This window comes from Anopheles coluzzii, chromosome 2 (assembly GCF_943734685.1).
Source record: "Anopheles coluzzii chromosome 2, AcolN3, whole genome shotgun sequence".
In the NCBI taxonomy this organism is placed as follows: Eukaryota; Metazoa; Arthropoda; class Insecta; order Diptera; family Culicidae; genus Anopheles; species Anopheles coluzzii.
In genome coordinates this window covers 68,829,380-68,973,558 of record NC_064670.1, presented here as the reverse complement: position 1 = coordinate 68,973,558, position 144,179 = coordinate 68,829,380, and the positions used below count along the sequence as shown (strand labels likewise).

General features: G+C 42.0%; 4 protein-coding genes and 6 long non-coding RNA genes across 21 annotated transcripts; 5 read left to right on the top strand and 5 right to left on the bottom strand.

Annotated features, from left to right (window-relative positions):
- Positions 1–17,543: 17,543 nt before the first annotated feature.
- On the bottom strand, positions 17,544–22,716 carry LOC120950104 (plexin domain-containing protein 2). Of its 3 annotated transcripts, XM_049606510.1 has the most exons (11): positions 22,300–22,716; positions 22,027–22,182; positions 21,800–21,963; positions 21,112–21,351; positions 20,227–20,419; positions 19,940–20,161; positions 19,677–19,831; positions 19,533–19,605; positions 19,072–19,469; positions 18,949–18,966; positions 17,544–17,913 (listed from the first exon to the last, which is right to left on the bottom strand). In XM_049606510.1, the coding sequence occupies exons 1-11, from the start codon at positions 22,382–22,384 to the stop codon at positions 17,845–17,847; spliced, it is 1,773 nt and encodes a 590-aa protein (XP_049462467.1). In that variant the 5' UTR covers positions 22,385–22,716; the 3' UTR covers positions 17,544–17,844. The 3 variants fall into 3 exon arrangements, with proteins under 3 accessions (XP_049462467.1, XP_040223802.2, XP_049462466.1); XM_040367868.2 differs by having other exon boundaries at positions 21,800–22,182; XM_049606509.1 differs by lacking the exon at positions 18,949–18,966 and having other exon boundaries at positions 21,800–22,182; positions 22,300–22,715.
- A 6,218-nt stretch (positions 22,717–28,934) lies between these two features.
- Positions 28,935–31,015, bottom strand: LOC125906677 (uncharacterized). Its single transcript, XM_049606544.1, has 3 exons — positions 30,747–31,015; positions 30,590–30,680; positions 28,935–30,472 (listed from the first exon to the last, which is right to left on the bottom strand). Exons 1-3 carry the CDS (start codon positions 30,873–30,875, stop codon positions 30,378–30,380), a joined length of 315 nt encoding a protein of 104 aa, XP_049462501.1. The 5' UTR covers positions 30,876–31,015; the 3' UTR covers positions 28,935–30,377.
- Positions 31,016–31,784: 769 nt separating this feature from the next.
- Positions 31,785–32,970, top strand: LOC125906686 (uncharacterized). The gene is made up of 3 exons (XR_007452053.1): positions 31,785–32,447; positions 32,537–32,639; positions 32,729–32,970. It is a non-coding gene; the product is annotated as an uncharacterized LOC125906686 (long non-coding RNA).
- Positions 32,971–33,521: 551 nt separating this feature from the next.
- LOC125906688 (uncharacterized) lies at positions 33,522–33,959 on the bottom strand. Its single transcript, XR_007452055.1, has 2 exons — positions 33,859–33,959; positions 33,522–33,684 (listed from the first exon to the last, which is right to left on the bottom strand). It is a non-coding gene; the product is annotated as an uncharacterized LOC125906688 (long non-coding RNA).
- Positions 33,960–35,474: 1,515 nt separating this feature from the next.
- Positions 35,475–40,064, top strand: LOC125906684 (uncharacterized). Of its 6 annotated transcripts, none has more exons than XR_007452048.1 (3): positions 35,515–38,335; positions 38,402–38,499; positions 38,578–40,064. It is a non-coding gene; the product is annotated as an uncharacterized LOC125906684 (long non-coding RNA). The 6 variants fall into 6 exon arrangements; XR_007452047.1 differs by having other exon boundaries at positions 38,396–38,499; XR_007452046.1 differs by having other exon boundaries at positions 35,516–37,287; positions 37,366–38,335; positions 38,396–40,064.
- A 19,875-nt stretch (positions 40,065–59,939) lies between these two features.
- LOC120951893 (uncharacterized) lies at positions 59,940–63,120 on the top strand. Its single transcript, XM_049606511.1, has 3 exons — positions 59,940–60,945; positions 61,029–61,336; positions 61,463–63,120. Exons 1-3 carry the CDS (start codon positions 60,506–60,508, stop codon positions 62,377–62,379), a joined length of 1,665 nt encoding a protein of 554 aa, XP_049462468.1. The 5' UTR covers positions 59,940–60,505; the 3' UTR covers positions 62,380–63,120.
- A 3,877-nt stretch (positions 63,121–66,997) lies between these two features.
- On the top strand, positions 66,998–67,639 carry LOC125906683 (uncharacterized). The gene is made up of 2 exons (XR_007452043.1): positions 66,998–67,285; positions 67,364–67,639. It is a non-coding gene; the product is annotated as an uncharacterized LOC125906683 (long non-coding RNA).
- Positions 67,640–83,055: 15,416 nt separating this feature from the next.
- Positions 83,056–137,104, top strand: LOC120948574 (centrosomal protein of 164 kDa). 5 transcript variants are annotated; one of them, XM_040365074.2, is made up of 6 exons: positions 83,062–83,310; positions 83,557–83,943; positions 84,130–84,241; positions 108,322–111,127; positions 111,190–111,538; positions 135,101–137,104. In XM_040365074.2, exons 2-6 carry the CDS (start codon positions 83,862–83,864, stop codon positions 135,415–135,417), a joined length of 3,666 nt encoding a protein of 1,221 aa, XP_040221008.2. In that variant the 5' UTR covers positions 83,062–83,310; positions 83,557–83,861; the 3' UTR covers positions 135,418–137,104. The 5 variants fall into 5 exon arrangements, with proteins under 5 accessions (XP_040221010.2, XP_040221008.2, XP_040221007.2 ...); XM_040365073.2 differs by having other exon boundaries at positions 83,417–83,943; XM_040365076.2 differs by lacking the exon at positions 135,101–137,104 and adding an exon at positions 111,677–111,814 and having other exon boundaries at positions 83,056–83,943.
- On the bottom strand, positions 84,479–105,659 carry LOC120948576 (uncharacterized). The gene is made up of 3 exons (XR_005750961.2): positions 101,143–105,659; positions 84,948–85,086; positions 84,479–84,884 (listed from the first exon to the last, which is right to left on the bottom strand). It is a non-coding gene; the product is annotated as an uncharacterized LOC120948576 (long non-coding RNA).
- Positions 132,333–132,776, bottom strand: LOC125906687 (uncharacterized). Its single transcript, XR_007452054.1, has 2 exons — positions 132,687–132,776; positions 132,333–132,608 (listed from the first exon to the last, which is right to left on the bottom strand). It is a non-coding gene; the product is annotated as an uncharacterized LOC125906687 (long non-coding RNA).
- Positions 137,105–144,179: the final 7,075 nt, after the last annotated feature.

The window sequence follows — 144,179 nt, the reverse complement described above, 5'->3', positions numbered from 1 at the left end:
ATACTAAGAAGTAGGGGAAGGTAGGTTAAGACGGACGCGTTAAGAGAAATGGTAAAAATCTAGAGTGTATAAGTGCAACGATCATGAAAATGTGCATATATTATCTTACAATCATTTTTTTTTTCAGGAAATGTGTTGAAACTTTTAAGTTTCCATCGATTTTTGCATTTTTTTCATGAATGAAAAACATGATTTTTTTCGTGCGGTGTTGAAATGTTCGGGTAAGACGGACACCTGATATGGGAAAGATGGACACCATGAAGGGTAAGATGGACACCTGTAGAAAACGTTGGAAAGTGAAGAGTTTTACAGTATTTTAACAAATTCTATCGCTTTCCACGTCCTGGTACGTTTATAAACCAATTCATATTCATATTCATATTAAAGTTGTCCATGTCATGACCAGATATTGGATTTCATGAAGCGCCTCATCAGCGTCGAGCGAGTAATAGCATAACGAATGGCTAATATTTTCACCGGTGTTTCATTTCTCGCGTATTTCAATACTTTCTCTAGTTGCTGATTGGTTTATAACTTCGGAATGCCCTTATTTAAGGAATTTGAAGAAATCTATTCATCACCAATTGATATAAGAAGTCAAATAAATCAATAAATTCGGAGTCCATCTTTCCCTACAACAAAGTGTCCGTCTTTCCCGCTTTGGTGTCAGAATGTTTATCCACCAGAAAACAAAATTTTGTATTGATTTCATTCTCGTTCTTTCGCCAGTTTTATTATTAATGATCACGACAGCTCATTCATGACATAAAACTTCCGGAATTATAAACAATACAAGTTGTAGAGCTTAAGATCCGCAGTAGTCAAATTAGATCCACAAGGGTGCACAGGATTGAAAATTTATTTTGTTCGTGGATTTAACCAATTTTGCATATATCTATCCAATCCTTGATATGTTGTGTAAAATTATGCTACTTGTACTCGTTCTTTCAGCTACTTCTCTCTCGACAAGGGAAAGTTATAAAGCAGAAGCTCACTTCCGGATTGAAATCTGCGTTGCGAATAAAGAGAATTTGAAGCATTGTGGACCATTACAAACACCATAATACTAAGAAGTAGGGGAAGGTAGGTTAAGACGGACGCGTTAAGAGAAATGGTAAAAATCTAGAGTGTATAAGTGCAACGATCATGAAAATGTGCATATATTATCTTACAATCATTTTTTTTTTTCAGGAAATGTGTTGAAACTTTTAAGTTTCCATCGATTTTTGCATTTTTTTCATGAATGAAAAACATGATTTTTTTCGTGCGGTGTTGAAATGTTCGGGTAAGACGGACACCTGATATGGGAAAGATGGACACCATGAAGGGTAAGATGGACACCTGTAGAAAACGTTGGAAAGTGAAGAGTTTTACAGTATTTTAACAAATTCTATCGCTTTCCACGTCCTGGTACGTTTATAAACCAATTCATATTCATATTCATATTAAAGTTGTCCATGTCATGACAAGATATTGGATTTCATGAAGCGCCTCATCAGCGTCGAGCGAGTAATAGCATAACGAATGGCTAATATTTTCACCGGTGTTTCATTTCTCGCGTATTTCAATACTTTCTCTAGTTGCTGATTGGTTTATAACTTCGGAATGCCCTTATTTAAGGAATTTGAAGAAATCTATTCATCACCAATTGATATAAGAAGTCAAATAAATCAATAAATTCGGAGTCCATCTTTCCCTACAACAAAGTGTCCGTCTTTCCCGCTTTGGTGTCAGAATGTTTATCCACCAGAAAACAAAATTTTGTATTGATTTCATTCTCGTTCTTTCGCCAGTTTTATTATTAATGATCACGACAGCTCATTCATGACATAAAACTTCCGGAATTATAAACAATACAAGTTGTAGAGCTTAAGATCCGCAGTAGTCAAATTAGATCCACAAGGGTGCACAGGATTGAAAATTTATTTTGTTCGTGGATTTAACCAATTTTGCATATATCTATCCAATCCTTGATATGTTGTGTAAAATTATGCTACTTGTACTCGTTCTTTCAGCTACTTCTCTCTCGACAAGGGAAAGTTATAAAGCAGAAGCTCACTTCCGGATTGAAATCTGCGTTGCGAATAAAGAGAATTTGAAGCATTGTGGACCATTACAAACACCATAATACTAAGAAGTAGGGGAAGGTAGGTTAAGACGGACGCGTTAAGAGAAATGGTAAAAATCTAGAGTGTATAAGTGCAACGATCATGAAAATGTGCATATATTATCTTACAATCATTTTTTTTTTCAGGAAATGTGTTGAAACTTTTAAGTTTCCATCGATTTTTGCATTTTTTTCATGAATGAAAAACATGATTTTTTTCGTGCGGTGTTGAAATGTTCGGGTAAGACGGACACCTGATATGGGAAAGATGGACACCATGAAGGGTAAGATGGACACCTGTAGAAAACGTTGGAAAGTGAAGAGTTTTACAGTATTTTAACAAATTCTATCGCTTTCCACGTCCTGGTACGTTTATAAACCAATTCATATTCATATTCATATTAAAGTTGTCCATGTCATGACAAGATATTGGATTTCATGAAGCGCCTCATCAGCGTCGAGCGAGTAATAGCATAACGAATGGCTAATATTTTCACCGGTGTTTCATTTCTCGCGTATTTCAATACTTTCTCTAGTTGCTGATTGGTTTATAACTTCGGAATGCCCTTATTTAAGGAATTTGAAGAAATCTATTCATCACCAATTGATATAAGAAGTCAAATAAATCAATAAATTCGGAGTCCATCTTTCCCTACAACAAAGTATAGGTTTATGCGTGTCAACTATTAGCTACTTCGGATGTGCGGAATGATTTTACTCACGTCTGGTTTGCTTAGCGGTCAAAATGAAAGAGAGCGTTTATATTTTATTTCCGATGCACGGTAGTGCAGTTATCCGGTTCGGTACGATTACCGAATTAAGCCGATTGCTTGCATGCGGTGTAACGCAAGTGTGGTGTAACACAGCTGTGGTGTATTAGCGCAACTATAGTGTGGTGCAGCTTGCGTGCGAGGTACGCCACATCACTTCCCCCTTTATTTAAAATTTATCTGGAAGATAAATTTTCCTACCATATCTCGTCTGATGGACGGCAGTTCGAGTCGCAAGTGGGTCGCTCGTTTTGGCGAGCAGATTGTTTTCCTCATCAACGGGGGTGGTGCTTTGGAACGGAGACTCATCATTCATCATGAATGCGGCCTTCAAACGATCGATGGAAATTTCACTTTTCCTGCCTCTGATATCTAAAACGAAAGATTTCTTGTTACGTTTTAATATTTTAAATGGACCATCATAAGGAGGGGTTAAAGCGGGTTTCACGGCGTCGATGCGGACAAAAACATGGGAACAGGAATTTAGTTGTTTTTGTACATATACTTTTTCTTTCGTGTTGTGGTTCGATGTGGGTGACGGCTTCAACGATGACATTATATTTTTTAGATTTGCTATGTAGTCAGGCGTGATGTTAGGTGAATTCGATGGTTCGTCAAAAAATTCACCAGGTAATCGAAGTGTTGTACCATAGATGAGTTCTGCACTGGTTGCACCGATGTCTTCTTTTATGGTGGAGCGCATACCAAGCAACACTATTGGGAGTGCTTCCGTCCAACGAGCGTTTTTGTGGCAAAGGATAGCGGTTTTTAGCTGTCGATGCATCCTTTCGATCTGGCCGTTTGATTGGGGGTGGTAAGGTGTTGTTCGAAGGTGGTCGATTCCGAGTGTTGCGGACAATGAACGAAACATTTCCGATTCAAACTGCCTTCCGAGATCGGTGGTTATTTTAGAGGGAACACCATATCTCGAAATCCATCCTGTAATAAAGGAACGTGCAACAGTTTCGGCGGTGATGTTGGGGATCGGTATTACTTCAGGCCATCACGTAAATTTGTCGATCATCGTCAAGCAGTACGCGTTTCCTTCTGATGGTGGTAGTGGTCCGATTAAATCTATGTGTACGTGTGTGAAGCGTGCGTTCGGTGTGGCTATAGCGGCTGTAGGTGTCTTGTTATGCCGTATTATTTTGTTTTTTTGGCACTCGATACACGTCTCTACAAACGCTTTGCATTCCTTTCTAACTGATGGCCATACAAAGCGTTGCGATACCAGGTGTGTTGTTCCTCTAATACCAGGATGCGATAAGCTGTGCAGTTTGGAGATGATCAGTTTTCTGTGCGCTTTAGAAACGAAAGGTCGGATGTATCGAGTGGAAATATCGCAGAAAATAGATTTGGAAGAGTTCGGTATAGCCAGTGATTTTAATATCAGTGATGATGTTTTCGGCGGGTTGTTTAAAAAATGCTGTAGTTCGCTATCGGTTTGTTGTGTATCTGCTAATTGGTTATAATCGATGAGCGTGTTTATGCTATCTATACGACTTAACATATCTGCTACTAGGTTGTGTTTGCCGGCCACGTGTCGTATATCGGTGGTGTACTCGCTGATGAAAAGCAGTCTTCTTTGTTGCGTGGGATTGGCTCTTTCGAGTTTTTGATCGAATGCAGTGGTTAACGGTTTGTGATCCGTGTACACGATAAATTCACGTGCTTCCAAAAGGTCTTTAAAATGCTTTATCGATTCGTATATAGCATAAAGTTCGCGATCATAAGTGCTGGCTTTTTTAAGTGCAGGTGACAATTTTTTAGAAAAGAAAGCGAGAGGTTCGATACCCTTGTCAGTCAACTGATTTAATGCAGCTCCTATAGCATGACTTGAAGCGTCAACATCTAAGGCGAGCTTTGCATTTGGTGAAGGGTGAGCTAATAAAGCTGCGTTTGCCAGATCGTGTTTGCATTGTTCAAATGCTTGCGTGCTGTTTTCATCCCAGGTAAGTATAGTGGAGTCATTTTTTATGTTGCCATTCATCATACCGTGCAAAATTTGTTGGCGCTCTGCTGCATGCGGTATAAAACGCCGGTAAAAATTAATCGTGCCAAGGAAGCGTTTCATTTGTCTGGCTATGGTTGGTTTTGGAAAGTCAAAAATAGCTTGAACCTTGCTGGGTTTTGGTTTAATACCATCTGCGGTTACAAGATGACCGAGAAATTCTACTTTTGTTTGCGCGATTTGACTCTTTGTTGGATTAATTGTTAGTCCGTTCTGCCTCAAACGTTCGAACAATATACGCAAATGTTGGTGGTGCTGTTCTTCGTTCTGGGAGGCGACGCATAAATCGTCAACATACGGAAAAACAAAATCCAAATCGCCAAGGATGGAATGCAAGTGCCGTTGTAACGTTTGTCCTGCGTTTCGAAGGCCAAATGTCATAAAATTAAATTCGAATAACCCGAATGGTGTTGAAATTGCTGTTTTGGGTATGTCTTCAGGAGCCACAGGTATTTGATGATATGCACGTTGCAAGTCGATGCAAGAAAATATTTTTCTGTTGTACAAAACATTTGAAAAATCTTGAATGTGGGGGACGGGATACCGGTCAGGAACGGTAATAGCATTCAAGCTCCTATAATCCCCACAGGGTCGCCATTTTCCATCTGGTTTCTTTACGAGGTGTAAAGGGCTTGCCCAACAGCTTTTCGATGGTTTACAAATGCCGTTTTTTATCAGAAAGTCAAATTCAGCTTTTGCTTCACGTAACCTTTCTGGGTCCAAACGGCGTGGACGGCAAAAGACGGGTGGACCCGTGGTAATGATTTGATGTGTTACGTTTGTATTGACTGCTTTGCGTGTGTTATCGAGTATCGTGATATCTTTGTATTCGTTTAAGAGATGTGAGAAGCTATCGTTTGAACTACATGCGAATACTTGTGCTGGTAGTGTATTAGTGATGTGTGTTTTGTTTTTAATTAGCTTGTTGCGTTTGATATCTACGAGTAGATCGAAGTGTTTTAAAAAATCAGCTCCGATAATATGCGAATCTACATCAGCTATTGTAAATGGCCATGTGAATGATTGGTTAAGACCGATGTCTAGGGTTAGGTTTTTTGTGCCGTACGTACCGATTGAGCTGCCGTTTGCAGCGAAGAGTTTTCTGGCTGGCATCGGGTTCATTCTGTCCTTGACGGATGGTGGTATGACGGAAATCTCGGCGCCGGTGTCGATCAGGAATCTGTTGTTGGTTCTGCTGTCGTTCACATAGATGCGCTCGATTACTTCGGCCTTACCGGGGTTCAGCTTGATGCTGGTGCTGGTGGTATTTAGCGTGGGGCTTGCTTGTAGTGGTAAGCTGTTGCTGCTGCGCTGCTGCGATGAGGATGCGTTGTAGCTGGTGCTCACGGTCTCGGCTGGGTTGATGAGAGTGTCTCGGTCAGGATAAGTGTGAGAGTGTAGAGAGAAACGCACTACTTTTTTCGGGAGTAAACTGGCAGATGCTCGTCGAAAAAAATACACTTAGTGTTTGTATCGTTAGAGTGCTCCTTCTCACACTTCTCTGCCTTGTTTCCATGGCGATAGTGGAACCAACAGATCCAGCGGCGCGGTGCGCGTGATGGTGTGCGTGATCGCATGGCGCTAGAAGTTCGTTGCCCCCATGGCTGGCTAGACGGATGACGCTGTCTGGATCGAGAATTTCTGTGTGTGTTGCTATCTGCATACGAATATCGATCAGGACTGTTCCTAACATTCGGAAGGCAGTTTGAAACGAATGTTAGGACTTCATCTAGGCGGCGAGAGAGTGCATCGATGCGGGCTTTTAAACTGCAGGCTGCGGCAGGAGTATCGATCTCATTCACGGTGCAAATGGCATTGCTAGGCGCTTCGAGGATTTTATCCGCTACGCTGGCTTGATCATCAAGTGATGCGGATGGCATTGCAGCAATAATGGAGCGAACTGTGGTTGGCAAGGCGCGTAACCAAATGTTAGATAGGATGCTATCGGAACATCCTTCTCCTCCCATTCTGCGCATCTCGGAAAGCAGCATACTCGGTTTCCGGTCGCCTAGCGAAACGCCCGAGAGTAAGCTTGTAAGCCTTTGGTTTTCCGACGGCAGAAAAAAATCGATGACCGATTTTTTTATGGTAGAGTATCTATCAGCCAAGGTCGACTTGTTGCATTTTGCAATGGCGGCGTGAAAGAACTTTGCGCGGGTACCGAGTGCACCGATCACTGCGTTAAACTTGTGCTTATCGGAAGCAACGTTGTTAACATAAAATGCCGCTTCTAAGCAAACGAACCATGTTTCCACATCTTCGGAGTCGAATTCGGGAAAGCGTATTTTGGCGTATGAGCTCGCGATCTCCGCCTCTTCTAGTTTCGGCTGTCGGATAATAGGCGCTGGCTGTAGCGGTGCAGGCGAATGCTGGGCTGCCATCGCTGGCGCAACCATCACCGGTGCTGGTGCGGGGTCGGTCATTGTCCTTACACTCGCGATTCTTATATAGCGAAACACTGAACTTGTTAACGCGACGCGCGGAATATTTTCGATCCGTATAAAATCGATGGCACTTCGCGGAAGTAGAGTACGCGGTCGAACACTCGCGGCGATAAATTACACGATTGTAATTTTTGCGATCGAAACTAAACTTTTTCGGTTTTCGCGTTCGGGGTCACCAGTTATAGGTTTATGCGTGTCAACTATTAGCTACTTCGGATGTGCGGAATGATTTTACTCACGTCTGGTTTGCTTAGCGGTCAAAATGAAAGAGAGCGTTTATATTTTATTTCCGATGCACGGTAGTGCAGTTATCCGGTTCGGTACGATTACCGAATTAAGCCGATTGCTTGCATGCGGTGTAACGCAAGTGTGGTGTAACACAGGTGTGGTGTATTAGCGCAACTATAGTGTGGTGCAGCTTGCGTGCGAGGTACGCCATTTTGTTTATCCACCAGAAAACAAAATTTTGTATTGATTTCATTCTCGTTCTTTCGCCAGTTTTATTATTAATGATCACGACAGCTCATTCATGACATAAAACTTCCGGAATTATAAACAATACAAGTTGTAGAGCTTAAGATCCGCAGTAGTCAAATTAGATCCACAAGGGTGCACAGGATTGAAAATTTATTTTGTTCGTGGATTTAACCAATTTTGCATATATCAGGGTGGCCACTCGAATCAGAATTTTAAATTCCCGTTTTTCCCGTTTTTTCCGGAATTTTTGGAGTTTTCCCGGTTCAATATGCTTCGTGTGTCGGTTTTATCGATACTTTAATTCCAAATTATTTTATTATACGTTTTCAAAAAATTTTATCTAGAGGATGGTTAGTAAACACGGGCATTACGGGAAAGATGGAAACTTGTCATAAAAACTGCATAATAGTTATAAGTGAATTATTCAACAATTTAATATCCAATCTAGAGGTGTGACAACACATTTGAGAACCATTTTTGGCATAATTTCTATCAAATTTGTACAAACAAATTTTCAATCGTGTGCTCGTTTGTGGATCTAATTTGGCTACTTTGGATCTTAAGTTATTTAAGTATGTATTCTTTATATTTTCGGAAGTTTTATATGAGCAAACAACTGATGAAAAAACGTCAAAAAAAGCTTTACAAATATTGCTTTTTGGTGGTTTAGCATCATGACACTAACGTGTAAAGACTTTACCCCGTGGCAAAGATATTTTTCATCTGTTATCAATTGTTGATTAACAGATGTCATCACACAACCTTAAAAAAGGGTAACCTGAAGTCATGAACCAACCAGCCACTGAAGAAAGCATACAAATCTGCGAAGAACGGATTTCCTGTTAAATAGCAGCCATTCATTATGCTGTTACTCGCACGACGCTGAAGATAGACCTCACGAATAGATACAGGAGATTTCAGTGGGTTTCCTAATTTTGGGACACTTTCTTGAATATGTTTTACGGGAAGTGTACTTTATGTGATAACAAAACAAAGGAACAACGATAGGACTGCAGAAGCAACGCCACCTCAACCATCAGTGCCAGTGTGGGAACCCAGTCACCCGGGAGGAATGAAGGTAGAGGCCCGAAACCAAAATGCAAAATGCCAATGTACAGACGAAGTGTAAATTGCCGATGACGATGTCTACCTTAAAATTGCTAAAGGGGACAAAAATTATCAGTTATGTTCAAAAATTGGGATCGCCCACTAAATCCACCGTTAAATTCGACACGGCCGCAACTTCACGAGAGTTGAATAACAAAAGACGAGTGCAAGGTAGAACGAATAGGCACACCACACCCGAAATATGCAAGAGCCAATATCGGTGAACGTAAGTATTGCACCAGTGCGAATGAGAAGTATAGTACATATATGGCACATCTCACTATATATAAAATCGAAAATCGCCGCAATGACGTGAGAGTAAACATTCAGCAAGAGAGAAAGAAAGCGGTGAGAGCAGAGCTCTCTTAGCAACGCGCGTTGATGCGAAAGGCTTGCCCCAAGCACTATTGCTAGCCCGCGGATGTTGCGGGTAATGGTTACTTAGATGTTTTGTTTGGATAAATCGATTTGAAATCACATGGTATTGGATATAATGAACAATTCTTTAAATAATTAAAGATGCAAATTAGCCACCTGATGATGAGGCCCATCTCATACCCCTTCCCATTATAAATCAAGATTATATTCAAGGCTATATTAAAAAAACATATTTGAAAACTATGCAAAATAGCTTAATTGTGAAATGGTTGATATTCCAATTAATTCAATCATTCATAAAGCCAACCATACTCAATATTGGTGCTTAAGCACCTCAAATACTACATACAGGCGGTCTGTCCATTCTGGGCTTGAACCCCTGAAGGGCATGTTGACGACCACGTACCACGGGACCGCCCCAAATCTACTAAACCCTCAAATCTACTACTCCGCATTACAGGCTGAGTCGGGACAAGGAAAACGCATGACAATAAGAAGCAGATGTAAGCGAGAGACCCTAAGCGCCCATATGCTAAAAAACCTTGATGAAATTTCGAGCGAGGAAGCGGCGGGAGTATTGATGGCTTGAAAATTAAAATTGAATTTGTAACGATTTGCTCGCGGGTGGGAAGATTTCCTTATTTCAGGATGTCCTTCAGGAACAAAGCACTAAAGGAAGAGATGGTTCATTGCGCAACATAGCTGCAACATACTGCGCGTTAGGTGAGACAACCGTGCGCACTGCATTTAGCCGGATCAGCATCAACTGCAGAACGATCCACAATGAAACTATGCTTACTGTAACGTGCCCAAGAGGGCTGAAAAGATTCTGACTGTATCTATCAAGAATGATGGCGATATCTACCATGTGATGCTATCACCGTACTATGGTGCTAATTAAGAACAACCACGTTGTAATTAAGGACATGTCAAATTAAAAGCAAAATCTGAAAGATGTGGGGCTTCAAGAGTAATTAAAGTAGTTTGGCAGTAAACGTGAATTTAGTTAATTGATCTGGAAAGGTTATAACAGTGTTGAACCATTCTTTTCTATAACAGTATAGATTGGAATATTAGAACTACACCGTTGAAATAGTAATGTGAGGGAATATTTTCACTGTTGAAATTTGATGTTTTGCACAACAATAACAATTGTCTCATACACAAATACTAATTCCATTCAATACTTCAAAACCAGTTTCAGGATAGTAAAATAAAATTTTGACGGCGTTTTTGGAAATGACCTTTTTGAAATTTAAGACCGGGAAAATTTACATTGAAAATCTCATCAATCTAATCAATCCAAGCATCTATTACTTATTACCTAACGTATGAAACATAAGTCGAAAAAAAGAGTAGAAATGGAATTCGAACCATATTTTTGTAGTTCAATCTTACATTTATGGGCATAAAAAACACAAAATGGATTGAAGCAGAAGTGAGCATTTCAAAAAATTTATGTTTTTAAGTACGCAATTGGGATTGGATCTAAACATATTGTATATGTGTTAGCGGCACCCTAATTCTTTAATCCACTGCAAATCAATACGTTATTCAATTAACACGTCGTAGAGGTTACTACTTAGCTATGCTTTCGTCGCTGGCATATTGCTCAATACGATTGATACTCCTTCACTTCTGTCGCGCTTACATTTGTATGCACCTTGTCGCACCTTACGTTATCGTTTTCGTCTCCAGTTAGCTACTACTGTGTCCAAAAAGTAAGGTGTCATTGGACGTAAAATTTAGCGCGCCAAAAGTAGCCCCATGTTTTTATTTTTCATTTGTCAATATGCATGTTTTTTACATATCTGCCAAATTTCAAGTCGCTACATCATCCCGGCTAGGAGTGACAAATTGTTTTCGGAGCTGCGTCAAGTACCAGTGTCGTCGGTCTGTCGGTGGATGGTCTCCCCGAACGGACGGTCGCCAAAGCCGGTCGAAAATCAATTTTTCGCAAAAATCGCAAAAACTAGCACTAGCGATCTAGCAGTTTTTCCCGGAAAAATAAAATTCCCGTCTAATTCCCGGTTTTCCCGGTTGAGTGGCCACCCTAATATATTATGCCAAAAATATTCTCAAATGTGTTGTTTAACTTTAAGTTAGGATGCTACATTGTTGATTTTTTCGAAAATATTATTTTCATGCATTTATGTGTCCATCTTACCCGTGTCCGTCTTTACCTACCTTTCCCTGCCCGAAATGCCAGTATAGCACCCAATCCACCAGATGAGCAATTTAACTGAATACAACCGGGATAAGGTGATATTTTGTTGAAGGAAATCTCCGCTAGCCTGAGTTATTGGATTGAACTAGACAAAGTTAGAATTACGTTAACTTTAAGACTTAATTTAAATAAATTACAACAGATACGCTCGCACAGCCCGTTACGATTTCCTCACCTGCCATGACCACTACAGACACAGCTTTGTTTACAAACGAACCACATCTTGACCTTAATGAGCGAATGCTTGTTTCCACCACACCTACCAGGTCACCTCCCGAATGCTTAGCCGCTCCTAAAAAACGACCGAAGCGAAACGCTAAACGGACTGATGAATCTGCCGACGCTGGCCCATCGGATGAATAGCAATCTTGCACTGCATCCGGCGATGCACCTCGCTCAGCTCATCCCAGTCTCTCTATCTACTACCAAAATGTACGTGGTCTACGAACGAAAACTACAAATCTTCGCCTGGCGCTATCAGAATCAGAATATGATTTTATCATTCTCACCGAGACTTGGCTTACTCAGTCCATACCTTCTTCGCTCCTCACTGACGATCACTATCATATCTACAGGTGCGATAGGAATCTTTCCAACAGTGCCCTCTCACGCGGTGGGGGTGTTTTAATTGCTTGTTCCTCTTCAATACCGACTTGTGAAATCGCATCGCCTAATACCATACTGGAACAACTTTGGATCAAAACATTGCTGCCAGGTGTCTCTGTTTACATCGGCGTTGTTTACATTCCGCCTAGTCATGCGAATGACCCCGCAGTGATGAACGCTTTACATGATAGTGTACGTGAAATTTCAAGCCGCATTAAAGAGAGCGATTTATTGTATGTCTTCGGAGATTTCAATAAACCTGATATCAGATGGGAGCTGACTAATACATCAGAAGCCACCGATTGCTCTCCATGTTATTCTGTCATGCATTATGTACCTTTATGCAATTCCGTGGCTAATACTGATTTCGTTGATGGGTTGCATAGTACCGGATTATTTCAGTTGAGTGGTATTGCAAATCAATCTGGGCGTCAATTAGATCTGGTCTTCGCAAACCTTGCCGCAACCAATATTTTGTGCGACTCAATCACACCTCTGCACTCTGTGAATGGTACTTCGGCTCTAGAGAACTTCCTCCCATACATAACACACTGTAGTATTCCACTTCTCAGTGAGGACTTTCATCATCCTTCATTGGATATGATGATTTATTATCCCGTACAACTATCCCACACCACCAACAGTCACACTCGCAGTACAGTCAATAGAAATTTCTTCAAAACGAATGTGGAACGTATGAATGCCCTTATTGTGTCGTTTGACCGCAATTTTGACTGCTCCAACTTTTCCACTATCGACGAAGCCACCGATTGCTTTAGCGTTTTTATGCGCTCAGCGATTAATTCCTGCGTTCCTGTTGCTCAACGGAAGTCTGGCCCCGATTGGTCTAATGCATGTTTAAGACGGTTGAAAAAAATAAAATCAAAAGCCTACGCGGATTACAGTAGAACGAGATCATCGCTGCATAGGAGAATTTTTTTCGATGCACTGAACAATTATCGTCGACATAATCGTGTGCTCTACCGCTCCTTCATTCGCCGTACTGAAAGGCAGCTGTTTTCTAAGCCGACACGGTTCTGGAGCTTCTGGAACAAACGGCGCAATATAAGAAGTATCCCTCCGTCAATGAGCTACAATGGCCAAATTAGTATCGATACATCCGATATTTGCAACACTTTCGCCAATCGTTTCGCTGATGCATTCACCCTTCCTGTTCACAATCCTAACACACTAGCAGAGGCCACTTGCAATACTCCATCGGATGCTATCGATTTTATTATACCCACAATTGACGAAGCATTAATTGCGCGCACACTCAACGATATAAAACCATCTACATCATCTGGACCTGACAATATTCCCGCATACATATTGAAGCACTGCCGTCAATCACTCGCACCCATTCTTGCCAAAATATTTAATGATTCCCTTATGCGTGGCACGTATCCTGAGTTCTGGAAACACGCGCGAATGATTCCTTTCCATAAAAAAGGCAGTCGACTTCATGCTAGTAATTATCGTGGCATTGTTTCCCTATGCGCTTGTGCAAAGGTGTTTGAGCTCATTCTATACAATCCGCTACTCACAGCAGTTCAAAACTATATGAGCCCTAGTCAGCACGGATTTCTCCCAAGGAGATCTTCCACCACAAATCTTGCCGAATTTGTTAGTTACTGCTTCGACAACATGGATCGTGGTACTCAAGTTGATGCAGTATATATCGACTTCAGGGCTGCGTTCGACAGTATCTCTCATGATATTCTACTCTCGAAGCTAAAAAACTCGGTTTCCTCGACTGGCACATCACCTGGCTGCGTTCTTATTTAACTGGTCGTTCGTACTACATAAGCATAGGATCTCATCGTTCTCACTCCTTCACCAGCTCCTCCGGTGTGCCTCAAGGGAGTAATTTGGGACCGCTACTCTTCCTCATCTATATAAATGATCTATCTTTCGTTTTACCGCCAGGCCAACACCTAATGTACGCCGACGATGTAAAAATATTCGCTCCAGTTAGAAACGACAGTGACTGTGTACGCCTTCAAACGATCCTTGAGAATCTGGATAGCTGGTGCAGCAGAAACGCCCTCCAAGTGTGTGCTGATAAATGCCAGTGTATATCATTCAGCAGAGCCCGTCACCCCATCACGTTTACATACACTATGCTCAACACGGCTTTGGCTCGCACGACATGTATCCGTGATCTGGGGGTGCTACTCGATCAGAAGATGTCATTTCGCCCTCACATTGATAGCGTTGTTGCGAAGGGAAATCAGCTACTTGGTTTAATTACGCGGACCTGCAGCGAGTTTACCGATCCCATGTGCGTCAAGTCTATCTTCTGTGCCATCGTAAGGTCGTGCCTTGAGTACTGCTGTCCGATCTGGTGCCCGCTTGGTGTTGGTGACATCAATCGCCTCGAAGCCATTCAACGGAGACTCACCAGGTACGCGGTTCGACTCCTTCCATGGCAATCCCACCACGCTCGGCCCACCTACCATCAGCGGTGTCTGCTTCTCGGACTTGAACCATTCTGCTCTCGACGTAAAAACGCCCAATGCCTTTTCATATTCCGGCTCCTTAACGGAGAGATCGATTCCCCGGCATTACTAGCCAGCATCAATTTGTTCGCTCCCTGTCGGATTCTTAGATCTAATTTCCATCTCCGTGTACCGCGTACCCGCAACAACCATAGCCAGGGACACCCCATTATACGTATGTCCCTCGAGTTCAATGAAGTGTTAGATTTGTTCGATTTTAGTATGTCTACTTCTACGTTCAAGGAGAAATTGCGTCTACGTCACATTTAATGTTAGCTAGAGGTCTATTTATATGTTATAAATGATCATTGTCATATATATCTTAATTTAATTATAAGCTCTACAGAATCGCTGAACATGTCTACACCTACATCCGAACAATTCTATATCTCGCTGAAAGAGTCTATTATATGCCTGAACGAATCTACAACTCGCTGAACATGTCTATATAATGCTCGAAAACCCTGTAATGACAACCGCTAGAACATTTAGGACTTGGAAGCAATCGAAAACTAATGTTTAAGGGCCCTGTCTGTGCTTCGTCGCATGCAATTTTATCGCACGTGCTGTTAAGCGATTTTTCGATTCATATTAAGATTATTTGATGATTTTAATAGTTTGACGTTGACGTTTGACGAAAAAAATAGTTTGAGGTTGTTCCTTCAAAACACCACACAATTAGTTTGACAGATAACATCGGATGCGGCGTCCGACGTAATCATTTTTTTTTTTTTCAAAAATCAAAAATCGCACGTCAGAGCGTTTCTAAATACACCGAGACTGCAGGTGAGAGATGGCTGTGAGAGAATTGATAACCGGTTTCTCACGCCGGTGTGTGTAGAAGCTCCGAAAAGTGCCGAGATGAGACTTTTAAAATGATGTTGAAAAAATCTATTTTAATCACTAAAATGAAGTCAAAAAAGTTTCTTTTACTTTTTAATAATATTTCTACAATTATAAGATAGCAAAAATGCAAACTATAATTGATCGTCCGCCATAAACTCCCAATTCAGTCGCTGTCAAAGCATGCTGTTAGTTATTTTCTCAGCTGCTTTCTCGGTGTATGTAGTGTACGTTTGTTTACATTGCACATTAGCTGGTTGCTGTGATGCGTTATCTGATAGATATTTCACCTGTCAAATAGTTCATTTCGCTGTATATTTCACCTCGTCTGGTCTTGCGGTTAGGCCAGGGTCTATAAAAATGTTGCGGGAACATTTGTTGCCAAATCGTATGGACGAACTGTTAAACTAATGTTGCGGGAACATTTTTGTTGCAAGAGAAACAAATCGATTTGTTTCATGTTTATGTGTTGCAGGAACATTTTCGGACTTGTTTGCATAGCAAAACGGATAAAACATAATTTCAACTTAATTTTAAAATGTTTTTGTGAGGAAATACGAGCACAATTTTTTAAATAAACAGAAATATCAATAAATGTTGCCGCAACATGTTCATAGACCCGGGCCTTATCCGTCCAATTATGGATAGCTTGGATTGCTCGAGAAAGATTTGCCACAGGCTGATAGACTTCCCCTACCTCAGTGAAAAAGTGTGTTTGGCAGATATTTTTTAGAAGAATATATTAGCAGAATATGCCGTGTCTGAACGCGGCTAATGGGGCCCCTGGCTGCCGATCACCGATGAATCCGCCACTAGATAAGGTACATATGTTATGCAGTTTTGTTCTCTCATTTATCCAAAAAACTTGAAATAATATGTGAGTTAATATTAAATAATTTCTCTATGTGATGGTTTGCAATGTGACTAAGTAAGTATAATTTTTAAAGCTTCTGATCGAAAAAGATTTTCTCTAAAGTTTGAGTTATTAATCAATGAATCAATCAAGAAGTATCAGGATCAAACACTTACAAAAGAACACCGCAATTACCACACAAACCAAAAGCACGCGTGTATGTCAGATAAAATGTTAATTAAGTAATAAATGTAAATAAAATGCGTTTTTGGAGTCTGAATGAATTTGTGTGGGCGTACATAGTTTGGTTTTGGTTTTCACTGATGAAGTGTTGTTGATTGATCAGTTTTATGGTTATAGGCATACATATATGATTCAACAAAATACACTATGATTAATCATGACTGATAGACATATAAATTATAAATTGTATCAATTATGTCCCTTTATTTAAAATTTTCGAGGTTGACGTAATACTTGCCTACTTCATACAGTAATAAATGTCTTGTGCCTGTATACATAGTCATGTTAATTTTCTGTTAAAGGTACAAAATCCAATTTTATGAGTGAATTAGGTGTAGTATTTAAATTTACTCATTTTTCCTTAAAGGCACTTACGGATATTTTATTTGTTTTTCATTCGATATTGTACAACGTGAAGCTTGTTTTTGTTGAGAATAAATTCTGTTCATGCTGTTAACAAACATGCATTTTTATGTTTGCTTTGATAAACATGTCTAATCATTATACTACTATTTCAATTATTGTGTAAGGAAGTATTCTCGAAAACGAATATTATATAATATATATATATATATATATATATATATATATATATATATATATATATATATATATATATATATATATATATATATATATATATATATATATATATATATATATATATATATATATACATCTGAGGTTTCTGTAAGTTCAACTAGTGCCATTAATCCGAATACGCTGCTTTTTAAATTTTGGGCTCTAATATATCTTACCAACTTATAACTGGGGTGGTCTCGTGGTAGAGTCGTCAACTCGAATGACTTAACAACATGCCCGTCTTGGTTTCAAGCCTAGAATGGACCGAACCCCGCTGCAAGATGACTGCCCAGCTGTTCGTGGTACTGAATAAAGTCTCATAAACCTGTATAGGCCGGCATGTCCGCGTAGGACGATACGCAAATAGAAGAACTTATTACTTCTACGTAAAATATAATTATTTGAATATACTTTTTATTTGTGGCATTTCCATGAAATGCCGTTTGAGATATTTTCAGGCTTGCATAACTTTTACATTGATCTTTTCCAAACGTATATGATTACTTCATCGATAAATTAACAAGCTAACAACAAATTCTATTGAGCATATCCGAGGATAGTAAAGATGCTCTGAAAAATTCGATTGCTTCTTAAACAGGGAAATAAATTGCAAAAATGATTACAAAAAGGCCATGCACGGCAAGATGTTATGGACGGATTGTTCTTGGAATTCATTCTTAACGGGGCTCGGGCTCTCACATGTGAATGGAAGCTGCAGTATAACGTGCCTCGCCACGTCGCCATAACCACTTGTTAGGACGATACTGTAAAAAAATACATTTTTATAAACAGAAAAATAAATATAAAGACAAATGTAAAAAAAAACTTTTGTGTCGTGAGAATATACACTAAAGGTTTATAATGCAAACGAAAAATAAAATACAGTATTCTCTCCGAGTTACACGACAGTCAAGTCACCCGAATTATTAATTTGGATAGTTCATGTATCATATCTGTACAATTCTATCCAACAATTGTCAAACGCAAAATAAACTACATTTTTTCCAAAAATAAAGTTTAAAATCCATAAAAAGTCAGAATTAACCAAATTTTCTATACAAATTATATTAAATACATACTTAGTTTTGATAAGAGTACAAAATTTAATCAAAAATAGATATTATAGATATAGATATAGATATAGATATAGATATAGAAATAGATATAGATATAGTTCAAATACATTGTGGCTGAAAATCGCGATATTTGACTTGCATGAACATTTTAACTACGCGAATGTCTCCGGAACGCATTATTCGCGTTACTCAGCAAAATACTGTACAGGCGGTCCCCGAGATACACGGTTAATGGGGCCGAGAACGGCCGCAAAAGACCACGTATCTCGAAATTTCCACGTAAGTCGAATCTCGTAATTTCCAGCCAAAATATAACTAATTTTCGTATAATTTTGCATCTAGGGGGTGGTTTTAATTAATCTTTAATCTACTTAATTAATTAATTGATATGATTCTGACTGAATCGAACAGTTTTAAACATTTCGAAATGGTTTTTAATATTCGATCAAAAGGGACATTATTTGAGATTTGACAAGTGTTGTGTCAAATCAGGACAATTTGCTCTAAGAACTATCAAATTTAGAAAACCGCGTATCTTTGAATCCGCATTTCAGTATCTTGAGAACTACCTGTACTTATTTTTAGGAAAGAAATACGGTAAAACAAAGAAAAAAATGTTTGCATTAAAATTTCAGCCAAAGCTTTTGAGTGACTATTACGTAGGCGTATAAATATTACGAAAAATGTGTCAAGCTTAACTTGGAAAATGTCTGATAAACCAACCTTTTTCCATTTGAAAATCTACACAGTAGAAATAATTGAATGCATTTGGAAGAAACAGGCATCATAATTATTTCAACGTATGAACGAGATATCATTTGTTTAATTAATTAGAGATTTACTTACCCTAATTAACAATTGTCCACTTTTCGTGTGTGGGTTTCGGTAGGCATATAACACCCAACAGCCGCATATTAGCATAATTAAAATGATAACAAGCAGAGAAACTATCAGTTTGTTGCTCGAACCACTATCCATGTCAGTTGTATGATATAAGTGGGCTTTGTTGACAAATTCTTCTTTTTTAGATCCATTATGAATATAACTTCCATTCTGGGCGACGCCATTTGTGTTTTGATGAAGTTTGTCATCTTGTGCTGGTTGATAATTATCTCTTATGCTACTGGTGCTATTGTACCTATCCGTTATTTTGGATGTTACGTCCATAGATTCTCCATAATTATTACCTTTTTGCCCAAGAGCAGGACAGTATAATATCTCAGAAATTGTTGTTGCTTCACATCCTATAAATTACGACACATAAATTTTTATGTTTTGGTTTATTTTACTGATTTTTTCCAGCTTACCTTTATGTACCCAATCTTGGCGCTTACGATCTGTTCCAGTTGAACATCGATTCATGGTTGGACACCATAAACACTAAAATGCATGAAATGTGAATAATTGTAATTTGGTTTATGTTGTTCGTTACGAAATAAATCTACTATTACCTCAAAATCGGCTCCTTCATGAGTTATACAAGATTCACAATCTTTAAATGAGAAACAAGTAGGGAGAGATGTTAATGTAATAATAGTATCATTCGTCACTTCAGTTTGTCCAAAATTAACACGATGATATTCGTAAATGGTTTTTTGTTTGGTACCTATTGATAGAGGGAATAATAAAATATATTAATAAAAAATATACCAATACTTACAACAATACATCGCTACTCTTGATCACCATGACTAGTGGTTATTGGCTTACTTACGCATGATTGTTTTATCAATTATATACGCATCTGAAAGTCCTATTTTAACTGGATGGTTTTTCATCAAAGGATTTTCAAATATGTGTTGAATACTGATAGGGATTTTTTTGTATGCAAACACTATATCACCAGATTTATTCAATGTAACGCTGAATGTGAATGTACCATTGCTAGGACGATCTTGAAGAATCACATTTTCCCATACCACGGTAAATGTTTCGCCTAGAAGATTTTTTGGACTCATTTCAAATGATTTTTTAGCCATGTGTAATTAAATTCAATATTACCATCATCTCGATATTTGACAAAGGAATTGTTGGACAATGCAGTATCAAAATTAGCCATCAAAGGAGCTATATATTGCGTCGATGCCAACCACGAATGCACATAGTCCCCGGTGTATAAAAATCCTCCGCTTGCGATTGTTACATTACGAATAGGGAAGCCGTAGAATGGGAAATCGAATGATAAAATCATAGTCTGTAAACGAAAACCGAAAACGATACATAATAACCATCAAAATACAACTCAAAGATTGTTGATAGATGTTGAAGAAGAACGAATCGCTAATCCATAGGCCTCAAAACACGACCCGAAAACTCGAGGCAAAAGCTCAAAAATCTAAAATCTTTACGTCAAAAAGATTTCGGTTCGTTTAGCCGCGTTTCGGGCACCATCGAGCGGACAAAACCGATGCCATTTGAGGCAAACAAAAATTATTGAAGAAATTTCACCAAATAAAAATAAATACTCATTTAATGCGTGTTTTAAGAGTGGTTGGCTGCCGGGCTATTCGCGTGACAATACATTTGTTTGGTTGTGATAATGCTCTTCTTTTTCATTTTCACATCTGCAATGCTGTCATTGTGAGTTTTCGGGCTCTTGTAAAAAAGATTTCAGATAAGCTGTTCAATGAGGTACTTTGATCTACGCGGCATGAAATTTTGAGCTACTTATTGTCGCGTGAGACGTTGTCGCTCTATGTCTATTTTAACGATGACGTAAAGTTTTCGCCTTTTGACCAAACACTTTTCGAGATTTCGCTTCATGCCCGAGGCCTTAGGAATTTAAAATGCAGTTAACATTACAGAAAGCAAGCAGACAATTTGAAGATATTTTGATCTGCCATCTTTTGCTATCGAACCAAAAAAGTGCACGGAATAGATACATACAGTTGCTCGCCGGTGTGAATTAGAAAGCAGCATATTGACGGTAAGGTTGGTAGATATTTTTTTCCAAAACTCTTCGCTCATAGTTTTATCAGTTGACCAAGTGCTTTTGTAGTATAAATGATTATCTTCAAACGTTTTAGTTATGTTATGTTCTTGAAGAGTGCTGTTCAATTCTGTTTCGGTGCGTTCGATGGTATCGATGTTGATTGCATCGCTGATTGGATCCCTAGTTGATGAGTCCTGAAACATTTTACAACTATTACTATGGTGTTCATTGCGTTAAACTAAACAATCAAGTAATTTGTACGTATGATGTATAACAATGCAGCGGGGGCCAATTCGCGCGGCAACCTATTTGCTGCCGATTCGTAAGCACGAACTGTTTAACACATGTTGCGGTTTTTTTTGTTGATAAAGATTCAAACCAATATGTTTCTTTTTATTTGCATCAGGAACATTTTTAAAGAAATATTCAAAACTTAACAAATGCAAAACAGTCCCTAAATAATTTTGAATTATTTTTAAGTGCAAATGTGCTAAGCTTTAGAAATTAATTGAGAAATCTGAATGTATTAAATAAATTAAATTAATTAGGAAAATATTAAAAATTCTGAACCTGTTACCATTAAATTAATGTTGCCGCAACATTTATGTTTTACACCGGTCTTGAAGTGACAAATTTACTTACGGCAATTAGTGATGTATTAAGACCAACAGCTCCCAGCTTTGTTGGACTAGGGAAAACGCTTTTGTTTGCGCTCTCTTCATCATTCGGAAAAACTTTTTTCTGTCCTGTACCATTAAAACCGAGCAAGTGTGTCGTTTCCCCGTTGAAATTTAGTGAAGCAGCCGCTGTCATAGAATGCCCTTTTTTACCATTCAGATTCTCTTGATACAGCTTTTGTTTAGACATACTTTTCTTGTTTTCATCCAGCGGTAAAATTGATCTATTAAACGGCATGTCTCCTGTTCCGGATTCGTTTGTATTACCATTCCCATTACCTGAAGCTAAAGGCACTACTGAACTGATTCCAATTTCGGCAGGGTCGGACTGCAGATATTTTCTTGGCACTATAAAGATAAAGGAATGCACCAAATTATTTTCGATTTTCAATATGTTTAAGTTTTGTACTTTATATAAATCCTTAGGTACTTTTCATCTAACTTAAGAATCTGCGAAATGTTTACCTTTAACACAAACGCAAAGTTGAAGCAGGGATAAACATATCAACCAACTTATAGATCCTCGGATAATAAGCATCATTCTCATCATTGTCGACAATATAAACTATTTTCACTTCTATCACTTCCGTTTTTTACCGATCCCAAACAAAACACTTCGAAATTGCGAGAATACCAATTTGTAATGTATATGGTTTGTTATGCTATTTTACCTTCCTTTCCTCGCATTGATATAATGCAAATGAGTAAATGTACATCAATGTGACCAATAATAGATCAATTTTTGCTTAAAAGGATATCTTGTTGCTGTAAAATGACGCGTGTTCAATCCATATTTCAATAATTCATTAACACTCCATAACACTGCTGCCGAAATTTTTTGACATGCTATTTACATCATCTTTTCCATGTATCAGACTACACTTCGATCATCCGTGTTTATTTGTTTTAACTGATCAACCGGGCTCGATTTTCGTTCCCATTTGACCGCAGAGTGACCAGAAATACCGATTTATCTGTACAGGCGGTCCCCGAGATACACGGTTAATGGGGACCGAAAACGGCCACAAAATACCGCGTATCTCGAATTTCCGTGTAAGTCGAATCTCGTGGTTTCCAGCTAAAATGTTAGTAATGTTCGTGTAATTTTGCAAGTAGGGGGAGGTTATAGTTACTTTATGAATTAGTTGATATGATTCTGACTGAATATAACAGTTTTAAACCATTTGAAATAGTTTTTAACATTCGATCAAAAGGGAAATTATTTGGCAATTTAAAATTGATGTGTCAAATCAGTACAATTTGCTCAAAGAATTGTCAAATTTAGAAAACCGTGTATCTCCGAATCCGCGTATAAGAGGTACCGTGTATCTCGGGGACCGCCTGTATTTCTTCTTATTTTTGATATGCTTTTTGAAATCGTACCGAAAATCATGGTGTATGGATATTAGGAGATGAAGTGCTTCAGAGCAAATTGACATTTCGCGACATGACATAACAATACTGGGGGCTCCGGTATTAAAAACGGGAAGGGATGGTGGGGGATATAGAAAATTGTATGCGATTTGACATAACAATTCTCGATGATGGCACCCGGCAAACGCGCTAATAATTCACCTCCTCAATAAACACACCTTGCCGAAAATCACATATTTCTGACTTTTATAACCGTAGCAATAGACAGCCGGTCTCGTAGTACAGTCGTCAACTCGTACGACTTAACAACATGTCTGTCATGGGTTCAATCCCCAAACAGACCGCCATACGTAGGATTGACTATCCTGCTATGGAGGGGAATCAATTACCCAAGTAGCACAATCTTGTTAAGAAACCGTTAAAAGTATGCCTAAAAGTATTACTTTTAGCTTTCCATACAGCAGTAATTCCAGGGCTTAAAACACTGCGTAACGCTTTCCTGGCTTCGTCAATGTTTCGTTAAAATTTAAAATTCAACCGGTATTTTTAACGAAAGGATCAAAATTAACGAAAAAATCGACAAGGATGGCAATATGTTTCTTTCCGTTTTAGTCATCGTGTATCTATTTCTTCGTTGAGCTACAGTTTTCATTTTTTTATGAATTAAATTAATGAAATTTGTATTTTTTGTATTAATTATCCACCATATTGGTTGGATCCTACGGCGGGACATTTGTCGCTATCGTCCCGCAAATGATCCGGCGCGGTGAAGACATCCCGATGGAACTGCTTAACTTCGGTGCGTAAAAGAGGGCTACAGCGCGGGGCGTCACGGTGCGGCCTCATTGTACGCGGCATTTCCATGCCTTCTGCTGATAAGGCCTGTGTCGTACTGGACGGCCAGTGTTTCACGATCTAGTGCACCTTGCTGTTTTCATACAACCGACTGAGATCCGTCTCCTGTCCGGATGGTTGTTGTTGTTACTGTCTCCGTAGGCGTCGTTCGATTTCAGTGCCCAAACGGATGCCTTTTGCGGGAAGAATTCTTCTCGTGCACCATATTTACCGAGGTGCACCATCATTCCACAGCCGCCGCCACCAAACGCTTGCGTGCTCTTGCGCCGCAGGTTCATCAGTATCGCACTAGAGAGCGAGGCTATCCCGGTGGCTGTAGGCGGCCGTCGTACAGCTGTTGACCACCACAGATTATGGAAATGTGGGACAAGGGGCGCATGTTGCGGCTAGTGCAGTGCTGACGGTAGTGCACGACCGCGAGGCAGGAACAATATTGGACGGCGTCTTTCTCTGTATTTGATGGAGCGGGCGGAACTCTACCACCGAGTTTAAATGCTGCGAGAAATATTAAAAATATAGTTAATGCGATGATAATGGTGATAAAGATACACTAACCTGTTGTACAAGCTTGATAATACACAAATTACAAGCTGTAAAATTTGCGGCTGCTTGCTTTTCTTGTCGCCTTTCATCACACACGAAGCTTGACGAACTTTTTGACATTACGAATGGCGGCGCAGCACATACAGTATATCTCAAAAAGTATCTTCATCAAGAGCAAATTAATTTAAACAAATAATTTAATGATTTTAAGTATAATATATTTTTAGTTTTGAAAATGGTATGCGATGTATTAATACGTCGAAAATCTCCATTAAAATAAAATAAAATATTTTTTCTATTTTTTTTTAACTGTCATATCAAATGAAGATGAACTGAAATCAAATATTAAACATGTGATTAAAATAATGAAATGTTTTGCAATTAAAATCAGAGTGCTTAATTAAATAAATATTAAAAATAAAATGGTTTTTAAACCCTGCTTAAACTACATAGAAACTACATAGTGTTGACAAAATTTGAATAACACTGGCAGTTATATTGGCCTGAGTCAAAAATAACAAGGTAGCGGAACATGTCGTTATGCTGTAACGCAAGCAAATGTCATATTCCCTTAAGAAACTCTATTTGATTTTTAACGGCTTTAAGAAACTGTTAATAATCAAATAGAGTTTCTTAAGGCTACTTGGGCAGGCAGGCCTTGATCGAAATCGGTTGTTGAGCCAACGAAGAAGAAGAAGAAGCAATAGACGATGCGCAATCTCAGATTGCGCATACAGTCTGTTCCCGAGTTACAGGACTCTAGTGCATTTTGACAATTCGTCACTTGACGTAAGGTCCCCAGGATTCTTTACATTTATTAACTTTGGAACTTTGTTTACATTTATTAAATTTGTTCATATAATTTATCTACCCAATTTTTTCGATTAAATATTCTTTAAAAATATCCCAAATAGCCAGCTCGTACTTTATAGCTGATTTAGGGCTGTTTAACGAAAAATCGTTCCGATGTCGTACTTTGTGGCTGATTAAGAGATAGACGATACTTTGCGGAACTATGGAGCTTTTTAACAGGCACATGGTACTCTTTGGAACTTTGCGTCTGATTAAGACTATGTGTAGGGTTCATGATGGAACTTTAAGGCTTGTTAAGAACGTGTACCGAACTTGGTGGAACTTCATAGCTTTTTAATGCATGACATCGGTACAAGGTGGGTCTTGTCAAAGTGTCAAAGACAGACGCCGCCAATCATTTCATTGCTGCTATACAAGTTAGATTAGTTCTTTGAAGAAGGGATTTTGAAGGAAGTGATTGTGATTTTACAGTAAATTGTGATACGTTTCATGTAATTTATGAAAATTGAGGATTTAAAAATATACACATGTACACAAACAAAACAAATCCTGTTGTTTATTTCATCCATGACGCTTGCTTGAAAATAAAACACAAAGAAAAATAATCCCCGGCACCGTAGCTTAAGGAAGCTGCTTAGGCGCTTTTTAGAAGGACCGACTGGAACTTTGATGCTGTTTATCTACTGCAAAAGGCGAATTAGAGCAGCGATCTTTAGCGTGCCAAAATGAGCTGCTTAAGCAATTCTGGCTATTAGGGATATTTTGGACTTTGCGAGTTCTTATTAAACATTATAACATGGATTAAAGTGTGTTATTTTGTTTTATTCCGTGAATTTATTCTATAATTCATTGTGTTTTCGACATTTTTGGAGATAAAAATTAAGAAAACCATTATTTTTTCAATTTTCACATCGATTCCTTATTATCGACGAGCCGCATGGACAATTTACGTGAGATTAGAACTCATACTCACATGATTTTAAATTTCGTGCATAAACAAATCATCAAATCTTTTGTTAATATATCTCATTTTTTCGATAAAAACTAATAACACACAAAAATGCACATAATAACAAAGAAATCTGTTCTATTTGCTAAGCTTTGTGTGCGGAAACCAATGGTTAACGGTTCAAAAATGACGCAAAGTCCCTCAACTATGGCGAACCCCCAAAGGCCCTAATCCACCACCTGATATTTTTAATCCACCTTGGTTTGATATATTTATCTATCAAAAAAAAAATATATATATCTCGGACATACTGGTGTCCCCCGAGATACGACTGTATTTGGGACCGAAAAAATGTCCTAAAGCAAGGCGTAAGTTGAAATAGTCGTATGTCGAATATCTGCGAATATAAAGTTTATAACCGAAATTGAAGAGTCGGAATCTATGAAATCGTATATTTTATTAAAAATAATGTACGATAATTTATTAATTTCCCTCCAAAAGCCGTTTACACGACATAGATATTCAAGATCGGGGTGTTGTGGAATCTGAGGAAATATCCCAAGTAGCACAATCCTGTTAAGAAACCGTTAAAAGTATGCCTAAAAGTATTACTTTTAGCTTTCCATACAGTCTTTCCCCGAGTTACGCGACACTCGAGTTACGCGAATTCGAGTTACGCGAATTTTTATTTTTGACAGTTCAGATGTCAAATCAGTACAATTTTCTCCATCAATTGTCAAATGAAAAATAATTACCGATAAATAACCAAATTTTCTACACCAATTGCATCAAATAAGTATTAAATTACATAAATGAACTAAATTCAATAAAAAATTATGATAAATAAAGTATATTTTTGCTGTAACATGTGATATTCGACTTACGCGAAAATCCGAGTTACGCGAATGTCTCCGGAACGCATTATTCGCGTAACTCGGGGAAAGACTGTACAGCAGTAATTCCAGGGCTTAAAACACTGCGTAACGCTTTCCTGGCTTCGTCCATGTTTCGTTAAAATTTAAAATTTAGCCGGTATTTTCAACGAAAAAGATAAAAATTAACGAAAATATCGACAGAGATGGCTATATTGCTGTTTCTCTTTCTATACGAATTTTCTAGATCTTCGTTAAGTTGCAACAAAAGGTTTTTAAATTACATGGAATAAATGCATAAATTCACCACAAATACTTTTATTCGACATTTCATCGTTTTGTCACTGCTTATTGTCACTGTATCACATATGTTTCATTCATTCCATGGGTTTCTTCCATCAATTTAGCATGGAGGTTAGCTGCAGCCGTGGACGGAAAACATGATGTCCGAACGCTATCCGAATCGAAAATGCTGCGAAATATAAAACTTATGTAGCTCATGTGAAGAGATTGGTAACATCGATACACTGACCTGTTGTAAAAGCATGATGATACACAAATTAAACGATAGCTGATAGAATTTGTCGCAGACGCTTGGTTTTGTTGCCAACTACACACAATACACACGAAGCTTGACGAACTTTTTGACATAAGAAATGGAGGCGCCATGTACGTGACCATGTACAGTATGTCTCAAAAATTATCATCATCAAGAGTATATTGTTTTATACAAAAAATGTTTTTTTTTATGACGATTTATCTCATTAGCATATCCTTCATCAAACTCATTGCATATAATATTTACAAATATGAAATATTATTTTTTTATCATCATTTTTTTATTAGCACCGTAGATTCAAGTGAAGGAAAAAAGAAAAAAAATATTTTTTCGTACCGTTAAACAAACAAATATTTTGTTGTGATAGTAAATGCACATTATTATTTAAATAAGAATGAAAAAAAAATCCAAATATTGAAACAATGAAACTGGTGTAGATAAAATTTGAAAAACACTGTGTGTTATATTGGCTCGAATGAAAAAAAAAAAACAGGGTAACGGAATACGTCGTTATGCTGTAACGCTGACAAATGTCACATTCTCTTAAGAAACTCTATTTCATTTTTATAGGCTTTAAAATACTGTTAATAATCAAATAAAGTTTCTTAAGGCTACTTGGGATGTTTGAAACGGTTATCTGCACAGAAATTCAAAAAAATATATCAATTTCGTCTCAATGACATCTTTCAACTGTCAAAATCGAAATCGTCGTATCTGCGAATCGTCGTAATTCGAGGGGGTCGTAACTCGGGGGACGCCTGTATACAGGCGGTCTCCGAAATACACGGTACCTCTTATACGCGGATTCGGAGATACGCGGTTTTCAAAATTTGACAATTCTTTGACCAAATTGTACTGATTTGACACATCAATTGTAAATTGCCAAATAATTTCCGTTTTGATCGAATGTGAAGAACTATTTCAAAGGGTTTTAAACTGTTATATTCAGTCAAAAGCATATCAAATAATTCATAAAGTTAGTAAAACCGCTCCCTACTTGCAAAATTACACGAATATTAGTGATATTTTAGCTGGAAATCACGAGATTCGACTTACGCGGAAATCCGAGATACGCGGTATTTTGCGGCCGTTCGCGGTCCCCATTAACCGTGTATCTCGGGGACCGCCTGTAATCTTGAAAATTTATGCGCAATCTTGGCGCAATCTGAAATTTTATGGAAATGACGTTTATAGCTCAGGGTTGGCTACGCGAAATGACATATGTTTTGATAAAACGAATATATGCGTAATCTGAGACTGCGCATCGTGTATTAATAGGGTAATACTGACCAAAAAGTCATAACCATTTCCCAAATCACTTAATGTATTAACCGTCATGTGTACAACCGCCTACCCGGGTAAGTTTCGCATCTTTATTGCAAATTAACTTTTGATTAAAAAATCGTATCAACTTCAAATTTTAATAATGCCTCAGAAAGGATGTTTTCTACCCATGTGCAAAAAATAAAAAATATGAAAAATGTTTAAATATTTTTTTAAGTTATTTAAGTTTATATCCCCTTAACATGTACAACCGCCTACCCGGGAAGGCCATACATTTTGTATGGAACAATTATGTTTTTCGTGGTTAACCGTCTTATGTACGACCAAAAAACTTTACGTAATCGTACAACCGCCTACCCGGGTAGGCCATACATTTTGTATGGAACAATTGTTGAAAGTAGGCAATGTCCTACCCCTCAAACATAACGCATATGTGAATTGTCACTTGGGCAGGGAAACATTTCACCAACACTGTAAAAACATGTAAGCGCTTCATTCCGCCAATGTGTTTCGTACTTTTGTACTTTTAATATGGTATGGATTTATTATGTCCGTCGTACGGGCCGGTCGGGAGCGAAGAGGCCGAAACTTCCCAAGTAGCAACCCAAATAGCATTGGAGCGTTACGTTTCGCGATTTTTGTATGGAAGCGTTACTGCTCGCTACCTGCTCATAACACTGCTCGATAGCAGTCCTTAGTGAGCAGGTAGCGTGTAACATTCTATGTAAGCTCAATGAAAGCTCAAAGCTCAAGCGTTACTTAGCGAGTGCTCGAACCACAGTATAGCGTTGTGGGTTCTGTATTCGGATGTAAACAAAAACACACACACTTTTTTTTTAATTTCGATGCACATTGTCCAGTACAACGATAAAATGTATTTATTTAACTATTATGCAATACTTACATGCCCCAATACATGGTTTTACACGTTTAAATACGATTTCAACCATCACTTTGGATGGTATCAACGGATGCCGACGGCATTGTTGTCTCTGCGTCAGGCACATGTATTGTTGCCGCTTCTAATGCTCGGGTAAATCTTATGTTAGCTGTATTACAACGATTAAACGCACTAATTGTACCACTTGCAAAGCGATACAAATAAAGTAAAACACGTAATACACCGTACAACACACTTCTTAACAACACTTGCACATAAAAACCACTTGTCGATGCGGTGATCCAATGTCCTGTTTGCAGTGGAAAAATAACATGGAAAGATTAGAATGCTTTCATATGTGATATTATTTTATAATACTTTCCTTTCCATGCTATTTTGTGGTGTATTGCAACGTTAGTTTGCTTGAAGATACACAACGACCGGTGTGTTGGTCCAGTTGAGAATGTGCCGATCACGATCACAGCCGGCTTTAGTGATTGTTGTAGAAACTGTAACAAAGATCAAGATCATTAAATCTGCATTATTTTTACAATTCATTGTGATTTCATGAAAAAGTAAAGTGAAAAAGTAAACTAAAAGTGAAAAAGTAAAACATTTCATCTTACCGGCGTCGTATTTCGTCGGCATACACACACACAGCTGCTCGATCATACTCGGACGAATGTTGCCAAATTTCGGGATGAAATGATGTTTTTCCTGTGGAATAATGTGTTCAAACATTAAAAGATAGTTTATTTACTGAAATATGCACAGAATACTTACCTTTTCCCGAGTTTTCACATAAAATTTTACGATTATTCTGCACACAATCTTTACGGGCGGTTGTCCGTGTTTGTTTACGTTTCTGACTTGACAGATATGCGAGCTGGCATGTGACGAAGTGAAATACATTCAAACCTCGCCAATTGCAAGTCTGCTTTTTCAATTGAATACAAAAAATCCGAGTTGTTCACATAAATATGAGAAAAAGTCAGTTTATCCACATTGTATAAAATAACAAACATGACAAAATACGCAGACATTAGTCGTGTTACAAAATGTCTAATAAACAAAATCTATCTTTTTTTTTGTAGACATATGATATAAATGCAATTAGCGAGTTCTAATTGTATCATATATATTGCTATTTTCAAAGCGGTTAAAATTAAAACAAACATCAGTGTTTTTTTTTGAAATAATCAGAAAGATAATTATAAACTTAATAATGATTAAAATGTATTTTATTACATTTATGTACAACGATAACCTAACTAGTAAGCATGTTCATGCACGTGTGTAATTATTTGATATTTTTTGTGTGATCCCAATATGAATGTTATTAAGTAAAACAGACAATTTACTCTGTTCCTTTTTCAATTCTTCAAGATAAGGTTTTTTTAATAGAAATAAACCGATAAATAAATATATATTACAAAATTATAAAAATAATTATATTAACAACTTATCTATAATAATATATATATATATATATATATATATATATATATATATATATATATATATATATATATATATATATATATATATATATATATATATATATATATATATATATATATATATATATATATATATATATATATATATATATATATATTATATAAGTTGTTAATATAATTATTTTTATATCATTATACCGATGGCGGAAACCTTTAATTTTTCCATCAAATTTTAGTACAAGTTTCTGTTAATTTTGTTATAAAATATGTGATCTGAATCGTAATGAAATATCCATCACTCATCTGTTCCAAATTCGATTAGACCATTTCGCTGTGCTTTGAATTCTAAGTCAGAATGTATGGGGTGCGCGGTAAGGGTAAGAAGAACATAGGGGCAGGGGTACAAATAAACGCATCACAACACCAAAGTCTGGGTGAGACGGTGATGGTGTGAAACGCTTCTTGCTTCAAGCTCTTGTGGTAACAGTGTTAAAAGCAACAACAACAACAGAGAATAACGCATCGCGTAGAAACAAACACACCGTTCGTGGGTATGTCAGGGGGGGAAACAACGGGAAAAGCTCAATTCTCTCTCAGCGATGCCGCTTGGGAACCGAAGCTTTTTTCTCCCAGTTTCAACCCCCTCATGTCCACAAACTGCCTTCGCTTACTATTCCTATCCCGTTTCTACATTCTACAACGTTTGTTGCGTTCTCGCTCATCAGGGTGTTTGTCAATTCTCTCTTGCCACACGAAGAGAATTCTCCTGCACACTTCGTGTGTTGGATTCTACCCATCCCTGTTGAACACACGTCATTTTCTTCCATCGCACTCATCAGGGTGTTTGCTCTTTTCCATCCAAGCCAAAGAGCGACTTCAGTGTGCTCTGAACCGTGGATGTGAGAGTGTGTGTTTGTGTGCTGCGTGAACTATTTTTCCTGCGTGAAACACTTTCCATACTGCGCCATCCGCGGTGTTCTTTCTGCTTCATCGGAGGACGAATTTTTATCATCTAATTGTTTGGGTAAGTGTCCTTTTCTAAGTGTCTAGTGCTATGTGACATTTATCTAATTCTAATATTATTCTAATATGCAATGTTTTGCACATTACAAGTTTCAGATGTGTGCTGCTACCGCTAGCTGTTCCTCAAACTACTTAAAAAGTGTGACACTGTGTGCACAGGCGTTCAAGTTTCAATTGATCCTCAAGCACAAAGGTAAGTTTGTCACATCTTTAAATGAAGTGTAATCTTTTTAACAAAGTGTGTCTATTAATTGTGTACTTTCATACAACACCGCGGTTGAGGCGCGCCAAATCTGATGACATCTTTCCTGAACCAAGCAGGCTGAACACGCGCACCACCACGGGCTCCAGCGCGGTGTGAAGAGGGAAGACGAAAAGACAGAATTGGAAACAGCCGCGCCAGGCTTCCAACCACCGTGTGTGTGTGTATGGAAGTATGTGAGAACACATGTGTGAATCCTCTTGTGGGAACTGCAAAAAGAAGAGAATAAAGAGTGTGAAGCAGCTAGACTGCCGCAACCAAATCAAGAGAGTGAATTCTCATTTCAATCCGAAAAACTGGGAGAGAGTGCCCTACAGACAAAGAGAGCGAAATTTACAGGCGAGGGGCATGTAGAAACAGGGGGAAGGGGTTCGGTCGATTTTGTATTGGCCGCCATAGTCGAGGCGCAGTGATTTTTTTCCGAATTGAGAGTGAGCGCGCGCAGCGCTCTCTCGCATGCCTTCAAATTACACGGGGCGCTCTCGCGATACAAAACAGCTGATCAGCTGATACCCCTCCCTCCCGTTTTTTTCCTCTCGCGCTGCGCTGGATGCGCGGATCAGCTGTTCTTGCTCTCTCGCGTTTCTTTCGGTTTGCACTGCGCTGTTGCCGCACTTGCGCGCTGCGCTGAACACCCCCTCCCGTGCGTTCTTTTCGGTTTGCGCTGCGCTGTTGCCGCACTTTGCGCGTAGCGCTGGACAACCCCTCCCCCCCGTTTCTTTCGTTACGCGTTGTGCGCTGTGCGCTTTCGTTCACTTTGATTTGCAGCGTAATAAAATCGCATGCATCGAAATAAAACTTAAACACATCAAACTCGTTTGATATTTTAACACTTTATTGAAACTTAAGGCACAGTTCCACACATCGCTAACCACAATCTTGTCACAAAACCACACATATTTTTTATTATAAATAATTAAAAAAATCGTCACTTCAAGCACCCGCCTTACTGCCTGTATGTTGTGTATGTTGAATACTGTAAAAAAAGCATTGAAATAAAGCAGCATAATTTACATATTCATGTTGAATTATGAAAGATTAACGCTGCTTTATTTCAATGCGCACAACACTTCAACACTTGAAAATACGACCGAGGCCGTAATAATGTGAATTGAAATAAATAACACTTCAACACTTCACTTCAAATTACATCGAGCGCCCGGGACTTAGGCTAAAACGCGCGCTGCCTCACGCTGCGAAGACTTGAACTGTACTGACGATTTTGTGTGGTAGCAAGAAAGGGAACGCACGAGGAACACTCGCTGCACTAGTGCGAGCGAGACACCGACACCAGCAAGCCGCTGCGAGAAAACCAAACTGAGTGCGCTGGCTGAAAGTGAACGCACACATTCACACATGTGTGATTGTGTGAGTGCAAAAACTGTGTAGAAAGCAAAACACGCTCTCGCCGCCGCGTAATTCCGCGTATTTCCAACCGTCTCCCCCTGCTTCTACATGCCCCTCGCCTGAAAGACGCACACTTTTACATTCTCATTGCTAGTAGGGTGATGACATGCGAGAGAGAATAAAACTAGAAACACGAGAGAGGACACGAAGCGCTTTCGGGTTTTTTTCGCCTTCACGCACATTTTGCTTTATGCGCGCGAAAAAGTGAGCCTTGATCAGCGCGATGGCTCCCATACAAAGGCATTCGGCTTTGCTATCTGGGTACCCAACCAACCAAACCGTGCTCTTTCGAAGTAAATTTGCTTCGATATACCTTCGATAGAAGTTCTCTACCGAAGGTGTATCAACTTTGATAGGCAGTTCCTACCGAAGTTAGGCTCGGGTGTTTAGCCGAAATGCTACAAAAGAGAAAGAAAAAAATCTCTCGTATGCTGCCGCGTTCTCGCTCACACGCGCGCCCTGCCCCCTTTTATTTACGTACGTGTTTATAGCCCCTCCTCCTCCTCCTCCTCCTCTCATCTATCTTCCTACCTTATGTGCAGTGGTTATGTGTTTTTAATTGAAATTGGAAGGAGAGATATTCGATTTATTTATTACGTGCGATTTAATCAGAGAATTGAAACATGGTAGCAGGTGAATCTACTGTTCATCACAAGCGGGCCTAACACTTTAACTATTTGTGAATTCGCGCGTGAGGACGTAAAAGGCGCAATAATAATGGAGCGGTTCTAACGTAAACAGACCAAATCGCTCAGCTGAAAATTTTATAGAGCGGAATAGCATTTCATTGTAATAGCATTGCTAGTATATCATCCGCGCACCCTATGAACCGTACTTTTCCAAATATCTTAAAAAGTACGCATTGTATGAAAAAACCGTCTTTACAAGATCGATTCAGAATTTCAAAACACATTTGGAAAAAGTTTTTGCTAAAAGTGACTTTTGAAATTTTACTCAGATTAATGTTTATTCCTTTAAATTAATTCATAAATGGGGTAAGGGAAATAATTTATACTAATACTAATAGACCAAGACTCCATTGCCTGAAATATTTAGTGCCTCAAAGTAGTATATCCTCTTTGCCAAGCGTTTGAGTTAAACTGATTCTTCGCAAAATGTGAAGAGAGCGTTCGGCCCCCCTTCAGATGCTTCGACAGAGTGAAGCTCCTCCCCTTCCTCCATTCGTCATCTATCAATTTTTCTCCGCGCACTCACACATCTACACGCACATCTGTTCGCATGGCAACACGTGAGATGCGTGACATGCTTTCTCGCTCATCACGAAGGATTTGCTTCGAAAGAGCTCGGTTTGGTTGGTTGGGTAGTCTCTTCCCAACCAACCAAACCGAGCTCTTTTGAAGCAAATCCTTCGTGATGAGCGAGAAAGCATGTCACGCATCTCACGTGTTGCCATGTGAACAGATGTGCGTGTAGATGTGTGAGGGCGCGGAGAAAAATTGATGGATGACGAATGGAGGAAGGGGAGGAGCTTCACTCTGTCGAAGCATCTGAAGGGGGGCCGAACGCTCTCTTCACATTTTGCGAAGAATCAGTTTAACTCAAACGCTTGCCAAAGAGGATATACTACTTTGAGGCACTAAATATTTCAGGCAATGGAGTCTTGGTCTATTAGTATTAGTATAAATTATTTCCCTTACCCCATTTATGAATTAATTTAAAGAAATAAACATTAATCTGAGTAAATTTTCAAAAGTCACTTTTAGCAAAAAACTTTTTCCAAATGTGTTTTGAAATTGTGATCTTGTAAAGACGGTTTTTTCATACAATGCGTACTTTTTAAGATATTTGGAAAAGTACGGTTCATAGGGTGCGCGGATGATATACTAGCAATGCTATTACAATGAAATGCTATTCCGCTCTATGAAATTTTCAGCTGAGCGATTTGGTCTGTTTACGTTAGAACCGCTCCATTATTATTGCGCCTTTTACGTCCTCACGCGCGAATTCACAAATAGTTAAAGTGTTAGGCCCGCTTGTGATGAACAGTAGATTCACCTGCTACCATGTTTCAATTCTCTGATTAAATCGCACGTAATAAATAAATCGAATATCTCTCCTTCCAATTTCAATTAAAAACACATAACCACTGCACATAAGGTAGGAAGATAGATGAGAGGAGGAGGAGGAGGAGGAGGGGCTATAAACACGTACGTAAATAAAAGGGGGCAGGGCGCGCGTGTGAGCGAGAACGCGGCAGCATACGAGAGATTTTTTTCTTTCTCTTTTGTAGCATTTCGGCTAAACACCCGAGCCTAACTTCGGTAGGAACTGCCTATCAAAGTTGATACACCTTCGGTAGAGAACTTCTATCGAAGGTATATCGAAGCAAATTTACTTCGAAAGAGCACGGTTTGGTTGGTTGGGTTGTTTTGTTGTTGTTCGTACGGCTCATACCCAACAGTCAAAAGCCGAAGATTTTATATTGACCTTTCACTTTTTCTATCTGTCTCTCGCTCTAATTTGAGCGATTTTCCCCTGATGAGTGTCCCCGAGCCTCCTCGTGTGGTTGTTGTTGTTGGAAGTTGAAACCGAAACCCCTTCGTGCGCTGCCAAAATCAGCGACCCAAGTAGCAGAGCCGAAGTTGTTGAGAGATTTTGCTGTGTGCCAAAGCGAGAGGCCCTGTCTTCTTTCTCTAGATTTTGGACGGCAAACCGCCGCCCGTGCAGAGGTGTGTGCGTGTGACGAAAAATTATGGATGAAATACGGGGGAAGCGGGGTTTGACGTCTTTCGTTCGTCACACACACATGCATTTACCAGCGGATATCGCTGGACCGAGTCTACCCATCTCTCTCGATCCACCATGATTTTTCTGCTATCGCGCTCATCCGAGTGTTAGGCATCCTCAGTCTGTCCAGAACTTTCCCTGTGGAAGGATGTACTTAAGTGAGGTGCGATTTCTTGTGCGACGTATTTTGCTCATTTACGTTTTGTGCCGTGTTCCTTCTTCTTCAGTTATGGAATGATTTATCCTAGCAAATTGTTGAGGTAAGTTTCTTGCTGTGTACTTGTGCAGGTACATTCAACTTAGCTTTGGCGTCTAAAAAGTTACAGGTGTGTGCGCTATTTATCAACGACTGCATGCTGACCTCGTCAACAATCTTCAAAGTGAGCGACGGAATGAAAACGTTTTCCAGTTTTAAAATATTAAGGTAAGTTTTGATCTAATCCTCTGCGCTAAACTCTCCATAGTAATACATCCTACTTACATTCATTATTGCTTCATTCAGCCCCCGGTGAGGACGTCATTGCTTAACAGAAGCCGGTTCAACACGCGCAGCTCCTGTTCATGACGTCATCACTAAAATGAAGCCAGCTGGACACGCGCAGCACGGATGGTACCCCGAGCGCGGTAGGAGGAAGGAAGAACGGTAAATTTGGAAGGGGGAAAGCGTTCTGCCGTGTACACAGCGGGAGTATGCCAAAACACATGTGGGAAGGGAGAGAGATATTATTCAATAAACAGCATGCGAATGTGTGCGTATAGCAAATGTGAATAGCTTCAGCATTTCTATAAGCAATCCGAAAAAGGAGGTGGAGCAAACACATTGGTATGCGTCAGCGGCTGTAGAAACCAGAACGTTTAGATGTGTGCGTGATGGATGGTTCGGGCGCCTGTGGCGAAGCTCTCGACAAGACTGCGGACGAGAGCTTCGAGGAGAGCTTTGTAGAGAGCCCAGATTACACAGGCCGCCGTCGGTTTTTGCGTCCTTGGGGAAGAACGAAATCGAGTGGCTCAAGCAAAAAAACGAAAAAAAAAATGACGAACGAGTGTCCCAAGTAGCAGAGCCGAAGTTGTTGAGAGGTTTTTCTGTGTGCCAAAGCGAGAGGCCCTGTCTTCTCTCTCTAGATTTTGGACGGCAAACCGCCGCCCGTGTAGAGGTGTGTGCGTGTGACGAAAAATTATGGATGAAATACGGGGCAAGCGGGGTTTGAAGTCTTTCGTTCGTCACACACACATGCATTTACCAGCGGATAACGCTGGACCGAGTCTACCCATCTCTCTCGATCCAACATGATTTTTCTGCTATCGCGCTCATCCGGGTGTTAGGCATCCTCTGTCTGTCCAGAACTTTCCCTATGGAAGGATGTACTGAAGTGAGGTGCGATTTATTGTGCGACGTACTTTGTTCATTTACGTTTTGTGCCGTGTTCCTTCTTCCTCAGTTATGGAATGATTTATCCTAGCAAATTGTTGAGGTAAGTTTCTTGCTGTGTACTTGTGCAGGTACATTCAACTTAGCTTTGGCGTCTAAAAAGTTACAGGTGTGTGCGCTATTTATCAACGACTGCATGCTGACCTCGTCAACAATCTTCAAAGTGAGCGACGGAATGAAAACGTTTTCCAGTTTTAAAATATTAAGGTAAGTTTTGATCTAATCCTCTGCGCTAAACTCTCCATAGTAATACATCCTACTTACATTCATTATTGCTTCATTCAGCCCCCGGTGAGGACGTCATTGCTTAACAGAAGCCGGTTCAACACGCGCAGCTCCTGTTCATGACGTCATCACTAAAATGAAGCCAGCTGGACACGCGCAGCACGGATGGTACCCCGAGCGCGGTAGGAGGAAGGAAGAACGGTAAATTTGGAAGGGGGAAAGCGTTCTGCCGTGTACACAGCGGGAGTATGCCAAAACACATGTGGGAAGGGAGAGAGATATTATTCAATAAACAGCATGCGAATGTGTGCGTATAGCAAATGTGAATAGCTTCAGCATTTCTATAAGCAATCCGAAAAAGGAGGTGGAGCAAACACATTGGTATGCGTCAGCGGCTGTAGAAACCAGAACGTTTAGATGTGTGCGTGATGGATGGTTCGGGCGCCTGTGGCGAAGCTCTCGACAAGACTGCGGACGAGAGCTTCGAGGAGAGCTTTGTAGAGAGCCCAGATTACACAGGCCGCCGTCGGTTTTTGCGTCCTTGGGGAAGAACGAAATCGAGTGGCTCAAGCAAAAAAACGAAAAAAAAAATGACGAACGAGTGTCCCAAGTAGCAGAGCCGAAGTTGTTGAGAGGTTTTTCTGTGTGCCAAAGCGAGAGGCCCTGTCTTCTCTCTCTAGATTTTGGACGGCAAACCGCCGCCCGTGTAGAGGTGTGTGCGTGTGACGAAAAATTATGGATGAAATACGGGGCAAGCGGGGTTTGAAGTCTTTCGTTCGTCACACACACATGCATTTACCAGCGGATAACGCTGGACCGAGTCTACCCATCTCTCTCGATCCAACATGATTTTTCTGCTATCGCGCTCATCCGGGTGTTAGGCATCCTCAGTCTGTCCAGAACTTTCCCTATGGAAGGATGTACTGAAGTGAGGTGCGATTTATTGTGCGACGTACTTTGTTCATTTACGTTTTGTGCCGTGTTCCTTCTTCCTCAGTTATGGAATGATTTATCCTAGCAAATTGTTGAGGTAAGTTTCTTGCTGTGTGCTTGTGCAGGTACATTCAACTAACCCTTGGCGTCTAAAAAGTTACAGGTGTGTGCGCTATTTATCAACGACTACCTGCTGGCGTCGTCAACAATCTTCAAAGGAGCGACGGAAAGAAAACGTTTTCTAGTTTTAAAATATTAAGGTAAGTTTTGATCTAATCCCAAGCGCTAAACTCTCCATAGTAATACATACTACATACATTCATTATTGCTTCATTCAGCCCCCGGTGAGGACGTCATTACTTAACAGAAGCCGGTTCAACACGCGCAGTTCCTGTTCATGACGTCATCACTAAACTCAAGCCAGCTGAACACGCGCAGCACGGATGGTACCCCGAGCGCAGTAGGAGGAAGGAAGAACGAGAGGAGGAAGAACGGTAAATTTGGAAGGGGGAAAGCGTTCTGCCGTCTACACAGCGGGAGTATGCCAAAACACATGTGGGAAGGGAGAGGGATATTATTCAATAAACAGCATGCGAATGTGTGCATAAAGCAAATGTGAACAGCCTCATCATTTCTATAAGCAATCCGAAAAAGGGGGTGGAGCAAACACATTGGTATGCGTGAGCGGCTGAAGAAACCAGAACGTTTAGATGTGTGCGTGACGGATGGTTCGGGCGCCTGTGGCGAAGCTCTCGACAAGCCTGCAAACGAGAGCTTTGTGGAGAGCTTTGTAGGGAGCCCAGATTACACAGGCCGCCGTCGGTTTTTGCGTCCTTGGGTAGTCCCCTCCCCCTTTTTTGCCAGGATTTCTTTCCGAAATGATACAGTGCGGACCATTATATCAACATGATTCGATTTATTGAATATTTTATATAACATTAATACAAAAAAAAACACAACACATGCACAATAACCACTGCACTTAATTCTAAATTAACGCACATAATTTAACAAACACTTTTTACACTCGCACAGAGAAAAATCAGCACAGCACTTTCTGCTCCACATCGCTGTCGCGCCTAGTTCTTCTCGCTGCACTGTACGGGCCACCATCTCCAACACCACGACACTGCCACAGGTTTTGTTGTCTCGGTTCGCCGTGAAAAACACATGAAATGGAAGAAAAATGATATGAATTAGAAGGGGGGATGTTGGTTGATAATTTTAATCACTTTTACTTACCTTAAATTAGAATGATCTCCATTTTTACGGGGTTTATCCGCTGACCACCAAGAGCTGAAACACCACACAAGCACCAACCTCACTGGACTGAAAGTAAAGCCTACTGCGTGAATGTGTGTATGCGCTTCTGCCAAGCCAACCGCGCCGTACTGCGTGTGTAGCCAAGTGCGTGTGTGTGTATATTTGCACCACGGGACACAGAACACAAACCTCACCGCACAGCAGAGCGTGTGTCGCCAAGTGTATGCATGTGTGTATTTGCACCACTGAATTCTGAACGTCCACCACACAGCGTGTATCGCCAAGTGCGTGGCTGTGTGTAGTATCACCGTGGACTGCAGAAAACTACCTGCACTAGAACAGAGCGCTGGTGTGGCCAAATGTGTGCATGTGTGTACTTGCTCCACTGAAAGCCGGTATCGCACCAAATTTCGGGTGTCGCTTTGTGCGTGCGTGTGTGTTATTGTCACAGCACACTCGCTCATCATTTTTTTCGTTCTTTCGCATGAGCCACTCGATTTCGTTCTTCGCTGATTTTGGCAGCGCACGAGGGGGTTTCGGCTTCAACTTCCAACAACAACAACCACACGAGGAGGCTCGGGGACACTCATCAGGGGAAAATCGCTCAAATTAGAGCGAGAGACAGATAGAAAAAGTGAAAGGTCAATATAAAATCTTCGGCTTTTGACTGTTGGGTGGGTATCGCTATCTGTAAATTCTTTTGTCGTGCTTTTGGCAAGCTTTTGTTCTATCTCTCTCTTTTCCATTCTTACGAAAGGGAGGGAATCCCTCCTTCCCTCCTTCCCTCCTTCCCTCCTTCCCTCCTTCCCTCCTTCCCTCCTTCCCTCCTTCCCTCCTTCCCACCATTCCCTCGCTAATACTTGTAGACATACGGCATAATGTGCCGGAATTTGTCTCGAGTTTTCTGGCCACGACACACACACACGGACACACACACAGCGCGGGGAAAGTGATCGTCCACTCTATCATGCCGCGATCCCCCTCCCCACCCGGTGCTTTGGATGAGGATGCGCTACAAGTTAAGCCAGCAATTCTACCGATAACCCGCTGCGCAAAGCGACGCAAGAAATCATGAAGTTCTGAGAATTTTATCATGCCCTCCTTTTCTCTCCAACGGCAAATTTGTCGAGCAGCTCGTCGAGCTGCCCGTCCCTGGCTCCGCCTCATACCCCTCGCCTGAGCGCGCTGCCGAAGGTTTGAATGTGTTGGTGCGTCAGACGGCCAATCGCTGTCAGCCATCGTCCGTGCTTTTTCCCTCCATAGCGCTATCTCTTTCGCGCGTGTGGACAATGCTCGCGAGCTGTTGTGGCGCCTAAAAATGCCGTTAACAAACATTGCGGCGATGAAGTTGCATTTTCACAAATCAAACCAAAAAAGCGCAATGAGTTTAATCGATGCAATGTAAAAATGACTACGGAATCGCTAGCGCACGATGGAGGGTTTGCTGTGTAACAAGCAGAACCCTAATTCGCTCTAACACGTTTCTAACACTAAGCTTTTGCTTTCGTCTGTTGTGGATTACATAGATATGCTAAGCATCCTGCGCATGATTGTGAGTGTGCGTGTGTATGCAAATCTGTCGCCAAATGTAATTTCTTCCGGAATGTTATGATGAAAGGCGGAAAGACGAATTGAGGCCCCTAAGGTGGGGGTACTGACACACAGCTGTTGGAAGATTGAACAGTATACTTAATTTGCCAGCGGATGGGGGGGGGGGGTGACCATGGGACCCCTACGATCATCGGTCACAGGCCCTAAAATTGTAGTCGCCATGGGGGGAGGGGAGGTGCAAATGGTTCTCCAGCCACGGAGCCCTAAAGACCATCTTTCCGGGGGCCCTTGTCGCTAATAATCTGTCCACTTGTAGACATACGGCATACTACAGACTAGAAATCTTCGGCGACCGCCTAGTCCGCCTACCGTTAGGTCCACCGCTGGTTCATGACGGTGTTTTTTTTTTTACTGTGGAGGTGCATCATTCCCCCTGCCTGCTGCGTATGCACCGGGCAGGAGACAGTGTGGCAGTATGCAAGTTGCACGCTGGATAGGAGCGGGCCCGCGGCACCGCCATCATTCCGCACATCTGCATGCCCGTCGTGGGTTCTAACCGCGTATGAACCGTCCGCCGTAGCAAGAGGTGACTATCCGGCTACGTGGTACTCAAATCCTGAAAAGGCCGGTATGATCGCGTAGGCCATTACGCCAATAATAAGAATAATAATAATAAGAAGAAGAACTTAGCATAGCAGTCCACACTCGGGGAAGGTTTTTGTTTTGACTTTGTTGCTGCCGGGTGTCCCGCGGTGGCGCGACAAATCAACGGAATGCAATCGACCAAAACATGAATCTACCGATCCGAACTCATTCCAAGGCATTGCCGGTCAATCGGCGTCACGATACCGACAAGTCAACAAGCCGCCCGATTCTGGACGGACTGGTGCAGCACCATACGCGCACCGTAATAAACAAATCCAGAATCCTCTTTTGTATGAATTCAATTCAAGTTTTGTTTCCACTTGCGTCCGCTAGCGGAATGGGAAAGAAATTTGCTACATATCACACGCACGTTTGGTTTGATCGTGTGCCTTTTTAACACCCCCAACAGCAGAGCCGATCGCAAAGATGCCAATGCCAATGGTTGTGTTGTCTCTCAAGTAGCGAGATCGAAAATGCATGGACTTTGTAGCCGCAGCGGATGAAAATGTACCCATCAGAATCAAATAGTTCTGGGGTTTCCAAACGCACGCACACATACAAACACGCGCGCAAACTCACACACACACACACACACACACACAAACAAACGCGCGCGCGCGCACGCGATAAGGTACCTACGAACGCGCGCACGCGAGAACGCACCTACGAAAGCGCGCACGCAAGCACGCACCCCCACCAAACCCCCCTCCCCATCCGCTAACATCAGCTATCATATAGCGCATCCTCATCCCTAGCGCCGGACGGGGTGGGGGATCGCGGCATGATAGAGTGAACGGTCACTTTCCCCGCGCTGTGTGCGTGCGTGTGTGTGTCGAGACCCAAAAACTCGAAACAGATTTCGGCAAATTAAAAAAAAATATAACCACTATACACTGTGCTACATGATGCTTAGAAGGTCGTTGAAGCATCAAACATGTTCAAATTAAAAAATATTAGATTAGTGTTAGACGTTCTCCTACGCTTGTTTTAAATAGGCTTCGTCACCCTCAACTGGCAGGGGCATCGAATGGTCTCATCAGCAGCGGCACGAAATAAAATAATTCATCAATACACCGATAACACCCGCTGCGCAAAGCGACGCAAGAAATCATGAAGTTCTGAGAATTTTATCATGCCCTCCTTTTCTCTCCAACGGCAAATTTGTCGAGCAGCTCGTCGAGCTGCCCGTCCCTGGCTCCGCCTCATACCCCTCGCCTGAGCGCGCTGCCGAAGGTTTGAATGTGTTGGTGCGTCAGACGGCCAATCGCTGTCAGCCATCGTCCGTGCTTTTTCCCTCCATAGCGCTATCTCTTTCGCGCGTGTGGACAATGCTCGCGAGCTGTTGTGGCGCCTAAAAATGCCGTTAACAAACATTGCGGCGATGAAGTTGCATTTTCACAAATCAAACCAAAAAAGCGCAATGAGTTTAATCGATGCAATGTAAAAATGACTACGGAATCGCTAGCGCACGATGGAGGGTTTGCTGTGTAACAAGCAGAACCCTAATTCGCTCTAACACGTTTCTAACACTAAGCTTTTGCTTTCGTCTGTTGTGGATTACATAGATATGCTAAGCATCCTGCGCATGATTGTGAGTGTGCGTGTGTATGCAAATCTGTCGCCAAATGTAATTTCTTCCGGAATGTTATGATGAAAGGCGGAAAGACGAATTGAGGCCCCTAAGGTGGGGGTACTGACACACAGCTGTTGGAAGATTGAACAGTATACTTAATTTGCCAGCGGATGGGGGGGGGGGGGGGTGACCATGGGACCCCTACGATCATCGGTCACAGGCCCTAAAATTGTAGTCGCCATGGGGGGAGGGGAGGTGCAAATGGTTCTCCAGCCACGGAGCCCTAAAGACCATCTTTCCGGGGGCCCTTGTCGCTAATAATCTGTCCACTTGTAGACATACGGCATACTACAGACTAGAAATCTTCGGCGACCGCCTAGTCCGCCTACCGTTAGGTCCACCGCTGGTTCATGACGGTGTTTTTTTTTTTACTGTGGAGGTGCATCATTCCCCCTGCCTGCTGCGTATGCACCGGGCAGGAGACAGTGTGGCAGTATGCAAGTTGCACGCTGGATAGGAGCGGGCCCGCGGCACCGCCATCATTCCGCACATCTGCATGCCCGTCGTGGGTTCTAACCGCGTATGAACCGTCCGCCGTAGCAAGAGGTGACTATCCGGCTACGTGGTACTCAAATCCTGAAAAGACCGGTATGATCGCGTAGGCCATTACGCCAATAATAAGAATAATAATAATAAGAAGAAGAACTTAGCATAGCAGTCCACACTCGGGGAAGGTTTTTGTTTTGACTTTGTTGCTGCCGGGTGTCCCGCGGTGGCGCGACAAATCAACGGAATGCAATCGACCAAAACATGAATCTACCGATCCGAACTCATTCCAAGGCATTGCCGGTCAATCGGCGTCACGATACCGACAAGTCAACAAGCCGCCCGATTCTGGACGGACTGGTGCAGCACCATACGCGCACCGTAATAAACAAATCCAGAATCCTCTTTTGTATGAATTCAATTCAAGTTTTGTTTCCACTTGCGTCCGCTAGCGGAATGGGAAAGAAATTTGCTACATATCACACGCACGTTTGGTTTGATCGTGTGCCTTTTTAACACCCCCAACAGCAGAGCCGATCGCAAAGATGCCAATGCCAATGGTTGTGTTGTCTCTCAAGTAGCGAGATCGAAAATGCATGGACTTTGTAGCCGCAGCGGATGAAAATGTACCCATCAGAATCAAATAGTTCTGGGGTTTCCAAACGCACGCACACATACAAACACGCGCGCAAACTCACACACACACACACACACACAAACAAACGCGCGCGCGCGCACGCGATAAGGTACCTACGAACGCGCGCACGCGAGAACGCACCTACGAAAGCGCGCACGCAAGCACGCACCCCCACCAAACCCCCCTCCCCATCCGCTAACATCAGCTATCATATAGCGCATCCTCATCCCTAGCGCCGGACGGGGTGGGGGATCGCGGCATGATAGAGTGAACGGTCACTTTCCCCGCGCTGTGTGCGTGCGTGTGTGTGTCGAGACCCAAAAACTCGAAACAGATTTCGGCAAATTAAAAAAAAATATAACCACTATACACTGTGCTACATGATGCTTAGAAGGTCGTTGAAGCATCAAACATGTTCAAATTAAAAAATATTAGATTAGTGTTAGACGTTCTCCTACGCTTGTTTTAAATAGGCTTCGTCACCCTCAACTGGCAGGGGCATCGAATGGTCTCATCAGCAGCGGCACGAAATAAAATAATTCATCAATACACCGATAACACTTTAAATCCCAATCCAGCTTCTCCCGCATCGTCCCAAGGTCACACACTAATTAATAAATGCTAACACCCACCAATAACAATACACAACCGCAATGCACATATATGAATCAACGCATACACCACAAACACCCAATCAGCTGGCGGCGGAAGGCACGGGCTGAAGCGCAAGTAGTGCAAGGCAGGGCGAGGGAGGGAGAAGAAGCGGACGAAAAAATGGGCGCCATTATTTTTTTAAATTTTTTGACCGTTTTTTTTTTGCTCCGCCGCCGCCCGAACTGTCCGAACTGTCCGAACTGCCCGAACTGCGCGACCCAGCGCAGAAATCGCTGAAGAACAGCGCGGGAGACCAGGCCAAATCTGCGCTGGCCAGCGCAGATTTTGGTGCATTTTCTGCGCTGGAAACTGCTCGAATTTGCGCAGCGGGCACTTTAAATCCCAATCCAGCTTCTCCCGCATCGTCCCAAGGTCACACACTAATTAATAAATGCTAACACCCACCAATAACAATACACAACCGCAATGCACATATATGAATCAACGCATACACCACAAACACCCAATCAGCTGGCGGCGGAAGGCACGGGCTGAAGCGCAAGTAGTGCAAGGCAGGGCGAGGGAGGGAGAAGAAGCGGACGAAAAAATGGGCGCCATTATTTTTTTAAATTTTTTGACCGTTTTTTTTTTGCTCCGCCGCCGCCCGAACTGTCCGAACTGTCCGAACTGCCCGAACTGCGCGACCCAGCGCAGAAATCGCTGAAGAACAGCGCGGGAGACCAGGCCAAATCTGCGCTGGCCAGCGCAGATTTTGGTGCATTTTCTGCGCTGGAAACTGCTCGAATTTGCGCAGCGGGTGGTCTCCCGCGCTGTTCTTCAGCGATTTCTGCGCTGGGTCGCGCAGTTCGGGCAGTTCGGACAGTTCGGACAGTTCGGGCGGCGGCGGAGCAAAAAAAAAAACGGTCAAAAAATTTAAAAAAATAATGGCGCCCATTTTTTCGTCCGCTTCTTCTCCCTCCCTCGCCCTGCCTTGCACTACTTGCGCTTCAGCCCGTGCCTTCCGCCGCCAGCTGATTGGGTGTTTGTGGTGTATGCGTTGATTCATATATGTGCATTGCGGTTGTGTATTGTTATTGGTGGGTGTTAGCATTTATTAATTAGTGTGTGACCTTGGGACGATGCGGGAGAAGCTGGATTGGGATTTAAAGTGTTATCGGTGTATTGATGAATTATTTTATTTCGTGCCGCTGCTGATGAGACCATTCGATGCCCCTGCCAGTTGAGGGTGACGAAGCCTATTTAAAACAAGCGTAGGAGAACGTCTAACACTAATCTAATATTTTTTAATTTGAACATGTTTGATGCTTCAACGACCTTCTAAGCATCATGTAGCACAGTGTATAGTGGTTATATTTTTTTTTAATTTGCCGAAATCTGTTTCGAGTTTTTGGGTCTCGACACACACACGCACGCACACAGCGCGGGGAAAGTGACCGTTCACTCTATCATGCCGCGATCCCCCACCCCGTCCGGCGCTAGGGATGAGGATGCGCTATATGATAGCTGATGTTAGCGGATGGGGAGGGGGGTTTGGTGGGGGTGCGTGCTTGCGTGCGCGCTTTCGTAGGTGCGTTCTCGCGTGCGCGCGTTCGTAGGTACCTTATCGCGTGCGCGCGCGCGCGTTTGTTTGTGTGTGTGTGTGTGTGTGTGTGTGAGTTTGCGCGCGTGTTTGTATGTGTGCGTGCGTTTGGAAACCCCAGAACTATTTGATTCTGATGGGTACATTTTCATCCGCTGCGGCTACAAAGTCCATGCATTTTCGATCTCGCTACTTGAGAGACAACACAACCATTGGCATTGGCATCTTTGCGATCGGCTCTGCTGTTGGGGGTGTTAAAAAGGCACACGATCAAACCAAACGTGCGTGTGATATGTAGCAAATTTCTTTCCCATTCCGCTAGCGGACGCAAGTGGAAACAAAACTTGAATTGAATTCATACAAAAGAGGATTCTGGATTTGTTTATTACGGTGCGCGTATGGTGCTGCACCAGTCCGTCCAGAATCGGGCGGCTTGTTGACTTGTCGGTATCGTGACGCCGATTGACCGGCAATGCCTTGGAATGAGTTCGGATCGGTAGATTCATGTTTTGGTCGATTGCATTCCGTTGATTTGTCGCGCCACCGCGGGACACCCGGCAGCAACAAAGTCAAAACAAAAACCTTCCCCGAGTGTGGACTGCTATGCTAAGTTCTTCTTCTTATTATTATTATTCTTATTATTGGCGTAATGGCCTACGCGATCATACCGGCCTTTTCAGGATTTGAGTACCACGTAGCCGGATAGTCACCTCTTGCTACGGCGGACGGTTCATACGCGGTTAGAACCCACGACGGGCATGCAGATGTGCGGAATGATGGCGGTGCCGCGGGCCCGCTCCTATCCAGCGTGCAACTTGCATACTGCCACACTGTCTCCTGCCCGGTGCATACGCAGCAGGCAGGGGGAATGATGCACCTCCACAGTAAAAAAAAAAACACCGTCATGAACCAGCGGTGGACCTAACGGTAGGCGGACTAGGCGGTCGCCGAAGATTTCTAGTCTGTAGTATGCCGTATGTCTACAAGTGGACAGATTATTAGCGACAAGGGCCCCCGGAAAGATGGTCTTTAGGGCTCCGTGGCTGGAGAACCATTTGCACCTCCCCTCCCCCCATGGCGACTACAATTTTAGGGCCTGTGACCGATGATCGTAGGGGTCCCATGGTCACCCCCCCCCCCCATCCGCTGGCAAATTAAGTATACTGTTCAATCTTCCAACAGCTGTGTGTCAGTACCCCCACCTTAGGGGCCTCAATTCGTCTTTCCGCCTTTCATCATAACATTCCGGAAGAAATTACATTTGGCGACAGATTTGCATACACACGCACACTCACAATCATGCGCAGGATGCTTAGCATATCTATGTAATCCACAACAGACGAAAGCAAAAGCTTAGTGTTAGAAACGTGTTAGAGCGAATTAGGGTTCTGCTTGTTACACAGCAAACCCTCCATCGTGCGCTAGCGATTCCGTAGTCATTTTTACATTGCATCGATTAAACTCATTGCGCTTTTTTGGTTTGATTTGTGAAAATGCAACTTCATCGCCGCAATGTTTGTTAACGGCATTTTTAGGCGCCACAACAGCTCGCGAGCATTGTCCACACGCGCGAAAGAGATAGCGCTATGGAGGGAAAAAGCACGGACGATGGCTGACAGCGATTGGCCGTCTGACGCACCAACACATTCAAACCTTCGGCAGCGCGCTCAGGCGAGGGGTATGAGGCGGAGCCAGGGACGGGCAGCTCGACGAGCTGCTCGACAAATTTGCCGTTGGAGAGAAAAGGAGGGCATGATAAAATTCTCAGAACTTCATGATTTCTTGCGTCGCTTTGCGCAGCGGGCGATCGTGCGTGTACGCGCGTTCGGGGGTGCGTTCTCGCGTACGCGCGTGCATGCGTGCGTGCGCGTGTGTGTGTGTGTGTGCGTGCGGGAACCCCAAAACTGTTTGATTCTGATGCGTGCATTGTCACCGGCTGCGTCTACACACTCCATGCATTCTCAGAAAACGCACTGTACGCCGCCCGGTCGATTACCGCTACCTAGGAGACAATACAACCATTTAATTGGCACCACCATCTTTGCGACCGGTTCTGCTGTTGGGGGTATTAAAAAGACAAACGATCGAAGCAAACGTGCATGTGATATGTTACACATTTCTTTCCAATTCCGCTAGCGGACGCAAGTGGAAACAAAACTTGAATTGAATTCATACAAAAGAGAATTCTGGTTTGGTTTATTACGGTGCGCGTATGATACTGCACCTGTCCGTCCAGAATCTGGTGGCTTGTTGGTTTTGAGTCGGTATCATGACGCCGTGCGACCGGCACTGCCTTGGAATGGGTTCGGATCGGTAGGTTCATGTTTTGGTCGAGTGCATTCCGTGCATTTGTCGCGTCACAGCGGTAGCCCGGCAGCAACAAAGTCAAGACAAACTCTTACCCGGGTGTGGACTGCTATGCTAAGTTCTTTTTATTATTATTGGCGTGATAGCCAACACGATCATGACGGCCTTTTCAGGACTTGAGTACCACGTAGCCGGAGCCGGTGACTAACCCCTTGCTACGGCGGATGGTTCATACGCGATTAGAACCCACGACGGGCACGCAGATGTGCGGAATGATGGCGGTGCCGCGGGCCCGCTCCTATCCAGTGTGCAACTTGCATACTGCCACACTCGGGGCGAGTACCGGCTTCGAACGACGAAATCCGTTCGACGCTCATGAGAGAATCAGAATCATGAGATACAACTGTCAAGCATTTAAAGACGTTTATATCTACGATTTAAGGATAGTTATGTTTTGAATTTTGATTTTTTTGCCGTTGGTATTGGATTTCATTCGATACATCATTATTGGATGATTTGTTATCAATTATAAGGCAGCTTTACTCACTTTCTTGAAATATATATATATATATATATATATATATATATATATATATATATATATATATATATATATATATATATATATATATATATATATATATATAAATATATATATACAGTGTCGGACAAATCAATAGGACCACTTAATAATGTTTTATTCACTTATCACATTTCATTACCTAAAGTCAATCAATATTTAACAAATTTTCATGAAAGCACTTTTCGGATGTTGGCTTAAAGTCTGCTTTGAAAGTTTGTTGAAAACAAACAAAAAAGTTATTATAAGAAATGTGAAAGAATCCCAAAAATCATGCGACAAAATAATAGGACCAGTATAGAAAATTTTATTATTTTAACCATTTATCATTATTAAATAACAGCTCCGGCTTTTAATTCGCAATGTGGCCAGCCCGTACATTTGAAAAACTAAAGAAAATAACAAAACAGCCTTATCCTGGGCTAACTTGGTAGCATTTAATATTTGGTAGCATGCCCATTGTTCCGGATGACAGCTCGCATCCTTTTACGCCAGGACTCCACAGAGCATAACACCAAGGTGGATTTAAAAATATCAGGTGGTGGACTCTAGTGCATTTTGACAATTCGTCACTTGACGTAAGGTCCCCAGGATTCAAACTTTGTTTACATTAATTAAATTTGTTCATATAATTTATCTACCCCATTCTTTCGAATAAATATTCTTCAAAAATATATTTTGGACTTTGCGAGTTCTTATTTAACATTAAAACATGGATTAAAGTGTGTTATTTTGTGTTATTCCGTGAATTTATTCTATAATTCTTTGTGTTTTCGACATTTTTGATGATAAAAATTAAGAAATCATTTTTTTTTTCAATTTTTACATTAATTCCTCATTATCTACGAGCCGCAAGGACAATTTACTTGAGATTAGAACTCATGCTAGCATGATTTTAAATTTCGTGCATAAACAAATCATCAAATCTTTTGTTAATATATCTCATTTTTTCGATAAAATCAATAGACACACTAAAATGCACATAATAACAAAGAAATCTGTTCTATTTGCTAAGCTTTGTGTGCGGAAACCAATGGTTAACGGTTCTAAAATGACGTAAAGTCCCTCAACTATGGCGACCTCCCAAAGGCCCTAATCCACCACCTGAGATTTTTAATCCACCTTGCATAACACGGAGCGCAACATAACAACTGACAGCTGCCAAACGCTTCCCAAAACGCTTGGGAAAGGAGGTAAAGCGTTTCATTAACTTTCGGTCATCGCAGTAGGCTGGTAGTTTTTCTACGAGCAATGAGCGGCCTACTAAGGATGTTCAAAATATGATACCAGCAATAAAGCGTTTTCTGAAGCGTTTGGCAGCTGTGAGTTGTTATGTTGCGCTCCATGTTATGCTCTGTGGAGTCCTGGCGTTAGGCATGGATTCCACCAAACTTTTGCAAGTCGATGGCGGAATGCTGTACCAAGCATTCTCTATTTGCTTCCACAGTTTCTCTTTAGTTCGAGAACCTGCCGGTGGAAGCTTAGCTTTAACAATCTTCCACAGGTTCTCGATCGGATTCAGGTCAGGCGATTGTGCAGGCCAATTCATGACGTCAATTTTTTGATCAACAAACCATTTTTTAACCGCTTTTGCGGTATGTTTTGGATCGTTGTCATGCATGAATTGCCATTTCAATGGCATCTCCCACTCTGCATGAGGCAGCATGACAGTTTGGATGATGTTTAAGTATCGGTGTTGGTCCATGATATCTTTTATACAAAAGATAGGACCGACACCGTACCAAGAGAAACATGCCCAAACCATTATGTTGCCTCCGCCGTGCTTCACGGTTTTTAAAGTGTACTGTGGCCGGTAGGCGGTATTCTTTGGACGACGCACAAAGCGTTTCCCATCCGAACCTACCAAGTTCACTTTGGACTCGTCCGACCACAGTACATTTCGCCACTTGTTCAGGTTTTCACCTGCCCAGTCGTAGTGCTCTCGAGCAAACTACAACCGGGCTTGAACGTGGCACCGTCGAAGCAACGGAACTTTGCGGGGATTCCGGCCGACCAGGTTGTTTTCAAATAGGCGACGCTGCACTGTCCTATCACTTACGGAAAGTTGCAGCTCGTCCCTAATTGCCCTGGCCGACTTGAAAGGATCAACCTTGCACAATCGCGTCATCCGAGCATCATCCCTAGCGGATGTCTTGCGTGGCCGACCCGTTGGTATTTTCGTGCCCGTGCTATGCAGCGCGTTATACACGAATGTTTTGGATCGGCCAAGTATTTCCGCGATTTTACGCTGGGAGTACCCAGCAGCGGACAAACGTTTGATATCCAAACGCTGTTGTTGTGTGGAGTGTGCACTACGGCCCATCGTTGGAATTCCTTCAATCAAGCGCTTGAAGTAGTGCACCCAAAAATACACGAGCTAATGGATCGTGTGAAGTGTTCTAGGCAACGGCTTAGAACACAGTGTAAGCGATCCAGCGCTGTGACGCGCTTTTATACCCGTAGACGAAGGTACTCACCACTATTTCGTCTCTCAGTGCAAAGGGAGCTCAAAACCCTTAAGCGAGTGCCGTAATATTCTTGCATTAGTAAATTAGAGCATGTTAATTAAAGACACAGCGAATTGCCACTGCGCTAAGCGTTTCTACAAAAAAAATGAATACGCATTAGTTCACTAATTTAAGTTAAGTTATCTGACAACTCAATAACATCAAAAACTGTGTTTTAACAATAAAAAATGATAATTATTTTAAAATTTTCTGAACTGGTCCTATTATTTTGGCGCATGATTTTTGGGTTATTTTTACATTTCTTATCATAACTTTTTTGTTTCTAAACTTTTCATTAAACTTTAAAAACATTCTTAAAGTAAACATTTAAATAAAGCTTTCATGAAAGTTTGGTAAAGATTGATTCACTTTAAAACATGAAATATGATAAGTGAATAATAAATTGATAAGTGGTCCTATCGATTTGTCCGACACTGTATATCTATATATATATATATATATATATATATGTATATATTTATATATATATAACATATATATATATACATATATATATATATATATATATATATATATATATATATATATATATATATATATATATATATACATACATACATATATATATATATATATATATATATATATAAATATATATATATATATATATATATATATATAGGTATATTATAACTATATATAACTATATCATTATAGATATTTCTATGTACATATATATTCCGATATATTTTATGTTTTTTATATTTATATTTTTTATATATATAAGTGAGCGCCTTCAGACAACCGCGGCGAACGGATCTCGTCGTTCGAAGCCCATAGTCGCCCCGGTTGTTAGCAGAGCCAATAGGACCCTAGGTTTAGTACGGAAAATGACGAAAGAGTTCAATGATCCTTTGTGTATCAAAACATTGTTTAACAGTCTAGTCAGGTCGATTCTAGAATATGGATCAATTGTGTGGTGTCCTCATACCGACCGCTGGATCAAACGCATTGAAAGTGTACAATGGAAAATGACTCGTTTCGCGATTAAAAAGCTTAGATGGCCAAATGGTGACACGCTACCCTATAGGACAAGATGCTTATTGTTAGGTGAAGAATCATTAGAGAAGCGGCGTGAAAAGGCTAAAACAATCTTTATGGCCAAACTGATAAAAGGAGAAATTGACGCACCTCGCTTATTAAGCAAAGTGAACATACACGTTCCTCGCTCTAGTCCTCGTTCATCATCCCTTTTGTATGTAGATAGGCATAACACTAATTATGCGGCAAATGAACCGATATCAGCAATGGCACGCAGTTTTAATTCATTCTATGCAAGAGTTGATTTTCACACATCTATGTCCACTAATAGTGAAGGTCTGCACTACATTAATCTATAATAACTTACGATATCTTGTGGGGCCATCATTGGCGGACAAGAATTATAAAATAAATAAATAAATAAATAAATAAATGAATCGATAGAAAATGCAATCAAACAAATTAAACCCTCATTTATCCCGGATCCGGACGGGGTTCCAGCAATAGTCTTACAGAAGTCTTTCTCAACGATGATTAAACGCGGGTTTGATTGTGGTGGCTGCGAGCGGCATAATACCGTAGACAACATGGTGCTGTGTGATAGGAGTGAAAAGTGGTACCACTACGGATGTGCTGGCGACACCGCGGAAGTCAAATTCCAGGAGTGGCGATGTGAATCGTGCGTGGAAGTGGCAAAGAGCGAAGCGAGGGGAACGGGCCAGCCTAACCCTGCGAAGGAAGCCATCGCGGAACCGGGGAAGCCTGCTGGATGCTGCAAAGGCAACGAGACCAAGTACGCAGCACCAAGCGAGGGCGAAACCTCGGGGCGTACAGCATCCGCGGAAACGCTGCAGCCTACGACGTCCCAAGCTGCTAGATCACCCAGCGCGAAATCGTCGAAAGCGCCTTCGCGCAATTCAAGCGCGGCGTCAGAACGTCTTGCAAAAGTGCAAGAGCTAGAAAGAGAGATGGCCGTCAAGGAGTTTGAGCTCAAAATGGCGAGCCTGAAACTCGAGCAGGAGAAACTTCGTCTCCAGTGCGAGGAAGAAGCAGAACGCGGATCCCACCGATCATTCGCGAGTAATTCGTTGAAAACGGAGGAGTGGGTACGCGACCAACAGCAGCTGCATCAGTAGCAGCATGACCATGAGCCGTTACATCAGCAGCAACTGCAGCGCCAATCGCGGCAACAGCAGAAACAGCGACAGCAGCAGCTGCTGCAGCAACAGCAGCCGCAACAACAGCAGCCGCAACAACGGCAGCCTCAACAACAGTCGCCACAGCAAAAGCAGCACCCACAAGAGGAGCAGCAGCAGCAAAGGCAGCCGAAACAGTGGATGCAGCCGCTGTATAACGTGGCAACGAATAGTGGTGAGGTTGGTGAAAATGGGTGTTGTAAGGAGGTACCGGTGAGCCCAGCAACAGTGGCAGTCGTGGAAGCGAAAGCCATTACCGAACAACATGCGTCGGTGCAGCCACTCTCCCAACCACGTAGCAGTCCTCCTACCAACGCTCACGCGCAGTTGGATTACGAAGCGCAGGACAACACGCTGCTTCATCCGAAGGTGCAATCTGGAGGAGCAGAATCGTTGAGGAACACTTATCCGTCGAGATCCGTGCTACTATTCCGTATAGAGTTCGTCACGATTTACCAGCATGGACAACGAAGCACCGATCGAATAGCCACCCCCAACGAAGGATCGGCGACACCCCTATGTCGATCGGAGCCGCCAGGAAGCGCCAGTTTGACCGGTAGTATGGAGCCGCCGGAGATAAACTGCACAACGGACGTAACAAGAAGCAGTTCGAGTATGAGGCAATTAAGCTTGGCGATTCCGGCGAGAGGCGACGGCAGGCAGTACGAGTTCACCAAAGCTCGCCTTTCAAAGCTAAGTTTGCTGTCTCAAGAACTTTCCGTTATCTCATTAACCCGAACTTTTACTTACTTTAGGGAATTTTGACTCTGCCTTCCCTGAAAGGGGAGTTGAAGTTGTTGGCCGGAACACATCCCACCAAATTGACGGCACCACCCGAGATCGACAGCATCGCCAATCACACGACGGATAGAAACAGATTGAGATGGACAGCTTGCAGTATAGGTAGTGAAAACCGTAAAAGCCGAATACAATCCATTAGCAGCACAGTACAATTTGTTGTTGAAACAAATCTAAAAGAGAAGAATGTGCAAGAGAGGGATCAAACAAGATAGGGCGTATTTGACAGTTGTCAACATAGCGTGTCTACTGCTATCGCTCCGCATTTATCCGCTATTTTATTGGTGTAATCTGGTTTTGCTCTAATCAACACTAGTTTTAGTGTATCCATAAGTGTAGTCTCGTGACCCTGCCATCGTGTTCCTGACGAAAACCACCGTGTTCGCGATATATTTGGCTTTTATTTGTGGCTCCTTCGACGTTCATCTGCAGCGGCATCTAAAATGGAGGATGTGTGTTATGCATGTTCTGAAGCACTGGGCCCGGTTGAAGGGTCAATTACGTGCCTATATTGTGAGGGTACATACCATCTGGCGTGCACTAAGGTGCCTATATCGGTCATCGACGAAGTGAAACGGATGGCTTCCCTGCACTGGAGTTGCATTGGGAAGCCATCCGTCATCCAGCCATGTGTACTAACGCCATCGGGAATCCGCGTAGCAAGGCGATCAAGGGCATGGGTATGCAGGATGGGTTTCAGGCAGCCCTCATAGCTGCTGTTGATGCCATGAAGGCTAGCTTGGTCCCACCGGTAATACAGGAGATTAGGGATGGCTTTGCCGGAATCGCCACGGCCCATTCGGCATCCTTGCAACATAGCAATCAATTGCTCCCAGATGCACTACCAAACGGAAAAAGACGAAGATTATTTCGTGATGCAGTTGCATCCTCAGATGCCGTGTTTGTTGACAGTGCAGCAATCTCAAACGTCACAAATACAAACAACACTCACCGGATCGATGGTCCTTCACTACCACCAATAATCGCAGGTACTAATACAACCTCCGCTTCACTACCAACTGTTTCACAGACACCAATAACCGATTATTTATGGCTGCATCTTTCAAGGTTGGCTGCGTCCGTCACCATAGAGCAAGTTGTCTCGTTGGTGTGTTTGCAGTTGGACACTGCAGTCGTAATTGCTTTTAGTCTGCTAAAAGCAGGAACGGTTCCTAGCCCATTGAGTGCTGTATCGTTCAAGGTCAGAATCCCTGCTGCCCTTCGTAGTAAGGCACTTAACGCAGCCTCCTGGCCGGTCGGGCTCGGTGTGCGTGAGTTCATCTCGCTCCCGCCGCGATCTCTACATTCACGCACACAACACTCGAACACTTACACACCGGTACCGCAACAACCCCGCCACGCAAACAATGAGACCCCAAATTTTGAGTGATTCAGGCCGAGGGGTATGAGGAAGCTTGAGGAAGCAAGGAGAAACGCGCTGCGGTGAGAGCGCGCTTTGCTTTTTGAGTGCGCTTGTCACTAACACAAAACGAACCCAGCGTAGTGGAACAAGCCGTGTGTGATTGTGTGCGTGCGTCGACGGCTATTTCAGCTGGAGAACTCGTTTTTTATTTGCACCCAATTTTTGCCGGTCAGTCTGTCTCATTCTTACTACCACATTTGACTTCATACAAAGTGGCAAAGTTTGACGTTTCGAATGTTGATGTTTTTAATCTCCTTGATTCTGCGTGATAAAGTGTACAAAAACTTGTTATAGTGAAGTGTATTAATGTGTTTAGTGTTACTTCGACGTGCACAGTTAATTTAAATATGAAAAGTGTTGGAAAACAAAGTGTTGTAGTGATATTTATGCCTGTTTGTACCTCGGCCAAAGAGGTAAACATCATGTTAACAAAGTCAACAAAAAGGTAAATAACAACAACATGCATCGAGGTATATGCTCTTTTTGCAAATGTAAAAGAATTATGCCATATGCAAATATTATGTTAGATTTGTGAAAAAAGTGTTTTTACTATTATTTACCCGAGTTATTCCATTTCCCTCCCCCGCCTATCCACTTGTGTACCGGTAAAATAATAAAAATCGTGGCATATCGTTGTACATATAATGTGTTTTATGTTTATATAGTTTAATATGCGGCTAGCTAATTTCGCTGCCGTGGTTAGCATACCGGACATGCAGATTATGGGGTTGCGGACGCCAAACGAAATCCGGGATGCAGCAATAACCGGGATCGCACGTGTACATCTTGGCTTGTACGTCGTGGCTTTGTGATGAGCGGGTCGATCCGAACTTACCGGGTCAGAGTCATCCGTAAGTGACCAGTAGTCGTTCGGGTCGACCCGAAAGGTACAAGTAGGTAAAGTAGGCCCAAGCACCGGGTCGGAAATGCTTATACTTTTACGTACCTACTGATTACTGCAACCATGGTTCGGGATCGATTCCGTGAGACTCCGGATCGTATCGTAAAATTAATCGTCAAGTATAGCTGAACCCACGAGAGCAGTAAAGGACAGTTAACACTTTTGTTATAAACCCGGTTATGAATGCCCGCCTGGCTGGAGGAATTCAAGCGAGACCACCATACAATGCATGCATAAATTATATTATGACATAACATAAACGATAAAATTTTATTATGAGCGTGATTATTACAATCTAAATTAATAATTTAATTAATTAATTAATTAATTAAGCCTGTCTCGTGGTACAGTCGTCAACTCGTACGACTTAACAACATGCTCGTCATGGGTTCAAGCCCCAAATAGACCGTGCCGCCATACGTAACACTGACTATCCTGCTATGGGGGGTTATCCAAAAGTCACTGAAAGCCAACACGACAAGTGGTACAGCCAGGCCTTGATCGACACCGGTTGTTGAGTCAAAAGAAAAAAAAATAGTTCGATCTGGACCAGTCATATGGTTAACTTTTAATAAATAATTTGAAATTTAACAAACCCTGTTTTCCATACAAACGCATGCTTTTAAATTGAACTGTCAACCAAGTATCAAGTGTTCAATTAAAAAGCATGCCAACGAATAAGCGTTGAACTACAGTCAGAATTCAATAGTTTGTATGAGAATACCGGTTTTTTTTTAATTTCACAAAAATCTCATGGCCTGCCGAGAAAAATTTCATTTTTTTGTATGGAAAAACGTGCCGACTAAAAAGCACATACTCAATAGTTGGCATGGAATCGAAGTTCAACCAATGAGTTCAGATTGTTCTGTTAATTTGTTCTTTTGATCAAATAGCCATTGCCCAAGATAAATGTAATGGACCAGCCTCTAACCTATCAAACTAGACGGCTTCTTCTAGGATTGCAGTCCTTAGAGAGACGTAGGGAGGTAGCACAAGCAGTTTTTGTAGCAAAATTAATAAAAGGCGAAATTGATGCTCCCGAGCTTCTTCTTAAAATAAATTTGTACGCCCCTGACCACGCGCTACGTCCTCGAAATTTTCTGATCAAAATAGACCGGGCCCGTACTTCCAGAGGAGCTCATGATCCAATTATTTCAATGTGTAAAGCTTTCAATAAGTTCTACTGCTTTTTTGACTTCAACATTACAGTTGCCACGTTTAAATGTTCATGTCTGTTTTCAAATATATAGCAAGTAAGGTTATTTTAAGTATTACTTTATTTTAATATTGCAAAGGCCCCTGCGCGCGCCACGCAATTATCTTCAATAAATAAATAAATAAATAAATAAATAATAATTTTCTTTACCTGTGTATCTGCATAATTGTGTTGCTAAAAATCAAAGTATTACCCTGGTTTATACAAGGATTCAATGGGTAAATATCTAAACATTACACCTGCTAGTGTTTATCCTGTTACATAAGTACCTTAAAATAAAGGTACTAAATAGTCCGTTACATAAGAAAATAGAAAATCCTACCTCTTTTCTGTCTTATAAAAACCCGCGCAATTTTTGTTTGTGTCAATACGATTCGGGCAGTCGTTTCACTCGGTGTTGTTATGCGTGCTCTGTACAGTTATAAATTTTGTGCAATACTGTTATAATATAAGTGCAGAATAATACAAGTGTATATTTTAAATATTCAACGTGCCGTGAATTTCACTCAATCACGACAATGTCGGCCAAAGACAAGCGCAAGTCAGGATCCACGTATAGATCCATAGAAGCCAATAATAAAAAGCTTGATGCTGAATTGTTTGGAGAGAGTAGTGAAGCTGGGCCAAGTAATATTCAGACAGCTACGTCAAATGTAGAGTTCAGTGAACACCCGCATTGTGGTAAGTGCAAAAATAAAAATTTTAATTAGTGACCAATGCAAATTAAACACATTTATAATACTTTTTTTTATTTATTCATTGCAGAGAACCATCCTTGTCCATTTGATGAATACATCTTGCAAGAAGAATACGTCAGTGATTGGGTTACTATCGATGCATTCGACGATATGGAAGTATATGAAGAGGTCAACGAAGATTACGATGAAGCTGAGGAAACTATACACAGTACACAAGAGTCTCAACACGAGGAGGAACCATTTGATGAGCTTATTCGAAATTGGGCATTAAAAACATACCAAACACATCAAGCGCTAAATGGACTATTAGAAATTTTACGTAAAAAAACGGACTACCAACTGCCGAAAGATGCTCGCACGTTGCTTAAGACAAGGCAATGTGGAAAAGAAACGTACCCTATAGCAGGGGGAGAATTTTGGTTCCCTGGGGTACGATCGGTTCTCAAGGATCACTTTCGGTAAGAAAGCAATAGTCTTAAATACGATGGTAAATTTTTACTAATATTATATGTTTTATTTTCTGTATTTTGTATCTTTACAGCGATGTACCACCAAGAGTCAGCAAATTTTCGTTGAACTTTTCGATTGATGGACTTCCACTGCACAAGAGCACTCGAAAACAGTTTTGGCCCATATTAATGAGCATTCAAGAAATGCCGGAAGTTCCAGTGATGATGGTTGGCAACTTTTTTGGTGAATCGAAACCAAAGAGTGTTGAGGAATATCTGCGTCCGCTAGTCGACGAGCTAAATGGGTTGATGGATAATGGCATTGTAATAGCCAATAAGCCAATCGAAATACACGTTAGAGCTTTCATCGCGGACTCACCAGCACGAGCATTCATAAAAGGTAAATTATAAAAATCTTCTTAAATTTAATGATACATTTGCTTTCTCTTCTATTGAAAAAACGTAGGCTTTTGAAACTTATTTACTTATGAGGTGTATTAATACATATTTTTAAATATTCCTACAGGTTCAGTTTACTTCAACCACACACATGGTTGCCAAAAATGTACGGTGCAAGGAAAATATCACAGCGCACACCGAGTTACATGTTTCCCGGGAATGGATCATCCAGCAAGAACGCATGAAGATTTCGTCCAATCAAATTACGGAGCACATCATCGGGAAAAAACGCCTCTCATGGATCTTAAGAACTTTGACATCATAAAGCAGATTATTATAGCAGATCGTTTGCACCTCTTTGACTACGGCGTAACAAGAACAATGCTGAAAGAATGGAAATCAGGCAAATTAGGAGGGGGTGCCAAGTGGTCTGAAGACACAATAAGCAAGATTGATGCTTTGCTGAAGGAGGTGGAACTTCCTTTAGAGTTTCATCGCAAACTCCGTTCTGTTGAAGACATTGGATTGTGGAAAGCTAGTGAGTTCCAAATGTTTCTACATTACGCGAGTTTTATCGTTTTGAAGGATGTATTAACAGATGTACAGTATGACCATTTTATGAAATATTACTGTGCGGTAACATTGTTATCATCCGAAGTGTATAAGAATGATTGGCTTGAGGCGAAATGCTTGCTAAAAGAGTTCGTTTTAGACTATGGTGTTATCTACGGGGAACATTGCATCACCAGCAATATACATAGTTTGTTGCATGTGTATGATGATGTAGACAAATTCGGCCCGCTTTACACCATTTCATCTTATCCCTTTGAAAGTAAGCTCCAGCATGTTAAGAACTGTCTTCGAAACGGTCATAAGGTTTTGGTGCAGGCTGCAAATAGGATATCGGAGCAAAAACCAAGTACTGCGTCATCAAATAGAACAAATCTCTCTTTTCCATTTTTGAAAACCAAAACTAATGGAGTAGCATTGCACATAAATCCACAATTAACTCTTTCTCCTGGTTTCAGTCCAATTGGTTTTTGACTCATGATAACTACATAGTTAAATATTGTAGCGCAGAACAAAAAGATTCAATTATAATAATTAATGGAAGAGCATTCAATTATATAACGGAAACCCGCTCGTACTATATTTCACCTTTTATGAAGGACATATATGAAGAAGATTCATGTAACCTTCGTACCGATGAAATGGTATTTTTACCCAGGGATATAAAGTGTAAATTAGTAGCTATTAAAACAGGTAATAGCAGTTTAGTGTTTGTTCCATTTCCTAGAACATTAACTAATTAGAGGTAAAATGTAATTTAAACTATTTTTTAGAAATAAAATCGAGCATATGTATTTGATTGGAAGTTAAAGTTCGTGTTTTATTTTCGGCCTTTTTTATTCACATGTTAATACTATGTACTAACGATGTTCATTTTATCACTGTCTTAGAATCATAAATATTTGAAAATCGATATGTTTATGTTGCATGAAACAAAATAGAAAAAAAAGGTTTTGGTAAACGTTTCATTACATATAATTATCACAACCTGAGTTATCACATAAATATTCCTTCTTGTAGTTCTAAAATACGTTTACCCTTATATTTCCCGATCACAGTATTTTTTTTAATTTTCACGTTCGATAAAACATAACTAAACAGAAAAACATTAAATAAATATCATAGCATATTAACATTTTTCGTTATTCTATTCCAATTTGATCTCATTTGGTAATAATAAAGTATATACACGTGTTTAAAAAAAAGCAATACATCTCTCATCGCCTAGTATGACATACACTCTTTCGCTCGTCTTTCATGTTAATGCGTTCATGTGCATGCTTAAGTTTACGCTTAAAAAATTCATGTACATAATTCATGTCCACTTCGATTCCCAAATGGTTAGTGGCGACAGCTTTCATAAGCCGCAATACATTAATGTATCGTTTGAAAGGAATTTTTGTTCCAGCCGAACCGTCCCAGCTGCACGTAGCAAAGAATTTTTTTTCAAATAAAATATTTATAGCCTGGTGTAGCCTATTGTTAGCATCTTGACGGTCGATCTCAGAATCAATTTTGTGTAGATAAGAATAGAAAAAAAAATCATCAGCTCCTAATCTTTGTTCAACGTCATCGAACTCTTGAAGGCTCGATACAACAGTGAGTTGAAAGGCCTGATTATTTCTGCGCGTTCCTTGCATTGGTTGTACGATGGAAAGTATGTCCATCGTATAAACCAAAATTTGTGCGTTACGAGCATCCAACCTAATGAGCGTATTTCGGCAGCGCACGCAACAATTATGTCCATGGCACTCGGAGGGCAATGGCATACTTGGGGAATCCAAACTCCCTGCAACTGTGTCACGCAAAAGCACAGCTGAAGCCAACGGTTGCTGTCGCCCGGCAATACCAGTCGGTTCTGGTTGTGCAGCAGACACCGTCGGCTCGTTCTCGTTAAAACAAGCCGATGTGTTTTGCAATTGTGAATCAGCCGCATCAACACTCATATCATCTGACACGAGTGAGTCGAGCAGCTGTGCCACAACTGCATCATCACCACCGGAAGCCGCCGCTTGCAACGACGAATGGGCAGTTGAGCTCGGCTGCAGCTCCCCGATGCGCCGAGCGATTCCGGGCGGTCGAGCCGCAACAGCAACACGACCACCAGCAGCCGCTTGCAACGACGAATAGGCAGCTGAACTCGGCTGCAGATCACCGATGTGTCGAGCGATTCCGGGCGGCCGTGCCCCAACAGCAACGCCACCACCAGAAGCCGCTTGCACCGTTGAACGTGCAGCTGAACTCGGCTGTTGTCCGTCGATGCGTCGAACGGTACCGGGCGGCCGTGCACCAACAACAACACTTCCACCGGCAGCCGCTTGCAACGACGAATAGGCAGCTGAACTCGGCTGCAGATCACCGATGTGTCGAGCGATTCCGGGCGGCCGTGCCCCAACAGCAACGCCACCACCAGAAGCCGCTTGCACCGTTGAACATGCAGCTGAACTCGGCTGTTGTCCGTCGATGCGTCGAACGGTACCGGGCGGCCGTGCACCAACAACAACACTTCCACCGGCAGCCGCTTGCAACGACGAATAGGCAGCTGAACTCGGCTGCAGATCACCGATGTGTCGAGCGATTCCGGGCGGCCGTGCCCCAACAGCAACGCCACCACCAGAAGCCGCTTGCACCGTTGAACATGCAGCTGAACTCGGCTGTTGTCCGTCGATGCGTCGAACGGTACCGGGCGGCCGTGCACCAACAACAACACTTCCACCGGCAGCCGCTTGCAACGACGAATAGGCAGCTGAACTCGGCTGCAAATCACCGATGTGTCGAGCGATTCCGGGCGGCCGTGCCCCAACAGCAACGCCACCACCAGAAGCCGCTTGCACCGTTGAACGTGCAGCTGAACTCGGCTGTTGTCCGTCGATGCGTCGAACGGTACCGGGCGGCCGCATCACAGTAGCAACACGACCACCAGCAGCCGCTTGCACCGTTGAACGTGCAGCTGAACTCGGCTGTAGTCCGTCGTTGCGTCGAGCGATACCGGGTGGCCGTGTCACAGTAGCAACGCCACCACCAGAAACCGCTTGCATCGGCGAATATACAAATGAACTCGGCTGCTGGTCCCCAATGCGTCGAACAGTTCCGGACGGCAGTGTCACAACAGTAACACCACCACCAGCAGCTACTTGCAACGGCGAATATGCTACTGAAGTCGGTTGCTGCTCACCAAGGCGTCGGACGATTTCAAACGGCAGTGTCACAACCGTATCACAACCACCAGCAGTCGCTTGCACCGTTGGACTTGCAGCCGTACTCGGCTGTTGTCCATCGTTGCGTTGCTCTGTTCCGGTTGGCCGTGTCACAAGAGCAACACTACCACCGAATGCAGCCGACACCGTTGATGAAGCAGATGCCGTGGCTAGTTGTCCCTCTTCAAAACGCGTAACTGCTCGCACATCTATACAAGCCGGGATCCGGCCTAAACAAAACAACATTTCATCCCGGTCTCCTTCAACTAGACGCGCTTCGTTCCCCGGTGAAGACATGATGTTTTTGCTGCACATAAACACAAAAAGGTATTAATTTTATGGTTGTTTAACTTTTTATCACAATAACTTACACTTTCTATCTTTTTATTTCAGTAATACCCTGTAAACTGTAACATATATCGATTTATAACACTGTCCTAATGCTGTTGTAAACGTTTTGAAGCCGGTTTTGTGAATGATGCGCTGTCAGCCTAATAAAAAATGGATGTGTAAAAATGACACGCACACTATTACCTTAGCATGCGGCTCGAAAGAACACGAACACATTGACAACTGCAGAGCTCACCGTGCGTTGCGGGTGGGGTGGGGGAGGGCTCGCGTGAGTGGGTAACTCATTGGTCGAAGAGACACTGTATTTCGACAGCGTCACTCAAATCACTCAAAAAATACACTCATTTTGCCGGACGGGGTATTATTGAATCCGTTCGTAGCGGCGGCGTACGTCCCGACACTCATTTTTCTAACATACTAGATGGTTGCTACAGTTATTCACTGCGGCGTTGTAGGACCGGTCTCAAGAAATGTGTTGCCATCCCTAGAATTGCATGTGAGCGCCGTACGTTCCCGCTACGAACGGATTCAATAATACCAGCCTGTATTTCGACAGCGTCACTCAAATCACTCAAAAAATACACTCATTTTGCCGGACGGGCGTACTCAGCAGACACCGGCACCACTACAGCCTCGCACTCAACACTCACCGGCACCACAGCAGCCTTGTACCCAACACAATAATCCCCACAATAATCCGTACTCACCTGCACATATCCATGAACCCGCACGAACACAAACCGAACAATCACCAACCGATACGAACTGCACTCTCCCTTCACCCACTCTTCCGTCCACGTCACGTTCAAAAACACTTCAAACTACACTGGCTCAATTTTTTCCGAAGTAACCGCACTACAGCAGCGCACCCATATTTTGCGCATACGGCTCGAGCAAATCCTTCTACAACAAACACAATACACTCACCTTCTACGATAAGTTCGCTCAATTGCAACACCCCAGCGCCTACTAACACTACCACGCAAACAATGAGACCCCAAATTTTGAGTGATTCAGGCCGAAGGGTATGAGGAAGCTTGAGGAAGCAAGGAGAAACGCGCTGCGGTGAGAGCGCGCTTTGCTTTTTGAGTGCGCTTGTCACTAACACAAAACGAACCCAGCGTATTGGAACAAGCCGTGTGTGATTGTGTGCGTGCGTTGACGGCTCCACGCAAACAATGAGACCCCAAATTTTCAGTGATTCAGGTCGCGGGGTATGAGGAAGCTTGAGGAAGCAAGGAGAACCCAAGTAGCAGAGCCGAAGTTGTTGAGAGGTTTTTCTGTGTGCCAAAGCGAGAGGCCCTGTCTTCTCTCTCTAGATTTTGGACGGCAAACCGCCGCCCGTGTAGAGGTGTGTGCGTGTGACGAAAAATTATGGATGAAATACGGGGCAAGCGGGGTTTGAAGTCTTTCGTTCGTCACACACACATGCATTTACCAGCGGATAACGCTGGACCGAGTCTACCCATCTCTCTCGATCCAACATGATTTTTCTGCTATCGCGCTCATCCGGGTGTTAGGCATCCTCAGTCTGTCCAGAACTTTCCCTATGGAAGGATGTACTGAAGTGAGGTGCGATTTATTGTGCGACGTACTTTGTTCATTTACGTTTTGTGCCGTGTTCCTTCTTCCTCAGTTATGGAATGATTTATCCTAGCAAATTGTTGAGGTAAGTTTCTTGCTGTGTGCTTGTGCAGGTACATTCAACTAACCCTTGGCGTCTAAAAAGTTACAGGTGTGTGCGCTATTTATCAACGACTACCTGCTGGCGTCGTCAACAATCTTCAAAGGAGCGACGGAAAGAAAACGTTTTCCAGTTTTAAAATATTAAGGTAAGTTTTGATCTAATCCCAAGCGCTAAACTCTCCATAGTAATACATACTACATACATTCATTATTGCTTCATTCAGCCCCCGGTGAGGACGTCATTACTTAACAGAAGCCGGTTCAACACGCGCAGCTCCTGTTCATGACGTCATCACTAAACTCAAGCCAGCTGAACACGCGCAGCACGGATGGTACCCCGAGCGCAGTAGGAGGAAGGAAGAACGAGAGGAGGAAGAACGGTAAATTTGGAAGGGGGAAAGCGTTCTGCCGTCTACACAGCGGGAGTATGCCAAAACACATGTGGGAAGGGAGAGGGATATTATTCAATAAACAGCATGCGAATGTGTGCATAAAGCAAATGTGAACAGCCTCATCATTTCTATAAGCAATCCGAAAAAGGGGGTGGAGCAAACACATTGGTATGCGTGAGCGGCTGAAGAAACCAGAACGTTTAGATGTGTGCGTGACGGATGGTTCGGGCGCCTGTGGCGAAGCTCTCGACAAGCCTGCAAACGAGAGCTTTGTGGAGAGCTTTGTAGGGAGCCCAGATTACACAGGCCGCCGTCGGTTTTTGCGTCCTTGGGTATGAACGAAAAACGGGAGAAGGGGAAACCGATATCTTTCGAGTGACACACACACACACATGCATCTGCATGCGTATTCCGCTGAACCGACTACCCATCTCTCTCGATCTCCCATGATTTTTCTGCTATCGCACTCATCCGGGTGTTAGGCATCCTCAGTCTGTCCAGAACTTTCACTGTGGAAGGATGTGTTGGAGTGATGTGTGATTTCTTGTGCCCCGTACTTTGCTCGTTTACGTTTTGTGCTGTGTTCCTTCTTCTTCAATTATGGAATGATTTATCCTTGTAAATTTCTAAGGTAAGTTTCTTATCCTCGTGTGTGCTTCAATGGGTAGCTTTCCTTAAGTTTTTACACTAGCAGCAGCTAAAGTAAAAACTTTCCGCACGGCGCAAACTGTCGCACACATTTAAATGCTTGGATTGCTGGTCCTGCTCACGCATACATTTGCATATATCCCTCCCCTTATATTTTCGGATTGCTGGTTGTAGTAGTGACGCTTTTTCTTTTTGCTTTATGCACACTTTCGCATGCTATTTATTGGTGTTACTCTTTCCACATGCGTTTTGGCACACTCACACTCTGTATACGGCAGGATGCTTCACCCCTTCCAAATGCTGCGGTTGCTTTCTATTACCCTTCCTCTCGTTCTTCCTTCTACCCTCTGCTCTTGGATCCTCGACTGGTGCTGCACGTGTTCAGCCGGCGCCTGTCTGGAAATGACGTCACGGACTGGTGCTGCGCATGTTAAGCCATATCCTAGGCGTGCTTGAAGTGCGCTCATCTACGAAAGAGCTGTGATGAAATCTGTTGATGAAAATTAACCAATAATTAATCCATGTGTTTTATAACAAACTAAACAATATCTTGCACATAGGATTATAGAAACGCTTACCTTTATATTTTAAAACCGGACACCGTTTTCCTTCCGTCGATCGTTTTGCGGGATGTTGACAACCATCGATTAACATGCGCGTGCACTGTAACTTTTTAGACGACAAGCGTTAGTTTAATGTATCCATTGAAGCACACACGAGGATAAGAAACTTACCTTAGAAATTTACAAGGATAAATTATTCCATGATTGAAGAAGAAGGAACACGGCACAAAACGTAAACGAGCAAAGTACGGGGCACTAGAAATCACACATCACTCCAACACATCCTTCCACAGTGAAAGTTCTGGACAGACTGAGGATGCCTAACACCCGGATGAGCGCGATAGCAGAAAAATCATGGGAGATCGAGAGAGATGTGTAGTCTCGGTTCAGCGGAATACGCATGCAGATGCATGCGTGTGTGTCACTCGAAGAATATCGGTTTCCCCTAATCCCGTTTTTCGTTCATAGGCCACACGATCGGCGTAGTGCCGTCCAAAATCTAGAGAAAGACATGCTCTCTCGCTTTGGCACACAGGAAAGTTTTCCAATAGCTTCGGTTTTGCTGGTTGGGGCGCAGACTTTTTCAAGATTTTATATTACTTCGGCTGTTTTGGACCGTGCGTGTAGGCGCATACACTGAGCTCCTGTGGGTAGGGCCAGGATGAATACTCTGTTGTACATGATGTTCCATAAGGTGGGGCCAAGTACTGATCCTAGCGGTACGCCAGCAATGATGGTAGTTATTTTTGTACCTTTGTACCGTATTCTTATTCCCGTGCTATACTGTAGAACGCACCCGCTGAGATAGCTTCTAGTAGCCGACACAAATGCAAGGGGATGTTAATGCACTGTAAAGCTTTTACAATTTACAATCCTCCCAGTGTTGTGTATGTGTGTGTGTGTTTTTTTTTTGTTTTACAAGGAGGGGGAATCTTCGAAAGACTCCATGGGGAAGACACATGGGATTCTTACCCAGGAAACCCCCTCCTCCCTTAATGCCAACAGCCGCCATTCGCTTGATGATCTGGCGCTGGTAATCGCTATAATGTTTACCTCGACCCATTGTAATTAAAATTGCTTGTTTTGACCGTCAAGAACGTATTGGTTAAAAACTTGAACACGACTAATACCGTGCGCTGCCTGCGTTCTGCTGTTTTTGCGCGATGAATCACATCATTGTCGAGCAGCGAAAAAAGCGTATGAATCAATACTATTTATGAGTAAGCGAGTGAGCGTCAACCCATTCAATTCGAGAACAGAATGCTGCCGCGCTCAAGAAACCGTACGCCCAGAGGTGGGTTTAACGGTGGGACTGGGCGGCTGCTAGGGGCCCCGGGGATCTAGGGGGTCCCCCCTTAATGTGGAAGTTCAACTTCGTCTAAAATCTACTCCTTTCACCGGCGATGGGCCTCCAACCATCCATGTCAAAACGACTAATTTTAAATGAATTAATTTTTCTCATCGCTTCACTCACTGAATTTTTGTGGAGGGCCCCTAGCTGCAAAAAACCGGGGCCCCATACTACTCAAAGCAGCACCTTAAATGTTCTAAGAAATCTGACAATACTTTTTCCAAAGTCGCATGCGAATAACGCTGCGGCACGCGCGCACTGCTCAAATCAATACAATTTCATCACCGTTTCCTATCCGCAAAAGGCGGTTTTTGTCGCGATTTATGACCTAGCGAAAATGTTTTTTTGACGATTTGAGTGGAGCGAAGACACAAACTCAATTTATGGTCGCTAATTATGGATGCGAAGTTTATGGTTCTGACTTCTGTTTCACTCTCGCTCACAGACGATGGTGTCCCGTCGCATTCTCACAATTCCATCGGCTCTACGGTTTGGTCATTGCTACTCTTTCTCGCACGTCAGGTAGTTTTCTTTCTCCTTGTTTTTTCCGTGTGTAGCATTGGCTGCGAACGATCATTATCCTCATGATCCGTTAGTAAGTTAAAGGAAAATTGTTAGAACCAATGGCTCTGGTACACCAAATTCTGCACAAAGTTGTGCCCGTTTATGTGCCACACTGTACGGAAAACGTTTTGCACAACAATACAATCTAGCAGCACAGCCCGGCCTTTGGCCATGAATACATAATAAAAAAATACAACGTTATGCAGACGAGCAACAATTAAATGCCGCATATTGAATCCGCTTTGAACTGAACGATAGAATGAATTTGAATCGTCAGTCTGCTGCTCTTTTCGACATGCGTTGCGTACCGACTCCTTCGACGCAGGCTGTGATGAAACCGGTTCCTACCAGGCCAGACGAGATCGATTCTCACCCGGACCATTTCCCCTGTAGCAAGAATTGACTATCCGATATCGTGACATTAGTACGATCAAGGAGCCGTCGTAGCCCGATCCACGGCGTTGCTCGGTATGTAAAAGAAGAAGAAAATTTGTTTGGGAGGCAGTTGGCTAGCATTGCCGCGCTCGACCTCGGCACGTAAGTAATCTTGAGATCACCTGAGCAACAAAAACATAGACAATGAGGCATAGACAATTTTGACCAGTGCGTGGAAAGAATTCGAGTTGATCCGAATGATCCGGATCGGTAACGGATGGTTAGGACGCGGTAGGTCGACCCGCACCCAGTGTCGGATTAATACGAATGTAGGCCATTCTGATGTGTCGCTAGAGCTAGAAATTGTATGAAGAATTCTAAACTATAGAAGAATGGCGAAGCAATTTGACTTGCGTCGGTAGGTGGAAGAGTGGTTTCCTTTGCTCGGGTCCGCTTAATTTACGTACTAATTAATTTACCCCGGTCCGCACCTCACTATTTTTTCCCTAACGACTTACGGCAAATATAGTTTACATTTTGTATACTAAACTATGCTAGCATAATTGAACAGCAATACGAATGGAAACGAAAGGAGAATGGAGTCAAGAAATGGAGAGAGGGCAACAAGAGTGTAAGGAAGAGCGGGAAAGGTGATAATCAAAGAGGTGAAATGGGAAGATGAAGGCGAGAATTACGTGCAGCAGCAGGTATAACAGTGCAAATTATAGCATACTAAACACCTGAATTTTGGCATTTTAGTTCGAAAAAATCCGTTAAAATAGAAATAATAATCTTATTGACGGAAAACACCGCAAAAAAATATGAACAAAAGGATTATTTTTTAAAACATAAGATTTCCAGCAGATGATAATACTCGCAACCCTTGCAATGTTTGACGGGTTACCCAAACCCCCTTCTGTTCGCTAAGTCGCGAACAATCCAGCTCAAACATATAAAATACATTGACTTTAAAGTAAGCAATAAATAACAAATAACCTTTTGGCATCGACCAAATTGGTGCATGAACGACGATTCATTGTACCAAAACGATGAAATCAAATGACATAATAACGATAGTGGTTTAGGCAACGGCGATAAGCCCCAGTAAATACTGTAGGCTCTAAGGTGTAACACAACTGTGAGCCTTTATTTCACTTTCAATTCTGCGACGATACACACAGTAAGCCGAGCCAGAACCTTCATCTGCTCCGGCCGATCACGGCTTTTTATACAGTCAGTCCAAAAAGTATTCGTCTAGCTGAATATTTTGCAGAAAAAGGCGAATTATGGCCACAATACGTATGGGGCGATAAAAATAATGATGAGGTTTGATAAAGGGACCATCAATACACACATTCTGCTAAAAAATAAGCATTGAAATAGTGCAATATCAACCAAAATACATAAAAAACTAAAAAAAGTCGCTTGATGGGCGCGCAAAAAGTATTCGTTCATGTAGCTTTTTCATTATTTACGCTGGACAAACACTACGTAGACGTGAAATAAAATTATTATTATCAATCTACTGATGACTTCCTTCTCAAATAATGCATTTCTGTTGTTTCAATTACACTTCAAGCGGTCAGAGAGGCACTAAAGGCGGGGGAGTTAAATGATTGGAGCATGATGGTGAAAATTGTATCTTAAACTTATGCATAACCTATCCTTCCCATTTATGAAGGTTACAAAATGTGTGGGAGGCCTCGTTCCTTCATTTGATCAGAGTTTGGTCATTTTTGTGACACTAATTGTGTGACATACTGCCATGTAAGCAGCCATCCTTGACGGTTAATCTAACGAAAGAAGTGGTTTAATGTAAAAAAAAATCAAATTTTACCAAGGAATCAAAGCATTTTGTGATGGCCAATAAGATCAGGAAAAGAGATGGGTCACATTTGGTTGATTGGTCATACTGCATTTCATCGTAGCTGGTCATGTTATGCCTTGAATGGGTGAGTTGTTACAAACATGTTTTGTTTAAATAATACCATACACAGAAAGTGGCCAAATCTGTTAAGGTGCATCAAATAATTCAGGAATTTATTTTAAATTTGGATCTACTAACATATCATGTTTAAATCGCCAAGGTCATACGGCCAACGTCTGCCATAGCGAAAACAGTCTACTAAGATGCAACATCAAAATCTCGTGTAACGGTAGCATCATGGAGTCATGATACTAGGGCTCTGTGAGTTACAGTGAGCTAGAAAAATGATTCAAAATGATAGGAGACGAGATGGGGAAACATATTAATGCAGTTTTTAAGTAATTTGAGTCCCAGTTCTGTGTAATTTTACTTAAAATGTATCAAATGTTTCAAGAATAGTTGAGCTGGAGAACATACAGGGCATTGTCATTTGCCCGAAACGCCAAACAAGATGAAACCAAACTGATAAAAATGATTTAGTAGACTCTCAATATGATATCAGTTGCCATTTTCTCAATGGAACTTGGCCACGTAGTCCGGAAATGCTATTTCTACCAGAGAATAATTGGAACAAGTCTTGTAGGATGAGTGGATCAAAAATACGCCTTTTAAAAGGTTCAAATGAGTCCTTGCGTTGTGCAAGTAGTCACCAACAGTCATAAATGCAGTAAGAAACAAGATCAGGACATTTTTTTATTCCATAACCTTTGTTTTCATACGCATATTACGCCAAAAGTCTGATGGACGAATACTTTTTGCGCGCCCATCAAATGACTTTTTTTAGTTTTTTATGTATTTTATTTGATATTGCACTATTTCATTGCTTATTTTTTAGCAGAATGTGGGTATTGATGGTCCCTTTATCAAACCTCATCATTACTTTTATCGCCCCATACGTATTGTGGCCATAATTCGCCTTTTTCTGCAAAATATTCAGCTAGACGAATACTTTTTGGACTGACTGTATCCTCCTTGACCCTTGCGTGAAAGAGAAAAAATATTCTCATCCTTGTTCCTAACGAAAGTTTCAGAACCGTTCCCTGTCTCTAAATCTCGCAAACCGTTCACGGTCTCTACAGCTCTATAATCTTCAAAACTACATTCTCTCACAGAAAATATATGAACTACACGGTTAATCAGACGTATAAAAACAGAGTAAATCTGCCTCTTTCCCAAACTCGAACAAATTCGGAAACAATCAAATTAGATTGACAAAATGATATAAAATGGTGGTTTCCTTGGATGTTCTTAGAACATTTTGTCATATTTTACACATAACTGACCATAATACTTACGTAATAAATTAAAGCAACCGTTGTATCCAAGAAAATGCAACTATTATTACTCTTCTATCGAGTTTGGGAAAAGGCCGAATGTTTTGAAAAGTAACAATTAAAAAGGAAAAGAGTTTTGAAACTTCCAGAAAAATATTATTCGCTAAACAAGCAGAAAAGTCAGCTGTGTTAAAATTTAAATGCAAATAGGACGAGTGAATCAAGAAATATAACCATTATAATTCGAGAAACTGCGCTCTTCAAGACACAATTTTTAGCTTATCCGTGTAGGTCAGGTATGTCAAACTGGCGGCCCACGGGCTAAAAGCTAAAATTACACCAATTGCTAAAAGCACTGCAAACCATAAATCTGTTATTACTATTTGTCAAAGTGTATTAAATTTTCCAGAGAAGCACAATCCTTTTGTTGGTATATTTTTCGAAACTAACATGAATGTACCCATAACATCTCATAAACTTATTCTACACAAACGTACATATCAATCGAGACCCTTAAGAATCATTGAATCGAATGCAAGCTCAGTCGTATTATGTTTCGATTCAATTCTGAATATTAGCATAATTTTGTGCACACTCGATTGCAAATTATATATGGATAAAAAAAATTGCGTCAACTGTCTACAAAGGAAAAAGGAATGAAAATATCTTGATACACACACTAGGAAATTTTTCAACAACTAGTGATTGATTGTCGGAATCGCATCCACGGCTCAAAACCATTTCCGATCATAGCTATTCCGACTTCGAATCCGGCCAAATCAAACCAACAGTTCCGTTCGGTGCCGTCCGAAGCCTATAGAGCCGTTTAGAGCCATTCGGAACCATTGGAGTCATCGGTTGTCCCGCCGAATTTGACAATCTCCATGCCCCCGACTGCCGAGTAAAGGATTCATTCGGCTCCGAATGTTTCTATTTTTCTGTTTTCTGTTTTTTGTCATAATCATGCCACCATAAATGTTAAAAAAAATTATTGTAGCCAAGTTGGAATTATTTGTACCCAACATTCTGCAAGACGAATTAATGTAATTTCCAACCTCCCCAAAAATCAAAACCAAAATGATATGATTACGCTTAAGCTTAAAGGATTTGGATTAAGGATAAAAATAATCGAAATGCCTATGCCTTGCAATACAAAGCTTATTAATAGATTAGCTCACACAGTCCTCAATTCCTCAATTCGCAAATCATCTCCCTTCAAGTGTCAAAACAGATTTGCCGATCTGTATGGGATCACACACCACGACTCTTCGTGAGATAAAATTATCGTAATTTAAAAAAAAGTTATTCGTAAAATACGGATTCTTGTTATAAGAAATGAATATATCACCAGAACACTTGGAACTTGGAAATTAGCGAAAAATAATGTTTAAACACGTGTTATTACAATTTTTCTCTTGATCTGTCAAAAATTGCAAGAAAATATTTTTGTTATTCATCCAGTGATGGATAGCTCGGATTGCTTGAAAAAGAATCACTGTAGGCTGCCAGACTTCTCCTACTTCAGTGAAAAAGTGTGTTTGACAGATATTTTCTAGCAGAACTGCCGTAAGAGAACGCGAGTAATGAAAAATGTCCTATTTTAATAATAACATTGAAAGTACATTAAAAAATTTTCTCATATAAAAAAGAGCACATATAAAAATAACATCGTGAATTTGTACATAACAAACGATTCCAGATAAGAAGCGAGGAGTACAAAAAGTCAATTTGTTTAACAATAAAAATCTAAAAAAGTATTTTACATAAACATTGGGGTATAACAGGTTGGCTGATAAGGCCCCGGTCTAACAAAGAAAAACACATTTTTTTTGTCAAAATTCGTTTTTATTATTCAACATAGTTCCCTTCAAGAGCGATACAACGATTATAACGACCTTCCAATTTTTTGATACCATTTTGGTAGTACTAATTCGGTTTTGCCTCAAAAACTCACGTCTCACACGTCATCGAGTGCAAACGTCCTTTCAATTTCGTCCACAGTATTATCGTCGTGAATAATCTACACTACTCTGTTTGTTCGCTTCCGACAGTCGCCACATAAACTGAACAGTTTCCCAAGTATCTCCTGCTTCAGTGAATTGTTACACTTGTTATAGTTCGGTAAATTTTCGAGTGTAAACGCATTTCATAATGACCGATATTTGCGTAACTTGTTCGCGCCCTGTGACCTCAGATAACCCGACATACACGTGTGATGGTGTTTGTAAACGCCGGTTCCACACCTCCTGTATTAGTGTAACAAGTGCCGTGTACAAGGAACTTACTAAAACAGACACACAGTGCCTGTGGTTTTGTTTGGATTGCCTAGAGTCGCGACGTACTGGTCGATCCTTGATGCTACAAGAGCTGTCATCTGCTCTCTCATCTCTCAAAGAGCAATTAATAGAGGAATTTGAGCGGCGCGTGGCTTCGGCTTTGGACGAAACTAAAAAAGCGTTAGCCACTGCACTTGGTGATATGGTTCCTCGAGCAATAGCCCAAACCCATTCCACTCCACTTGCACCGACAACGTCACTACGCAGACCATCACTCACCGCACACACAACACATCAACAAGACCTGTCCAACACATCGAAACGTAGACTCATCGATCGTTCACCGCCTTCATCGAATGTAATCCCTGCACTTCTTTCGGGTACAGCAGCACCGCCAACATCGTCTCACCCTATTTTGACGGTACCCTCAGCACCACCAAGATTTTGGTTGTACCTTACTCGTATCGCTCCTTCGGTATCCGAATCCGAGGTTGAGACATTCGTTAAGGAACAACTAGGGACTGATGACGTCATTATCATCAAGCTGACACCGAAAGATCGTGATACTGGCACACTAACATTTGCATCCTTCAAAGTTGGGATGTCGTCAGCACTAAGGGACAAAGCACTCTCTCCGTCCACTTGGCCATGCACTATAACCTACAGGGAATTTATTGATAATCGCAAACAACAAATACCAACATCGGTTTTACGCGTGAAACCTGTCATAACCACTACCAACAATCATACACTAATAGCATCACCGCTGGCCACTGCTCACACATCCAATTTATAAACCACACATACGATCCCTCGACATCAATAACTACAACAACTGAGAGAACTCCAACAGGATATGTCAATCGCAATAATCGCTCGCCGAAACGCAACACTCTCACGATCTACTATCAAAATGTGCGTGGCGTTCGTACGAAACTGGACGAGTTACTTCTCGTGCTCAACGATCACATCTATGACGTCATTGTTTTTACCGAAACGTGGCTAAACGAACAAATACCGTCTTCGCTCTTCTCGGGTAACAAATACAACATTTACCGTTGCGATCGCTCTCCTAATAACAGCGCATACTCTCGTGGTGGTGGTGTACTAATTGCATGTGCAACAGATCTGATCACCGAATTGATTTCATCTCCAGCCAACATCGAGATGGTTTGGGTACCCGACAGACAAAGAGAACGAAATTTTCAGGCGAGGGGTAGGTAGAAACACGCGGTGGGGGTCCGGCCCAAGCACGGATCCGAAGTCCGTTGTTTTGGGCTGAGAATTAAAAATGGCGGATGGAGCGCTACCACGGAGAGAATGCGCTCTCTTGCTTGCCTTTAAAATACACGAGGCGCTCTCGCTGTAAAGAACGCTCGCTCGCGCTGTTTCATAGTATTTTCCTCATACCCCTTCCTTCCCGTTTCTTTCGGCTTGCGCAGCGCTGAACTGGTACCCCCTCCCACTTGATTCCAGCGAATTGCGCTGCGCTGGACTGACACCCCCTCCCGCTCGTTTCTTTCGTAGCGCGCTGTGCGCTTTCCTTCATTCGGACTTGGTACACCCGAATCAAAACAAAAACTTGAACACATCAAACTTGGTTTATATTTTATCACTTTTATTGCAAATAAAGGGGCATTTTCACACATAGCTTCACACAATCTTGCCACAAAATCACACAAATTCTTAATATAAAAAAATCGTCGTATTTCAAAGAGCCGTCAAACTGCGTGGATCCCGTTGTTGATGTTCGATACAGCAAAAATAAACATTGAAATAAAGCAGCGCATATCACACATTTAAGATAAATGGTGAAAGAAAAGCGCAGCTTCATTTCAATGTGCACAACACTTCAACACTTAGCGAAACTTCGATCGCCCGGGACTTAGGCAAACACGCGCGCAGCCTTTCACGGCGAACGCTTGAGCTGAACTGACGATTTCGTGTGGTGGCAAGAAGGGGAGCGCACAGAGGAACACTCGCTGCACTAGTGCGAGCGAGACACCGATACCCGCATGCCGCTGCGAGAAAACCAAACTGAGCGCGCAGGCTGAAAGTGAACGCACACATTCACACATGTGTAATTGTGTGAGTGCAAAAACTGTGTAGAAACCAAAACACGCTCGCGCCTCCGAGCAATTCCGCGAATTTCCAACCGTCTCCCCATGCTTCTACATGCCCCTCGCCTGAAAGTCGCACACTTTTTCATTCTCATTGCTAGTAGGGTAAAGATTAGGATGCAGAGAGTATCTCTATTTATAGGCGGCATTTATATCCCGCCAGGTATGATAGCAAATAACGCATTGTTAAATAGCCTTAGCGATAGTATTGATGCGGTTCAACCGCCTAAAAAGAAACGATTCCATGTTATTGTTAGGTGATTTCAATATGCCTTCTATTGTTTGGACGCCCATTGAAAACTATTATGTTTCAAGTAATGCACACTCATCAAGCAACGCTCAACATATTGTATTTTGCGACATAATAACAGAGTGTAGTCTCCGTCAAATTTCAGGGATCAAAAACAGTCTGGGACGTCAATTAGATCTAATTTTTGTTAATGAGAGCGCAGTTGATATAAACTCGCAGGTGCTATCGGCTGTAGCACCTTTACTTAGACCAGATGATTATCATCCAGCTTTAGAATTCTCTCTCTCTGCAAATATTCAAAAGGCTCCGCGCTCAGTATCGTCAAATATTCGTAGATATAACTTTAAAAAAATGGATTACTCTAAACTTTCAGCTATGCTTTCGAATATTAACTGGTCGTTCTTAGATACAGATATTTCAATTAATGATGCGGTTACTGCTTTTAATGCTAATATTATCTCGGCCGGTCTCGTAGTACAGTCGTCAACTCGTACGACTTAACAACATGCCCGTCATGGGTTCAATCCCCAAATAGACCGTGCCGCCATACGTAGGATTGACTATCCTGCTATGGGGGGAAATCAATTAGTCACTGAAAGCCAAGCCCACAAGTGGTACAGGCAGGCCTTGACCGACAACGGTTGTTGAGCCAAAGAAGAAGATTATCTCGGCTTTCCCCTCCTGCTGTCCTACCTATAAACCTAAAAACTCCCCTCCCTGGTCTGACTCTACACTCTGCTGCCTCAAAAGAGATCGCAATCGCACACTACGTAATTATCAAGACATGCGAGATCCTCATCATAAGCGCATATTCAAATACGCCTCTAATGCATATCGCATATATAACAGGGCTTGCTTTAGATTTTACGTCCACCGAGTGCAAGCACAGTTTAAAATTCATCCTAAAGCCTTTTGGGGATATGCTGATAAACGTCGTAAATCTAATGATATCTGAATCTTGGCAATCTCTCTGCATCCGGTACTGACGGCTGCTGCAACCTTCTAGCTGAACATTTTTCAAGTGTGTATGCTGAATCAATCAAAACCAAAGCATCAATTTCTAATAGCACTCATAATACTCCCACCGATGTAATCAATGACAGTAATCTAAACTTACACCTTAGCACAGTTTTACAAGCAATAAAAAATCTGAAACAGTCATATAATCCCGGTCCAGATGGCATTCCAGCAGCAGTACATAAGAAATGCAATACTGTGCTCGGTTCTCTCCTATTAAAACTGTACCGTATATCCATTAAATCATGTTCATTCCCGGACACATGGAAATTAGCTCATATTACTCCTATCCCTAAGAAAGGTAATCGTGCAAACGCTACCAATTATCGTGGAATCAGCATCCTCTGTGCAAGCTCCAAAATATTTGAATCTATAGTCCACTCACATATCCTCTTTATTGCAAGAAACTGCATTATACCTCAGCAACACGGTTTCTTTCCTAAACGTTCTACCTTGACAAACCTTATTTCCTTGACTTCCGTTATCACCTCTAGTTTAGACAGCGGTTCTCAGGTTGATATCATTTATACTGACTTTAAAGCAGCCTTTGACCGTATTCCTCACCCTATCCTTCTTGCGAAGCTATCCAAAATGGGTTTCATTGACTCACACATTCGTTGGCTTGATTCGTTTCTCAGCAATCGCTCTTTTCGTGTTAAACTAAACTCCTGTTTTTCCAAATCCTTTTCATCCAAATCGGGAGTGCCTTAAGGTAGCGTGTTGAGTCCTTTATTGTTCGTTTTATTTATTAATGATGTTAACTCAGTCATTCCACACGATTGTTTTCTTTGTTATGCAGATGACCTAAAGATTTTTAAATCTATATCGTCTGTTGGTGACTGCGTATCGCTCCAAAACATCCTCAACCGCATCATGGTGCTCATCGAACCAGCTAGTTCTATGCCCCGAAAAATGTCATGTCATGTCCTTCAGTCGTTCACGTTGTCCCGTTACGACTGCTTATAACTTCGAGGGTATAGCAATAAATCGTGTACTCTCGGTAAAAGATCTTGATGTAACTTTCGATAGCAGGTTATCATTCCTCGATCACATTGACGTTACCGTTAATAAGGCTCGTAAAACAATCGGCATGATAAAACGTTTTTCAATCCGCATAACCGACCCTCTGTGTTTAAAAGCGTTATATTGTTCGTTAGTAAGACCGATTTTGGAATACTGTGTTGTTGTTTAGTGTCCCACCTCATTTACATCGATCGACCGCATAGAAAGAGTGCAGAGATCATTTACTCGGTATATTGTCAGCAAAATGCCCGGCTTCACGTCAGATACCCTACCGGACTATGAGCAAAGATGCCAGCTGTTGGGTCTGGACTCATTGGAGAAACGCCGTCACATTTCCCAAATAATGTTTGTTGCCTCGCTCATATCTAATGCTGTGGATTCACATATCATTCTTTCATCCCTGCATTTCTATGTTCCAATTCGTTCCTTACACCCTCGTGCTCCTTTATTTGTTCCAAATCGACGCACTTCAGTTGGTTTAAATGACCCTTTATTACGTGCTGTGAGATTGTTTAATTCCTGCGCACACCTGTTTGACCATCACCTCTCCTTACCATCCTTCCGATCCATCCTCCGAGCAAATATTTAATAAGTTTAGTTAATAGGTATGTTGTTAAGAATTCAATTCAGACAGCAGTTATGTAAATAAATAAATAAATAAATAAAATAGGCCTCAGTTTCGGCGACCACCTCTTCATTGCAGCCAATTTTTTTCCCTGCGAGCATCCTTTTGAGGTCTGAGAACAAGAAAAAGTCGCTGGAGGCCAGATCTGGAGAATACGGTGGGTGGGGAAGCAATTCGAAGCCCAATTCATGAATTTTTGCCATCGTTCTCAATGATTTGTGGCACGGTGCGTTGTCTTGGTGGAACAACACTTTTTTCTTCTTCATATGGGGCCGTTTTCCCGCGATTTCGACCTTCAAACGCTCCAATAACGCCATATAATAGTCACTGTTGATGGTTTTTCCCTTCTCAAGATAAAAAAAAAACTCCATGCTAATATGATAATATGATGATATTCCATGCTAATATTCCATGATAATTTCATCCCAAAAAACAGAGGCCATTACTTTGCCAGCGGACTTTTGAGTCTTTTCACGCTTCGGAGCCGGTTCACCGGTCGCTGTCCACTGAGCCGACTGTCGATTGGACTCAGGAGTGTAGTGATGGAGCCATGTTTCATCCATTATCACATATCGACGCAAAAACTCGGGTGTATTACGAGTTAACAGCTGCAAACACCGCTCAGAATCATCAACACGTTGGTGTTTTTGGTCAAATGTGAGCTCGCGCGGCACCCATTTTGCACAGAGCTTCCGCATATCCAAATATTGGTGAATGAAATGACCAACACGTTCCTTTGATATCTTTAAGGCCTCTGCTATCTCCATCAACTTCATTTTATGGTCATTCAAAATCATTTTGTGGATTTTTTTTATGTTTTCGTCGGTAACCACCTCTTTCGGGCGTCCACTGCGTTCACCGTCCTCCGTGCTCATTTCACCACGCTTGAATTTTGCATGCCAATCAATTATTGTTGACTTCCCTGGGGCAGAGTCCGGAAACTCATTATCAAGCCAAGTTTTTGCTTCCACTTTATTTTTTCCCTTCAGAAAACAGTATTTTATCAAAACACGAAATTCCTTTTTTTCCATTTTTTTCACAATAACAAAAGTTGCTTGACAAAAGACGTTCTGTCTCACAAACTAATGGACATACAGACGTCAAATTTTGACACGAATCATTTGAAGGTTGGTATTATATAAAAATAATATGCATTTAATACTAGCGGCGCCATCTATGTGTCAGACCGGGGACTTATCAGCCAACCTGTTATTTTCCATTCTCAATTTTGCGGCCCGCGAATCACTGAAAATTTGTACTAGCGGCCCTCTGATGAGATGAGTTTGACACTGCTGGTGTAGGGGATCGAAGATGCCGAAGATGTTTAAACTTAGAAAAAAATTAAAAGTTATATTTTAAGAAAAACTGTGCAAAACATGAATATTTTCCAAGGTATTCTTTCAATTTTAAGTTAGTGTAACTTCATTATCAAAAGATATTAAGTAAAAAAATACACAACTTACTCAGGAGACGATAAGTAACACGAGGGTTAAGTTCCAATTTTTAAGAATAAGCTCGGTTTTCGTACTCGAAAATGTCATCTGAAATGTTTTTTCTATGAATCAGTTTTACATCACTTGTGTGTATGTAGTTTGAAAGGTTCGAAAGAACTAATGTTGACTCACGGTTAAGGCGCATGCGTTTTAGTACATATTCTAGCCCATACCCAAGTGACATTTGTGGATTTGTGTGTCATTTATCTTGTAGAAAAAGCCAGGGTTATGTGTGTACAAATGTGTGAGTTTCTTCAATCGGTGGACCATGACGTACGTTTCAGTTTGTATTACATGAATTATTTTGTTTCCTTCATTTCGGTAATTGCTGAGAGGAGTGAATTTGTAATGAAATTATTGGTTTTTATTATGATAATAGCTACACGATCAAAACTAAGAGTCGGGTACATGACTAATCGGCGAAAAAAAGTTATAAGCAGACAAATCCACACCACACTCGATTCTAAACGGCTTGTTCTGAATTTACCTTACAACGAGAAATTTTGTGGCAACTTTCAGGCACCACCTTAATTAGGTTGAAATTTTGATTTCGCACTCGGAAATGTCACCTGGGTTACCAAGACGTGCCATGACGATTTGTTATTATTCGTGATGAAAAACTTTTAAAGAAGATTTTCATACATCTGCGCTATTTGTTTTTGGTGGCCGTGTTTTATATCAACTAGACAAACTATTTTATAGAATAATCATAGGACTCAAGTAATAAAGTTTTTAGTTTGAGTTGATTGAGCATGATATAGAGTGATGTAATTGATGAAATAATTTGTTAAGAGCCGATATTTTAGTTATATGTTGATATAACCATGAGTACTTCTTCATACATCATTGGATCTACCCAAGGGGAAGGAGAAATATTCTATTCTACTTATGAACCAACCAATGAAGGTAGGAGACAATTTTATATACCCAATGTGGATGCTAGCTAAAAAATAGATATTTTTGGATTGCTTAGTATTTTTTACCACATTTAAAAATAGCGTATTATTGTAAATATTCTAAAATGTATTGTTTCTTTATTTCCATATCCTTGCCAATGTCTGTCTCGGTATGGCGTACAAATTGAAATGACAGAAATAATTGAATATGCTGTAAAAATCGGCATAGACCCAGAAAAAGAGACTAGCATAATATATCTTGCACGTCAAGGATTACTTCATCCACTACCAGATAACTGGAAGCCATGGTATGTGAAAAATAAAACTGTTATTTACCCTTTGGTCATAATTTGCATAATTTTAATACGACATAGTGGCAATATTGTTCGATCAATTTAGAAAAAAAAATCATTAGGAGCCTTTATATTTTCTGTTGGAGCAATGTAAACTAATGTAATACGGACTGTTATCTGTGTTGAAAGAGTTTCAAAATCTCCCACGGTTGATTTAGGACTTTATGCGAAACGAGTCAGTACTATGATAAGTTCGTATGGCTCTACCTTTTTGATTTATTTGATTTACTTTATATTGATTAAATAATGTTTATCTAGGGGTGAATTACAAAACTGGCTTGATTATTGACTCACCAATTATATGAACACCAGGCTCATAGAACTTTTTGACAGCTCGTGCGTAAGGTCCTCATTACTTTCGGCATTGCGTTTGTGCCGGATTTTTGTGTTGTTGTACTTCCCTGATCGCTTGCCAACCCGGTGTCGAGTTATTGTGATCTTACTGTACTTGTGATACGCAGTGCAACGTTTTTCGTATACTTTCTACGCCAATGGTGTCTTGTGTTTGCTGCATCTGAGGTTTTCCTGCTCAACTTGGAAACCTGCGTCGTATGATTCCATCTTTAACAGTGTTGGTGGATTCCTACGTGCGCCCTGCCTGTAACGGTAGACGAGTCTTATCAGTGTGTTGATTTCTGCAAAGCTACTTACCACATCTTACCATGCCTTGGTGTAGGTTCCATGCTTGAACTAATGCGTCGCAATTCTTGTGGATCTGCCCCAGCTGTACCCAGCGGCTCTGGACGGCTGCCAGAGGCCCCGGAGGGGGATCCGTGCTACGCAGGGGGAGGGGGACTACGCTGAAAAGTAGCGAAAAGAGTAGCTCGTGAAGTAGCTTCTACTTCCCGTTTTACTTTGATTGCTTAGAGTCAGAAAAATGTAGAACATATGGGTTCCAGGAAATATAAAAAAAGAGTTCTCGAGCGTACCACACACACACGCGACGACTCACGCTTACGTTCTGTTCTACCGCCCCCTCCTCCCTCCGAATTCTCTATACAGTCATTATCCGATATACGCTATCGTACGGGACCGAGCGCAATAGCGTATCTCGAGTTTTCGCGTATAGCGGATTCCTATGGAAAAATAGTTTACACTACTGGTTCGAGGGTTGAAAAATATCGCCACAGAGTTTTGCATTTAAGTTTTTTGTTATAAAACAGGTATCTTTTGCACAAATTTAAGGCAAAATGCATTGAGAACATTAAGGAAATTCAATAAGAGCATAAAATATTTCAATGAATTAAAATATTTGAAAAAAACACATGGAGCTGTCAAATTTAGAGGAATCGCGTACTGCGAATTCGCGTCTACGAGTATCGCATACTGCGGATATAATTGCTGTACTTTTATTTTGTCCCTCCCCCCCTACCTCACTCGCCCCTTAAATCTATTTTTAGATCATCACTCCATCGACGGCGTGTCGATGTGACAATGTGTGTCGCGTGTGTGTTGTCGATTTCGTCAGAAAAACTTTTTCCTTTCACACCAAATCTCTGACTTGGAGTGTCGACGTTTCGATTGGACCATCGCGACTTCGATCAGTGCTCGCGGTTAAAACGACCTTTTGTATTGAGTTATGCGTAGCGTGGCATAGAGGAAGATGGAGAAAAACGATTATTTTGCTCCAGGTTTTCTACTTTTGTCCCACTGGGGCAGAGCGACTAACGGGAGAGGAAGAGAACCATGCTTGCGTTGCGGACAATCGCACAATCCCGTTACCTGTCCGGCGAGAAATTGGTTGTGCTTCGACTGCGGCAAGAGAGGTCACGTATACGTAAGTGTACACGAGGTCGGGGAATGCACTGTGTTGCGCTAACAGAAGAAATTGATGAGTCATCTATGAATAGTAAAATATGTGAGGTAGAAAATTAACACACGATAATAAGTCGATCGTCAAATTTACCACATTTTTTTATTGTAGCGGAGTCAGAGTAGAGTACGAGATAGACTGTGGAGCAGCCCCGAGAGTTATTCCAGAGAATGTTTACATGGAAAAATTCATTTCTGTAGAAATAAATTTCTGTGCTTTCATATTCTGTAGAAAGCGATAGTATCGAGGAAATAAAAGAAAAGTTCAAACGTGTGTTACAGGAGTCGGATACAAATAATGCCATTCAAGGATACACAGCTAATTTAGTGATAAGACCGGGAGCCAGTCCGATATTCCATAAAGATTATACCGTTCCATATGCATTGCTCGAACCAGTTTATTTATATTAGTGTTTTAGAGAATTTAGACATGCTAGTGAAAGATGGAATATTGATTCCGTGTAGGTCGTCACAATGGGCAAGTCCGGTAGTAGTCGTTAAAAAAATGGCTCGGTACGATTGTGTTTAGACGGTAAAGCTACCATTAATAGAATGCTATCCACTGATCACTATCCGTTACGGCGAATAGGTGATATTCTAGCTAAAATTGCAAATTGGAAATATTTTTGCAAGTTAGATTTGTCCGGAGCATATTTGCAGGTGAGGTTGTCCGAAACCTCTCAAGAAGTTTGTACAATTAACTCTCATAAAGGGCTATATTAGAATACGAGAATGCCATTTGGTATTAGTTCTGCTCCAGCTATATTCCAAAGTATCATAGATCAGATAATAATTAACACCACAGACATTTCTTATTTAGATGATATACTGGTTGAAGGAGAAATGGTAAAAAAATTGTAAGCCCAATCTATATGAGGTGTTAGAAAAATTTAACAAACATAATGTTAAATTGAACATGAATAAGTCTGAATTTATGTAAACAAGTATAGATTACTTATCAGCGGAAGGTATTAAACCTAATCAAGAGAAACTAAAAGCTATGGCAAACGTTGCTCCTCCTAAAACTATTGCAGAGCTTCAGGCATATCTAGGATTGCTCAATTATTACTACCGATGTTTACCAAATTTATCACACGAATTACACCTTTTATACATGTTATTAAGGAAAGAGTCAGAGTTTGTATGGGATGCGAAGTGTCAGAAAGCTTTTGAAAGTTCGAAACGTTTGCTGGTAAATAACAGGGTTTTGAAGCCTTAAGATTCAGAAGCCTTTAGTATTAGCAGTTAGACCTTACGGAGTATGTGCGGTTTTGTCACATACGGTGAATGGAGTGGAAAGGCCAGTCGCATTTGCCTCCGCGACACTCACAGAAGCACAGACAAATTATGCTCAAGTGCATAAAAAAGCCATTGCGGTGATGTTTGGCGTGGAAAAAATCCACATATATATCTTTGGTTATCATTTAAAGCTATTAACGGACAATAGCGGAGTAAAGGAAATTTTAAACCCTTGTAGTGGGACGTCGTCTATAGCAATTGAAAGATTAGAAAGATGGGCATTAAAATTAACTAATTATAATTACGAAATAGAACACAGACCGGGAAAAATGATGGCCCATGTAGATGCTATATCGTAACCTTGACACCCGAGCATCCAAAAATAGATGGTCTGAGTTTAGGTGTCAATATGATACAAGATAGCCATACATTCGAAACCCTGAATCAAAAAATTATACGTAAAGATCGAATGGCATAATAAAACAGGATGGACCGAGTGCTGAAAGATTATATTGAAAAGGGACACATTAGAAAATTATTTATTGAAGAGCATAAACTTAAGCATCCTAGAAAGTGGACCTACCAATCTTTCCTGTATTTAACCCAAATAAACCAAATAAGGTTCGAGTAGTACGGGACGCAGCTGCAACAGTGAACGGAATTTCGCTTAATTCCATGTTATTGACTGGACTAGACCTTTTTTCACCTCTGCCGACTGTCCTAAGCTGGTTTAGAGAATATCGTGTTGCTGTTGCCGCTGACATACCTCTGATCTCATTAGCCAATAATTCCTATAGCGAACTGACCGGTCGCAAGTTGAGCCTGATGAATATGTGCTGCTGAGGATGACCTTTGGGTCAGCCTGTTCACCAACTTAAGCCCAATTTTTAAAGAATGTAAACGCGGACCGTTTCACTGCCCGCTATCCTCTAGCAGTCGAATGTATTAAGCGTCATCACTATGTTGACGATATGCTGATAATATTCATGATATGATATATGATTCATTTCACGACAAGACCCGGAGTCGGGTGGAATTGATTCCGACCCGTGGGTGCAGCGGGTGCGCTAGGTCGGAGTCGGAAACCTACCTTTACTCGACCCGAGCCGAACTCGCTGCACCAACGGGTCGGAGTCGCTTATGCTTTCTCGCACCTACCGGAGTCGTTGCACCACTGTACCTACTTGTACAGTATCGGACAATAAGATAGTACCCTGGTGTTTTCAATGCACCGTGCACTTGTTTTACCATGTTACTTGTGTGTGTGTGTGTGTGTGTGTGTGTGTGTGTGTGTGTGTGTGTGTGCGTGTGTGTGTGTGTAGTAGTAGTAGTAGTAGTAGTAGTAGTAGAAAGAGCTAAACAACGATGTTATTCATCACGTATAGAAGCAGAACGCAGGCAGAGCACGGGATCAGCCGTGTCCAAGTTTTTAACCAGCGCGTTCTTGACGGTCCAAGCAAGCAATGTTAGTAACAATGGGTCGAGGTAAACGTTGTACCGATTATCAGCGCCATATGAAAAAGCGAATGGCTGCTGCTGGCATTAAGCGCAAAACGATCGAGTTCGTAATGGAACGATCGCGCACTTTTGTCGCAAACGCGCTTCGGACATCCGAAATGTGTTTGGACAACCGAAACGCGCTTGGACAACCGAAACGCGCTTGGACAACCGAAACGCGCAAGTCAACCGGACGTCCTCAGAAGACCAAGGCGAAAGAAGACCGTAAAATTGTTAATAGATCGCAAAAACATTGATCGCGAGGGCGGTGGTCCTGCTTATTACATCAAAAACCTAACCCAAAACACAGAAAAACTACTAACAAATCTATCCGAAACGACATACTTGTGAAACAAACACACACACCAATACACATTCAAACATACATACACACACACATGCACACACACACACATTCACACACACATACACACACACACACATACACACACATGCACACACACACAAACACATACAAACCACACATAAACCTGTCCCAACGGGTGCATGCTGCGTTGAAAAAACTAGGGTCCTATCATTCTGTCCAATACTGTACCTTTCGGGTCGACCCGCCCATCACTAATAGAGAGTGTAACCGAGGCCACGAAACTAGCACAAGATGTGAAATTTATTCACTCACAAGGAGGATTCAAGCTTCACAATTTTATGTCGAACTATGGCCAAGTACTAGATGACGTTGGTAGTAACAATAGTCGGGAACCTTGATCCAACAGCTTGTACCCAGAAGGTCTTGGAAATGTGGTGGATCTCAAATGAAGATACACCTGTGGACATAAAAATAGGAATTTTTTTTTCTGACCGAAAGACATAGTTCTTTTCAGAATTATTTGGTAGCCCTGAAAAGAGCTGTTTAAGTGGTGGTTGGGAGGTGGTGTTGCGGTGTTCCACAGAGCGAAAACACATTCTAACGGTCAATGTGTTGACCATTATTTTCTTTCACTGCCTGGCAGCGAGTAGCCATCCCTCGGATGAGCTTTTGGCAGGTTTCTGGGGGTATGCGTTTCCACATTTCCTCGCAGCGTGCCCATAGCTCATCGGCTGAGGGTGCATGTTGGTTCTTGAGCTGGTCCTTAAGAATCGACCACAGATTTTCAATCGGGTTGAGGTCAGGACTCAACGCAGGCCACGGTAGAACTTGCACATCCTGGTTTGCCAAATAACACCTAACTGTTCGCGATGTGTGCTTTGAGTCGTTATCATGCTGAAAGATGTAATGCTCTTCGTCTCCGAATTTTTGTCGAGCGTATGGCAACATCTTACGACTAAGTATTTTTCTGTACCCTTCCGAGTTCAGTGTCCCGTTGATACGGAACAAAGGACCCGTGCCGTGCCAGTAGAAGCAACCCTACACCATTACGTGGCCGCCTCCGTGACTAAGGGTTTGTATCGTGTTTTTCGGATGATACGCCTGATTGGGTAGGCGCCAGACGTATTTAATGCCGTCCGAACCATCCAGATTGATTCTGGACTCATCCGAAAAAAATATTTTCATCCACCAAGTGGTTGCATTCCTACCTAACAGAACGCTCATACAAGATCAAGATAAACGATCATACATCTAGAGAGGTGCTCGGCTCCTCAGGGGTGCCTCAAGGTAGCAATTTGGGCCCGCTGCACTTCATTCTTTATATAAACGATGTGGAGCAATTGCTAGCGGAACACCGTTGTCTCATGTTTGCCGATGACGTTAAGCTGTTCGCTCCTATCAACAAAACCAATGACTGCATCAATTTTCAACGCGCCATCAACCTGTTTAGCATATGGTGCCGTGATAATGCAATGGTGCTATGTTTCGAAAAATGTCGTGTTTTCTCTTTTTACCGTTCTCGGTCTTGCACACGATTCAACTACCAGATCGATAACATATCCGTTGAACGCACCGATACATTCCGCGACCTTGGGATCATTTTCGACACACGTTTAACATTTAACGATCACATAGAGAATATAGTATCCATAGAGGGAACCAACTACTGGGTCGGATTATTCGATCAACGCAAAGTTTCCGTAATCCTATGACCATAAAAACCATCTACTGTGCCTACGTTCGATCAGTGTTAGAATATGGCAGTATTATTAGCGACCCCTGCGCCGAGCAATGGAGTAATCGAATCGAGGCCATCCCAAGAAAAGCGACTAGATATGCAGTAAGACTCTTACCATGGCGACAGGGCGATGTGTTACCGTCATACCATTCCCGGTGTCGGCTTTTAGGGATTCAGCCGTTGAAAAAGCGCCGTGAGAATGCTAAATGCCTTTTTATATCAGGATTACTCATACACCATATTGATGCTCCTACTCTTTTAGCTACGATCGAATTTAACGCGCCATCTAGGAATCTACGTACACGTCAATTAATATCCGTCCCTCTTTATAGAACTCGTTTTTTCCAGTCTGATCCTATGTCAGCTATGTCAGCTATCAATAACTATGATTTATTTGATATCACACGAACATATCACAGAATGTTTTTAGAGATAGACTCAGGACACAACTTACGTAATAATCATATTTCAATATACATTTTCTATTCTTGTGCACCAGTTCTCCCATATCGATTTATGTACCTTGCATAGTCTATAAGCACTAATTTAACTAAATTCATGTAGGATCTTCAAGATCCCGATGGATTAATCTATAAACACATTAAACATATTAAACATACTAAACATAAAGGATGTATATGTTCTACAAGGGATCGTTATACCAACCAAACGGCAAGTACTGAGCACGCTTATGACAATCTACGACCCGTTAGACACGTTAGCACGCTTTCTACTGTTCCTCAAAGGCTTATTGCAAGAAGTTCCCTACGGACAACGAGCGGGTAATTTTTATCATGGTGTGCGTAAAAACCTAGAGTTAAGCCGATGGAAGATTTCCTAGGCTTAAAAAAGGGGGCGGGAACGGGTACCGCGGTTCTCTCCCGCTCCCATATAAAATACCCGGTGCGCTCTCTCAATGCTCGCGCCCATGCGCGAGCATCCTTTCGTGTGCTTGTGTTTGTTTCTTTCGTGTTGCGCTGTGTGCGTTTCTTTCGTTCAGCGATCGCTCACACTTGCTGCGTATTTTTTTGTTATGTAAAGCTAAACAAAAAAACAAACACGCGTAGATCTTTTTTTCATCACTTTATTGAAACATTTATATTTTAACTTTACACGATTTCACACATTTACGTAAGTTGATACACAATATTTGACTAAAATAAAATTGATCGCTCCATCGATGCAAACGTTGAAATGGTCGAATATCTGTGTAGATCCTTTTGTACATGTTGATTACTGTAAATAGGTACGAAATGAAGCTGCGCGATGTACATAACATGCATTACGAATCATTCGCGCAGCTTCATTTGAATTCGCACAACACTTGAACACTTGAACACTTTACAAAATCATAACATCAATCGTCCAGGACTTAGGCTGACGCACGTGCGGCCGCTCGCTGTCGATCCTTGAGCTGTACTGACGATTTCGTGTGGTAGCAAGAACGAGAGCACACAGAACTTTCGGTACAGCAGTGCAAGCGAGACACCGACATCAGCACAGCGCTGCGAGCAGATCAAACTGAGCGAGCTGGCCGAAAATGAACACACACATTTCCACATGTGTAACTGTGTTAGTGCCAAAACTGTGTCGAAACCAAAACGCGCTCTCGCCTCCGTGTATTTTACACCGATTCTCCGCTTAACTCTAGGTTTTTACACACACCATGATAAAATATCCCGCTCGTTGTTTGTAGGGTTTGGCGTTTTGGAATCGGGTGGGATGATCAAAAACCCAATTCTCTGCAAGACAAATGGAAGGAGTGGTTAAATTGCATACCTCATCTGCAATCTATTAAGATTCCGCGATGTTACCGCATATCCATCAGCTTAGCAACCTGCATGACACAGCTTCATATTTTTGTGGACGCCGGGAAAGACTGTTTCGCAGCTGTGGCATATTTCCGATTCGAATCACAAGATCAACGCGAAAAATTCGAGTAGCTCCGTTAAAATATACATCCATTCCCCGATCAGAGCTGCAAGCTGCAGTATTGAGAGTCAGACTAATGACAGCTATTCATGAATCACACCGGATAAAGATCTATAGACGCTTCCTGTGGACCGATTCAAAAGACGTTTTGTGTTGGCTTAACTCGAATCATCGAAATTATAGCGTCTACGTAACTCATCGAGTAGGCGAAATTTTAGAAAACTCGTCAGTAAACGAATGGCAGTGGGTGGTGACTAAAACCAACGTAGCCGACGAAGGTACAAAATGGTCCAACCTGAACCGACACTGCACGACCAGAATGTGGTTTAAAGGACCAGCGTTCCTACAGCAACCGGTAAACGAGTGACAAGTGCAAAGCTTCAAGCCTTCAACTACTGAGGAAGAATTACGCCAGACGGTTTCATATCATCGTGATTATCCCCAGTAATTATCTTTCATAGATTTTCTGATGGAAACGTCTGCATCGAGCCATCGCCTATATGTGGAGTAACATTGTAGCGCCTGCAATATAGGCAAAACGCGCACCTAATAATTATGACTAGCTAGATTTGAGCCGGTCTCGTAGTACAGTCGTCAACTCGTACGACTTAACAACATGCCCGTCATGGGTTCAATCCCCAAATAGACCGCGCCGCCATACGTAGGACTGACTATCCTGCTATGGGGAGGGGGGGGAATCAATTAGTCACTGAAAGCCAAAGCCCACAAGTGGGTACAGGCAGGCCTTGACCGACATCGGTTGTTGAGCCAAAGAAGAAGAAGAAGAAGCTAGATTTTCATTATTAACATATACACTTACACACATACACATAACTAGATTTTAATTATTCACATATACACTTACACACATACAACTAGAATTAAGGTTACACGTAGGATAGAATAGAATAGCATAAGATAGGAAATAGGAAACGGTAAAATAGGCGATAATTATGATTAGCCAATCAGGAATAGGATTAAGGAATTTTGGCGCGTACGAGCGAATATAAATTAAAGATAGGTTGAGGTTAAGGGGCATTAAGAAAAGTCCGATCTAAGAGGAAACGCTGCCCGAGTACATACCGGAAAAAATAAAACTCCAAGTAAACCATACCAATTATCAAGTTCTACATTTTTTTATATCTCTACATGGCGACCGTGACAAGTGTGAAACTGTGATGCGAAAAAAAAACTTGCGTAAAAACGAAAGCTAATTCGCGAGTGCGGAATATTCCTTCCGGTCAGAAGAGTATACTACTGGTCGGCTCCGCATCAACGGCTCCGCTCCAACGGCTCCGCTCCAACGGCTCCGGAGACGGTTTTAACACAAAGGACAAAAATAACTTTTTCAATGAAGTTTCAATCGAGGAAATCCGTAAAAAGTGGAGTAGGTCATGTTTAAAAATGTTTATCAAAAAAAAAAAATAGTTTTGAATATTGTTAAGAAAGACGAGACTAACGAATGCTACACAACGTCATGCATGTCAATACTGCAATCACATCGTGTGTTAGCTTCCACATGTGGGAGAATATATTACGTTTTTTTATTACGCTATCATACAATGATGTCTCTATTGAACCATTAGTCCGGAGTCGTTGGTCCGGAGCCGTTGATTCGTCGCCGGCTCCGGAACGGTGGGTACGAAGCCAGCTCCGCAGCCGGCTTCGCAACCGTTGGAATGGAGTTGTGATTGCAGAACCGTTAGTCCGGAGCTGGCTACGGAGCCGTTGGTGCGGAGCCGTGGGTGCGAAGCCGCCTCCAGAGCCGTCGGAGCAGAGCCGGCTCCGAAGCCGTTGGTGCGGAGCCGGCTCCGGAGCCGTTGATGCGGAGCCGGCTTCGGAGCCGTTGGTGCGCTCCGAAACGCCCATCACTAATACTGACACATCAACGCAGATGTTTAACGTGAAAGAGTGAGAGAGTGAAGACGACGGCGCAACGCTACAATCGTACGATAACCCGAACTATCGTTATTCAAACGAGGTGCAGTGATTAAGCATACAGGTTTCCTGAGAAATCACGAAAATTGCACAATAACTTCTGTCGTGTATCGTCAACGAACCAAGGTGCCGTGAAAGAGAGAGTGTGTCCTAGTTATGAAAAAAAGAAAACAGGAAAAATTATATGAATGCTAGCAAACACTCGGTGATAAAAACGCAGCGTTAGTTAACGGTATCGTGCGTAAAGTGATCTAAGTGCAGTGACCTCGATCAGACAAAATTATCGCACGTACGAGTGAGCCACATTTCGTACCATCGGCGATCAGCATCACAGTTTGAACCGGTATGACCTTTTGCGACAAGTGACCAAGTGTCGTTTGAACGAGAGAGATATAACGTTGTTGCGAGAAGTAAGAAGGAAGAACGGAGCAGACGATATCCAGGCGTTACAGCGTGCGGTGAAGGAGCGACGGTAAAGCAGTGAGCTGTGAAAGAGCGACCAGCGATTTGCAATGGATAGCGAGAAAGCGAGATAAGATACGAGAAAGCGGATAAAGCGAGATAAGGCTATACTGATTGATCGGGCAGCGGTAAACGGAGTAAGGATCAAGCGCAAAAAAGGATAAAGTAAGGTAGGCTACAATTAAATATTTTTTTGTAATTGCTTAGTTAAATTCTTTTTATGAAACGTACAATATTACCATTTTTCATTACAATATGCACATACTATTGGGAGTGTTACCATTGGTTTAAATAAATAAAATAAACAAAAAAATTTTTTTTTATTATCTAGGTATCTGTAAAAAATAAAAACAAAAAAAAATAGTAAGAATATCTTCTTGATCACATCTCATTCAATGCTCTTAAAAATAAATCAAAATATTCTAAGGCTTAAAAATATTGAAAAAAAATTATCGAGTGATAGAAAGTTACGCAGATGTTTGCTTGATCATTACAGTGGTTCCGCTAAATTTTGTTTTGATAAGATCAAGTAATACCTAGATTCTATTCAGGAAACTGAACCCGTTTTAGAGCTAAAACGAATTTTGAAGGAAGCCAGTGACATATATGCCAATAGCCAATCGCGCATACAATTTCATCAAACAAACAAAATTCAAGTTAAGTTTAAAACTTTAGCAAAACCAGCTATCATGTTCAACCGTTGGAATCAAAACAAAATGGAAACTTTCGATACCAAAACAGCCACCGCTTTGGTGCAAATATACGATGGCAATACAGATGGTTTGGAAAATGGTTTGGACTCTTCAAATTTACTAAAGGAGTTATGTCCAAAAAATCCACAAACGTTGGTAAAATTCCTAAAAACAAGATTAAAAGGAAAGGCGCGTTTAGGACTGTCGTCTAATATTGACGATTTTGACTCGTTAATAAATGATATACGGTTGAGATGTCAAGAAAAACTTAACCCAGATAAAATCAATTCAGGTCAATTCGCATCTGTTTCAGATGGATCGGAGAAGGTATTAAAAACGAAAGGAATATCATCGGTTCACAAATATTAGCCTTCAACAGAAACTACTATGACAATAAAAAATTGTTCGTAATAAATACCCGCCGAACACATACAATAGATTCCAGCCAAACACAAATAATAGATGGTTTTCCAATAGATCTCCCCTTGGTAACAATCAGGCAACTAGCAACATATACCAAAACCGAAGATATCCCAAAAACTTTTTCAGAAAACAATTTCCAAATACAAATACTCGTAGAGTCTACAATACACAATCTGCAGAAGAGGAACATTTTTAGGGGTACCACAGTCGTTAGAAGAAATCATCCAACCTGATCAAAATTAGCGATAAACTTAAATGCTAATAACTTTATAAAAATTAAAGTAGAAATGGCTATGGGTGAAATAAGCATATTAATTATCGACACGGGAGCAGACGTGTCATTGCTCAAAGTTGATAAAATTAAACCAACACAGCAAGTCTACGCTCAAAATAGGACAACCCAACGAGAATAACAACCGAATCGGTATCAACATTAGCAACTACTAGCATTAATAAAACATTCGGAAATGCTTCTATTCACCACACTTTTTATAACATTCCGGCAGAAATAGATATCAAAGCGGATGGTATTTTGGGAAGAGATTTTTTCACCAAACACAGATGTGTTATAGATTACGAGCACTGACTTTTAAAGTTCAATTGTAACGGTGTTACAATCAGCCACCTTATTGAAGATAGTATTAATGATGGTTTCATATTGCCTCTACGCAGTGAGGTTATTCGAAAGATAAATTTGCCCGACCTCGTTGAAGACTCTGTTGTCCTTGCGAGCGAAATATTACCAGGAGTATTTTATGGCAACTCTGTGGTATCAAAACAAAACCAATATGTAAAATTTGTAAACACCACTGAAATCAATGTGTAAATTGAAAAGGATTCATTAAAACCACATATTGACCCTCATAAAAATTATATACAGAACAATTTTAAATTTAAAAGCTCTGAAACCAATGAATCTAAAATAACAACATTATTGAGCAAAATCGATAGTCAGAATGTCCCCAAATATATAATCCCTCATTTAGAAAAAATATTATCCGAGTACCATGATATTTTGTGCACCGAAAATGATCAAAACCCAACTAATAATTTTTACGAGCAATCGATACAATTGAAAGATAACGTACCATGTATCATTCCAAATTACAAGCAAATATATTCTCAAAGTGAAGAGATAAAAAATCAGGTTGAAAAATGCTTAAGAATGACATAAAAAAGCATTCGGTTTCTCCAAATAATTCACTAATATAATTGGTACCATAAAAATCTGGAGATAACGAAAAAAATGGATATTGATAGTAGACTACAGGCAACTGAACAAAAAAATAATGCCTGATAAGTTCCCGCTACCTAGAATCGATGATATATTAGACCAATTAGGAAGAGCAAAATATTTTACTACCTTGGACCTTATGTCCGGGTTTCACCAGATACACTTACACAAGAACTCTAGAAAATATACTGCTTTTTCAACTTGTTCAGGCCACAATCAATTTACAAGACTTCCATTTGGGTTGAATATAAGCCCTAGCATTCAACGTATGATAACGATAGCAATGGCAAGACTAACTTCGGAGAGTGCTTTTGTTTACATAGATGATATTATTATAACAGGTTGCACAATGCAACATCATCTAGAAAACTTAATAAAAGTGTTTAACAGGCTAAGAAATTACAACTTGAAGCTAAATCCAGAGAAATGTATTTTTTTCCAAAACGGTGTGACCTATTTAGGTCACAACATAACATATAAAGGCATATATCCCGATGCGTCCAAGTTCGAAACGATAAAAAAAATACCCGGTACCAATGTTGATGAAGTTAGAAGGTTTATAGCGTTCTGCAATTACTATCACAAGTTCCTTAAAATTTTTGCTGAATTGGTAAGACTGCTAAATAATTTACTAAAAAAAGCTACATTCACGTGGTCTAATGGATGTCAGCATGCTTTCGACACTCTTAGAAGAAGCCTTGTATCACCTACAATATTACAGTATCCAAACTTTGAGAAAGAGTTTACAGCCACTTAGCTGTACCATTACTACTATTATTACACAGAGTTAGCTGTATCATTACTAGTGATGCGTCCGATGTCCGATGCCACATGCTGGCGCTATCTTATCGCAGATAACAGATGGTAATGACCTACCTATTGCATACGCGAGTAAAAGTTTCACTAAAGGAGAGAAATCTAAACCGACTATAGAAAAAGAGCTAACAGCAATACATTGGGCAGTAAATTATTTCAAACCATATATTTTTGGGAAAAAGTTTAAAGTCCGAACCGACCACAGACCATTGGTATATCTATTCAACATGAAAAATCCTGCTTCAAAAGTAACACGCATGAAGTTAGACCTGGAGGGATTTGATTTTGAAGTGGAATTCGTGCAAGGAAAAACGAACACAGGAGCTGACGCACTATCGAGAATTGTCATTGATTCAGACAAATTGAAGCATATGCAAAAGAATGATGCAAACAAAACAAATGATAAATCATTACTAGCAGTAAAAACAAGAGCAATGACAAGACTGAACAATTTCAAGCTTCCTCCAGAATTAAACGAAGGTTAAAAGATTCCATAACTAAACCTACACTTTGGCAAACAGAAAACCCAACAGAAGTAAACAAGCTTTTGAAAATCCTATCAAAAACAGAATATGGCAAAATCAAAATAACAGTTTTCATAATAATTACAACAAGGAGTTAGGATATACAACAATTCGGGAGGACATGTCGGACAATATCGATTATACCTCAAAATTAGAGAAAAATATAAATGAAAGAATATGAAGGAAGAAATTAAAAATTAGAACGGATACGAGCTATACCCCATACAAATTAATATTTGGAAAAAAGCAATTCTTCCCCAAGATTTATGCCATGGTAATATTGAACCAGTATACAATAATGAAGCATATTTTAATGAAATGAAATTAAAATTGCAAAAATCAAATGAAATAGCACGTAAAAATTTGATTGAGCTAAAAGAAAGAAAACAGGTTAGAACAAATAGTAATGTAAACCCCCTTATCATAAAAATAGAGCGGTTTATCTAAAACACGAAAATGGAAAAAAATAGATCCAATGTACTTAGGACCGTACACAGTAGTAAAGTTAGATAACGTTAACCGTACAATAAAGAATACAAATACAAATAAACTAAGTACAGTGCATAAGAATAGATTAATTAAGGTATGAAAAGCATACGCTTTTCATCTCTAAAGGGGGAAGGTGTAGCGCCTGCAAGATTGGCAAAACGCACACCTAATAATTATAGCTAGCTAGATTTTCATTATACACACATACACTTACACACATACACATAACTAGATTTTAATTATACACATATACACTTACACACATACAACTAGAATTAAGGTTATACGTAAGATAGAATAGAATAGCATAAGATAAGAAATAGGAAACGGTAAAATAGGCGATAATTATGATTAGCCAATCAGGAATAGGATTAAGGAATTTTGGCGCGTACGAGCGAATATAAATTAAAGATAGGTTGAGGTTAAGGGGCATTAAGAAAAGTCCGATCTAAGAGAAAACGTTACCCGAGTACAAACTGGAAAAAATAAAACTCCAAGTAAACCACACCAATTATCAAGTTCTACATTTGTTTGGTAGTTAGAAGTTTTTATATCACTACAACATCAATAATTCTCGTCTGCCAAAAATATCTCCATATTTTGGACACCTTACGCACCTCAAGCTTCAACAAGCTGAGCGATCGATCATCAATGAAGCGTAACAATTAGAGTTTCCAGAAGAATATCAACTGCTTCTGCATGAAAAATCAGGTACGAACGGATCTAAAATGATTAACAAGAAAAGTTCTCTTTATACACGTATTGCGTACATGGACGATGAAAGTATCTTGCGAGTACGAGGAAGAATCGATGCTTGTCGTTACGCAAGCCATGATGAAGACATGAAGAGGCCAATTATTCTTCCCAAAAAATTCTGGCTGACCGATCTGATTGTAACGGAGTGCCACAGGAAGTATAAACATCAAAATCATCAAACTGTAATGAATGAAGTGCAGCAAAAGTTCGATATTCCTGGTCTACGAAGCGCGTGCCACAGAGTGCCAAACAATTGCCAAAAAGGCTGCCTCCGTAAAGCTTACCCTAAACTGTCAGTGATGAATGAGCTGCCGTTAGCTTGAGAGTAGCCGTACCCTAGTCCGTTCTCCTACACAGGGATAGATTACGTCGGACCCTTTTTGGTCGCTGTTGGTCGGAGACAGGAAAAGCGCTGGGGTGTGCTGTTCACTTGTTTAACAATACGGGCCATACACATAGAGGTGGCTCACAGCTTGAACACCAGCGCCTGCATCATCGCTATTCGCAATTTTAACGCACGTAGAGGTACTCCGATTGAAATCAGAACTGATCGTGGGACAAACTTCGTTGGCGCTGATCCTTAGTTGAAAGTACCTCTCCGATACGACGTGGATATTCAACCAACTCCCGAAGCTCCACATTTCGGTGGTGCATGGGAGAGATTAATCCAATCAGTTAAACGCACTCTCTCCGGCATGAAATTTACCAAAACACCAACAGATACCGTTTTCTCCAATTGGTTAATTGAAGTGGAAAACATTATCAACTCTCGCCCACTAACACATGTATCGGTTGATAGTGAGGAAGAAGCCGTGTTAACGTCAAACCATTTCCTCTTGGGTTTATCTTCTGGAATAAAACCAATAACATCTTTTGATGATTCTTCCGCAGTCCTTAGGAACAACTGGAAGACGTTACATCTGTACGCAGATCAGTTTTGACAAAAATGGTTTGCTTCTTATCTGCCTACGCTTACCCATCGCAGCAAATGGTTTGTGTCCCAGCCGCCATTGAAATTAGGAGACCTCGTGCTGATTGTCGATGACTCGGCGTGTACACACACAGCTAGCGAACAAAAAGATAATAGAGCGACCGGTAGTAAAAATCGCCGTAATTAACTTAGAACCGCACGAAAGAGTTTGACGCGGTCAAACACCGGGGCCAGTGTTATTTATCAACAGCGGCTCTAACTTGACAGCTGTGTTGTGGTGAAATGAGAGAGAAGGACAAGTAGCACAGGCGAAGTAAACACAAGCCAAATAGCGAGAGTAGGAATGGTTCATCCCGAAGGAGCTTCGCGTGCAACGGATGAACCTGCGCAAATTAAGTTAAATGACCGCAACCGGGTTTGCGCGAGGTTTTAAAACGAACACGAAGACAAAAATCGACCTCTTTCTATCATCGCGCCTAGAGAAACAAGTTCAGTTATTTATTTTAATACAGTGAAGAAAAGTGAAGTTTCAACCTTTTACTACGCGAAAGAAAGAGCTTTGAAGCTGGACGCAACAGAAGTGGTTACTGATAATAGATTTAACCCCATTTCACTCCGTAGCATTTATAAACTTCCTCCAAAAAATCCAAAAGATCTGTGGTGAATATATAAAGGTACAAACGCTCAACTTGAGGACATAAACCGGGCTCTGAGCCGACCACACAATCTCCCCACGATTATACGAATAAACGCTCTCTTCTATTTCACCAACCTAAGAGAACGGACGTGAGTAAAACCGCTACAAACTCATCATCCGAAACCCTACTTGGAAAACCCCCCAAACTGGTGACCCCGACGTGATCGTGACCGAAAGTGAATTTTTACACGATTTTTTTTCCATTTTTTTTGGGCTGCCCGAAATGACGACACCCGAAACTGCCGTGCCTATCGAAGAGGAACAGGAGATCGCGGCAACGGGACCGCGTATCAGTTTCCCGACGTTCGATACGGAAGATGTGGAGGCATGGTTCGTGTGTCTCGAGGCAGCGTTTTACGTGAATGCAGTGAAACTCGACAAGCACAAGTTCAATGCAGTTATTGTTGCACTCGGGTCTCAAGCCAAACACTTTCACTCCGCCATCGCAGTATGCAACAAAGCGGGCACAATCGGCAAATACGTAACGATTAAGAAGGCCGTCATCGACCATTTTCAGCCCTCGGAGAACCAAAGGTTGACCAGCCTTTTATCGGGCGTATCCCTCGGCGACCAAAAACCAAGCCAGCTCCTGGCCCAAATGCGTCGAATGGGAGGAGACGATTGCCCTGACACCATACTATCCAACATTTGGTTGCGAGCGCTAACACCAACGATACGGTCAATTATAGCAGCAGTGCCATCCGCGTCATTAGACGAGCAAGCTACGATAGCTGACAAAATTATGGAAGCCCCCCATAGCGATGTCTTAGCAGTGAGCGCACGAACCGCTGAAAACCGTCACGAGCCGACGGCACAAATCGCTGCCCTAGAGTGCAAAATCGAAGCCCTTTCGCAGCGTCTTGAGGAAGTGCTCGCAGTGCAACAACCTAGAGCGTACGAGCATCGACCTCGGCAACGTTCCAGAATAAGAGAGCCATGGGGCAGACGTTCCCCCTCTCAACCACGCAACAAATCACCGCGCAGATGGATATGCTGGTTTCATTTGCGTTTTGGCAACAAAGCCGAAAGATGTGAGAAAGATCATCCAAATGATCATAACACTCGATGCATTTTTTTCGACGAGCTGATGCCAACACAACCAAAAAAATAGTTCGATTTTTACTCCCAGCAAGAGACACTCACGTAAAACCATCTCAAACATTCATTTCATCACCACATAGCGCAACACGAACTCAAACATTCATTTTATCATCCCATAGCGCACCACGAAGCCACTCACCATACACTGAACCACATATACCACCAAACGCTACACGTTCTGAAACACTCAGATTTGCCGAGAACACCATCACTCACGGTGAGACACCACTCGCACCTGGTAACGCACACACCGTAGATCGACCTCAACCGCACTCACCATCGTTAGCACCTGCGAGAAGTAAAAGCAACACTAACACTAACTCTGTACAAATATGCCGAATACACATTACCGATAACATTTCACATCACCGTTTTTTAATCGACACCGGCGCCGAGATATCGGTTATTCCACCAAATACGAAAGAGAGACTTAACCCTTCGCCTTCACGAAAACTTTCAGCCGCAAACGGCACACAAATAGCTACATATGGGCAAAAACGTTAAGTCTTGATTTGGGACTCGAGAGAAAATTCTCATGGACATTTGTTGTCGCCGACGTCAGTACGCCTATAATAGGTGCGGATTTTCTCGAGTTTTACGATCTATTAGCCGATGCTAAGAGAAAGAGATTAATAGACAACTCGACAAAACTCGCGATTCAAAGTACAAAAAGTCAAAATAAGAATACTATTTCAACAATTTGCATAAACAAACAATTTGCCAGCATAGTTGAACGATACAAAGATATCACAAAGCTGAACACTAAACATAAAACTACTAAAACGGTGGAACACCAAATACTCACTACTGGCCCGCCTATTTTCTGCCAACCACGCAGATTGCCTTTAGAAAAACTACAAGCAGCTAAAACCGAATTCCAATACATGGTAGAACAAGGCATTTGCAAACCGTCTAAAAGCAGCTGGGCCAGTCCACTGCACATGGTTAAAAAACCTAACGGTAACTGGAGACCGTGCGGCGACTACAGAGGCTTAAACGCGGTGACCGAACCAGACCGATATCCTATACCACACATACAAGACGTAAGCAATATACTACACGGCAATAACGTGTTTTCATGTATAGATCTGCAGCGCGCATACCACCAGATTCCTGTAGCAAAGCAAGACATCCCAAAAACAGCCATAACCACTCCGTTTGGCTTGTATGAGTTTAACTTTATGACGTTCGGGTTGAGAAACGCTGGACAAACCCTACAACGCTACCTACACGCAATATTTTGCGATCTCCCGTACGTTTTCCCGTATATAGATGATTTATGCATCGCCTCGAGTAGCAGAGAAAATCACAAAATGCACCTCGAAACAGTTTTTAAACGCCTAAGAGAAAATGGTTTAGCAATTAACGCTGATAAATGCCAAATAGGAAAATCTTCCGTAACTTTCCTCGGTCATTTAATAACTCCGGAGGGAATCAAACCGAACCCATCAAAAGTACAAGCCATTATCGATTTCCCAAGACCGAAGGTTACAAAACAACTAAAAACATTCCTTGGCACGATAAATTTTTACCGGCGTTTTATCCCGCACGCGGCTGCAAATCAGCACGTTTTACAAAAAATGATACCAGGAAATGTGCGAAATGACAATACTCCACTTAACTGGAACAAAGAGACAATTGATGCATTTGAAAACTCTAAAAAAGAATTGGTGAGTGCAACATTACTCGCTCATCCATCACCATATGCTAAACTCAGCTTGTACGTCGACGCTTCGAATGTTGCCATAGGAGGCGCACTCCATCAGGTGGAAAAAAAGGCATAACACCCTTAGCATTCTTTTCAAAAAAACTATGCACCAGCATGCTAAAAGCAAGCACGTATGATAGGGAACTGTATGCCATATATGAATCAGTTAAATACTTTCGCGATTTTCTTGAAGGACGAACATTTTGCATTTACACCGACCACAAGCCCTTAGTGACGGCGTTTCACCAACGTCCAGAGCGAGCTAACCCCACTCAGCAGCGACGACTGGCTTTCATTAGCGAATATTCAACAGATATTCGCCACATCCCTGGTAACGAAAACAACGTTGCAGACATGCTAAGTCGCATCGAAGCCGTCTCTTCCGGTTCCATCGATTACGAAAAAATGGCAGAGCTACAGAGAATGGATAATGACATACAAAAATTCATAAGGAACCCACCACAATCTAGCTCAATTGTTCTGAAGGAATTGGAACTACCATCGAAAAAAGGTACACTATATTGCGACGTTTCCACACAAGAAATCCGACCACTAGCTCCCGAAGCACTCCGAGCACACGTAATTAAAAAAATACATGGTATTTCTCATCCCGGCATTCGAGCTACCACGCATCTTGTTTCACAACGCTACGTTTGGCCAGCCCTGAGAAAGGACTGTAAACAATTCGTAAAAAACTGCATAGAATGCCAAAGAAGCAAGGTAACTAGACACAATTTCACCGAAGCAGAACACATCGAAGTACCACAACACAGATTCCAGCACGTGCACATGGATCTCATCGGCCCTTTACCTCCGTCCGAAGGAAATGCCTATTGTTTAACCCTTATCGATAAGTTTACGCGTTGGCCGGAGGCGATTCCCTTACCAAACATGACGGCTGATACCGTCGCACGCGCATTCGTCACACACTGGATTGCTAGGTTTGGTGTACCTAGCAAAATCACCACCGACCGCGGTCGACAGTTTGAAAGCGATCTGTTCAAAAAGCTTTCCGAAACACTCGGTATTGATCACCTCAAATCTTCTCCTTACCATCCTCAGGCAAACGGGCACATCGAACGAGTTCACCGCCAACTTAAAGCAGCTCTAATGTGCCACGATCGATCCAGGTGGACTGAGACACTACCACTCGTTTTGTTAGGAATGCGATCGACGTTAAAAGAAGATATAGGAGCAACCGTTGCCGAGTTAACTTATGGTACTTGTTTACGCCTACCAGGAGAGTTTTTCGACCACAACAAAACGATAGCGAATGCAACGTGCGAATTTGTAAACAATTTGAGAGTAGTGATGAGGAAGCTAAAGCCAACACAAACATCCAATCATAACACAAACAAAGGAGTTTACGTACATTCGAGTTTAGATAGTTGTACTCATGTATTTGTGCGAGTAGATAAGATCAGGCCATCACTAACACCTCCGTATGACGGTCCTTACAAAGTATTAGACAGGAACAAAAAAACATACACACTCGAAGTGAAAGGAAAAAAAGCCTCAATCTCGATTGATCGGCTTAAGCCTGCAAATGTAGATAGCGCGAACCAAGACAGCGAAGTAGAGAAAAACACACAGCAACACTCAGAGACTAAACGTATACCAGTTCACCAATCGCGCTACGGTAGGAATATTTACCAGCCAAGGAAATTTTAAAAGAAAGGGGGATGTGATGTGGTGAATATATAAAGGTACAAACGCTCAACTTGAGGACATAAACCGGGCTCTGAGCCGACCACACAATCTCCCCACGATTATACGAATAAACGCTCTCTTCTATTTCACCAACCTAAGAGAACGGACGTGAGTAAAACCGCTACAAACTCATCATCCGAAACCCTACTTGGAAAACCCCCCAAAGATCCAAAGAATCAAAGTCTCAAAAACACCTCGTACCACCCACAATCTTACGGGTTGGCAGAGCGTGCAGTTAGAACGATGAAAGACGTATTGAAAAAGTTTAGAGTAGACGAGAAAGTAAAATCATTACCGTTGACAAGATAAGCCGATTTCTTTTGCAATATAAGAATGAACCATGTACCATTACCAGGACTAAACCCTCATTATGCATAGTGTTGGGTAAAGTGCTACTGTACGCACTGTGCGCCAGTGGCGGATTAAGGGTATCGGGGGCCCTAGGCGGAAAGACGAGTTGAGGGCCCCTGTAAATAGTAAATGTTGTTGTGGCGGGGGGGGGGGGGGGTAGCGGCACTAAACACTAAACTGTTGCGAGATTGAGCAGTCGGCAGCCCCTTCGATCATCAGGCTCTAAAATTTTTGCTGACGGGGGGGGGGGGGGATGCAAATGATTCGCCTGCCTTGAGGCCCCAACGGCCATCCTTCCGGGGGGCCTTGTCGCTAGTACTATGTCCATACGGCACACTATAGAATGGCAATCTACGGGGCCCCTAAATCGGCGGGGCCCCAGGCGACCGCCTAGTCCGCCTACCGTTACATCCGCCACTGCTGTGCGCAGAGCACAGCACAGTTCTTGAAGTGCGCATTGTGCTAGCACAGTGCTACCACTTTTCGCACAATGCGCACACTATGCACAGTGCGCATTCTTCACACAGTACGCTCTCTGAACACACTGTAAGGCAACACACACACTGCATGCAGACGTACTGAGAGAACGCACTGTGCTGAGAGAACGCACTGTGCGAAGAGTACGCACTGTGCGAAGTGTGCGCACTGTGCGAAAGTGCTAGCACTGTGCTAGCACAGCCGCACCGGGCTCAGAGAACGCACTGTGCGAAAGTACTAGCAAGTGCTACTATTCCGAAGCCATGGGCCCCCACCTCGTCCACAAGAATGCGGGTACTTCCAGGTGCTGTGAGGGACCTGCAGTACCATGTCCCGGGTTTCCAATCGTTAGCCTTGGTCGGTTGCGTGGGTCGGTATCGTTTAGTACGTTTCGAAATCTTTTGGTTACCTTCCGTTGCATTTGGAGTTTTCTAGGGGTGGCTTGCAAGGCCTCTCCCCCAACCTCCTGTATCGTCGGAGGGTCTACGCATCCTTGAGTAATGTCCCTTAGAATGCCAGGACAAAAAGGACAGCCATCCGTCCCTAACATGAAGAACAGACGCTGACCATCCCCTACCCCCCGCTCAATTTAGCCATATAACCCATCCTCCCAAGGGGTTGGGTTTCCCCGTGTACCCAAGCTCAGATCATTGGAGAGATATGTTACCGTTCTGTACGCCGTACACCGTTCTGTGAACGTATTGAGTCGGAGTAGGGTATGGAGAATATTAACCTTCAAGAGGTGTCGGACCATACCCGTATCAGTGCTGTATTGCTACAAACACTGCCAACAGAACCTCCGAGTAGACCCTAAACGTCCGAGTACACCCGGGATAAGGTGCCTTCCATGGCTCAGAGAAGGAAATGTCCATCCAATATGGATTGTAGCGCCAAGAACTTTATTAGTATACGCTAGTTTTAAGCAATACGGCCTTTTTGGACCGTTCCTCAAGAATGAAAAAAAGGTCGTTAGCAGTAAATATGCTACAGCTGTTTGCAAGGTTTGGGGTATTTTTTCCTTATGAGGTATATCTTGGTAAAACATGAATAAGTCTGTACTTTCAGTGTTTAAACCAGATGTTATCATGCATGCTACAGTTGTATTTAGCTTACTGTCATATACTAATTAATGCATAATTATTCCCGTTTCTTTCTCTTCATTTCTTCTCTTCTTATACAGTTACAGCAAGCAGGTTAAAGCATATTACTACTATGATCGGATTACAAAAAAATCACAGTGGGAACATCCTATTGATGTATTATATCGTGCAAAGGTGATCGATGCTAGAAAAGGGTTGATTTGCGATCAATCTGATTCCACATCATTTGGTGATTCGGGATTTCGAAGTTTGAAATCGAATAACAATCATGAAAACTTAAATCAACTTTGTGTAAAAGATCCTCCAGGTAATGTTACAGACTACAAATCAAATGAAGTAAAGAATGTGAAGTGTTCAAATGGTGATCTTGTGTTAAAAAATGTGCATTCAAATTTTGCTACGATGCTTACGACACATATACACCAAGAAGGTGTTTCCAATAAAGAAAATAATAGTCAAGATAAGAAGGTTAAAAACAATAACGGTTTTGAGTCAGACATGGATTTTTCGAAAAAGATATCATTTAACATAGGACATGACACAAAAACTGAAGCTCATGAACTTGTTAAAAATGTGGATTACAGTAATACAGTTGCGCATCATTCTTTTACGATTACTGGAACCGGGACGCGATTTTTAAAATCAAACAAAAAGCTTGACATTGAAACTCAAGATTCAGTGCGGAAGCGTGAGTCAGAAATGAAGGGTATACTACGTGACACTAGTTTAACCTATGTCCGTTCGAAAGGATCTACTAATGATGATTCTGGAAATGAGGAAAGAAAAAGTGTTCGCTTTGATATTGATACTAATAAATCATTAAACGAATCGAACATTGATAAAGATGTGATCGGTGTTATTGAGTTAGCATTTGACTCGAAAAATGCAGCTCGAAATGATGATGATGAAGATGATAATGATGATAATGATAAAAATGATAATGATGACGATGATGATCACAATGATAAAAATGATAATAAAGATGAAATCATCGATTGTCATAGTCATGTTGAAGAACGTTTCAAGCATCAGGAACTTCCCGTTCCCGATCAAGACTTGAATGCTACTAGAGTAACCCCATCATCTTCTTCAGAAACATCTGAACAAAATTCCGAAATCTTAACAGGAATTGGTTTGACTAACCATGATAAAGAAGTAAAAGTATGTTCAGCTGTAGTTTCCATGGCTATTCCGGAAAGTAATGATTTACTTGACGAATGTGACGTAGATTCACTGCAAAGTCTCAATCAATCAATAATTAATCAAGAGCGCGAGCGTTATTCTGCTAAATTAGAGGAGGAGTTACGATCCCTCGCCGAACGAGAAGAAATTAAAATGCAAAACGAACTACAAAAAACCCGTAATCGATACAATACATTACTTGTCAAAGAGAAACAACGCCTGAAAGATATGCACCAGCAAAATATCAATGAAATAAAAGAATTTTACCAAGTGAAATTGAACGAAATGAAATCTGATTATGAGGCGGAAAATACCAAAGAATACGCTGTGTTCCAAGAGACATTGCAGGAAGAGTTTGATCGGCTCGTTAAAGAGGTAACCGATAGCCACAGAACCACGATGGCAACATTACAAAAAAATCATGATGAAATTGTAGAAGAGCTAGAACGTGATTTGAAAATGGAAGAAGACTTACTTAAAAAGGAGCACAGCACCAAACTATCAGAGATTAAAATTAAATTAGGTTATGAGCTGGAAATGGAACGACAGCGTATGCGGGAGACGGGAGAGAACAGATTGTACGAGAAAGTGCGCTGTGAAAAACGATTACTTGAGGACAAGTATAAATGTTTAAAAGAAAAGTATACGCGTTTGAAGACAGATGTACGCATTTCATTAGACCGACGTAAAAAAAGACGCGAACAACAACAACAACAGCAACACAGTTTGCTTAGCAACAGCTACGAAACAGACGATCGTACAAACTCGAAACCGTTACCATCCCACTCCTATGAAATAGAGAAAAGAGAATCGGGATCGTCATCGAATGCACTAGTAAAATCAGAAAAATTGACTCCTAGCAATTTGCAATATCCGATTGCGGCACCAAAACGATGTTTTGCTTTAGATGAAAATTATACAACAAATTCTAAGCACAGTATGCCAAACATAAGTGATAATGGATCGGTCGATCCCATAAAATCACCGTGTGTACTGCATCATTTCAGTAATAACAACAATAATAGAAACAACAACAATAATAATAATAATCATAAACATCATATAGAAGGTTTGAAATTGAGCAAGACAAAATATCTTCAGCACAACTTCCTAGTAAATAATATATTTACCAGTATCCAGCACGAGGACAATTTTAGTTCAGATTCTGAATTCCATCAGATGAATTTCGATAATAAAGAAGTAGATAATTCCTGTAGTAGTACCCAGGCTGGCGCTGCACTAAGCCGTCCTAAACGTAAAATTTTTACCAAAACCAAATCATCATCTACGTCTAAGCTGAACTCAACTAAGCACGAACGTGAAATAAGTGCTAGACCTTGCACGCCGGTAGAAAATCTTCGCATACAGCTCAAAAAGTTGGAAGAGCTGGAAGACCAAATTCCTGATTGTAATATCGATGCAACTTACCATTTAAGATATCCGTTCATCAATAACATTAATAATGTTGAAAACAGTGACACTAATGCTTGCATTCATGGTGAAACAAGCCGAAAAGCTACTGGCACAGATACAGACAGAAGTGAACTAGAGTTTTTTAAACACCGTATCTTACTTGAACGAGATTCTGTCATAAGAGCAAAGGAATCTCTACGTACACAAAAAAAAATATTCAAATCTAAACAACACGATGTTGCAGTAAAGCATGCAATGCAAAATAAGCAAACGATGGATCAAATATGTCAAGTAAGTTTAAAATATTTGTTTTCTAATGCATCAAACAACCATCATATGTTTCTCAATTTCAGGAAGAGAAAGAATTAACCGAAATGGAAGTGTCACTCCACCGTACTCGTGCATTACTGGGCGAGAAAGTAATTAGATTGAAGCATCTTGAAAATTCATTAAACAAACTGTCCGAGAAAGATCATCCCATGCGACATTCTCCCAGAGATATTCATTTAAAGCCCAAAGAAACTCTTAGTGATTTGTCGTCATACTCGAGTTCTGGTTTTAGCAGCACTGATGTTCCAACTACTGAACACCATTACGGTCACTTGCAAGTGAAACAGACATCAACAAATGTTGACGCGACAGATACACTATTACATCTAAAGCATTTACATACAGAGATACGGGAAATCTGGAGTTTATTGAGTAAGTTATCAGATAATTTCTCCATTTTGTTAGTGTTTTCAGTAAATCCTGAATATAAGAAACTCGTAGAATTTTAAAACATCTGAAAACAATTGAATGAAAAATACCAACTGATTCTTTTACTACACCTGTTTTCAGCTACGTTCGCCTGCTTTGAATCGCATGCCACTATGATCGTATGAGTGCATCCTCGGTTGAATCGCGTGCCAGTACGGTTGAATCTCGTTCCACTACGGTCGAATCATATGCCACTACGATCGAATCGTGGGCCGCTACCATTGGATTTCTGAAAGGTAGGGCATAGTAAACTGTTTATTTACGTTTGAAAGCTGCTCCTTTCTTCGCCGATGGCAATTCGTTTGTAAAATTTTAATGGTAATTGTTCATAATAGGTAAAAACCACAAATAATAGTTGAAAACAAGGATTTTACCATTAACAAGGAACACCGAATATTAGCTGAAAACAAGGATGTTACTGTTAACAAGGAACCACGAATATTCGTTAATAACAAGGATTTCACGTGTAATCAGTGAATAATTACTTTTTATTAGAATTTTACAAACGAATTGCTATCCGCGAAGAAAGAAGCAGTTTTTAAACGTAAACTAACAGTTTACTATGCCCTACCTTTCAGATCCAATCCAATGGTAGCGGCACACGATTCGACCGTAGTGGCATATGATTCGACTGTAGTGGAACGCGATTCAACCGTACTGGCACGCTATTCAATCATGGATGCACGCATTCGATCGTAGTGGGATGCGATTCAAAGCAGGCAGTTTGCGATTCGATGAAAACGGTACGAGATTCGAACGTAGCTGGAAACAGGTGTATTTAGTGCGTTCTTTTGATTTAGTTTTGGCGTAATAATAGAAAAGCTGCTTGGTCTGAAGACGAGACTAGAATGAGAGCGATCTCTCCGTTTATTCTATCGTAGTCTTCTAGATCAGCAGTGTCAAACTCATCTCATCAGAGGGCCGCTAGTACAAATTTTCAGTGATTCGCGGGCCGCAAAGTTGAGAATGGAAAATATACCTCAATGTTTATGTAAAATACTTTTTTAGATTTTTATTGTTAAACAAATTGAATTTTTTTACTCCTCGCTTCTTATCTGAAATCGTTTGTTATGTACAAATTCACGATGTTATTTTTATATGTGCTCTTTTTTATATGAGAAAATTTTTTAATGTACTTTCAATGTTATTATTAAAATAGGACATTTTTCATTACTCGCGTTCTCTTACGGCAGTTCTGCTAGAAAATATTTGTCAAACACACTTTTTCACTGAAGTAGGAGAAGTCAAGCAGCCTACAGTGATTCTTTTTCAAGCAATCCGAGCTATCCATCACTGGATGAATAACAAAAATATTTCCTTGCAATTTTTGACAGATCAAGAGAAAAATTGTAATAACACGTGTTTAAACATTATTTTTCGCTAATTTCCAAGTTCCAAGTGTTCTGGTGATATATTCATTTCTTATAACAAGAATCCGTATTTTACGAATAACTTTTTTTTAAATTACGATAATTTTATCTCACGAAGAGTCGTGGTGTGTGATCCCATACAGATCGGCAAATCTGTTTTGACACTTGAAGGGAGATGATTTGCGAATTGAGGAATTGAGGACTGTGTGAGCTAATCTATTAATAAGCTTTGTATTGCAGGGCATAGGCATTTCGATTATTTTTATCCTTAATCTAAATCCTTTAAGCTTAAGCGTAATCATATCATTTTGGTTTTGATTTTTGGGGAGGTTGGAAATTACATTAATTCGTCTTGCAGAATGTTGGGTACAAATAATTCCAACTTGGCTACAATATTTTTTATCATTTATGGTGGCATGATTATGACAAAAAACAGAAAACGGAAAAACAGAAAAAATAGAAACATTCGGAGCCGAATGAATCCTTTACTCGGCAGTCGGGGGCATGGAGATTGTCAAATTCGGCGGGACAACCGATTACTCCAACGGTTCCGAATGGCTCTAAACGGCTCTATAGGCTTCGGACGGCACCGAACGGAACTGTTGGTTTGATTTGGCCGGATTCGAAGTCGGAATAGCTATGATCGGAAATGGTTTTGAGCCGTGGATGCGATTCCGACAATCAATCACCAGTTGTTGAAAAATTTCCTAGTGTGTGTATCAAGATATTTTCATTCCTTTTTCGTTTGTAGACAGTTGACGCAAATTCTTTTTCCATACATAATTTGCAATCGAGTGTGCACAAAATTATGCTAATATTCAGAATTGAATCGAAACATAATGCGACTGAGCTTGCATTCGATTTGATGATTCTTAAGGGTCTCGATTGATATGTACGTTTGTGTAGAATAAGTTTATGAGATGTTATGGGTACATTCATGTTAGTTTCGAAAAATATACCAACAAAAGGATTGTGCTTCTCTGGAAAATTTAATACACTTTGACAAATAGTAATAACAGATTTATGGTTTGCAGTGCTTTTAGCAATTCTCAAAATACTCTCGCGGGCCGCATGCGGCCCGTGGGCCGCCAGTTTGACATACCTGCTCTAGATGATCGTTATCGGTTCGCTTCGTAGTGTTAGATGTTCGTTATCCTTCGGTTCGTCTTTTCTTAGTGTTAGCTTCGTGGCGTTAGTGTTAGTGTGTTAGCACGGACTACGACTGGAAAATATGTGTTAGCACGGACTTCGACTGGATAGCGTTAGCGCGGGACAGTGCTGTGCATAAAAAGGCTAAGCTGCCACATGTATATTTATATGCATATACAGTCAGTCCAAAAAGTATTCGTCTAGCTGAATATTTTGCAGAAAAAGGCGAATTATGGTCGCAATATGCATGGGGTGGTAAAAATAATCATGGGGTTTGATAAAGGGACTATCAATACACATATACTGCTAAAAAATAACCATTAAAATCGTGCAATAGCAACCAAAACACATAAGAGCTAATAAAAAGTCCTTTGATGGGTGCTCAAAAAGTATTCGTCTATCAGGCTTTTGGCGTAATATGCTTAAGAAAACAAAGAATATGGAATTAAAAAATGTTCTGATCTTGTTTCTTATTCCATTTATGACTACTGGTGACTACTTGCACAACGCAAGAACTCATTTGAACCATTAAAAAGGCGTATTTTGACCCCTACATCCTACAAGCTTATTCTAATTATTCTCTAGTAGAAAGATTGCATTTCCGTGCCACATAGCCAAGTTCCATTGAGAAAATGGCAACTGATATCATATTGAGAGTCTATTAAATCATTTTCATCAGTTTGGTTTCAGCTGGTTTGGTGTTTCGGGCAAATGACAATGCTCTGTATGTTCTCCAGCTCGACCGGTCTTGAAACATGTGGTACTTTTTAAGCACAATTTCTCAGAACTGGAACCCAAAGTACTTAAAAACTGCAATAATATATTTCCTCATCTCGTGTGCTATCAATTTGAATCATTTTTATAGATCTCCTTTTCTCAATGAGTCCTGGTATAATGACACCATGGTGTTACCGTTAAACGAGATTTGGTTGTTACATCTTAGTAGACTGTTTTCGCTAAACTAGACGGCGGCCGTATGACCTTGACGAGTTATACTTGATTTAATATGTTAGTTCAGCCTAATTTCAAATGATTTTTTTGAATTATTTGATTTGATTAGACCAGTTTTGGTCACTTTCTCCGTGTGGTATTACTCAAACAAAACATGTTTGTAAGAACTCACCCATTCAAGGCATAACATGACCAGCTACAATGAAATGCAGTATGACTTATCAACCAAATGTGACCCATATCTTTTCCTGTTCTTATTGGCCATCATAAAATGCACTGATTCCTTGGTAATATTTGATTTTTTGGACATTGAAACTGCTTCATTCGTTAGATTTACCGTCAATGATGGCTGCTTACATGGCAGCTTGTCATACAATTAGTATCAGAAAATGACCAAACGCTGATCAAATGAAGGAACGAGGCCTCCCACACATTTTGTAACCTTCAAAAATGGGTAGGATAGGTTATGCATAGGATTAAGATACGATTTTCGCCATCATTTTCCATTCATTTAACTTCCCCGCCTGTAGTGACTCTCTGACTACTTGAAGTGCAATTGAAACAACAGAATTGCATTAGTTTAGATAGAAGTAACTAGCTGATTGATAATAATAAATTTAGTCACGCCTGACGTAGTACTTGGCCAGCGTAAATGATTAAAAAGCTAGTTAGACGAATACTTTTTGCGCACCCATCAAAGGACTTTTTTTAGCTTTTTAAGTGGTTTGGTTGCTATTGCACGATTTTAATGGTTATTTTTTTGCAATACATGTGTATTGATGGTCTCTTTATCAAACCTCTTCATTACTTTTACCGCCCCATGCCTGTTGCGTTCATAATTCGCTTTTTGCTGTAAAATATTCAGCTAGACGAATACTTTTTGGACTGACCCAATTACATTTTCCAGCACGAATAATTCGAGCGATTTCCCTTAAACTGGAGCCTTAAACTTCCCTTAAACTGCACCAGTTTAAGGGAATTCAGAAAAAAATCCTTTAAAATCAACTATGAATCGGCTTTTTCGCTACTTTCTTCTAGATTCGCTTGGAAATGATGTTTCCTATCGTTATAGTTGGTCATGTTCCCATTTTATACTTAAATAATACCCATTTTTTATAGAATACCGTCACACAAAATTAGCTTTTGTTTTTCATCTAAAAACCATAGCTATGAATGAAAAATGAGCTCGACGGCGTCGTCTATCGATAGAGGAACGTCTAATTTACGAACACACCAAATCTTGTCGCTTTCAACACGCTTGATCACACACAAATCAACAATTTTAATCGTATCGAGTACTAATCGAGCAGATATGGGAAAACAATTTCGAGCAATGTCACTTGGGGACTGAATACAGTGGTTCACAGTCAAATAAACAACAGTCCACATGATTAATAAGTATTAAACAGCTTTGAATTGTTGTTGTTTGAACAGTTTATAGAGGCTTTGGCTCCAACGGCGTTTTTTCGCCTCTTGAAACGGCTTTAAATGCATTTAGAAGGCATTTAAGGCCTTCCGCCGACAATCTTCTCGTAACAGCCGAAGAGTGCGGACGTGATCTATCTCGCGCTCCTCGACTGTCCCGACATGTATACCATGTGAGCAGTGCAGTGCTGGAAAGTGTTGTTCGTGTTTGGTGTTTCAGGAGATTTGTGCTGTAGTATAGTGCGCGTGGGGAAAAAAAACAAAGCTTAGATATCCTTTTAAGTCGTTCGTCGTTCTTTTCACAGCGAGACGTTGAAGTTAATATAAAAAAAAAAATAAAAGCTAATCCAACGCATTTTACGTTGTTGGCTTTTCTCAAAGCGCTACGTAAGGTGTTGTGGCTCAAGGTTATAACTTGTTTTGTGAGTGCAGATGGTATAAGTTTCTAAGGGGTTAGGGTTTTGAAGACATTAGTCAGGTGGACTCTCATAAGACATTTGTGTTCAGAAGTGAAGTGGTATTGTGGTGCACAATGGAACAATAGAAAAAAAAATTAAATTGCCCTACAGACAAAGAGCGGGTTATTTTTAACATGGTGTGCGTGCACCCGCAAATTCACCCAAAAGGAATACTTTATCTGGGTGTTTCAAAAGAAGGGGGTGGGGGCCTGGATTTTTTCCATAAAAATTCTAATAAAATGATCAATTGTGTATATAGTTAGTTGCGCTCCAATGAATAGGTATACTGAGCCGAATTTCATATAGATCAATTGGTTTTTCCCGATTCCCGATCTATCGATTTATGTTGAGTTTCAAAATTGAGCAGTATATTATATATTTTCAATCTAACCAAATAAGCTCTCAAACATCATGGGAACAATCAACGGATAAAATATTCACACCACCGTAAAGCTGAGAAAACGTGAAAATTTTTGTGGGATTAATTGAAAACAACTTTCTTTTTGTCATTGAAAAATCCAATTTCAAAAAAGGTACAACTTTTGGGGCAAAAGAGCCACCTCTATTTGGGGCAAGTGTGCCACCGTCTTTCATAGGCGCGAGCTTTCAAAACTGTAAACATTGTTGTAGTGTGCAGCGGTAAGGTGCACTTTTACGAGCGGATTCCACCCCGAAAAACAGACCAGCAACAAACCATATTACGATACAGTTTGTGATGAAAAAGGGTTCATTGCTGACTCAAGACATGTAGAAATACATATACTAGTGAAAAAACGTAACAATTTCCAGTTATCTAAGATATAAGTTTATTTTATCCAGGAGGCCGTCTTGCCCCATACGTGTGGCACTCTTGCCCCATAGCCCAAAAACAACGTTTTTTTAGAGTCTTTTTAAAACGCTTCAAAAACAGGTTTGTTTGCACTTTTTTCAAGCGAAATTCATTTATGAGTGAGAAAGAGGATGTAAAACGGTTATGAGATTTAAATCGGCTTTTGACAAACACGTTTTAGTGAGTTTCCCTTCGTTTTAATATCTCCCTTCCCCTTTTTTGCCAGGATTTATTTCCAAAATTAAACTGTGCACACCATTATACTAACATAGGGGGCCTTCACGATTCTAGTTAGTTTTTTGTATGGAGTTTGACAGTTGGAGGCTGAAATCATGTAAACAATCCATACAAAACCACACAAAAAACTAGCCTGCGATTTTCAGTCTAGAAAATTTTAGCCTAAACGCTCGAATTATATTCGAGTACCTGCTCGAAAACACGGTGTTCCCGCTGCGCAAAGCGACGCAACCCGCTGCGCAAATTCGAGCAGTTTCCAGCGCAGAAAATGCACCAAAATCTGCGCTGGCCAGCGCAGATTTGGCCTGGTCTCCCGCGCTGTTCTTCAGCGATTTCTGCGCTGGGTCGCGCAGTTCGGGCAGTTCGGACAGTTCGGACAGTTCGGGCGGCGGCGGAGCAAAAAAAAAACGGTCAAAAAATTTAAAAAAATAATGGCGCCCATTTTTTCGTCCGCTTCTTCTCCCTCCCTCGCCCTGCCTTGCACTACTTGCGCTTCAGCCCGTGCCTTCCGCCGCCAGCTGATTGGGTGTTTGTGGTGTATGCGTTGATTCATATATGTGCATTGCGGTTGTGTATTGTTATTGGTGGGTGTTAGCATTTATTAATTAGTGTGTGACCTTGGGACGATGCGGGAGAAGCTGGATTGGGATTTAAAGTGTTATCGGTGTATTGATGAATTATTTTATTTCGTGCCGCTGCTGATGAGACCATTCGATGCCCCTGCCAGTTGAGGGTGACGAAGCCTATTTAAAACAAGCGTAGGAGAACGTCTAACACTAATCTAATATTTTTTAATTTGAACATGTTTGATGCTTCAACGACCTTCTAAGCATCATGTAGCACAGTGTATAGTGGTTATATTTTTTTTTAATTTGCCGAAATCTGTTTCGAGTTTTTGGGTCTCGACACACACACGCACGCACACAGCGCGGGGAAAGTGACCGTTCACTCTATCATGCCGCGATCCCCCACCCCGTCCGGCGCTAGGGATGAGGATGCGCTATATGATAGCTGATGTTAGCGGATGGGGAGGGGGGTTTGGTGGGGGTGCGTGCTTGCGTGCGCGCTTTCGTAGGTGCGTTCTCGCGTGCGCGCGTTCGTAGGTACCTTATCGCGTGCGCGCGCGCGCGTTTGTTTGTGTGTGTGTGTGTGTGTGTGAGTTTGCGCGCGTGTTTGTATGTGTGCGTGCGTTTGGAAACCCCAGAACTATTTGATTCTGATGGGTACATTTTCATCCGCTGCGGCTACAAAGTCCATGCATTTTCGATCTCGCTACTTGAGAGACAACACAACCATTGGCATTGGCATCTTTGCGATCGGCTCTGCTGTTGGGGGTGTTAAAAAGGCACACGATCAAACCAAACGTGCGTGTGATATGTAGCAAATTTCTTTCCCATTCCGCTAGCGGACGCAAGTGGAAACAAAACTTGAATTGAATTCATACAAAAGAGGATTCTGGATTTGTTTATTACGGTGCGCGTATGGTGCTGCACCAGTCCGTCCAGAATCGGGCGGCTTGTTGACTTGTCGGTATCGTGACGCCGATTGACCGGCAATGCCTTGGAATGAGTTCGGATCGGTAGATTCATGTTTTGGTCGATTGCATTCCGTTGATTTGTCGCGCCACCGCGGGACACCCGGCAGCAACAAAGTCAAAACAAAAACCTTCCCCGAGTGTGGACTGCTATGCTAAGTTCTTCTTCTTATTATTATTATTCTTATTATTGGCGTAATGGCCTACGCGATCATACCGGCCTTTTCAGGATTTGAGTACCACGTAGCCGGATAGTCACCTCTTGCTACGGCGGACGGTTCATACGCGGTTAGAACCCACGACGGGCATGCAGATGTGCGGAATGATGGCGGTGCCGCGGGCCCGCTCCTATCCAGCGTGCAACTTGCATACTGCCACACTGTCTCCTGCCCGGTGCATACGCAGCAGGCAGGGGGAATGATGCACCTCCACAGTAAAAAAAAAACACCGTCATGAACCAGCGGTGGACCTAACGGTAGGCGGACTAGGCGGTCGCCGAAGATTTCTAGTCTGTAGTATGCCGTATGTCTACAAGTGGACAGATTATTAGCGACAAGGGCCCCCGGAAAGATGGTCTTTAGGGCTCCGTGGCTGGAGAACCATTTGCACCTCCCCTCCCCCCATGGCGACTACAATTTTAGGGCCTGTGACCGATGATCGTAGGGGTCCCATGGTCACCCCCCCCCCCATCCGCTGGCAAATTAAGTATACTGTTCAATCTTCCAACAGCTGTGTGTCAGTACCCCCACCTTAGGGGCCTCAATTCGTCTTTCCGCCTTTCATCATAACATTCCGGAAGAAATTACATTTGGCGACAGATTTGCATACACACGCACACTCACAATCATGCGCAGGATGCTTAGCATATCTATGTAATCCACAACAGACGAAAGCAAAAGCTTAGTGTTAGAAACGTGTTAGAGCGAATTAGGGTTCTGCTTGTTACACAGCAAACCCTCCATCGTGCGCTAGCGATTCCGTAGTCATTTTTACATTGCATCGATTAAACTCATTGCGCTTTTTTGGTTTGATTTGTGAAAATGCAACTTCATCGCCGCAATGTTTGTTAACGGCATTTTTAGGCGCCACAACAGCTCGCGAGCATTGTCCACACGCGCGAAAGAGATAGCGCTATGGAGGGAAAAAGCACGGACGATGGCTGACAGCGATTGGCCGTCTGACGCACCAACACATTCAAACCTTCGGCAGCGCGCTCAGGCGAGGGGTATGAGGCGGAGCCAGGGACGGGCAGCTCGACGAGCTGCTCGACAAATTTGCCGTTGGAGAGAAAAGGAGGGCATGATAAAATTCTCAGAACTTCATGATTTCTTGCGTCGCTTTGCGCAGCGGGTCATGATTTCTTGCGTCGCTTTGCGCAGCGGGTGTTGATCCTGGTTCTTCTCACTGCACTGTACGGGCCACCTGCACTACGACACAACCGCAGATTTTGTTGTCTCCGTTCGCCGTGAAACATACATGAAATGGAAGAAAAATGATATTAATTAGGAGGGGAGATGTTGGTTGATAATTTTAATCACTTTTACTTACCTCACATAAGAATGATTTCCATTTTTACGCGGTTTATCCGCTGACTGCCAGGGGCTGTAACACCACCCAACCATAAACCTCACTGGACTGAAAATATTTAAAGCCTACTGCGTGAATGTGTGCAGCGGAAAGCGGGACGAAATGGGCATGTGGGGCAAAATGGGCACCCACTATTTAAGCATTATTTCACTACAAAGATACTTTCCAATGCTCAAAATGTATTTATCAGAGTGTTCTATGGACATCATATAAGTTTCATAACCCTTACATAACAAATAACCAAGAAAAATGCAAAATAAATTTTAGTAGCATATTGATGTAATTTTCGCCACTTAGAAAATAAGCTTAAACCAGTGTCACAGGGATGCGTTGAAGTTTTACAAGATATGTTTTTAAAAATATGATATTTCTATACATTTTGTCTGCAGAAAGCAAGGCGATATAACAAAAAATACAAAAATGATTCACGGTAGATGCTTTTGACATACGGCGCTTGGTGAGGTTATGTTGTTTTTTTTTTAAACAGCGGGTTCTTTATTATATTACATATATAAATATATATAAAAAACCCTCTCCCGTCCCCTACAAACTGTCCCGCGAGGGCTTTTTTGTGAGGGGTATGTGGTGCATGGACCTTACACATTTGTGCAATACGCAATACGCTCCAAAAAGGCGCTGCAAGTCCCTTCCTGTTTGTTGTCGCCGCCTCTGTCTATACCTCGCCGAACTCGGCCTGTTTGTCTCACGGCGAGCTGCCGTCGTTGGTGACGCTGGTGGAGTTAGACGAAGCCCGGTGCTCTGTTCTTCCCTGCGTTGCGCTCTAGCCGCTCTCCGTGCAGCGTTGCGTCGTTCGTTTCGTGCTGCTGCTACTGCCGTACGACGCGCCTCCATGTTCACGATTTCTTCGTCGTGTTCGACTATCTCCTGTTCTGCTCGGTTAGCCCTTTCCTCGTCCCAGCACCGCTGAAGCTCAGCCGTTATACGACGAGCGGCTTCGCATACGCGGCTCCAGCTCGCAGGCCCATCGTGTGTATCGACTGGCTCCGACGCTGGCGGCGTCATCGTCCCATTCTTGTTAGCAGTTTTCTGATGGTCTGCTAACGCTCCGTCCTTCGAATCTCGTCCCGTGTTTCCGTTCGTTCAGGTGCATGTATGCGGTTGTACACGCGGGCATCTTCTTTTACCAGGTGGCATATCGGTGTCAGACCGGCGAGCAGGGTGGCCGTCTCGTACCTTACAGAACGGAATGCTCGTGCCACCCTGATTGCTGTCCTCCATTGGACACGTTGCAGCAGCCTACGACACTCCCTGGTCTCGAGCGCCTCCGACCATATGGGAGCCGCGTACCTCAGTATCGATTCTACCACATGCGCTAACAGCCTCGACTTGGCCGTCCTTGGAACGCTGTGGTTCCGCATCAGTCGCGAGACAGCGACCGCAACACGAGTCGCTTTCTCGGTCACCTTCCGAACGTGTGGCAGCCAGGAGAGGTGATCGTGCAGCATCACGCCGAGGTACTTAATGGAGCGCGACGATCGTACCTCTACATCTCCAATGCGGATGACCACTTGTCGCGGGCGCTTCACACTGGCAATAAGCACGGTTTCCGTTTTCGCCGGAGCAAGTTCCAGACAATGCTGCGCCATCCACTGCTGTACTTGTGCAACCGCCTCCTCCGCTGCTGCCTGCACCGCTTCCGTTGACGTACCCGGGACCAACAGCACCAAGTCATCGGCGTATCCGACGATTACTGTCCCGGACGGAAACTGCATGTCTAGTAACCCGTCATACATTATATTCCACAACGTGGGGCCCAATATGGACCCCTGTGGAACTCCGGCGGTGACGGGCCGTTCGACGGGGCCCTCGCTGGTTTCGAAAAGTAACTGGCAATCTTCGAAGTAACTCCTTATGATAGGAACTCCTTTGGTCCGCAATGCTTCGGCGATGGACTGCCAGCTGGCCGTATTAAAGGCATTGCGGACGTCCAGCGCGACCACTAATAGGAAGCGTTCATCCCTCCGATTCGTGCGGCGGAACGACATCGCTCTCTTTCCTGCGTCGACCACTTGTTGAATCGCGGTAATAGTTGAGCGCCCTTTCCTGAATCCGAACTGGCAGTCGGAAAGCTTCGGCTCAGCAGAATCTTCCAGGTGCTCGTTCAGCCGGTTTAAGATAAGGCGCTCGAGTACCTTCCCCAGTGCATCAAGCATGCACAGGGGGCGATACGAACCACTCTCTCCTGGAGGTTTCCCTGGCTTCGGAAGAAGTATCAAGCGCTGCCGCTTCCATTGCCCCGGAAAAACGGCGCGGTTGAGACAGTCCTGATACAATGCTCTGAAAACCTCCGGGAACTCCATGATGGCGGTCTTCACGGCGGCATTAGGTATACCGTCCAACCCTGGAGCTTTGCGGTTACTCATTCGACTGGCTATGAGTTTTAGTTCGATCTCATTTACCGGAGTCACAGGACTGGTCGATGACGTTCTGTCTCTGCTGGATCAGTGGTCTCGGGCCACTCAAAGGATAGGCGTATCGGGAAAAGGTCGGACACGATAAGCTCCAGTCTATCTCGTTGCGTCTCTGGTGGCGTTCGATTGCCACGGAGGTGAGACATAACGACCTGAAAACCAGTGCCGAATTCGTTCTCCTCCGCAGTATTTATTAGCTCCTGGAACTGTGTTCTTTTGCTGACTCTAATTGCTCGGCTTAGCTCACTCCTAGCTGTCCTGTAGTCCGCCGATGCGAAGCTCCTTTCCTCCAGATCCATCGTTCTCTGCACGCGATCTCTCGCTGCTTCGCAGTCCTTGCGAAGTTGCGCCAACTCCGGTGTCCACCAATACATATCGGCATGCGGGTCTCGGTGGAGTTTAGATGCGCGCTGCATTGTTTGATCGCACGCTTTCAGCATGATTACGACCATGGTCTCATGCGTAACCGCACGCTGCTCGAATCGTAGTGAGCGAAGTGTCTCTATGAACGCTTCAGCGGAAAATTGTGTTGTTTTTCACCTCCTGCCGGCGTGCTGTAGGCGATTTCAAGATGGTGGAATATCATTGCTCTGTTGTGAAGGCTGATGGTTTGGTGGCAATCCTGTTTGCTGTGGCTATGTTCGCTGTCCGGATGATGCTGATGCTGTTAGCCTAATAGAATAGGACACATATCGGTGGTCTGATGCCGTATATAGAGGGCTCACTGACCATGTATCATCGTGGGTGATGAACGAGCTCGCGAAGGTGACGTCGATGACACTTGATCTGATCTCATCATAGGTCCGAAATGTAGGGGTAACACCGCGATTTAGAACTTGGAGACCCAACTCCTCTCTCATTGGATTTAGTGCTTCCCCACTCCTCGTCCCATGCGTTGAAATCACCGGCGATTATGACTTTTGCGTGGGAACAGGCTTCAAGCTCCACAGCTTCCAGGTAGCACTCATACTCATTGACGTTGAGGCGAGGAGGAGCGTAGCAGCTGATGAAAGTAATGCCTCCAACCTCCGCTGCTACCAGGCCCGAAACATCACTAGTCCATACCCGTTGTATCGGATATTGGCCAGTGGCAACTATTGCTACGCTTTTCAACGGGTCAAAAGCCCACCTTCCGTTGTTCTCTGGGGGCCTGTATAGTTCAGAAAGCACGACGACCTCAATACGTTCTTCACCGGCGGTCTGGAGCACCAGATTTTGAGCATCACGACCGCCGCCTAGATTCGCCTGCAAAACTCGTATTACAGGGAACATCTCAATGCTGGACGGACGCATGAGCTGTGGCCGACGCGATGATCACCACCGCATACGGCACATTTAATATCGGCCTTGCAGGATTTAGCCTTATGGCCCTCGGTCCCGCATCTTATGCACGTGTTTTGTCGGTCGACTGTTGAACGGCAATCGCGAGAAATGTGTCCCAATTCAAGACACCGATAGCAGCGTAGCCGTTCTACGGGAGTGGGTGGTGCACGTTTGATGTTGCTGATGCACCCACCCAGCTTTACCTTTTTACCGTCGATGGTTATAATCTTTTTGGCCGGAAGGCGTACCCGTGCCCGTTGAGTTCCGTCCGAAAGCCGCCACATGTTGATAGTAACCACTCCAGCGTTACCCTCTAGCTCTTCGTCCAGTGCGGAAATCACTTCCGCTTCCTCTACAAGCGGGTCAATATGGCTTACGATGACCTCGCCCATCTCCGTTACCAAACGGGCCACTCCCAAAGAACCGATAATTTCTCGTACCTCGGCAAGCATCAATGCAGAATCCGCAGATTTGCTGATCTTTATTCTCAGCAGTTCAGCCCGAGTGCGGTTTCCAATACCGATGTGATCTTCTAGTGCCTTGTGCAACGGATCTTCGCGGATCACTCGGCTTACCGGTGCTCTGCCCGCGGTATTTACGACGAACAACCTCGGAGAAACTGCCCTGATCATCATCCTCGTCAGAGTCGATTAGTTGCATCACATTGGAACTATGCGTTGAAGTGGACGACGTGGAAAAACGGGGCTCCTGCTGCTGTCGTGTCCCTTGTTGCTGATCCCAATGCTGCTGCTTTTGTCCCTGCTCCTTGCCAATGGCTTGAGCCAAGAGCGCATTCAACGACTCGCACTCGCGTTGATGGTCAGCCCTAAGTTTCTCTTCCCGACGTTCGGCTTTTTGTTGCCACCTCGCGAGCAAGAGACGCGTCTCCGCCATCTCCTGATGTAGACGCGCGTTCTCCGCCTATGATACAGTAAGCATAGCCTTCATCTCTTTCACCGCTTCACGGAGTTCAAGCAAATCCGGGGAAGTAGCTGACTTCGTAGTGGCAGCCATGCTAGGACGCTGGGAAGACGACACGGTGTTGCTGGTTGTCTTTGCCATGGTTGCGGTACATGCACTGGTTTGGCGGCCGTCTGAAGAGAGGCCACTGGATCGAGTGCTTCTCCCAAAAGCAGCCATTTTGCCTTACCTGGTTTTCTTATGAACCGCAGAAATGTCTGCCTACCACCGGCGCCACTTGAGAGACCTTCATTCGACGGTCACCAACTCCAAGCGCTACCGATTTACACAGCTCCCCAACTGCCGATTCAAAAATTCCCCACACCTTCTGGATCCTCGATCTGATCGTATAAACCGAGTTGGATCTTTCAATCCCGCGGTTTTTTTTTATTTCGTCCCAGTTGTGTGCCGTGTGTGTATGTGTGAATGTTATTGAATTTGCGCAATAATATTCACCAATTTGTATTGAGCTATTGCATTGATCTCACATAAACTTCACCTTTTTCTAATTCAGAATACCATTAACTATCGACTTTGACAATTCAAACGCAAAACTGGGTCGATATTCGCAACTTTTCATCCACTACAGTACGGAGTCAAGCAAATACACACCGGCCGCACCTCTGACACCCAACCTCTCTGAGGCTATGTTGTAGTGGTGGGAGCTCGGAATCGGACCTACCCGATTCCGATTCCGTCTTCGGAATCAATCCCGGAGCCGATTCCGATGATGGAATCGATTCCAATTCCGGAGCCGATTCCGGAGTCGATTCCGGAGCCGATTCCGGAGCCGATTCCGGAGCCGATTCCGGAGCCGATTCCGGAGCCGATTCCGGAGCCGATTCCGGAGTTGGCTCCGGAGCCGATTCCGGAGCCGATTCCGGAGTTGGCTCCGGAGCCGATTCCGATGTTGACTCCGGAGCAAAATCAGTCCGGGAATCTCCATGAGAATGGATCTTTTACAAGTAAATTTGGATTTTTGCGGTTATCAATACGTAGTATGATTGGACCCTAACGCCTTTTTTATGGCGATGCCGAAACTGACTCCGTTTGGTAGCCAATTCTAATTTATGAGCCATTTCCGATTCGAGAGCCGACTTCGATTCCGGAGCCAATTCCAGAGTCGATTCCGGAACCGATTCCGATTCCGGAGCCGATTCCGATTCCGGAGCCGATTCCGGAGCCGATTCCGGAATCAATTCTGGAGTCGATTCCGGAGTCGATTCCGATTCCGGAGCCGATTCCGGAATCGATTCCGGAAACTGATTCCGGACCTACTATCCGGAATCGATTCCAGAAAACTGCGGAGCTAGTCGGAATCGATTCCGACAAAAACTTCATTTTTCCCATCACTACTATGTTGGCTATGGTGTTGTATTTGTCGCCTCAATAATGATAACAAGCACAACTTCAAAAGATTTGATTTTGTAGATTTAAACATGTAAAAACTGTTTTTATTTTGATAACATATTTTGGAAGAAATTTAAGGGTTTTCCTGAACAGCAAAACAAAAGATGGAACTTATTTACATTTCACGAAATGTGAGCTAAAACATAGACCATTCCCTAAGCGCAGGTGTTGTGGTCCATATTGCTCCAGTGTTTTAACGTTTCACAGTTTGTGTACATATGCTCATTTTGTCCCAGGGCTATGTTCATTTTACTCCGCATGTCAAAATAGCTTCTCGTAAAACATCAACTTTTATTTTACACTGTTTTCATGATTTTAAGTTGTTTTCATTCTATTTGGCAATTTTAATACAAAGATAAAGGGTGGAGGCATACAATAATGAAATAAAATTATGTTTTGTGGTATTTTCCCATTTTGCCCCTCTTTCCCCTGCATTGCACACGTTCACTGAAAAATTGCCCATGCCTAGTGTGTACAGTTTGTTCCCGAGTTACGCGGTTTCTGCGTTCCCGTCGAATCCGCGTAGCTCGAATATTCGCGTAAATCGAATTTCATATTTTTTGAATGAAATACTGTTGATTACTCGGAGTTGTGATTTAATTTAGTACTTTTATACACTTTATCATTTATTTGATATTTTTCGAGCAGAAAATTCTAATATTAGGGTCCTTTCCGTTTCAAGTTGATAGGCTGAAATTTCAGCCCGTCAGCTGTTTGCATTTTATAGCAGTTTTCGAGCAGCTATCTAAGTCGGTATAATATACAGGTGGGCTTATCCCAAGGTGTACGAATTCAGAAGGCAAATTTTTATCGCTTCTGTTTCTGAACGAAGATTTTAAGAGTGTTATGAGTATTTGTCAAGCCTCCAGAAAGCATGTTTGTACAAAAGTTGTTACCCATCCTGTCAATAAGTGATGTTCAAATTTGGTTTAAAAAAACATACTATGAGACCACCTGGACTACATACACTTTGATTCTAGATTCCACCACGTGATCTGTTTAATTTAAAGTGTACTCGAATCTAATTCTAGCTTTGAGGCTAGAATAATCTAGACTGAAAATTGCAGACTAGTTTTTTGTGTGGTTTTGTATGGAGTGTTTACATGATTTCAGCCTCCAACTGTCAAACTCCATACAAAAAACTAACTAGAATCGTGAAAGGACCGAACGACTCGAACGACTCCGACGACTCCGAACGACTCCGAACGACTCCGGACTACTCCGACTCCGGGCGACTCCGGACGACTTCGAACGACTGCACACGACTCCGAACGACTCCGAACGACTCTGGACGACTCCGAACGACTCCGAACGACTCCGACGACTCCGAACGACTCCGAACGACTCCGACTCTGGGCGACTCCGGACGACTCCGAACGACTCCGAACGACTTCGAACGACTCCGGACGACTCCGACTCCGAACGACTCTGAACGACTCCGACTCCGGGCGACTCCGGACGACTCCGAACGACTCCGAACGACTCCGAACGACTCCGAACGACTCCGGATATTGTAGCGCGGACCTACCTTCCGGAGTCGATTCCGAATTTATCGGAGTCGGATCGGAGTCGACTCCGGATTTTTTCCAACTTTACCCATCACTAGTATGCGTGCTTCACTCATCAGGATCTAAAGGCAAGGACAAAGCAAATGAGACATAGAAAAGTTAAACGGCTACACATGTCCTGACGCGTTGTCTATGCGTCTCGCTCGGTATCACAGCGTCAAACGGCAGGTAAGCAGTACAAATGCTGCTACCTGATACGCACACATGTTTATCGAACACAACTATTCAGTTCGGCTCTGTAAACTTCACGAGGACGCCGGAACAAAAGGGCGCAGACTTTTTCATGATTTTGTATGACTTTGGCTGTTTTGGACCGTGCGTGTAGGCGCTGACTATGCGCTTCTGCCAAGCCAACCACGCCGTACTCCGTGTGTGTATATTTGCACCACTGGACACAGAGCACAAATCTCACTGCACAGCAGAGCGTGTGTTGCCAAATATATGCATTCTTCTTCTTCTTTGACACAACAACCGTTGTCGGTCAAGGCCTGCCTGTACCCACTAGTGAAAGTGAGCTTGGCTTTCAGTGACTTATTGTTACCATAGCAAAATAGTCAAGTTCTACGTATGGGGACACGGTCTATTAGAGGCTTGAATCCATGACGGGCATGTTGTTAAGTATGCATTAGACATGGTCAAAATGACTCTTTGCGATGATTCGAGCGAGCTGGCTATTTTGCTTACTGTGAATCACGAGCGAGCGGTGATTCGTCCGCTCGCGCTAGTCCTACCTTTAATTCGACAGGATATATTGGTGATATCTTTCCTGAGGTATTGTTTAATTCTTAATCTTAATCTCGAATTAAATCTTAAGCTGTGCAATGGGATGAGATCCGAAGCTCTCCGAGGGATAACATAGGCTCTCCCATCCAACTCCTATTCCGACACATCCTCGTCGTGCAGAGTGGTAACATGTGCCTCCATATATCCTAGCTTGGGTACACGGGCTAGATCCAACCCCTTGGGCGGATGATGGCATATGGCGAACCAGGAGGGGGGTGGGTATTCCGAGAAACTGGATGCCTAAACGTCGGGGGGGGGGGGGGGGAGAGGGCAACCCAAAGTTAATTAAAACGGCCACGTGAGCGCAGGGTCAGTCTCCCAGTCTCATGGAACAATCGACTACGGAAAGCAACAGGAAGTTACAAAACGGAACTAACGATACCGACCATACGCAATGCCCCCGGACAACGATCAAAATGGGCTCATGGAACGTACGCACTCTTAGCAAATCCGGAGCCTTGAAACAACTTGATGACGCCCTAGCGACACTGAGCATGAAACCCCCGGTTGTAACCCGTAATCATGGATTTGAAGGCTATAAACGATAGGTTATGAACTCTGCGCATGCGAGGCATATTCTTTAATATAAGCCTCATAAACGTTCACGCCCCTACCGAAGAGAAAGAGGAAGAGGAGAAGGACCTGTTTTACGGCCGCCTCGCTAGAACCATAGATACGTGCCCCAGGCATGATCTCATAATCATCCTGGGGGACTTCAACGCAAAAGTCGGTAGAGAGCCAAAGTACCGCCAATACACTGGCTGTCACAGTCTGCATGAGCACAGTAACGATAATGGTAGTAGATTGGTCCAATTCGCCGCAGCGAGCAATCTGGTTGTTGGAAGTAACAAATTTGCGCGTAAGAAAATCCACAAGGATACATGGGCGCACCCTGATGGAGAATCCTTCTCCAGGTCCAAGATCGACCACGTGTCAAGACCGCCGACGACAGTCGAGTCTGTTAAATGTCAGAACATATCGAGGAGCCAATATCGATTCCGATCACTACTTGGTTGGCTTAGTGATACGTTGTAGAATCGCCCGCCCCCGCGACAATAGGGGCCGAGAAAACACTCAGCCTCGGCTCAACACGGACTCTATAAGGGACATTACTGTCCAACAGGAATTCAAAGCTGCTTGAGAAGAGTCTCTACTACCGGAAAACAGTTATGAAACTACGAGCGAGAGGTGGAACGCTCTATAAACAAAAATAATAAACTGTGCAAGAAATATACTCCCACCACGTCGTGGCAACACCAAATCTGGCTGGTTCGACGATGAATGCAGACAAGTGACCGAACGTAAGAATACTGCATCTCCTATGTAGCAGAAGCTTACCAAGGGATCGAGCAGGCGGCAGAGAACCTCGGATTGCAGATAAACGAGGCAAAGACCAAACTGATGGTGGCAACATCAGCGGGCCTACCAATAAATAATCAGAATCTACGTAGGCGTGTTGTATAGATAGGTGAACGCACGTTTGAAGTCGTCCCACAATTCACCTATCTGGGGTCAAAGCTCAGCAACGACAATATCATGGAAACTGAGTTGCGCGCAAGGATGCTGGCTGCCAACCGGTCATTCTACAGCCTGAAAAATCAGTTCACCTCAAAGAACCAGTCGCGACGGACGAAGCTGGGACTATATAGTACCTATATAGTACCAGTACTCACATAAGCCTCTGAGACATGGACACTGTCCAAATCTGACGAAGCCCTCTTAGCCGCGTTCGAGAAGAAGATGCTCAGAAGGATACTTGGCCCGTATGTGTGGAAGGACAATGGAGGAGCCGCTGTAATGACGAGCAATACGAGATGTACGGCGACCTCACTGTCGTGCAGTGTATCATTATGGATGAAAAATTATAGATGAAATACGGGGGAAGCGGGGTTTAAAGTCTTTCGTTCGTCACACACACATGCATTTACCAGCGGATAACGCTGACCCAAGTCTACCCATCTCTCTCGATCCACCATGATTTTTCTGCTATCGCGCTCATCCGGGTGTTAGGTATCCTCAGTCTGTCCAGAACTGTCCCTATGGAAGGATGTACTGAAGTAAGGAGTGGTTTCTTGTGCGACGTTCTTTGCTCATTTACGTTTTGTGCCGGGTTCCTTCTTCCTCAGTTATAGAATGATTTATCCTAGCAAATTGTTGAGGTAAGTTTCTTGCTGTATGCTTGTGCAGGTACATTCAACTAACCTTTGGCGTCTAAAAGTTACAGGTGTGTGCGCTATTTATCAACGACTGCATGCTGGCCTCGTCAACAATCTTCGAAGTGAGCGACGGAAAGAAAACGTTTTCCAGTTTTAAATATTAAGGTAAGTTTTGATCTAATCCTATGCGCTAAACTCTCCATAGTAATACATACTACTTACATTCGTTATTGCTTCATTCAGCCCCCGGTGAGGACGTCATTACTTAACAGAAGCCGGTTCAACACGCACAGCTCCTGTTCATGACGTCATCACTAAACTGAAGCCAGCTGAACACGCGCAGCAAGGATGGTACCCCGAACGCAGTAGGAGGAAGGAAGAACGAGAGGAGGAAGAACGGTAAATTTGGAAGGGGGAAAGCGTTCTGCCGTCTACACAGCGGGAGTATGCACGGGAGTCACGCACACATCTAAACGTTCTGGTTTCTTCAGCCGCTCACGCATACCAATGTGTTTGCTCCACCCCCTTTTTCGGATTGCTTATAGAAATGATGAGGCTGTTCACATTTGCTTTATGCACACATTCGCATGCTGTTTATTGAATAATATCCCTCTCCCTTCCCACATGTGTTTTGGCATACTCCCGCTGTGTAGACGGCAGAACGCTTTCCCCCTTCCAAATTTACCGTTCTTCCTCCTCTCGTTCTTCCTTCCTCCTACTGCGCTCGGGGTACCATCCGTGCTGCGCGTGTTCAGCTGGCTTGAGTTTAGTGATGACGTCATGAACAGGAGCTGCGCGTGTTGAACCGGCTTCTGTTAAGTAATGACGTCCTCACCGGGGGCTGAATGAAGCAATAATGAATGTATGTAGTATGTATTACTATGGAGAGTTTAGCGCTTGGGATTAGATCAAAACTTACCTTAATATTTTAAAACTGGAAAACGTTTTCTTTCCGTCGCTCCTTTGAAGATTGTTGACGACGCCAGCAGGTAGTCGTTGATAAATAGCGTACACACCTGTAACTTTTTAGACGCCAAGGGTTAGTTGAATGTACCTGCACAAGCACACAGCAAGAAACTTACCTCAACAATTTGCTAGGATAAATCATTCCATAACTGAGGAAGAAGGAACACGGCACAAAACGTAAATGAACAAAGTACGTCGCACAATAAATCGCACCTCACTTCAGTACATCCTTCCATAGGGAAAGTTCTGGACAGACTGAGGATGCCTAACACCCGGATGAGCGCGATAGCAGAAAAATCATGTTGGATCGAGAGAGATGGGTAGACTCGGTCCAGCGTTATCCGCTGGTAAATGCATGTGTGTGTGACGAACGAAAGACTTCAAACCCCGCTTGCCCCGTATTTCATCCATAATTTTTCGTCACACGCACACACCTCTACACGGGCGGCGGTTTGCCGTCCAAAATCTAGAGAGAGAAGACAGGGCCTCTCGCTTTGGCACACAGAAAAACCTCTCAACAACTTCGGCTCTGCTACTTGGGTAGGGCACTTACGTACCCACTTGCAGAAGAAGTGGAAATGTGGTTTCACGCACACATAGACACCTTCCACCCGAACGATCGCGATCACACATACTATCACGCTCTGATTTCTTCTGCACCTCACGCATACAAATGTGTTTGCTCCACCCCCTTTTCGGATTGCTTATAGAAATGATGAGGCACACATGTTTACATTTGCTGTATGCACACATTCACATGCGGTTTATTCCAACTTTTTCTCTCCCTTTCAACACGTGCTTTGGCATACTCACACTGTGTGGACGGCAGAACGGTCTCCCCTTTCCAAATTTACCGTTCTTCCTCCTCTCGATCTTTTTTCTTCTTACCGCGTCCGGAGTACCATCAGAGCTGCGCGCTGGCTTTAGTTTTTCCTCCTCTCGTTCTTCCTTTCTCCTACCGCGCCCGCGGGCTGCGCGCGTTTCGACAGGTTCTTAGCGTAATCCAGTGCGTTGTTTTGTGGCTGAGTTGTGCTGAACGCTGTCAATAAAAATGAACCAGTAATTAATGTATGTAGTACGTATTACTTTGGATAGTTTTGCGTAGATCAGGAGAGCAACACTTACCTTAATATTTTACACCTGTAAAACGTTTTCTTTCCGTCACCCACTTTGAAGATTGTTGATGATGCCAACAGGTAGGCGTTGATGAATGGCGCATGCATCTGTAACTTTGAAGACGATAAGCATTAGTTGAATTAGTACATTGAAGCACATATGAGGTCAAGAAACTTACCTCAACAAGTTAGCTTGGATAAATCATTCCACAATGGAAGAAGAAGCAACACTGCGCAAAATGTAAACAACGAAAGTAGGGGACACAAGAAATCGCACATCACTCCCGCACATCCTTCCACAACGAAAGTTCTGGACAGACTGAGGATGCCTAACTCCCGGGTGAGTGCGATAGCAGAAAAAATCATGGTGGATCGAGAAAGATGGGTAGACACGGTGAAGCGCAATCCGCTGGTAGATGCATGTGTGTGTGACCAACGAAAGACTTCAGACCCCGCTCCTCGCGTTTTTCATCCATCGTTTTTCGTCACACGCACACACCTCTACACGCGTGGCGGTTTGCTGTCCAAAATCTAGAGAGAGAAGACAGGGCATCTCGCTTTGGCACACAGAAAAATCTCTGAAAAACTTCGGCTCTGCTACTTGGGTTGTTTGCGTGGTTTGCTTCGAAAGAGCTCAGCTTGTTGGCTGTCTTGTCATCCATTATACATTTTCCAGATTCGAGTTGGGATTTTACGGGTCCAAAACCTAGTGTTACCAAATTGAAAAGAGTTTACGGATTCGAATTGTATGTACGATGTTGACAATCGTTTAACGTGTTCGAAAAATAGTGATACGTTGTTGAGCTGGCTTGAGAAACCCTGTATGTACTATTTGTCCTCGGGAAAGATATACTATCACCCTAAAATTGTATGGGCTTCCGGGGTTATAAATAGGATCGAACTTTCAATAAACATTCATTCGGATTTTGCAACTCTAAGAAACTTCGCCTTTTTTAATTTTGCATATTCGGATCACGAAAGAAATCTCTCTTCCCTCTTCACGCCCTTCTGCGGTATATGCTCCTCAAATTACTTGAGAGGGCAATTAGCGGGAAGGTAGATTATTGGTGTCGAACGGTTGAGAAGATCGCTGTTACCCAAGCCGGTTCGACTTATAAGGCTGCATCCTTCGCGTGGCCCACAGATCCATTCACTGTCGTAACATTGATTGATATTATAAAAAAGTAGCATTTTGCTGTTCTTATAACACGACTTAAATATATTCTATATTCTTTTTCCGAAACCAATGCAGATCCAACCAATGCCATAGCGACAATGGAATTCGACGAGATAGATTTTCTTAACAACGACGCAACTGAAGTTCACCCCAAACAATTAGGTGACGCGATTCTACTCTCAAACTCCACGGCTTCAACTTGTATGACAACCACCATGCATGCGATAGGACAGCATTCAAATTCATCTAAAATTAATAATCAACATCACTACACGCTTACTCTTCTCGAAAAAACGCGCGATCTTAAAAATTGGTTACGTCAAGCAAAAACTGAACATGACTTGTTAAAGAAACAATCTTTTACGTTTTCTGAAACAAACACTCAAGTTTAAGTCTGGAACAAAGCACCAAACGAAGAAAAATAGCTGAATAATGTCAAAGATTATTTTCAAACCATACTTATATTACATGAAACATGCGGTTGTATTCTTGCAAAAAGTTGTTTAATAAACTAAACTAGGGTAAATGTACCAGTATTGGGCAGGTTAGTGCAGCAGTTTCACTAAAACTGTTGGTACACTTACAATTTTTATTATTTTTTATGAAAGTGACATTATTTTGAGCGATAAACTATCGTATTATGTTGTGCTATTTCTTAATTGACGATTTGAATGTATTTTTTAGAGATATTCGTGAAAATGCACATAGTGTTTTTGATCCTTTTTTCGGCAGTTTGGTCCTATTATCGGCAGGCTGTGCTCCTATTTTCTGCAACGCGGATACAGGTCAGAAAATGTTTTAATCAATGCCAATAGGTAGACAGAAATTTTTAAATCAGTTTTACACTCTACTTTTCTAAGTGTGTTGAAAATTACTTAAACTATTAATTTTATGTTGTCCATGTTGGGCATCTTGCTGACAATTTTTACAGTCATTTTGATTTGAGTTACAAACAAAGTAGGCACTGGAGAAATGAGACTGCCTGACGGCTATAGAGTACGGCTAAGACTGGCTCACAAACTATTATTTTTCTCTCAAGTTATTGGATTATTTATAGTGAAATTGTAATATTTGATACAAGAAATGTGGTTTTATGTGTTGACATACGCAGTGTAGTGTTTCATCAAGATTCAAATGAATATTCAGCAAAATCAAACGTGTGTTATTGTTCCAAGTTTCTGCAGGAGCCCACAGCATTGATCTGTCAAAAATCAACATTTATCGTGTACCTATTTTCGGCAGCATTTAAAGTGAATAACTATTTGTTTTTCGTGATTTTAAAATTCCTAGCGGGCTAGAATAAATTCTTTCTTAAAACCATAGAATCTTTCATAAAAACCACACTTTCATTGTTTTAGTGCTCTGGTTCTCTTTATAATGAAACCTGCCGAACTATTGGTTGACAGCAAATCTACCGAAAAACTGTGAACTCTGCACATTTTGTTTGATATTTTGAAATGTGTAAATAATGTGATACTTCGTATATGAATAACAAATGACTATATCTATATTTAAAAAATATATATGGATACTATTTTCAATGTGTTTTTGCGTAATTACACGTTTTTAGTTATCCTGCCGAAAACAGGTACACTGCCGAATACTGGTACAATCACTTTATTTTCCAAATCTCTCGCTTCAGTAATTTGTCAAGTGTTTTCAATTTTTTTTTATCCAATACATACTGTTACAAGACTTTTGTTTTATATTCAAAGAGCTTAGAATCAATTATTGTAATATAACTAAAACCGTCTAGGCTGAATCGACCAGAATACAGACATGTTAAGCAATATTTGTAAAGCATAGAAAACGATAAGAAAAATATGCTTTTTTTACAATTCCTGGCTAGATTTGTTTATCATATTAAACTTGTTCAACATATTCTTTAAAAAAATCAAAACATTTTAGCTAATAAAACTTGTTCAATAATCTTCATAGCTGCTCGAGGTAGAAAATACAAGAAACCTTAAAATAATCATTACCAAAGCTGGTTTTCGCCATTTACAACAATAATGTAGTCGCTGACCGTAAGCATGCAAATAAATTTAATAAATAAAGTTACTAAAACAAATACATTGATCTATCGATATCGTGATTTAAGAAACAACAGTCGATGATGACATCTACAAAACCAATAAGCCAGTCAAAACTTTCAACTAGTACACTTTGCAGCGCACTATATATATATATATATATAGAATCGTTGATATCTACATATTTTTTTTTTCTTTGGCACAACAACCGCTGTCGGTCAAGGCCTGCCTGTACCCACTAGTAAAGTGAGCTTGGCTTTCAATTACTTATTGTTTCCATAACAGGATAGTCAGTCCTACATATGGCGGCACGGTACATTTGGGGCTTGAAATATATTTAAATATGTATACGTAATGGTAAGATATTTAATCTTCCATATGAATTATTCATACAGTCGTATGTGTGCGTAAAAGGATAGGATAGAATAAGTGTATTAGTGTAATCTCTGAATAAGCTACTAGTAGAACGTAATAAGTGTATCAGTTTAATTTTTAGATTTTATGAACAATTAAATATAATCATTCTTGCATCAGACCTTGCAACGGATGGTACTGCTGAAGACAAACTGGCGTAGTTGAAAATCGAATTTGTAGAACAAGCGTAAGCCAACTCATCCCGGTATCAACACCATCATCGAGCGAATATCAGATGATTTGCGGAGAGAAGCAGGCGTTCCAGCTAACGTCCCAAACGCATCGTGCTAACGCCGAAGAGAAAAAAGAAGACTAACTACTCAGAACGCTAGACAACACACAATTGCGCCGAATTGTACGTGAGTAAAATTAAACAGTGAAAACGAAGGTAGTAAAATGGAGTCTGACTTTACACAAGACAAATTGTTAAATCTTATCCATGATTTGACAAACTCACTCAACGATTTAATCGAGGACATGAAGAAGTTAAAAGCGAAACAGAGGATCCTTCTTTGCATATAGAACGCCTGATCCAATACGTAACCTACCAATTTTTTACAAAAACCATGAAGGATCGTCTATGTACGATCAACTAGTTAGGGTAGTGAAGTGTAAAATAACTGGCCAGGCAAGAGAATCGTTGATAGCAGCAGAAAGCACATGGCCAGAAATCAAATAAGTGTTGTTGACCGCATGTGGTGACAAAAAAGACATCACATATACAACAACTGTTTTACGAATGTCAGGGCATGAATAGTCTAGCCGGATATTTTAATAGTTAGAAAAAACTCGAGACAAAAATCAGGTCAACATGGCCACGACTGCAGACGAATATAAAAATTCCACACAGGCAGTACAAAATTTGATCGGTGTTATCACGTTTCTTCGATGGTGTCGAGGGACCACTATCGTCATACGTTAGGAGCTGTAAACCGGACGATTTAGACGAAGCGTATTCGGTATCGATCGAATACACCAACGCTTCATACAGGAAGAAATTAGAAAACACTACTACAGACGAGCGAAGAAGGAAAAAATGTGCCAGCAAAGCACCGTCAACCTCGTACACTTATCGTAAAAATAATCAAAGCGATAAAAATAGGTCCAATAAATTTAAGAACAAAGTTTGGCAAGATAAGAATAAAAATGATGACACATCCATGCGCACCTTAACAAGGAATAACACGGAAACCGAAAACAAAGCAGACGAAAATGAGCTAGATGAGTTAAATTTCCATGGTTGCGCTAAAACAGCCGGACACTTGAAAAATAATAAATGTCTCCCATATTTGAAAAATTTTACCACTAAAGGAATCCTTAAGCTCTTGATCGATACAGGTGCAAACAAAAACTATGTTTCACTATATTTCATCTCACGTTAACTTGGAGCATTGCACCGACAAAGGAAACGTTTTCACAAAAAATTCAAATGGAAAGCAAAAGATTTCGAAATCCGCATCATTTTGACATTGATAACGGAATAAATTGTATATTTTATAGTTTCAATATTTTTTCGATGGGCTGATTGGCTATGAAACTTAAAAAAAAATTAAACTTAATTGCACATACGTAATGTCGCTCACGCGACGTGGCTACTAGGGTAAATGTACCAATAGTGGTGCAATTTGTAGTGGTACCGATGTGTTTTAATGGATTTAAAGTGTCAGGAACGACAATTTCTGAATATTTTAACACATAGCAATTGGAATATGTTTTATCTTCGCAATCACAACCATTTTTACCATGAAACACATCAAATTTACGAAAAATTACATATTTTTGTGATTGCTTCGTTGTACCTATAATGGTGGTATGGTTCCTATAGTCGTCGTATTGTGTTCCTATAGTGGTGGTAAACAAAGATGCATCAAAAACGGTGTATAGTATTAATGAAACTTAGTTTCGAAGCTGTTTTCGTATGAATAGCAACGATTACTGCCATAATGTTGGTTTCTTGCGTAATTTGATCGTAAAAAATGTATAAATTTGCTTGATGAAACTATTCACTAAAGTACTGTATCACACCTGTCGTCAACCTACACCCGGAAGAGTGTGCTTGATTTGAAGTCAATTTATCATTCAGCCAGATAAGCGAATTTTGGCCTGTTTTTGGTAAATTACCTACATAAAAATCATTTCTGTTGCTTATTTTAGTGAAAACAGTACCTCATGCCAAAAATTTCCTCGAAAAAATCTAAAACGACCTGTATTTATTGATTTTAGAACTATAACCACTATAGGAACATGCCTGTTTTGTGTACCTATAATGGCACTATGGTAAAAAACACTTAAAAATGCATAAATATGGTAACAAGGCAAATAATTTTAGTAAAACAATAACATTACATAACAGTTATGTTGAAAAACTAATAATTGCGTTGTTATGTGGTCGTTTAGAACGTTAACAGAAAAATGAGTTTCGTTATGAAATCCTAAGGATTTTGGAAAAATGTTGACCCATTTCACAAAATAATGGATTTTTCGATCACTAAGTAACGGAATGGCCTCATTTAAATTTTAAACCCTTTGTAAAAGGCTAAAGAACATTTCACACTAACTTAAATAACTTAATTACTTTTATTTTGCCCTATGAACCGCATTTTAGAGCAATAGCACCACTATTGGTACTACCACCACTATAGGTACATTTACCCTAGTGAGCGTAGGCGATGTGAGTACCGGTGAGCGTAGGCGGAGATTAGTAGTACCACTACTACTAAGCGGGCAAAACCAGCTCCAAGTAGGATGTAATCAATAATGCTACGCGGTGTCAAGTGGCGACCCAGGTGACAACTGTTCTACATTTTTAGCTTAAACTCCTTGCGAACAGCTCGATTGAACCCATTGCCTCATATGAACGCTTGAAAACATGGGTGTGTGAGTGAACAACGATGTGTTGAAGCGTTGAAGTTTATGTCAGATCTTCGGTAGAAGCCGGACAAACAAGAAGCTTGCAGTTTCGTCCTCGGTGTTCAACAGCCAAAACACTGAGTAAAAAGAAATAAACGATCTATCCAGGAGCATCAGAATAGCTGAGAAACGCAGGGAAAATAACAAAACAACGTGAAAGAGTGTTTTATAATAAACTTGTTGTTTAATATGGATTGAACAATACGCATGTTTTGTTTTGGGCCGGTAGCTTGTGCACAACGTGATGACATTTCTCAAAATGGCACCAGAAAAAACGCTTCACACTGACGTTTCAACTGTTATAATAAGCTTAAACTCTGCAATATCGCTTGCTCTTTAAGCCAATTTTAAGCCTGCTCTTTAAGCTTCCAGCAACTCGAAAAACGTTAACAATCTGCTCGAAAATGTCACTTGGGTCAGGATCGATTCCGCGCAGCAAATTAAATTTTCGCCGTTATCTAATAGAAAAAGACTTCAGTAAAGGATTTAAATATTGTATTTTCCCAAAAAAAAACCTTAGCGATCGCTATTGCAGCATGTCTCATGAAAACAACTCCGTTTCCACGAAATAAAATAATGAGTAGCAAAAAAGGAGAAATTTTGTGCAAGAGATTTATTTCCGATTCCGAAAGTAGTTTCAATCCATGTAAGCTTCGAACAATACTTGGCAATAAGGCGTGGTCACCATCCTCTCCTTTTCTACCAGTCTCGTTTGCTCGTGTCATCCGACCAAGTTGTTCGACATTGGCAGGATTCCCCTTCCGTACGCATATGCCCCCGTAAGCTTGGGGCAACTAGCTGGATGGCAGCCGTTAGGCGCGAATCTCCGTCGGTGAAGAGATTACGGCAGGGAGGCACTTGGTGCAAGACCGTGGTTGGCGGGTCCGCTTCGTCCATCCGCTTCGACAGCACGGGACGGTAGTGGGCATATATTTGCCGTTCGCTAGCCGACGGCATCGCCAGGATCAGTCACCTTCACGGCTGTTCGGTGCACGACGGAGGCCGGGTGACACGTAACTATTCTTTGAAAATAGGAAGGAAAATATTTACATTACATAACAAAAAAGTTGAAAACCAGTAAATAACCTTAAATGCTCTAGAAAAAGATTTTACCGCAATCGATACGTAAAATGATGGAAATCTCAATAAAGAGGAGAAAAGATCGTTCGGCAAATTTTCTATATTACCTGGCATTTATAGCAGCGGGGGAAGTAAATCAGAAGTCTTATTGAAGAATAATTGTGACACAAATATCGAGATAAATTCAAATGAAATACATATTGCTGACAATAGATTTATTGAAAAAGTTGGGCCTAGTACAGAATGTAACAAAAACTTTCAATCTAACGACGGTTGGCTAGCCATCCACTGATGCCCTATACTAGCCATACACTAGCGTGTATAGCCGCACCTCTAATTTTCGTGTTGCTTTAGCTTCAAAAGTTTATTTTTGGATATTCCATTATATTTGAATTTCTTAGTTCGAATTCGAATTTCGAAGTGAATTAGGGATAAATTAGAAATGAACTCGCAGGCATAGATAGGATAGCGAAATGAACTCTAAATGAACTTTTGTATTAAGTTCATGACATTTGAAAATAAAATATATCTAAAATATACAGTATCAATCGGACATTAGAACGTGACATATTTAATTTAACATCCGACACATTTTTCTACACTTTTGGAAAAGAAAACGTACTGTACAACGTTACGAACGTTTCTTGAGTTTTTCTCACATTTTTGGCCCTACGAATACGCATACTTGCGTGCTAAAGGGTTTCTTTCGCTCTGTAACAAGAGCATCGGCAAATTCGGAACGCTCCGCATCAAGAGCACGGTGCAAGTCATCATTCGCGACATTTCAAATTCTCGTGCTCGTACAAGTTTATAAGCCCTGCAGCAAGGGCATCGGTCAAATTTTTTTGATCGTGATTCGTGGTTTCGTGGTAGTTCTGTTGGCAGTTTTGTAGCAATAGTTCGCTGATACGGGAGTGGATCCGAAGCCTCTAGAAGGTTAACATAGGCTCTCCACCCCCTACCCCTACGCAATACGTCCTCGTTGTACATAACGGTAGCATGTCTCTCAATTATTCAAGCTTGGGTATATCGAGAAACCCAACTCCTTGGGATGGGTTACATAGCTAAATTAAGAGGGGGGATAGATTATTGATCCCCATGCCTCTACCTGGGAGCGCCTGTTCTCCATGTTAGGAGCGGATTCCCCCGGCGTATGTCTCTTCCCGAAGGGCTGCGCTGGCTTCTTCCGTCTTGGCTCGCTGCAGGACCTTGGCCTTGTAAGCCACCCTCGTAAAATCATAAACGCAACGAACAGTCAACATGAAGAAGCACCGTATCGGACCAATCGATTCAAACACACGCACGGAAAAATAACTTACGATTGGAAGCTCATGGAACACATGGAACTGCAAAAACCTATCATTGGATGTGAAGACTCGAATTTCGCAAGATGAGGTCTGGGCCCGCGGCTTTGAAATCTTACATACATTACAAATACATGCTGCCTTAGTTACACCTGCAGGCACCCTAAGGGTGATTCAAAGTCCCAAATCGACCACGTTCTAATTGACAGAAGGCACTTCACGGATATTATCGACGTTAAGAGCAAACGTAGACTCGGACCATTTTCTAGTCTTGGTAAAGCTGCGCCAAAAACTGTCCATAGTTAACAACCAACGGAGTCAACCCATCCCAAGGCGCAACATGGACCGAATGAAGTGTGCTGATGTGGCGGAGGGGTACAGTATCGGACATTAAGATAGGACCATGGTTTTTTCAACGCACCGTGCACTTGTTTTGCCACGTTTCTTATGTTTGTGTGTGTGTATGTGTGTGTGTGTGTGTGTGTGTGTGTGTGTGAGTGTTTGTGTTTGTGTGTGTGTGTGTGTGTGTGTGTGTGTGTGTGTGTGTGTGTGTGTGTGTGTGTGTGTGTGTGTGTGTGTGTGTGTGTGTGTGTGTGTGCATGTGTGTGTGTGTGTGTGTGTGTGTGTGTGTGTGTGTGTGTGTGTAGTAGTAGTAGTAGAAAGAGAGTGTGCTTTTTAATGTGTATTTGCAAGTGCGCGGGTTTGTGTCTGAAAAACGTAGCTTGCCATGATGTCATATTGCGTTGAAAGTATTTGATAATGTGTGTTATCATGTGAAACAGCGTGCGTTTACACTTGGATAAAAGCTAAAGTTTGCATCGACAGCAGCGCTTGTTCCTCGGACGAAAACGCAGGTGTGCTGGTTAATGAATGTGCATGCGCAGCGATGCGAAATGGACACGCGCTCAATAGCAATGAACTAGGCATTCCCTCACAGGTGTTTCTCCAGTGCACGCCATTGAAAGGCCTGCGTGCATCTCTGCGTTGAACGTTGTGTGCGCATGGAAAACTTGGTGCGTGCATTGAGCTGGTGCGCAGTTGTTCTTTTCAATGGGCGTTTTGTTTCATGAGCGCGGCAGTATTCTGTTCTCGATTTAAATGGATAGACACTTACTCGCTTACTCATTGATAGTTTTTATCCATGCGATGTTTTCGCTGCTCGAAAACGATGTAATTCATTGCGCATAGAAGCAGAACGCAGGAAATGCACGGGATCAGCCGTGTCCAACTTTTTAACCAGCGCGTTCTTGACGGTCCAAGCAAGCAATGTTAGTAACAATGGGTCGAGGTAAACATTGTACCGATTATCAGCGCGATATCATTAAGCGAATGGCGGCTGCTGACATTAAGCGCAAAACGATCGAGTTCGTAATGGAACGATCGCGCACTTTTATGGCATACGCGCTTCGGACA

Coding starts and splice junctions, on each gene's coding strand:
- LOC120951893 (XM_049606511.1), top strand. CDS start 60,506: ATGCAAATTAAACACATTTATAATACTTTTTTTTATTTATTCATTGCA. Junction 60,946..61,028: donor GTTCTCAAGGATCACTTTCG/GTAAGAAAGCAA, acceptor GTATCTTTACAG/CGATGTACCACCAAGAGTCA. Junction 61,337..61,462: donor AGCACGAGCATTCATAAAAG/GTAAATTATAAA, acceptor ATATTCCTACAG/GTTCAGTTTACTTCAACCAC.
- LOC125906677 (XM_049606544.1), bottom strand. CDS start 30,875: ATGTATTTCACTTCGTCACATGCCAGCTCGCATATCTGTCAAGTCAGA. Junction 30,681..30,746: donor ATGTGAAAACTCGGGAAAAG/GTAAGTATTCTG, acceptor ATTATTCCACAG/GAAAAACATCATTTCATCCC. Junction 30,473..30,589: donor GCCGACGAAATACGACGCCG/GTAAGATGAAAT, acceptor TCTTTGTTACAG/TTTCTACAACAATCACTAAA.
- LOC120950104 (XM_040367868.2), bottom strand. CDS start 22,384: ATGATGAGAATGATGCTTATTATCCGAGGATCTATAAGTTGGTTGATA. Junction 21,352..21,799: donor TTAATACATCACTAATTGCC/GTAAGTAAATTT, acceptor AAAATGTTTCAG/GACTCATCAACTAGGGATCC. Junction 20,420..21,111: donor ATTCACACCGGCGAGCAACT/GTATGTATCTAT, acceptor TTTCGTTTACAG/ACTATGATTTTATCATTCGA.
- LOC120948574 (XM_040365074.2), top strand. CDS start 83,862: ATGAGTACTTCTTCATACATCATTGGATCTACCCAAGGGGAAGGAGAA. Junction 84,242..108,321: donor CCAGATAACTGGAAGCCATG/GTATGTGAAAAA, acceptor CTTCTTATACAG/TTACAGCAAGCAGGTTAAAG. Junction 111,539..135,100: donor GGAAATCTGGAGTTTATTGA/GTAAGTTATCAG, acceptor AAACCAATGCAG/ATCCAACCAATGCCATAGCG.